Source organism: Staurois parvus, unplaced genomic scaffold, assembly GCF_062004578.1.
Source record: "Staurois parvus isolate SC_StPar_1 unplaced genomic scaffold, SC_StPar_1.0 ptg002059l, whole genome shotgun sequence".
Classification (NCBI taxonomy): Eukaryota; Metazoa; Chordata; class Amphibia; order Anura; family Ranidae; genus Staurois; species Staurois parvus.
Genome location: NW_028319855.1, coordinates 100,591 through 222,636, shown reverse-complemented (window position 1 = coordinate 222,636; position 122,046 = coordinate 100,591). Strand labels below are relative to the sequence as shown.

Here is a 122,046-nt window from a genome sequence, read left to right as displayed (position 1 = left end):
GCTCTTTTCCTGTGGCACTTCCATTTCTCTGCGTCCTCCTCTCCTACTCCTCCTCGCACCCTCCTGTCTCTAGGAGACTGTTTATCATTGGCTACTTGGCTTTTAGTAAATAGGATGCAGAATGAAGTGTTCCTCCATGGCGACCCCTTCCTGTTATCTCACATATATATTCGGATTATTAGAGCCAAATTTACCCCCCCGACTCCTCCCACAGTTCTTACACTCCATAGACAGTATTATACGGAAACGTGCGGATTGTTCCCCATTGGTGCGCTATTACTTTGTGGAACGATTCGCCGAATGCTTCACGAAATATCGCCGTTTTTGTGGTGAAATTGGTCCCATAGGAATGAATGGAGACTACTGGTGGAGGAACAACACTTCACACAATGTCCCCAGAAATTGTAGCTTTTCTAGTTCATTCTACTCTTCATATAACATGGATACAATGTATATCATCCCCCCCCCATATAACATGGATACAATGTATATCACCCCCCCCCCCCCATATAACATGGATACAATGTATATCATCCCCCCCCCCCCCCATATAACATGGATACAATGTATATCATCCCCCCCCCCCCCATATAACATGGATACAATGTATATCACCCCCCCCCCCCATATAACATGGATACAATGTATATCATCCCCCCCCCCCATATAACATGGATACAATGTATATCATCCCCCCCCCCATATAACATGGATACAATGTATATCATCCCCCCCCCCCATATAACATGGATACAATGTATATCATCCCCCCCCCCCCCCCCATATAACATGGATACACTGTATATCATCCCCCCCCCCCCATATAACATGGATACAATGTATATCATCCCCCCCCCATATAACATGGATACAATGTATATCATCCCCCCCCCCCATATAACATGGATACAATGTATATCATCCCCCATATAACATGGATACAATGTATATCATCCCCCCCCCCCCCATATAACATGGATACACTGTATATCATCCCCCCCCCCCATATAACATGGATACAATGTATATCATCCCCCCCCCCCCCATATAACATGGATACAATGTATATCATCCCCCCCCCCCCCATATAACATGGATACAATGTATATCATCCCCCATATAACATGGATACAATGTATATCATCCCCCCCCCCCCATATAACATGGATACACTGTATATCATCCCCCCCCCCCATATAACATGGATACAATGTATATCATCCCCCCCCCCCATATAACATGGATACAATGTATATCATCCCCCCCCCCCCCCCCCATATAACATGGATACAATGTATATCATCCCCCATATAACATGGATACAATGTATATCATCCCCCCCCCCCCCATATAACATGGATACAATGTATATCATCCCCCCCCCCCCATATAACATGGATACAATGTATATCATCCCCCCCCCCCCCATATAACATGGATACAATGTATATCATCCCCCCCCCCCATATAACATGGATACAATGTATATCATCCCCCCCCCCATATAACATGGATACAATGTATATCATCCCCCCCCCCCCCATATAACATGGATACAATGTATATCATCCCCCCCCCCCATATAACATGGATACAATGTATATCATCCCCCCCCCCCCCATATAACATGGATACAATGTATATCATCCCCCCCCCCCCATAACATGGATACAATGTATATCATCCCCCATATAACATGGATACAATGTATATCATCCCCCCCCCCCCCCCCATATAACATGGATACAATGTATATCATCCCCCCATATAACATGGATACAATGTATATCATCCCCCCCCCCCCATATAACATGGATACAATGTATATCATCCCCCCCCCCCATATAACATGGATACAATGTACATCATCCCCCATGTAACATGGATACAATGTATATCATCCCCCCCCCCCCCCCCCCCCATATAACATGGATACAATGTATATCATCCCCCATGTAACATGGATACAATGTATATCATCCCCCCCCCCCCATATAACATGGATACAATGTATATCATCCCCCCCCCCCCCCATATAACATGGATACAATGTATATCATCCCCCCCCCCCCATATAACATGGATACAATGTATATCATCCCCCCCCCCCATATAACATGGATACAATGTATATCATCCCCCCACCCCCATATAACATGGATACAATGTATATCATCCCTCCCCCCCCCCCCATATAACATGGATACAATGTATATCATCCCCCCCCCCCCATATAACATGGATACAATGTACATCATCCCCCATATAACATGGATACAATGTATATCATCCCCCCCCCCCCCCATATAACATGGATACAATGTATATCATCCCCCCCCCCCCCATATAACATGGATACAATGTATATCATCCCCCCCCCCCCCCATATAACATGGATACACTGTATATCATCCCCCCCCCCCCCATATAACATGGATACAATGTATATCATCCCCCCCCCCCATATAACATGGATACAATGTATATCATCCCCCCCCCCCCCCATATAACATGGATACAATGTATATCATCCCCCATATAACATGGATACAATGTATATCATCCCCCCCCCCCCCATATAACATGGATACACTGTATATCATCCCCCCCCCATATAACATGGATACAATGTATATCATCCCCCCCCCCCCATATAACATGGATACAATGTATATCATCCCCCCCCCCCCCCCATATAACATGGATACAATGTATATCATCCCCCATATAACATGGATACAATGTATATCATCCCCCCCCCCCCCATATAACATGGATACAATGTATATCATCCCCCCCCCCCCATATAACATGGATACAATGTATATCATCCCCCCCCCCCCCCCATATAACATGGATACAATGTATATCATCCCCCCCCCCCCCATATAACATGGATACAATGTATATCATCCCCCCCCCCCCATATAACATGGATACAATGTAATCATCCCCCCCCCCCCCATATAACATGGATACAATGTATATCATCCCCCCCCCATATAAACATGGATACAATGTATATCATCCCCCCCCCCCCCCCCATATAACATGGATACAATGTATATCATCCCCCCCCCCCCATAACATGGATACAATGTATATCATCCCCCATATAACATGGATACAATGTATATCATCCCCCCCCCCCCCATATAACATGGATACAATGTATATCATCCCCCCATATAACATGGATACAATGTATATCATCCCCCCCCCCCCCCATATAACATGGATACAATGTATATCATCCCCCCCCCCCATATAACATGGATACAATGTACATCATCCCCCATGTAACATGGATACAATGTATATCATCCCCCCCCCCCCCCATATAACATGGATACAATGTATATCATCCCCCATGTAACATGGATACAATGTATATCATCCCCCCCCCCCATATAACATGGATACAATGTATATCATCCCCCCCCCCCCCATATAACATGGATACAATGTATATCATCCCCCCCCCCCCCATATAACATGGATACAATGTATATCATCCCCCCCCCCCCCCATATAACATGGATACAATGTATATCATCCCCCCACCCCCATATAACATGGATACAATGTATATCATCCCTCCCCCCCCCCCCATATAACATGGATACAATGTATATCATCCCCCCCCCCCCCCATATAACATGGATACAATGTACATCATCCCCCATATAACATGGATACAATGTATATCATCTCCCCCCCCCCCCTATAACATGGATACAATGTATATCATCCCCCATATAACATGGATACAATGTATATCATCCCCCCCCCCCCCCATATAACATGGATACAATGTATATCATCCCCCCCCCCCCCATATAACATGGATACAATGTATATCATCCCCCCACCCCCATATAACATGGATACAATGTATATCATCCCTCCCCCCCCCCCCATATAACATGGATACAATGTATATCATCCCCCCCCCCCATATAACATGGATAACAATGTACATCATCCCCCATATAACATGGATACAATGTATATTATCCCCCCCCCCATATAACATGGATACAATGTACATCATCCCCCATATAACATGGATACAATGTATATCATCCCCCCCCCATATAACATGGATACAATGTATATCATCCCCCCCCCCCCCCATATAACATGGATACAATGTATATCATCCCCCCCCCCCATAACATGGATACAATGTATATCATCCCCCATATAACATGGATACAATGTATATCATCCCCCCCCATATAACATGGATACAATGTATATCATCCCCCCCCCCCCCCATATAACATGGATACAATGTATATCATCCCCCCCCCCCCCCCATATAACATGGATACAATGTATATCATCCCCCATATAACATGGATACAATGTATATCATCCCCCCCCCCCCATATAACATGGATACAATGTATATCATCCCCCCCCCCCCCCATATAACATGGATACAATGTATATCATCCCCCCCCCCCATATAACATGGATACAATGTACATCATCCCCCATATAACATGGATACAATGTATATCATCCCCCCCCCCATATAACATGGATACAATGTATATCATCCCCCCCCCCAATATAACATGGATACAATGTATATCATCCCCCCCCCCCCATATAACATGGATACAATGTATATCATCTCCCATATAACATGGATACAATGTATATTATCCCCCCCCCCCCCCATATAACATGGATACAATGTATATCATCCCCCCCCCCCCCCATATAACATGGATACAATGTATATCATCCCCCATATAACATGGATACAATGTATATCATCCCCCCCCCATATAACATGGATACAATGTATATCATCCCCCCCCCCCCCCCCCATATAACATGGATACAATGTATATCATCCCCCATATAACATGGATACAATGTATATCATCCCCCCCCCCCCATATAACATGGATACAATGTATATCATCCCCCATATAACATGGATACAATGTATATCATCCCCCCCCCCCATATAACATGGATACAATGTATATCATCTCCCATATAACATGGATACAATGTATATTATCCCCCCCCCCCCCCCATATAACATGGATACAATGTATATCACCCCCCCCCCCCCCCCATATAACATGGATACAATGTATATCATCTCCCATATAACGGATACAATGTATATCACCCCCCCCCCCCCATATAACATGGATACAATGTATATCATCCCCCCCCCCATATAACATGGATACAATGTATATCATCCCCCCCCCCCCCCATATAACATGGATACAATGTATATCATTCCCCCCCCCCCCCAAATAACATGGATACAATGTATATCATCCCCCCCCCCCCATATAACATGGATACAATGTACATCATCCCCCATATAACATGGATACAATGTATATCATCCCCCCCCCCCCATATAACATGGATACAATGTATATCATCCCCCATATAACATGGATACAATGTATATCATCCCCCCCCCCCCCCCATATAACATGGATACAATGTATATCATCCCCCATATAACATGGATACAATGTATATCATCCCCCATATAACATGGATACAATGTATATCATCCCCCCCCCCCATATAACATGGATACAATGTGCGTAATTCATCATATAACATGGATACAATATATGTAATTGGTCATATAACATGGCTCTGATAGGATGCGCGTTTTTCTTCATATAGAATAGATACAATGTATGTAATTCGTCATATCACATGGCTCTGATACAATATGTATTCTTCTTCATAACGGATGGATACACTGTATGTAATTGGTCATATAACATGGCTCTGATAGGATGTGCGTTATTCTTCCTATTGGATGGATACAATGTATGTAATCCGTCATATAACATGGCTCTGATGCAATATGTATTCTTCTTCATATAGGATGGATACAATGTATGTAATTTGTCATATAACATGGCTCTGATAGGATGTGCGTTATTCTTCATATAACATGGCTCTGATAGGATGTGCGTTGTTCTTCATATAACATGGCTCTGATAGGATGTGCGTTGTTCTTCATATAACATGGCTCTGATAGGATGTGCGTTGTTCTTCATATAACATGGCTCTGATAGGATGTGCGTTGTTCTTCATATAACATGGCTCTGATAGGATGTGCGTTGTTCTTCATATAACATGGCTCTGATAGGATGTGCGTTGTTCTTCATATAACATGGCTCTGATAGGATGTGCGTTGTTCTTCATATAACATGGCTGTGATATGATGTGCGTAATTCGTCATACAACATGGCTGTGATAGGATGTGCGTTGTTCGTCATACAACATGGCTGTGATAGGATGTGCGTAATTCGTCATACAACATGGCTGTGATAGGATGTGTGTTGTTCTTCATATAACATGGCTCTGATAGGATGTGCGTTGTTCTTCATATAACATGGCTGTGATAGGATGTGCGTAATTCGTCATACAACATGGCTGTGATAGGATGTGTGTTGTTCTTCGCGTGGAATGACTTTGATACTCTATGCGATAAATCCTGCGATGTCCCACCTTCTCCTTGCTTGTAAAGTGCGTTTCGTGTGATTTGCGACTTTTCGCCTTGCGTGTGTCTGGTGTTCTCCTCTCCCTCCTCTCCAGAGTCACGTCTGTTGTGCTCCTCTATACTCCTCTCCTCCCACTTGTACCCAGACATCCGTTGTATTACCACCCCTCCTCCTGCGCTCCTCTATACTCCTCTCCTCCCACTTGTACCCAGACATCCGTTGTATTACCACCCCTCGTCCTGCGCTCCTCTATACTCCTCGCCTCCCACTTGTACCCAGACATCCGTTCTATTACCACCCCTCGTCCTGCGCTCCTCTATACTCCTCGCCTCCCACTTGTACCCAGACATCCGTTCTATTACCACCCCTCGTCCTGCGCTCCTCTATACTCCTCTCCTCCCACTTGTACCCAGACATCCGTTGTATTACCACCCCTCGTCCTGCGCTCCTCTATACTCCTCTCCTCCCACTTGTACCCAGACATCCGTTGTATTACCACCCCTCGTCCTGCGCTCCTCTATACTCCTCGCCTCCCACTTGTACCCAGACATCCGTTCTATTACCATCCCTCGTCCTGCTCTCCTCTATACTCCTCGCCTCCCACTTGTACCCAGACATCCGTTCTATTACCATCCCTCGTCCTGCGCTCCTCTATACTCCTCGCCTCCCACTTGTACCCAGACATCCGTTCTATTACCATCCCTCGTCCTGCGCTCCTCTATACTCCTCTCCTCCCACTTGTACTCAGACATCCGTTCTATTACCATCCCTCGTCCTGCTCTCCTCTATACTCCTCGCCTCCCACTTGTACCCAGACATCCGTTCTATTACCATCCCTCCTCCTGCGCTCCTCTATACTCCTCTCCTCCCACTTGTACCCAGACATCCATTCTATTACCATCCCTCGTCCTGCGCTCCTCTATACTCCTCTCCTCCCACTTGTACCCAGACATCCGTTGTATTACCATCCCTCGTCCTGCGCTCCTCTATACTCCTCTCCTCCCACTTGTACCCAGACATCCGTTGTATTACCACCCCTCGTCCTGCGCTCCTCTATACTCCTCTCCTCCCACTTGTACCCAGACATCCGTTCTATTACCATCCCTCGTCCTGCGCTCCTCTATACTCCTCGCCTCCCACTTGTACCCAGACATCCGTTCTATTACCATCCCTCGTCCTGCTCTCCTCTATACTCCTCTCCTCCCACTTGTACCCAGACATCCGTTCTATTACCATCCCTCGTCCTGCGCTCCTCTATACTCCTCGCCTCCCACTTGTACCCAGACATCCGTTGTATTACCACCCCTCGTCCTGCGCTCCTCTATACTCCTCGCCTCCCACTTGTACCCAGACATCCGTTCTATTACCATCCCTCGTCCTGCTCTCCTCTATACTCCTCTCCTCCCACTTGTACCCAGACATCCGTTCTATTACCATCCCTCGTCCTGCGCTCCTCTATACTCCTCTCCTCCCACTTGTACCCAGACATCCGTTCTATTACCATCCCTCGTCCTGCGCTCCTCTATACTCCTCTCCTCCCACTTGTACCCAGACATCCGTTCTATTACCATCCCTCGTCCTGCTCTCCTCTATACTCCTCGCCTCCCACTTGTACCCAGACATCCGTTCTATTACCATCCCTCGTCCTGCGCTCCTCTATACTCCTCGCCTCCCACTTGTACCCAGACATCCGTTCTATTACCATCCCTCGTCCTGCGCTCCTCTATACTCCTCTCCTCCCACTTGTACTCAGACATCCGTTCTATTACCATCCCTCGTCCTGCTCTCCTCTATACTCCTCGCCTCCCACTTGTACCCAGACATCCGTTCTATTACCATCCCTCCTCCTGCGCTCCTCTATACTCCTCTCCTCCCACTTGTACCCAGACATCCGTTCTATTACCATCCCTCGTCCTGCGCTCCTCTATACTCCTCTCCTCCCACTTGTACCCAGACATCCGTTGTATTACCACCCCTCGTCCTGCGCTCCTCTATACTCCTCTCCTCCCACTTGTACCCAGACATCCGTTCTATTACCATCCCTCGTCCTGCGCTCCTCTATACTCCTCGCCTCCCACTTGTACCCAGACATCCGTTCTATTACCATCCCTCGTCCTGCTCTCCTCTATACTCCTCTCCTCCCACTTGTACCCAGACATCCGTTCTATTACCATCCCTCCTCCTGCGCTCCTCTATACTCCTCTCCTCCCACTTGTACCCAGACATCCGTTCTATTACCATCCCTCGTCCTGCTCTCCTCTATACTCCTCGCCTCCCACTTGTACCCAGACATCCATTCTATTACCATCCCTCGTCCTGCGCTCCTCTATACTCCTCTCCTCCCACTTGTACCCAGACATCCGTTGTATTACCACCCCTCGTCCTGCGCTCCTCTATACTCCTCTCCTCCCACTTGTACCCAGACATCCGTTCTATTACCATCCCTCGTCCTGCGCTCCTCTATACTCCTCGCCTCCCACTTGTACCCAGACATCCGTTCTATTACCATCCCTCGTCCTGCTCTCCTCTATACTCCTCTCCTCCCACTTGTACCCAGACATCCGTTCTATTACCATCCCTCGTCCTGCGCTCCTCTATACTCCTCGCCTCCCACTTGTACCCAGACATCCGTTCTATTACCACCCCTCGTCCTGCGCTCCTCTATACTCCTCGCCTCCCACTTGTACCCAGACATCCGTTCTATTACCATCCCTCGTCCTGCGCTCCTCTATACTCCTCTCCTCCCACTTGTACCCAGACATCCGTTCTATTACCATCCCTCGTCCTGCGCTCCTCTATACTCCTCTCCTCCCACTTGTACCCAGACATCCGTTCTATTACCATCCCTCGTCCTGCTCTCCTCTATACTCCTCGCCTCCCACTTGTACCCAGACATCCGTTCTATTACCATCCCTCGTCCTGCGCTCCTCTATACTCCTTGCCTCCCACTTGTACCCAGACATCCGTTCTATTACCATCCCTCGTCCTGCGCTCCTCTATACTCCTCTCCTCCCACTTGTACTCAGACATCCGTTCTATTACCATCCCTCGTCCTGCTCTCCTCTATACTCCTCGCCTCCCACTTGTACCCAGACATCCGTTCTATTACCATCCCTCGTCCTGCGCTCCTCTATACTCCTCTCCTCCCACTTGTACCCAGACATCCGTTCTATTACCATCCCTCGTCCTGCGCTCCTCTATACTCCTCTCCTCCCACTTGTACCCAGACATCCGTTGTATTACCACCCCTCGTCCTGCGCTCCTCTATACTCCTCTCCTCCCACTTGTACCCAGACATCCGTTCTATTACCATCCCTCGTCCTGCGCTCCTCTATACTCCTCGCCTCCCACTTGTACCCAGACATCCGTTCTATTACCATCCCTCGTCCTGCTCTCCTCTATACTCCTCTCCTCCCACTTGTACCCAGACATCCGTTCTATTACCATCCCTCGTCCTGCGCTCCTCTATACTCCTCGCCTCCCACTTGTACCCAGACATCCGTTGTATTACCACCCCTCGTCCTGCGCTCCTCTATACTCCTCGCCTCCCACTTGTACCCAGACATCCGTTCTATTACCATCCCTCGTCCTGCTCTCCTCTATACTCCTCTCCTCCCACTTGTACCCAGACATCCGTTCTATTACCATCCCTCGTCCTGCGCTCCTCTATACTCCTCTCCTCCCACTTGTACCCAGACATCCGTTCTATTACCATCCCTCGTCCTGCGCTCCTCTATACTCCTCTCCTCCCACTTGTACCCAGACATCCGTTCTATTACCATCCCTCGTCCTGCGCTCCTCTATACTCCTCGCCTCCCACTTGTACCCTGACATCCGTTCTATTACCATCCCTCGTCCTGCTCTCCTCTATACTCCTCTCCTCCCACTTGTACCCAGACATCCGTTCTATTACCATCCCTCGTCCTGCTCTCCTCTATACTCCTCTCCTCCCACTTGTACTCAGACATCCGTTCTATTACCATCCCTCGTCCTGCTCTCCTCTATACTCCTCGCCTCCCACTTGTACCCAGACATCCGTTCTATTACCATCCCTCGTCCTGCGCTCCTCTATACTCCTCGCCTCCCACTTGTACCCAGACATCCGTTCTATTACCATCCCTCGTCCTGCGCTCCTCTATACTCCTCTCCTCCCACTTGTACTCAGACATCCGTTCTATTACCATCCCTCGTCCTGCGCTCCTCTATACTCCTCTCCTCCCACTTGTACCCAGACATCCGTTCTATTACCATCCCTCCTCCTGCGCTCCTCTATACTCCTCTCTTCCCACTTGTACCCAGACATCCGTTCTATTACCATCCCTCCTCCTGCGCTCCTCTATACTCCTCTCCTCCCACTTGTACCCAGACATCCGTTCTATTACCATCCCTCGTCCTGCGCTCCTCTATACTCCTCGCCTCCCACTTGTACCCAGACATCCGTTCTATTACCATCCCTCCTCCTGCGCTCCTCTATACTCCTCTCCTCCCACTTGTACCCAGACATCCGTTCTATTACCATCCCTCGTCCTGCGCTCCTCTATACTCCTCTCCTGCCACTTGTACCCAGACATCCGTTCTATTACCATCCCTCGTCCTGCGCTCCTCTATACTCTTCTCCTCCCACTTGTACTCAGACATCCGTTCTATTACCATCCCTCGTCCTGCTCTCCTCTATACTCCTCTCCTCCCACTTGTACCCAGACATCCGTTCTATTACCATCCCTCGTCCTGCGCTCCTCTATACTCCTCTCCTCCCACTTGTACCCAGACATCCGTTCTATTACCATCCCTCGTCCTGCTCTCCTCTATACTCCTCTCCTCCCACTTGTACCCAGACATCCGTTCTATTACCATCCCTCGTCCTGCGCTCCTCTATACTCCTCTCCTCCCACTTGTACCCAGACATCCGTTCTATTACCATCCCTCGTCCTGCGCTCCTCTATACTCCTCTCCTCCCACTTGTACTCAGACATCCGTTCTATTACCATCCCTCGTCCTGCTCTCCTCTATACTCCTCTCCTCCCACTTGTACCCAGACATCCGTTCTATTACCATCCCTCGTCCTGCGCTCCTCTATACTCCTCTCCTCCCACTTGTACCCAGACATCCGTTCTATTACCATCCCTCGTCCTGCGCTCCTCTATACTCCTCTCCTCCCACTTGTACCCAGACATCCGTTCTATTACCATCCCTCGTCCTGCGCTCCTCTATACTCCTCTCCTCCCACTTCTACCCAGACATCCGTTCTATTACCATCCCTCGTCCTGCGCTCCTCTATACTCCTCTCCTCCCACTTGTACCCAGACATCCGTTCTATTACCATCCCTCGTCCTGCTCTCCTCTATACTCCTCTCCTCCCACTTGTACCCAGACATCCGTTCTATTACCATCCCTCGTCCTGCTCTCCTCTATACTCCTCGCCTCCCACTTGTACCCAGACATCCGTTCTATTACCATCCCTCGTCCTGCTCTCCTCTATACTCCTCTCCTCCCACTTGTACCCAGACATCCATTCTATTACCATCCCTCATCCTGCGCTCCTCTATACTCCTCTGCTCCCACTTGTACCCAGACATCCGTTCTATTACCATCCCTCGTCCTGCGCTCCTGGCCCTCCTCGCCTCCATATCTCAGCCCCCATCTTGCTCGGCTGTCTCTGACTTGCTCCCACCTCTTTGTCGCTGGCATGCCTTGATTTGCGCTCTTCATTTGTCATCCCCTCCTTGTCCTCCTCTATTCCTCCATCTGTTGTCCTCCCCGGCCCCCCATCCTACATCTCCCCAATTGTGGCCCTTCTCCGGCGCCCTGCCTCCATATGCCGGCCTTCCTTCTCCCTCCCTTTCCATGTCTAACTCCACATCCATTTACATTCCGCCGTGGTGTCTCCTCTGTCACGGCCTTAAAGTGACAGCGCCCGGCGCCCCCAGTGGGGGACGTCTCTTTGCCACACACCGATCTGCATGGGGCGTGCGTGGAGGGAGCTGAATTCATTGGAAGCACGGGCCGCAGCCTGCGTACAGAAAAGACACGGCAGGTTGTCACCTCGGAAGATGTCACATTGGCTGCAAGAAATGTCTGCGAGGAAGGACGGGATGTGAGGGACATGACATGGACAGGTCCTGAATATGAATGGGGACCCTTGTAGAGGAGACATAGGGGAGGACTCTTCGCGGTGCCCTTCATAGTGCGTGTGATGGATGTGTGCGGGGAGCCCCGTGTGCAGCCAGGGACAGGGAAGACGACGATTGGCCACATTCAGAAACCCCGACCTGGATGACATTCCTCCGGGAAATATAATCAACGGTCAGTTTTTACCAAAATTCTTTCTTTTCGCAGTAATTTCACTCCTTTGTTCCATCTCAGTCCTGCTGATCCCCTTCAACCTCTACGCAGCCATTTCCTGCCGACGTGCGCTCCAAATTCATGGCCATGTCAATGGATGGAGCTGGTCATTGGTGGGTGATGACCCAATAATGGGGCCCACCCCTGTCCCCGCCCCTGCCCCCACCCCTAAAATCCATCAGCATGTTGTATTACTGCTATTCTATATAATGTACATAGTGCCCACCATCATACCCCCCGCACTCCTCTCCTGTACATACTACCCACCGTCATACCCCCCACACTCCTCTCCTGTACATACTACCCACCGTCATACCCCCCACACTCCTCTCCTGTACATACTACCCACCGTCATACCCCCCACACTCCTCTCCTGTACATAGTGCCCACCATCCTACCCCCCGCACTCCTCTCTTATACATAGTGCCCACCATCATACCACCCACACTTTTCTCCTGTACATAGTGCCCACCATCATACCACCCACACTCCTCTCCCTGTACATACTACCCACCGTCATACCCCCCACACTCTTCTCCTGTATATAGTGCCCGCCGTCATACCACCCACACTCCTCTCCTGTACATAGTGCCCACCGTCATACCCCCCACACTCCTCTCCTGTATATAGTGCCCACTTTCATACCGCCGCACTCCTCTCCTGTATATAGTGCCCACCGTCATACCCCCCACACTCCTCTCCTGTACATAGTGCCCACCATCATACCCCCCACACTCCTCTCCTGTACATAGTGCCCACCGCCATACTTCCCACACTCCTCTCCTGTATATAGTGCCCACCGTCATACCCCCCACACTCCTTTCCTGTACATAGTGCCCACTGTCATACCCCCCGCACTCCTCTCCTGTATATAGTGCCCACCATCATACCCCCCGCACTCCTGTCCTGTATATAGTGCCCACCGTCCTACCCCCCCGCACTCCTCTCCTGTACATAGTGCCCACTGTCATACCCTCCGCACTCCTCTCCTGTATATATTGCCCACCGTCATACCCCCCGCACTCCTCTCCTGTACATAGTGCCCACCGTCATACCCCCAGCACTCCTCTCCTGTACATAGTGCCCACCGTCATACCCCCCACACTCCTCTCCTGTACATAGTGCCCACCGCCATACTTCCCACACTCCTCTCCTTTATATAGTGCCCACCGTCATACCCCCCACACTCCTTTCCTGTACATAGTGCCCACTGTCATACCCCCCGCACTCCTCTCCTGTATATAGTGCCCACCATCATACCCCCCGCACTCCTGTCCTGTATATAGTGCCCACCGTCCTACCCCCCCGCACTCCTCTCCTGTACATAGTGCCCACTGTCATACCCTCCGCACTCCTCTCCTGTATATATTGCCCACCGTCATACCCCCCGCACTCCTCTCCTGTACATAGTGCCCACCGTCATACCCCCAGCACTCCTCTCCTGTATATAGTGCCCACTGTCCTACCCCCCGCACTCCTTTCCTGTACATAGTGCCCACTGTCATACACCCTGCACTCCTCTCCTGTACATATCAATCACTGTCACACCCCCCACCACTCCTCTCCTGTACATACCGATCACTGTCACACCCCCCACACTCCTCTCCTGTACATACCGATCACTGTCACACCCCCCACACTCCTCTCCTGTACATACCGATCACTGTCACACCCCCCACACTCCTCTCCTGTACATACCGATCACTGTCATACCCCCCACACTCCTCCCCTGTACATACCGATCACTGTTACACCCCCCACACTCCTCTCCTGTACATACCTATCATTGTCACACCCCCCACACTCCTCTCCTGTACATACATACCGATCACTGTCTTACCCCCCACACTCCTCCCCTGTACATACTGATCACCGTCACACCCCCCACACTCCTCTCCTGTATATAGTGCCCACTGTCATACACCCCCACACTCCTTTCCTGTATATAGTGCCCACTATCACACCCCCCACACTCCTCTCCTGTATATAGTGCCCACTGTCCCAGCCCCCACACTTCTTTCCTGTACATAGTGCCCACTGTCATATCCCCCACATTCCTCTCCTGTACATACCGATCACTGTCACACCCCCACACTCCTCTCCTGTACATACCGATCACTGTCACACCCCTCCCCCACTCCTCTCCTGTACATACCGATCGCTGTCACATCCCCCACACTCCTCTCCTGTACGTACCGATCACTGTCACACCCCACACACTCCTCTCCTGTACATACCGATCACTGTCACACCCCCCACACTCCTCTTCTGTACATACCGATCACTGTCACACCCCCCACACTCCTCTCCTGTACATACCGATCACTGTCATACCCCCCACACTCCTCTCCTGTACCTACATACTGATCACTGTCTTACCCCCCACACTCCTCCCCTGTACATACTGATCACCGTCACACCCCACACACTCCTCTCCTGTATATAGTGCCCACTGTCACACCCCCCACACTCCTCTCCTGTATATAGTGCCCACTGTCACCCCCCCACACTCCTCTCCTGTACATAGTGCCCACTGTCACACCCCCCACACTCCTCTCCTTTACATAGTACCCACTGTCATATCCCCCGCACTCCTCTCCTGTACATAGTACCCACTGTCATACCCCCACACTCCTCTCTTGTACATAGTACCCACTGTCATACCCCTTGCTCTCCTCTCGTTTACATAGTGCCCACTGTCATACCCCCACACTCCTCTCTTGTACATAGTACCCACTGTCAAACCCCCACACTCCTCTCCTGTACATAGTACCCACTGTCATACCCCCACACTCCTCTCTTGTACATAGTACCCACTGTCATACCCCTTGCTTTCCTCTCGTGTACATATTGCCCACTGTCATACCCCCCACACTCCTCTCCTGTACATAGTACCCACTGTCATACCCCCACACTCCTCTCTTGTACATAGTACCCACTGTCATACCCCTTGCTCTCCTCTCATGTACATAGTGCCCACTGTCATACCCCCCACACTCCTCTCCTGTACATAGTACCCACTGTCATACCCCCACACTCCTCTCTTGTACATAGTACCCACTGTCATACCCCCCGCACTCCTCTCCTGTACATAGTACCCACTGTCATACCCCTTGCTCTCCTCTCGTGTGCATAGTGCCCACTGTCATACCCCCCACACTCCTCTCCTGTACATAGTACCCACTGTTATACCCCCACACTCCTCTCTTGTACATAGTACCCACTGTCATACCCCTTGCTCTCCTCTCGTGTACATAGTGCCCACTGTCATACCCCCCACACTCCTCTCCTGTACATAGTGCCCACTGTCATACCCCTTGCTCTCCTCTCGTGTACATAGTGCCCACTGTCATACCCCCCGCACTCCTCTCCTGTACATAGTACCCACTGTCATACCCCCACACTCCTCTCTTGTACATAGTACCCACTGTCATACCCCTTGCTCTCCTCTTGTGTACATAGTGCCCACTGTCATACCCCCCACACTCCTCTCCTGTACATAGTACCCACTGTCATACCCCCACACTCCTCTCTTGTACATAGTACCCACTGTCATACCCCTTGCTCTCCTCTCGTGTACATAGTGCCCACTGTCATACCCCCCACACTCTTCTCCTGTACATAGTACCCACTGTCATACCCCCACACTCCTCTCTTGTACATACTACCCACTGTCATACCTACCGCACTCCTCTCCTGTACATAGTACCCACTGTCATACCCCTTGCTCTCCTCTCGTGTACATAGTGCCCACTGTCATACCCCTTGCTCTCCTCTCGTGTACATAGTGCCCACTGTCATACCCCTTGCTCTCCTCTCGTGTACATAGTGCCCACTGTCATACCCCCCACACTCCTCTCCTGTACATAGTACCCACTGTCATACCCCCACACTCCTCTCTTGTACATAGTACCCACTGTCATACCCCTTGCTCTCCTCTCGTGTACATAGTGCCCACTGTCATACCCCCCACACTCCTCTCCTGTACATAGTACCCACTGTCATACCCCCACACTCCTCTCTTGTACATAGTACCCACTGTCACACCCCCCGCACTCCTCTCCTGTACATAGTACCCACTGTCATACCCCTTGCTCTCCTCTCGTGTGCATAGTGCCCACTGTCATACCCCCCACACTCCTCTCCTGTACATAGTACCCACTGTTATACCCCCACACTCCTCTCTTGTACATAGTACCCACTGTCATACCCCTTGCTCTCCTCTCGTGTACATAGTGCCCACTGTCATACCCCCCACACTCCTCTCCTGTACATAGTACCCACTGTCATACCCCTTGCTCTCCTCTCGTGTACATAGTGCCCACTGTCATACCCCCCACACTCCTCTCCTGTACATAGTACCCACTGTCATACCCCCACACTCCTCTCCTGTACATAGTACCCACTGTCATACCCCCCGCACTCCTCTCCTGTACATAGTGCCCACCGTCATACTCCCCGCACTCCTCTCCTGTACATAGTGCCCACTGTCACACCCCCCACACTCCTCTCTTGTACATAGTGCCCACTGTCACCCCCTCACACTCCTCTCCTGTACATAGTGCCACTGTCACACCCCCACACTCCTCTCCTGTACATAGTGCCCATTGTCACCCCCCCACACTCCTCTCTTGTACATAGTACCCACTGTCATACCCCCCGCACTCCTCTCCTGTACCCACTGTCATACCCCCCCCCCCACACTCCTCTCCTGTACATAGTGCCCACTGTCATACCCCCCCCCCACACTCCTCTCCTGTACATAGTGCCCATTGTCATACCCCCGCACTCCTGTACATAGTGCCCACTGTCATACCCCCGCACTCCTGTACATAGTGCCCACTGTCATACCCCCGCACTCCTGTACATAGTGCCCACTGTCATACCCCCGCACTCCTGTACATAGTACCCACTGTCATACCCCCCCCCACACTCCTCTCCTGTACATAGTGCCCACTGTCCCAGCCCCCACACTCCTCTCCTGCATATAGTGCCCACTGACAGGTAACACAACCGCCATGTATGTCTCATCTGTGTACTCAGCTGTTTGCACAGAGCTCACCTTTGAAGTCTTGCTCAGCATCACATGTGGGCGTTACCTAGGGCAGTATTCATGCAAACACAGCCGGCCTAGGAACGCCCACTCCTCCAGACCAACGCCCATCATGGCAGTTTGATATTTGCATAACTCCTCCCACAGCTTGCATCAGGACTGAGGCCTCTTGAGAGGAGTACTGAGGCAGGGTGCTGTGATGTTTCCAGGAAGCTATGAACAGCCCCCTGCCGACCCCTCCCACCAGCCAAGATCTGCCTCCAGTGCATATAGAAACACAGGATGTTGTGCCCAACTCAAGTGTTCCGGACAGATCCCAAACCTCGATTTTGCTGAACAACTTTGCAATAAAATGGAACACCTATTTTTATTTATTTTTTTTGTGCCCAACGTGAGGTCTGATCTGCAAGCCAGGTCTTCTTCTACAACACCAGGGCCTGACCTCACTAATGGACAGAATTCCTAGACACCCAACTAAATTTGGTGCAAAGACTTCCCAAAAGAATGCAGGATGTTATGGCAGCAAGAGGGCAACCTCATATCAATGGCCATGGGGGGAGGGGGGCAACTCCATTTTGAAGGTCATGGGGGGAGGGGGCAACTCCATATTAATGGTCATGAGGGGAGGGGAGCAATTACATATTAATGGCCATGGGTGGAAGAGGGCAACTTCATATTAATGGCCATGGGTGGAAGAGGGCAACTTCATATTAAAGGCCATGGGTGGAGTGGGGCAACTCCATATTAATGGCCATGGGTGGAAGAGGGTAACTTCATATTAAAGGCCATGGGTGGAGTGGGGCAACTCCATATTAATGGTCATGGGTGGAGGAGGGCAACTCTATATTAATGGTCATGAGGGGAGGGTGGCAACTCTATATTAATGGTCATGAGGGGAGGAGGGCAACTCTATATTAATGGCCATGGGTGGAGGGGGGTAACTCCATATTAATGGTCATGAGGGGAGGGGGGCATCTCCATATTAATGGCCATGGGTGGAGGAGGGCAACTCTATATTAATGGTCATGAGGGGAGGAGGTCAACTCTATATTAATGGTCATGAGGGGAGGAGGGCAACTCTATATTAATGGTCATGGGTGGAGGGGGGTAACTCCATATTAATGGTCATGAGGGGAGGGGTGCAACTCTATATTAATGGTCATGACGGGAGGGGAGCAATTACATATTAATGGACATGAAGGGAGGTGGACAACTCCTTATTAAGGGCTATGGGTGGAGAGGGGCAACTCCATAATAATGGCCGTGAGTGGAGGAGGTCAACTCCATATTAATGTCCATGGGTGGAGGGGGGCAACTCCATATTAATGGTCATGAGGGGAGGGGGGCAACTCCATATTAATGGCCATGGGTGGAAGAGGGCAACTTCATATTAATGGCCATGGGTGGAAGAGGGCAACTTCATATTAAAGGCCATGGGTTGAGTGGGGCAACTCCATATTAATGGCCATGGGTGGAAGAGGGCAACTTCATATTAAAGGCCATGGGTGGAGTGGGGCAACTCCATATTAATGGCCATGGGTGGAGGGGGGCAACTCCATAATAATGGTCATGGGTGGAGGAGGGCAACTCTATATTAATGGTCATGAGGGGAGGGTGGCAACTCTATATTAATGGTCATGAGGGGAGGAGGGCAACTCTATATTAATGGTCATGGATGAAGGGGAGCAACTCCATATTAATGGCCATGGGTGGAGGGGGGTAACTCCATATTAATGGTCATGAGGGGAGGGGGGCAACTCCATATTAATGGCCATGGGTGGAGGGGGGCAACTCTATATTAATGGTCATGAGGGGAGGAGGTCAACTCTATATTAATGGTCATGAGGGGAGGAGGTCAACTCTATATTAATGGTCATGAGGGGAGGAGGGCAACTCTATATTAATGGTCATGGGTGGAGGGGGTAACTCCATATTAATGGTCATGAGGGGAGGGGGGCAACTCTATATTAATGGTCATGACGGGAGGGGAGCAATTACATATTAATGGACATGAAGGGAGGTGGACAACTCCTTATTAAGGGCTATGGGTGGAGAGGGGCAACTCCATAATAATGGCCGTGAGTGGAGGAGGTCAACTCCATATTAATGTCCATGGGTGGAGGGGGGCAACTCCATATTAATGGTCATGAGGGGAGGGGGGAAACTCCATATTAATGGCCATGGGTGGAAGAGGGCAACTTCATATTAATGGCCATGGGTGGAAGAGGGCAACTTCATATTAAAGGCCATGGGTTGAGTGGGGCAACTCCATATTAATGGCCATGGGTGGAAGAGGGCAACTTCATATTAAAGGCCATGGGTGGAGTGGGGCAACTCCATATTAATGGCCATGGGTGGAGGGGGGCAACTCCATAATAATGGTCATGGGTGGAGGAGGGCAACTCTATATTAATGGTCATGAGGGGAGGGTGGCAACTCTATATTAATGGTCATGAGGGGAGGAGGGCAACTCTATATTAATGGTCATGGATGAAGGGGAGCAACTCCATATTAATGGCCATGGGTGGAGAGGGGTAACTCCATATTAATGGCCATGGGTGGAGGGGGGCAACTCTATATTAATGGTCATGAGGGGAGGAGGTCAACTCTATATTAATGGTCATGAGGGGAGGAGGGCAACTCTATATTAATGGTCATGGGTGGAGGGGGGTAACTCCATATTAATGGTCATGAGGGGAGGGGGGCAACTCTATATTAATGGTCATGACGGGAGGGGAGCAATTACATATTAATGGACATGAAGGGAGGTGGACAACTCCATATTAAGGGCTATGGGTGGAGAGGGGCAACTCCATAATAATGGCCGTGAGTGGAGGAGGTCAACTCCATATTAATGTCCATGGGTGGAGGGGGGCAACTCCATATTAATGTTTATGGGTGGAGGAGGGTAACTCCATATTAATGGTCATGAGGGGAGGGGTGCAACTTCCTATTAATGGCCAAGGTTTTGGAATGCCATGTCCACCAAGCTCATCTAGGTGTGATGGTCATTTGGCTACAACCATGTTATCATGTAGCGTGTTATTTTTTATTTTGCCCTCTGACCTTGCCTTCTCTTTACCAGGTCCTGTGAATGCCGGCTGTCGTGTCCATCTTGCTGCTCGTCTGCCGTGGCCTTAGACTTGGGAATACAGGATGTGACTGAAGTGTCCTGTGTGGGGGACCCGGAATTGCTTCTACTCCCCCGGTGGTGCTTACATTCTGGATGTTAGTTCTGCACTTTTCATACCATGCATGTAGTTGGGCTCAGTGTGGTCCCCAGGAAGCTGAGTGTGGCCCTGTGGGTTCTAAGTTTGGCTGCCCGTGTACTCTTCTCCCATGCCCAGGTATACTCTCAGACTGTGAACACTCACTACGGCAAGCTGCGTGGTATGCGGGTGTCCTTACCCAACGATATCTTGGGTCCTGTGGATCAGTACCTGGGGGTACCTTATGCTGCACCCCCCCTGGGAGAGAAGCGTTTCCTTCCACCTGAACCCCCTCCCTCCTGGTCAGGCATAAGGAATGCCACACACTTTTCACCCGTGTGCCCACAGAACATACAAAACGCCGTGCCGGATATCATGATGCCAGTCTGGTTCACCTCAAACCTGGACACTGTGACCGGATATCTACAAGAGCAGAGCGAGGACTGCCTTTATCTCAACATCTATGTTCCTACAGAGGATGGTGAGTAGTGAGGGGTACGGTAAGGTCCCCTCTACAAACCTGGGATCTGAGCAGGGTTGCGTATTGGTCCTCCAGTGTTTTGTACACAGCATGGAGGTGGGGTGGGGTGTGCTTGCTGCATGCTGTGTGTCAGCAATAACGAGTGCTGGTCGCTCTTCATGCCTTCAGCACTGTCTCTCCTCCTGTTCCTCAGTCCGTAGTATTTCTCTGCCCCTGGCCAGAACTTCCCTCGTGTTTTCCATCCCGTGGCCTTCATAGGAAATGTATTTTCTTTGTATGCTTCTCCCAAAGTCATCACTTTCCTGTACCCAACCATTTCTTGACCCCTTTTTCCCAGCCTCACCATTTCATTTGCCTCTTTCTTACATGTTTAATTTCCTATATCTTCACAGACATTTGGAAGTTTCATCTCTATTAAATATTTTTTTGCCAATTCCCAGTCATATTGCAACCTCTGATACCTCCCCAGCTGTGTTTTTGACACTTATTTCAATTGAACTGGCTCCCGGCAACAAGCTTAGTCCTGTCTCCAATTTTGGATTCAATTAAATACCTGTGTTTCATTTGCTTTCAATTTTCATCTTGTCAAATTAGTCTTTGTATGGTCGGTCACCCCACTCATGGCTACCATTGCTACAAGACCAGCTGCAGGCGGCTCTCGAAAATACAACGGTTCAGCAAATGCAGAATACAGTATATAAAAATGATTAGGATTTGGCGGGTTCCTTCTAGATCAACTTTTCTCAACCAGGGTTCCTCCAGAGGTTCCTAGGGGTTCCATGTGCAAGGAGCAATATCTGCCTACCAGATAAAATGCAGAATACAGTATATAAAAATGGTTAGGATTTGGCGGGTTCCTTCTAGATCAACTTTTCTCAACCAGGGTTCCTCTAGAGGTTCCTAGGGGTTCCATGAACAAGGAGCAATATCTGCCTCCCAGATAAAATGCAGAATACAGTATATAAAAATGGTTAGGATTTGGCGGGTTCCTTCTAGATCAACTTTTCTCAACCGGGGTTCCTCCAGAGGTTCCTAGGGGTTCCATGAGCAAGGAGCAATATCTGCCTCCCAGATAAAATGCAGAATACAGTATATAAAAATGGTTAGGATTTGGCAGTTTCCTTCTAGATCAACTTTTCTCAACCAGGGTTCCTCTAGAAGTTCCTAGGGGTTCCATGTGCAAGGAGCAATATCTACCTACCAGATTAAATGCAGAATACAGTATATAAAAATGGTTAGGATTTGGCGGGTTCCTTCTAGATCAACTTTACTCAACCAGGGTTCCTCCAGAGGTTCCTAGGGGTTCCATGAGCAAGGAGCAATATCTGCCTCCCAAATAAAATGCAGAATACAGTATATAAAAATGATTAGGATTTGGCGGTTTCCTTCTAGATCAACTTTTCTCAACCAGGGTTCCTCTAGAGCAGTGTTTCTCAACTCCAGTCCTCATGGACCCCCAACAGGTCATGTTTTCAGGATTTCCCTCAGATGAAACAGCTGTGGTAATTACTAAGGCAGTGAAACTGATCAAATCACCTGTGCAAAATAATGGAAATCCTGAAAACATGACCTGTTGGGGGTCCATGAGGACTGGAGTTGAGAAACACTGCTCTAGAGGTTCCTAGGGGTTCCATGAGCAAGGAGCAATATCTGCCTCCCAGATAAAATGCAGAATACAGTATATAAAAATGATTAGGATTTGGCGGGTTCCTTCTAGATCAACTTTTCTCAACCAGGGTTCCTCCAGAGGTTCCTAGGGGTTCCATGAGCAAGGAGCAATATCTGCCTACCAGATTAAATGCAGAATACAGTATATAAAAATGGTTAGGATTTGTCGGTTTCCTTCTAGATCAACTTTTCTCAACCAGGGTTCCTCCAGAGGTTCCTAGGGGTTCCATGAGCAAGGAGCAATATCTGCCTCCCAGATAAAATGCAGAATACAGTATATAAAAATGGTTAGGATTTGGCAGTTTCCTTCTAGATCAACTTTTCTCAACCAGGGTTCCTCTAGAGGTTCCTAGGGGTTCCATGAGCAAGGAGCAATATCTGCCTCCCAGATAAAATGCAGAATACAGTATATAAAAATGGTTAGGATTTGGCAGTTTCCTTCTAGATCAACTTTTCTCAACCAGGGTTCCTCCAGAGGTTCCTAGGGGTTCCATGAGCAAGGAGCAATATCTGCCTCCCAGATAAAATGCAGAATACAGTATATAAAAATGGTTAGGATTTGGCGGGTTCCTTCTAGATCAACTTTACTCAACCAGGGTTACTCCAGAGGTTCCTAGGGGTTCCATGAGCAAGGAGCAATATCTGCCTCCCAGAGAAGTTCCCACTGACACCTTTGATCTTTTTAGCCAGCTGTAAGGGGTCATCTTTCCCAATGACCACAAGTATAAGGTGGATTATTCTCCTTGACCCTCACACTAATGTACAGTGAGTCATTTTTAGCAGGGCCCCCCCAGACCAAAACATTATTTCAAGGTTGACAAAGGCTGTTCTAGATTATGGTCATTTAAAGCAAAAGAGGAGCTATAATACCTACTGGTCTGGTGGGTGTTGACTCTTATCCTCACTCTCTTGGAAGAACTCCAGAATCTTCAGAATCTCCAATGCCTGTGCCCCCATCCCATGCTGTGGTTCCACTCATTGGCCGCTACATTGGTACGGCTTTGCTTACAATAGGGACATTAGGGGAACCACAGCGCATGTTGAGGGACCAGTTATCCAATACAACTGGAAGGGTGTTGGATGGTGAAGATTAGTCAGCCGGTGTAGATCTTCCAGCAAAGATTAAACTCGTTGCCCACCAGACTGGTAAATAGGATAACTCTTCTTTTGCTGGTTACCATTTAAAGAATTTTTCACCATGCCCCTAACACTGGAGTCTTTTACCGCCCTGAGATAGGTTCAGTCTGCAGAACCGAATGGGTAGGAAGCATTTTTTTGGTCACTCTAGGACCACCAGACTGATAAATACGATAACTCTTCTTTTGCTGGATACCTTTTAAAGACTTTTTCACTCTGCCCCTAACACTGGAGAATGTTACAGCCCTGTGATAGGTTCAGTCCGCAGAGTTGAATGGGTAGGAAGCATTTTTTTGGTCTTTAGGACCAGCAGTAGTGCACCTAGCTTTCCACCAAAGCAGAAAAATTGATAAGGCTCATAAGCTACAATGGGCAGGCTAAGAGCATTGCCAGCGTCTTGGTTTCCATATTTCTCATTCTGAAGACAGGTTCAAGTCTGAAGAAGACGTTTTCAGAACATAGTCCTGATTTTTATGCTACACTATATGACCAGGGTTCCTCCAGAGGTTCCTAGGGGTTCCATAAGCAAGGAGCAATATCTGCCTCCCAGATTAAATGCAGAATACAGTATATAAAAATGGTTAGGATTTGGCAGTTTCCTTCTAGATCAAATTTTCTCAACCAGGGTTCCTCTAGAGGTTCCTAGGGGTTCCATGAGCAAGGAGCAATATCTGCCTCCCAGATAAAATGCAGAATACAGTATATAAAAATGATTAGGATTTGGCGGTTTCCTTCTAGATCAACTTTTCTCAACCAGGGTTCCTCCAGAGGTTCCTAGGGGTTCCATGAGCAAGGAGCAATATCTGCCTCCCAGATAAAATGCAGAATACAGTATATAAAAATGATTAGGATTTGGCGGTTTCCTTCTAGATCAACTTTTCTCAACCAGGGTTCCTCCAGAGGTTCCTAGGGGTTCCATGAGCAAGGAGCAATATCTGCCTCCCAGATAAAATGCAGAATACAGTATATAAAAATGATTAGGATTTGGCGGTTTCCTTCTAGATCAACTTTTCTCAACCAGGGTTCCTCCAGAGGTTCCTAGGGGTTCCATGAGCAAGGAGCAATATCTGCCTCCCAGATAAAATGCAGAATACAGTATATAAAAATGATTAGGATTTGGCGGTTTCCTTCTAGATCAACTTTTCTCAACCAGGGTTCCTCCAGAGGTTCCTAGGGGTTCCATGAGCAAGGAGCAATATCTGCCTCCCAGATAAAATGCAGAATACAGTATATAAAAATGATTAGGATTTGGCGGTTTCCTTCTAGATCAACTTTTCTCAACCAGGGTTCTTCCAGAGGTTCCTAGGGGTTCCATGAGCAAGGAGCAATATCTGCCTCCCAGATAAAATGCAGAATACAGTATATAAAAATGATTAGGATTTGGCGGTTTCCTTCTAGATCAACTTTTCTCAACCAGGGTTCCTCCAGAGGCTCCTAGGGGTTCCATGAGCAAGGAGCAATATCTACCTACCAGATTAAATGCAGACCAAAAGTCTCAAGTGAATGGTTAACGTGTCTCCAACGTCTTTGTAGGATGGAGGATTACCAGGACCCTTCACTGGAGACCATGAACATGCGTGCAAGGAGTCCACATACGTTGTGTTATATAGTAGGCCATGTACTAGTTGGGTTTATATCATTTTGGCCATATAGTGTATTGTTTGCCCATCTATTATCTGCACCTACTTTTTTGGAGACTTACCTGTTGGCTGAGCAAAGCTGGGAACTAGTATTTGGCCTAAGAGTCGGAAAATTGCAGGTTCTATCAAAGCCTCCTAGATGGGGTATTTAGCTTTAGTATACATTTCTGTAAAAGTGAATTCATTTATTGTCACCTGTATATACTTGTGTGCATATATGTGTTTCTCCTTCCTGAAATGGCATGCTTACTTGAAGACGATGATTGCATTGGTAGCCATCCGTTCCATTTCAGCCGTTTCTATTGTTTCATGTTTCATTTATGGATCACCTCTCGTTCCATTCTTCTCTCTCTCTCTTTTTTTTTTTTTTTAATTGTTATTCTGATTCATTCTTCCATTTCCAACCAACCATGTACTCTTCATTCTCCATTTATCCCAATATAGACCCCAGAGGAGCATTCCACTAACAAGTTTATGTAGCTCCATAATTGAAGACATACAGTAACACCACTCAGTCCCCAAAGGTCCTGACCACGAATGGTGGTGTGATGGAAATAGCCATTTCATGTTATACGGAGGGTTATCGGGGATCCTTGTATGGGAAGTTCCGCTTACATCTGGTACCACTCTATAAATAAACGCCTTTGTGAGGCTGCTTCAAAATTCTATTCCTGTTGCCTGTATATGTCGTTATCATCGAGGGAGAAAGAGTTCTTCATGTACTAGTTGGGATGAATATGTTTAAAATTTCACAATAATTATATAATTGGTGCCATATGGTATGTTCATATGTAATAAGATGCAAATGCAATTGAACATTCGCCAACATGGCTAAATAAAGAACAAGCGCAGGAATAGCATGAGAAACACCTTACGTAAATCTTTGTAAATAGCTCCCAACTGACTCCATTGGACAATGACACTCTGTCTTAAAGGAGAGCTCCAGGCAGATGTAAAATGATTCCATGCAGTGGGGCAGGCCTCGCACTGCAAGGGTTAATCGCTGGTTCTGTACAGGGGAGAGGAGAAAGAGTTTTACTTACCTGATCCTCCACTCCTCCAGTAGACAGTGCTCCCCCACGATCTGCCGGTGGGCTGACCCTTCGCATCCTCACGGCCAGTGCAAGGCTATGGATCCTGCTGTGCTCTTGATGACACCATTACTGTAGACCACTAGAGCAGCCTTTCTCAACCAGGGTGCCCAGGCACCCTGGGGTGCCTTGAGGTTTCTTCAGGGGTTCCTTGGCAACATGTCTAAGAATTGCCCAAAACTTGTATACAAGCCGGCGGGTGGAACAAGCCCGATTTCTAGTCACACAAAGCCACAGGTTTTCATTGTGCACCATAACAACCTTCTAGCCAACCAATGACATCATTAGTTGATAAGGAGGATGTCAGCTGCCTGCACAGCATCCTAGTTTGACCCTCCCCCGCCCCTCTCCATCAGTGCTGGGGTCACATTAGCTCAGTTAGGGAGAAGAGAAACATAGGCATACTAGTCAGTACCAGTGTGCAAAATTGTATTTGCTTTGGAAGATTAAATCCCCTCTAATGTTGGGTGTCCTCCATGTGTGGCTGTTGCTGTTTTATATACAACTATTAGAATAGTTTTTCACAATTTAGAATGAGGCACCCTTTTAAAATTATGGACAGTCTTGAGGCACCACATTTTAGAACGAGGTGCCTCAAGACTGTCCATAATTTTAAACGGTGCCTCGGGACTGTCCATAATTTTCAAGGGTGCCTCAAGATTGTCCAAAATTTTAAAGGGTGCCTCAGGACTGTCCATAATTTTAAGGGGTGCCTCGGGACTGTCCATAATTTTAAAGGGTGCCTCGGGACTGTCCATAATTTTAGAGGGTGCCTCAGGACTGTCCATAATTTTCAAGGGTGCCTCAAGACTGTCCATAATGTTAAAGGGTGCCTTGGGATTGCCCATAATTTTCAAGGGTGCCTCAAGAATGTCCATAATTTCAAAGGGTGCCTCAAGACTGTCCATAATTTTCAAGGGTGCCTCAAGACTGTCCATAATTTTCAAGGGTGCCTCAAGACTGTCCATAATTTTCAAGGGTGCCTCAAGACTGTCCATAATTTTCAAGGGTGCCTCAAGACTGTCCATAATTTTCAAGGGTGCCTCAAGACTGTCCATAATTTTCAAGGGTTCCTCAAGACTGTCCATAATTTTCAAGGGTTTATCAAGACTGGCCATAATTTTCAAGGGTGTCTTGGGACTGTCCATAATTTTAAAGAGTGCCTCGGGACTGTCCTAAATTTTCAAGGGTGCCTCAGGACTGTCCATAATTTTCAAGGGTGCCTCAAGATTGTCCATAATTTTAAAGGGTGCCTCAAGACTGTCCATAATTTTTAAGGGTGCCTCGGGACTGTCCATAATTTTCAGGGGTGCCTCAAGACTGTCCATAATTTTCAAGGGTGCCTCAAGACTGTCCACAATTTTCAAGGGAGCCTCAAGACTGTCCATAATTTTCAAGGGTGCCTCAAGACTGTCCATAATTTTCAAGGGTGCCTCAAGACTGTCCATAATTTTCAAGGGTTCCTCAAGACTGTCCATAATTTTCAAGGGTGTCTTGGGACTGTCCATAAGTTTCAAGGGAGCCTCAAGACTGTCCATAATTTTCAAGGGAGCCTCAAGACTGTCCATAATTTTTAAGGGTGTCTTGGGACTGTCCATAATTTTAAAGAGTGCCTCGGGACTGTCCATAATTTTCAAGGGAGCCTCAAGACCGTCCATAATTTTCAAGGGTGTCTTGAGATTGTCCATAATTTTCAAGGGTGCCTCAAGACTGTTCATAGGTTTCAAGGGAGCCTAAAGACTGTCCATAAGTTTCAAGGGAGCCTCAAGACTGTCCATAATTTTCAAGGGAGCCTCAAGACTGTCCATAATTTTTAAGGGTGTCTTGGGACTGTCCATAATTTTAAAGAGTGCCTCGGGACTGTCCTAAATTTTCAAGGGAGCCTCAAGACCGTCCATAATTTTCAAGGGTGTCTTGAGATTGTCCATAATTTTCAAGGGTGCCTCAAGACTGTTCATAGGTTTCAAGGGAGCCTCAAGACTGTCCATAAGTTTCAAGGGAGCCTCAAGACTGTCCATAATTTTCAAGGGAGCCTCAAGACTGTCCATAATTTTTAAGGGTGTCTTGGGACTGTCCATAATTTTAAAGAGTGCCTCGGGACTGTCCTAAATTTTCAATGGAGCCTCAAGACCGTCCATAATTTTCAAGGGTGTCTTGAGATTGTCCATAATTTTCAAGGGTGCCTCAAGACTGTTCATAGGTTTCAAGGGAGCCTCAAGACTGTCCATAATTTTTAAGGGTGTCTTGGGACTGTCCATAATTTTAAAGAGTGCCTCGGGACTGTCCTAAATTTTCAATGGAGCCTCAAGACCGTCCATAATTTTCAAGGGTGTCTTGAGATTGTCCATAATTTTCAAGGGTGCCTCAAGACTGTTCATAGGTTTCAAGGGAGCCTCAAGACTGTCCATAAGTTTCAAGGGAGCCTCAAGACTGTCCATAAGTTTCAAGGGAGCCTAAAGACTGTCCATAAGTTTCAAGGGAGCCTCAAGACTGTCCATAATTTTCAAGGGAGCCTCAAGACTGTCCATAATTTTCAAGGGAGCCTCAAGACTGTCCATAATTTTCAAGGGAGCCTCAAGACTGTCCATAATTTTCAAGGGTGCCTTGACTGAAAAAAGGTTGAGAATCACTGCGCTAGAGCATGAGGGTATATTTCCTTTTATTAATTGCAAACAATTAACCCTTACAGCGTGGGCACAGCCCCACTGCCAGGGGTACTTTTTATTTGCCAGTACTTGGGTTTTAGGAGTACAACTGAGTTTGGGGAAAATAGTTCACCGAGAATGGCTGCCCACTAACAGGCAGGTAGACAGTAGAGCAGTGAATGTCCTCGGACCTCGGGCCAGAGCAGACAGCAGCAGAATCAGTAGATTGATGGTCAGATAAGATGCAGACAAACCAATTGGAAACAAACAGAGTCCAGGTTTGAGATAGGTAGACGAAGCACAAACTGACAGTCGCAGAGATAATGGGCTGATGGTCAGGAGAAGCACAGACAAGCTGAGTACAAACACAGGTCAAACAATTAGGAGAAATAATTCAGAGCGTGAACAGCCAGAAGTCAGAGGCAGATATACCTCTATCCAGGGCATGAACAGGCAAGCTAACCTGTTGATTGGGCGCAGGCTGGGTGTCTAGCAGTCTAATTAAGCCTTCCTGATTAGGGTAGGTGTGTGCTGCAGAGACCTGAGCGAGGCTCACAGCTGATTGTTACAGGAGCATTGTTAGATTGCCATAGCACCATCGCAATTCTCTTCAGAATGTTCTCAATCTGCAAATGTAAGAGAGGAATGCTTATGCAGGCCATAGATGGGTCGAAAATCGGCCGATTTTCGGATCGTTAGTGGGCTATTTGTTCAGCCGTTTTTCGGTATTTTGGCCGTTTTTTTTTAATCGGGAAAGTTGGAAAAAAAAACGGCCGATTTTGCCGATCGGCCGATTTTCGCGGCAATAATGGGCTAATCGGCCGATTTTTTACCGATAAAAAATCTGCGCATGAGCAGTGACCTGCAAGAGGAAGACAAAAAGAAGAAAAAGAAGAGGAAGAAGAAAAGGATGAAGAAGAAGAGGATGATGATGATGAAGAAGAAGAGGATGATGATGATAATGAAAAAGAAGAAGATGAGGATGATGATGAAGAAGAAGAGGATGATGATGATGAAGAAGAAGAAGAGGATGTTGAAGAAGAAGAAGAGGATGATGATGAAGAAGTAGAAGAAGATGAAGAAGAGGATGTTGAAGAAGAAGAGGATGATGATGAAGAAGAGGATGATGATGATGAAGAAGAAGAAGAGGATGATGATGATGAAGTAGAAGAAGATGAAGAAGAGGATGATGATGATGAAGTAGAAGAAGAAGAAGAGGATGATGATGATGAGGACGAAGTAGAAGAAGAAGAGGATGATGATGATGAAGAAAAAGAAGAAGAAGAAGAGGATGATGATAAAGAAGTAGAAGAAGAGGATGATGATGAAGAAGAAGAAGATGATGATGATGATGAAGAAGTAGAAGAAGAGGATGATGATGAAGAAGTAGAAGAAGAGGATGATGATGAAGTAGTAGAAGAAGAGGATGATGATGATGAAGAAGAAGTAGAAGAAGAAGAGGATGATGAAGAAGAAGAGGATGATGATGAAGGGGAAGAAGAAGGATGAAAATAAGAGGAATTCCAGTCCGGCAAAAAGTGTCCCTGCAGAGAGCTCTGCTATTTCTTTGACAGTTCCTTGACATTTACAGCGGTTGCAACATTGTATCTATTTGTTTCCGAATAAAAACATCTGTATCCTAAATGGATACAAATAGATACATTGTTGCAACCTCTGTAAATGTCAAGGAACTGTCAAAGAAATAGCGGAGCTCTCTGCAGGGACACTTTTTGCCGGCTGTAGACGGGATGAAAATCGGCCGATTTTTTTTACCATTGGTGGTAACGTCGGCCACTTGAACGACCGATTTTTCGTTTTTTTAAAAGAAAAATCGGCCGATTTTCGACCCATCTATGGCCTGCATTAGGCCGTGCTTAGCTCCCAGGCTTGGCCTTCCAAATGAGACTAAATGCGGGGGGGGACACTTTTATATTCAGGGTACTTTTTTTAAACACCATTGAAACTTTAGCTACCCTTCATCTGCCACATTTGCCATCAATCATCAGGTAGAGAGTAAACACATAGATCACGTTGACTTTACATCCCAGCGGTAGGTCTGAATTTGCATACAACTTTTCCTTCCATTAATCATCCATCTTTGTGTGGAGTTCCTCTAAACGTTTCGTTTTTCTCCACAATTTGATTAGCTGTTGCCCACACGTGGTTAAACGCTTTCCATATTTTAGTTTCTCAGTGGCTTTGTCTCTGACCTTTTTTTCTTGGTGAAATACAAAGTGGATACGGAGAAATGTGCTTTTTATCATTTTAACTGAACCGTGTTATTTGCAGCGTAGGTCAGCCCAGTAAGGTCATTTATGAAAATGCAAAAATATGGGCCTGCTGCTCTAAATTATATGCTGTGAGTTCCCTAGCCCATAATGTTGGAAAGGAAAAACAAATAATTCTGCAAATTGCTGACAAACAAAATGAAAAGACGAGTAAGTAGTCAGCCGCCTTCGAAATCGAAATTCAAAGAAGCCCGATTGAAACCAGTTACCAGCAGAGCTCACATAATGAGTTCAATGGCGTTCACCTTTTGTGCATGATCTCAAAATAAACATGCCAGTTTCTGGAAGGCTCCGGAGTTCATTATTGAGTCTGACTAAGCAAACAGCATCATGAAAACCAAACAACGATCAAATCAGGCCGGGGATAATGTGACGGAGGACCAATCAGGGTTGGGTTATACTTATTCCAAATCTTGGACGTCTCCTAGGGCATTGGTATAGTTCCTCTGAGCTAAAAAAAAATGGAAGATTTGCTTTGCTAGAGGGAACCTCTAGAAACTGAAATTGTACCTAAGCAGTAACCTAAAAAAAAAATGAAACGCCTATCACTGCAGTTCTTGACATGTGACTGTGCCACGGCTTCCTGATATCTGTACATTTCCAATGTCCAGGTACTCCTGTTCTCTAGCCTCATAGATGTAGGGTGAGATCATCTAAGGCACTGCTGCCTCCACCAGATTTGAAATGGAATTTCACTGTGCTGCTCACTGTTCTCCTTGCTGGAGAGGAAGCTGCACTGAGGACCTGCCATGCAACGATCTCCCTGCTTCTGCTTCATCCATTCTGTGAATCTGTGTTTCCTCCACCTCTATCATTACCCCACTAGTCAACAGAGAACCAGTAATCTAGGGGGCATCTCTGACATGAGGAAGAACAGCCCTGCTCCTTTCCCAAGATAGCCACCTCCACACAGTGCAGCACAAGGCAAGGTGTCATACTAACGTGGAAAAGATCAGCTGCAGAGAGTCCATAGACAATACTGGCGACTCGCTCTCTGCCCTCTTCTTGCCATTTGAGGTACAGCTTCCACAGTACAGGTCCTCTTTAAATCCATTATGAAAAAAGTAAAGAATATGGCACCACCATGACATGGTTAGAGAAGGCCATCCACAAAACTCAGCACGTAAGGAGGGCAATAGCAAAGCAACCAGTTTTCCATTGCTAATTCTGAAGGAATCCTTGATTCGGTGTTGAGATGAACAATATTTCAAAGCTTTCAAAGTTCTTGAAACACTGTGGCCCATTGGCATCATAGTGTATCTTATTGAAAAGGTGAACTTAGCCTTTAAAGGCGATAGATGTTGGATCTTTGACTGTCAAAAAAAGTCATACGCTCATAAAGGGTTCCACAGGGCACGCTGTGCTATCCAACCACATTCTGGCATTTTCATAACTGACCTTTACTCTTCACGGTGCCCCATTGTAGACTGTGTTCATATTATTTGCCATATTCTATGCATTTAAAGGACCATGTGGACTAAAATTTGTTGACAGCTGACCATCACACCTATTAGATGGCCAAAAGTATGTGGGCCCCCCAGCTAAGTTATTGAGTTCAGCATACAAAGACATTGTAGTCAGTTGTGCTCCTCCAACCTTCTGGTAACAGTTTGGTGAAGACCCTTTTCTGTTTTAGCATGACTGTGCCTCGTGTACAGAGCCAGCTCCATAAAGACATGGAGGACCAGTTTGGTGAAGACCCTTTTCTGTCCCCCCATGACTGTCCCCCGTGTACAAAGCCAGCTCCATAAAGACATGGAGGACCAGTTTGGTGAAGACCCTTTTCTGTCCCCCCATGACTGTCCCCTGTGTACAAAGCCAGCTCCATAAAGACATGGAGGACCAGTTTGGTGAAGACCCTTTTCTGTTCCCCCATGACTGTCCCTCGTGTACAAAGCCAGCTCCATAAAGACATGGAGGAGCAGTTTGGTGAAGACCCTTTTCTGTTCCCCCATGACTGTGCCTCGTGTACAAAGCCAGCTCCATAAAGACATGGTTTGTCCATGTCCGTGGGATGAATCTGAACACAGATGATGAAGCATGGTCTTCTCATCCAACATCAGTACCTGACCTCAACCCTACTGAATACCTGTGGGATGAGTTGGAACGCCGATGGCGAAGCAGGTCTTCTCAGCCAACATCTATACCTGACCTTACGAATGGGCACAAATTCCCAAAGACACCCCCCAAAATGCCTTCACAGAAGTGTGGAGGGTTTTATAGCAACAAAAGGAGACCAGGGTTATAGGATGGGGTGCCCAACTTGAGTGTTCTGCACAGAGCCCTGACCTCAACCCTACTGAACACCTTTGGGATGAATTGGAATGCGGATAGCGAGCCAAGTCTTCTCATCTAACATCAGTACCTGACCTCATAAATGGGCACAAATTCCCACAGACACCCTCCAAAATCCTGTGGAACGCCTTCCCAGAAGACTGGAGGATGGTATAACTATAAAATGAGGGCAACTCCATAATAATGGCCATGGGTTTGGAATGGGATGTCCAACAAGGTGTAGGCGTGATGGTCAGGTGTCCACAGATGTTTGGTCATATAGTGTATCACAAATCACTTGGTCTTGCTACTGTTTACCAACCTTTTTTTTTTAGATAATTCCAGGTATGAACATTTTTTACATAGTTACATTGTTAAAGCTCAGACCAATGTAATTATGTATATACCATACCCATATATATATATCCCTCTAGAAGCTGGAAATCACTGATCTTCGCTAGCTTCTGGGTCCCATGCCAAGCTGCCCTGCTGCATTCTGAACGCAGGGGGTCATCTTCTTGGCATGAGTTTCATTAAGAGGATGATTTACAATTTTCAGTGGATGCAAAACATTCTCTGATTTGACAAGGTGGGGCGGCAGGTGGTGACGTCATCTCATCACATCAGCGAAAGCTTTGCACAGTGCTTAGAAGCTAGTGGAGATCGCTGCAGTAGCTGTGTCTAGACCAGGGTTTCTCAACCAGAGGTCCATGGAACCCTAGGGTTCCATCAGTGGTTGCTAGGGGTTCTTTGAGCAATGAGTAATTTCTCAGATAAGTTCCCACTGACACCTTTGATCCTTTTAGCTATCTGTAAGGGGGTAATTCTTCCCAATGGATCATTCCTCCCACTGACCACCACACTAATGTATCATGAGCTGTAGATATATTCATTTTTAGCATAGGTTCCCTGAGACAGAAAAGTTATTTCAAGGGTTCCTCTGTGTTGGATAAGTTGAGAAAGGCTGGTCTATACAGTGATGATCTCCGACCTCCAGATCAGGGGTCTCCAAACTTTAAAAATAAAGGGCCTTCAGACTTTGGGGGGCGGGGGAGTGCAACTGTGGCCAGTGAGAGTAGAAAAGAAAATGCCTCAGCATAAGTGGGAGTAGACAATGTTTCAGGATTGGTGGTCAGTGAAAGTAAAAAATAAAAAAATTACAAAGCGCTTCTAGTCAGTATGAGGAGGAGTACTGCTCAAGTGTTGATGTCAGTGGGAGAAATGGTTCCCCATCATTGGTGTCAGTAGGAGGAATAGTGACCCATTGTTGGTGTCAGTGGGAGGAATAGTGCCCCATCATTGGTGTCAATGGAAGGAGTAGTGACCCATTGTTGGTGTCAATGGAAGGAGTAGTGACCCATTGTTGGGTCAGTAGGAGGAGGAGTAGTGCTCAAGTGTTGATGTCAGTGGGAGAAATGGTGCCCCATCATTGGTGTCAGTAGGAGGAATAGTGCCTCATCCTTGGTGTCGGTGGAAGAAATAGTGCCCCATCATTGGTGTCAGTGGGAGGAATAGTGCCCCATCATTGGTATCAGTGGGAGGAATAGTGTCCCATCGTTGGTGTCAGTGGGAGGAATAGTGACCCATTGTTGGTGTCAATGAAAGGAATAGTGCCCCATCATTGGTGTCAGTGGGAGGAATAGTGCCCCATCATTGGTGTCAGTGGGAGGAATAGTGCCCCATCATTGGTATCAGTGGGAGGAATAGTGCCCCATCATTGGTGTCGGTGGAAGAAATAGTGCCCCATCATTGGTGTCAGTAGGAGGAATAGTGACCCATTGTTGGTGTCAATGAAAGGAATAGTGCCCCATCGTTGGTGTCAATGGAAGGAGTAGTGACCCATCATTGGTGTCAGTGGGAGGAATAGTGCCCCATCATTGGTATCAGTGGGAGGAATAGTGCCCCATCATTGGTGTCAATGGAAGGAATAGTGTCCCATCATTGGTGTCAATGGAAGGAGTAGTGACCCATTGTTGGTGTCAATGGAAGGTGTAGTGGCCCATCATTGGTGTCAGTGGGAGGAATAGTGCCCCATCATTGGTATCAGTGGGAGGAATAGTGCCCCATCATTGGTGTCAATGGAAGAAATAGTGTCCCATCATTGGTGTCAATGGAAGGAGTAGTGACCCATTGTTGGTGTCAATGGAAGGTGTAGTGACCCATTGTTTGTGTCAGTGGAAGGAATATTGCCCCACTGTTGGTTTCAGTGGAAGGAATAGTACCTCATTGCTGGTGTCAGTGGAAGGAATAGTACCCCATTGTTGGTGTCAGTGGGAGGATTAGTACCCCATGGTTGGTGTCAGTGGAAGGAATAGTGCCCCATCATTGGTGTCAATGGAAGGAGTAGTGACCCATTGTTGGTGTCAATGGAAGGTGTAGTGGCCCATCATTGGTGTCAGTGGGAGGAATAGTGCCCCATCATTGGTATCAGTGGGAGGAATAGTGCCCCATTATTGGTGTCAATGGAAAGAGTAGTGACCCATTGTTGGTGTCAATGAAAGGTGTAGTGCCCCATCATTGGTGTCAGTGGGAGGAATAGTGCCCCATCATTGGTATCAGTGGGAGGAATAGTGCCCCATTATTGGTGTCAATGGAAGGAGTAGTGACCCATTGTTGGTGTCAATGGAAGGTGTAGTGACCCATTGTTTGTGTCAGTGGAAGGAATATTGCCCCACTGTTGGTTTCAGTGGAAGGAATAGTACCCCATTGCTGGTGTCAGTGGAAGGAATAGTACCCCATTGTTGGTGTCAGTGGGAGGATTAGTACCCCATGGTTGGTGTCAGTGGAAGGAATAGTGCATTGTGTCGGTGGAAGGCTTATTGTCCCAAGGGCTGGATAAAGACAAGGAAAGTAGCACATCTGCCCCGCGGGCCGCAGTTTGGAGACCCCTGGTTTAGACCAAAAGGTAACTAAAGCACCCGGACCGGATGTATGACACCCTGGAGTCCTCCAAGAGTTGAGATCAGTTATTTCTAAACTATTGTTTCTCATTTTGGCTCGGCACCTTAAATTGCCCTTAAGAAGGAGGCCAGATCCTCAGCCAGGAACAGTGCCCCAAGGTCCGGATGAAGGCAAGCAAAGGGCCACATCTGGTCCACGGGCCGCAGTATATACTATTACATTGGTCCAAGCTGAAACAATGCAACTATATATAAAATATCCATCCCTGGAATTCTTCTTTAAAACTGCTAAGTCTATCAATTAACATTTACGGGTCAATCCACGGCTGTCTTACATTTCCTATTGCAGTTTTATTTCTCTTTACCGTTTGTCCTGTTATTAAAGGGAAGTATTGCGTTCATTGGCTTTGCCAAGAAGCAGAATGGAGCAGGTTGAGCCACCAAGACCGAGCCAGTCACTGCAGAAATACCTGGGGATGTGTTTGACCAATAGACAACGTATTCCATTGTCACCTCCACCTTCCGCTTTGGCTGTGGTGGAATTCCCTTTGCTATATTCTCATATGATATCCCGAAAACTGAGATAACTTAATTCCTAGTGAAGAAATGGTATGAGATGATACTTCCTCTTTATTACGCAGGGTATCGGTTCCCACATTTCATCATCCCTCTAAAATGTCAGTGGATATCTCGTTGTTTTTTTTATGCATGCAATAATTGTTGGAATTCGAGTGTTCAGTATGCAATCATTTTATTTTTCCAGTTGCCTGTCCATTACTGTTTAGATTAGTCTAATAATCAGCTTTTTCGCGGTTTGTTCCCACTTGCGTAAGAGTGGTAGATTAAGGGATGGAAAGGCCACCATGAACATGCCAATACATGCTTCTGGTGCCGTCTTTGAGTTCCCATCTTGAGGCAATCATTAACGGAGAGTTAGATTGAGGTTTTGGCTAAGGTCACTTGCAACCACCACACGTCCACAGTGGTCATGAACCTGTCTTATCCTCCATGTTTTCCTCACCCAGATATCTTGTGTTCGCAGCAATTTCCTCAGTCTTTATTGCTTTGTAGATTCATCCGATACCATCGGCATCCATGAAATATAGTCTGCATTGGTCTGGTTTTTTTTTCCATCGGCTTTACGTTCACTTTGTGCGCATGCATACGGCTTCAGGATCTTCTGCTGGCCCTCCCGCTCATCAAAAGTGTGGACCACTCTCTCCTCCTACATTCCATTATGCTTCCACTGATGACCAGTCTCATTTACATCTTCTATTATTTGCTCCATTGGGTTGGTGATCCTCTTCATCCCTCCATCACTTCCACCCGTTTTCACATTTTAATTATCTCAGCTTTCATTATGTGGCTTCAAAGCCTCCTTCCCAGTTGATTTACCTTCTTCTATTTAGATAAGAAAACCTGATTGTTGTGTTTTATTGCTGCCAATCCCAAATCACAGCTCTTCATTCATCTCATCTTGGCTGTATTCCCTCCTTTTGTCTGTCCACTTACCGTCTCTGCTCGTCCTCAGGCTGCTTCACACCCTTCACCAAGTTTTTGATTCACTTTCTGTCTTCCCCTATTGATATTGTGCCCCGTCTTTAGTTCCTGTGAAAGATCTGTTTGAAAACTGACCTGCATTCCCCTTCCTCCTCCTCCCCCCTCCCCTCCTTGGCTTCGAACACTTCTTTTTTTTCCTGGAAAGTCCTTGATAGACATATCTGATGTGGGTTTTCTGGGTCATGTAAGTTGTAATTTAAGGGGAACTTACAAGTTTGGGAGCCACTTATCATCTCTCAGGTGTTTATTAAGGAACGGAGAGATGCTCGGTGGTCTACTACACTATAATCTTCATTATTGAATTCATTTATTAAATTTCCTTTCCTAAGTTGGGGAAAAAAGCTGCATGGGGCGGGGACCCATTAGGGTCACCTCACACTTGAGAAGTTATACACCCTCCTCTCGGAGTTTTGAGGGAAAGCACAGCCACCTAGGCTTGCATGACTCCCAAGGTAGAACCTCCTGTTATTTTGGAGTCTTTTATTCATTTTACAGTAAAACGGATTTCCAAGGAGTGTGTCCGAAAACCCAACAAGAAAATATGTAGGAAAGGAGGTATGTAATTCCAAGGTGTGTGGCAAGACCATTCACCCACTTGAAAGTCAAAGGGGGATGGGACCATTGTTCCCCCAGAAAAAAAATAAGTGGGTGCAGGATTATTCTGCTTACTGGACAAAAGTGAAGAGTTTTACTGTTGTAGTTCCCGAAAAGGCAGGAATTAGACCTGACAACTAACAGGAAGTGAAGGACTGATACAGAAGCACCAAAACGATCCTCAAAATGGTAGATATTCCCAACTGGATATGAAAAACATGGAAAGAAAACATAACATTGGTACATATAGGAGGCGTATAGCAGGCCTGACACAAGCTGGAATGGAAGGGCATGGTTAGGACATATACTATCTACTATCCTTAAAGGTAATCTAGAAGAAAGGCTCACATCAAATACAATAAACAGTAAAATCGGGTAGATAAAGGAGATCTCTGGTCACAGCCTACACCTACATTCTATACCATCAGCATTGTAATAATACAAATAATAGTTATCACTGACAATCCAATAGAAGATGACTGGAAAAATCTGCTGTCATGATGTGAGTGCTACCTGATTGCCAGCCGCATTTTTCCTGATCTTCTTGGATTCCCATGCTTTGCTGCTTCTCCTCCGTTTCTAAGGACTACATATCCCATGGTACCTTGCTGAATCCTGTACTGTCTCATTCTCCTGGAACTCCTCCTCTCAGAAGGCGGGCTCTGTGAAATGTGTGACATAGCAGTGCCTACTTACAGGGCTACATGTCCCAAAGAAAGGGGTGGGAGGTTCACAAAGGAAGTTGACAAACTTGGAGATGGTTCAGAGCAGGGGCGGACGGACAACTCATGGGGCCCTCAGGCAATAGGGGATCATGGGGCACCTGTTTCCTTGCCCACACTCAAAGCACACCCAAAAAAGCCTATAAAAAGGTTCCAGGGGCCTTTCATGGTGCCCCCTACTGACCCCGGGCCCTTGGGCAGTGCCTGAGTGCTCAAATGGTCAGTCCGCCCCTGGTTCAGAGTCATAGGAGGAGGCTGGAAATCACTGGTGGACAATGTGGAGATGAAGATCGGATTTTACATTTTCACCACAGATACACTTAAGCTCCGGTTCACACCAATGCAGCTTTGCGAGTTGCATCCCATATCTTGCAATGGCCCCGTTGGGTCACAGCGACTCCAAAAAAGGTTCCTGCACTATTCCCCGTTGGGTCACAGCGACTCCAAAAAAGGTTCCTGCACTATTCCTCGTTGGGTCACAGCGACCCCAAAAAAGGTTCCTGCACTATTCCCCTTTGGGTCACAGCGACTCCAAAAAAGGTTCCCGCACTATTCCCATTGGGTCACAGCGACTCCAAAAAAGGTTCCTGCACTATTTTGGTGTGACTTCATGGTGATCTGCATTGACATCTATTATTGAAGTCACACTGAGTGGCAGCAAGTCGAAATGCGGTTGCACAACATAGTCGGACCTCAAAGTCGCACGACTTTGGGGGGTCACATCGATGTGAATCGGGGCTGAGGAACAGTGCTCACCACTGAGAAGTTGATCGACAAAGAATGATACATTGTAACCTCAAACTGCCTACCCGTGTGACAACAATGTATCATTCTATCTGTCAATCAGTTTCCCAGTGGTGAGCTCTGTTCTGATCCTACCTGAATTTACTGTTTAATGTTTTTTGGGGGGATTTTGGGAGAACCCCTTTATTTCGGAATTATACACCCTTAGCTCCACACCTTTATTAATGTCAAGTACAGATTTAGAGGAACATTGCACACTTTAACAGAGCAGATTGTACAGATTCTCACGGTATACCTAGTAGTAAGGAGTCACATTCATCTGGACTTGTCCCATCTTGGTGAAGACATTCTACTGATCATCCAAGGGAGCTCTGGAAGATACGAGGATAAGTACCAAAAACTCTTCATCATTACAGAACAAGTCCAATAGAATACCGAACTACTACCAGATACACTAACAGTACGCATACACTAAGATATACACTCGTTGAATTGTCTACCCTATGATAGAAATCAAGATCAGCAGATTTCAGCATTTTCTCCCCATATTGGCCACATACTTCAGTTACAAAGTCTTCCCTCCTCACATAGGACTTTATTTATGGATTACTATTTGTATCACTTGGCTGTTGTAGGGATGAATTTCGAGTGTTATCAAGTCTTGGCAAATCCTGTGTATAGATTGTATAGATCTTGTCCCTCTTTGTTCTTGTGACCAAAAAAACACAAAAATTTGACCCAACGTTTAGATCTCTTACACTCAGGTACAGGGTGCAGGAGACCCGAGGCCAAAGTCCCACATTGCTGTCCTGGCAGGTTCATACACTGCAAGCGATTCTTCTGACGATACTTCACTGAACAATACGTAGCAATGCTTCATTGGGCACCCTTGTTTTATTACCATTTCGGCAGTGTACTCTAGGAGCACCCTCCTAGGAGCACCATCCTAGGAGCACCATCCTAGGAGCACCCTCCTACGAGCACCCTCCTACGAGCACCCTCCTAGGAGCACCATCCTAGAAGCACCCTCCTAGGAGCACCCTCCTACGAGCACCCTCCTACGAGCACCCTCCTAGAAGCACCCTCCTAGGAGCACCCTCCTAGGAGCACCCTCCTAGGAGCACCCTTTTAATGCCTGTGTTCTTCAAGCCTTAGAATTCAGTATCCTGGTTGCTTTCAGTGATATCCAGACCGTGGTTCATCATATTGTTTCTCTAAAGAGCTGATCAGTTCAAACCATGAGATCTGTTCAGCTGACGCGTCAAAGGACCTGATTGTTCTTTTATAGGTTGAACTGTTTTTGCTACCAGTAGATGGACACATGTACAGGCCAACTAGGTCATCCAAATACATTTTATACCCATTTGAGCACTGGGGTCAGTAGGGGGCCCCATGAGATGCCCCTGGTATCTTTCATTGGCTTTTTCATAGGCTTTTTTGGGTGTGGGTGAGGACACAGGGGCCCCATGATCCCCTATTGCCCGAGGGCCCCATGAGTTGTCAGTCCACCCCTCTTTATATCGTATGGCCAAATGTTGATGAACACTTGACCATCACACCTATACGATCTAGCTGGACATTCCATTACAAAACCATGACCAGTTTGGAGTTGCCCCTGGCTGAACAGCTTTCACTCTTGGAAAGCTTTCCACAAGATTTTTGAGGGTGTCTGTGGGAATTTGTGCCCATTTGTAAGGTCAGGAACTGATGTTGGATGAGAAGACCTGGCTCACATGTTGAGCCTGACGTTGGGCACCAGAAAAAAAGACAGTTCACAGTTGTCCTTCCAATTCACCCCAAAGGTGTTCAGTAGGGTTGAAGTCAGGGCTCTGAGGTTGTTAGATATCTCATTGATGGCCATTAATATGGAATTGGCCCCACTTTGCTGCTACAACATCCTCCACTCTTCTGTGTATACTTTCCACATGATTTTGGAGAGTGTCTATCGGAATGAATGCACACTTGTGAGGTCAGGTACTGATGTTGGATGAGAAGATCTGGCTCACCATTGGTGTTCCACTTCATCCTAAAGGTGTTCAGTAGGGTTGAGGTCAGGGCTGTCTGCAGGAATCTTAAATTCCTTTACACCAATATGAGCTTGATGGACATCCCATTCGAAAATCATGGCCAGATGCTACCCCCTTTAAGGCCATTACTATGGAGTTGCCTCCTTTGTGGCTAAAACATCCTCTACTCTTCTGGGAAGACTATCCAAAAGATTTTGGAGGGTGTCTGTGGGAATTTGTGCCCATTTGTGAGGTCAGGTACTGATGTTGGATGAGAAGACCTACATCACTATTGGCGTTCCAATTTATCCTAAAGGTGATCAGTAGGGTTGAGGTCAGGGCTCTTGAGTTCCTCCATTCTTCTAGGAAGACTTTCAGCAAGACTGTGGAGTTTGTCTGTGGGAATTTGTGCGATCGGGGGTTTAGTAGGGTTGAGGTCCAAAGGTGTTCAGTAGGGTTGAGGTCAGGGCTTTGTGCAGGACACTGAAGTTCCTCCACACCATACTGGCCATATATGACTTTATGGAGCTGGCTTTGTACACAGGGGCTGTCATGGGGAAAAAAAGGGTCTTCACCAAACTGTCACCACAAGGTTGGAAGAGCCAATTGTCTCCAATATCTTTGTTTGACGTAGTGTTGTCATATTTCTGGCCATAATGTAGGTGTGATGGTCAGATGTTCACATACTTTTGGCCATATGGTTTATGTCTTACCCATAAACAATCTTAGCAATCTATGGTGGATCATTAGGTCATGTTTGAACTATCAGTACAATATCAGGGGAGTTGCCTAATATCTATAGCAGGGGTCTCCAAACTTTCTAAACAAAGGGCCAGATTACTGTCCTTCAGACTTTAGAGGGGCCAGTGGGAGTAGAAAATACCCCAGCGTCAATGGAAGTAAGCAAAGAGGCTGGGTGGTGAGTGGAAGTAAAAAAAAATACATAGCATCTGTGGTCAGATGAAGAAGAAATAATGCCTCATCATTGGTGTCAGTAGGGAAGAATAGTACTTCACTGTTGGTGTTAGTGGGAGGAGTAGTAGCCATCATTGGTGTCAGTGGGAGGAATAGCGCCCCATAATTGTTGTCAGTAGGAAGAATAGTACATCACTGTTGGTGTCAGTAGGAGGAATAGTGCCCCATCATTGGTGTCAGTAGGAGGAATAGTGCCCCATCATTGGTGTCAGTGGGAGGAATAGTGCCCCATCATTGGTGTCAGTGGGAGGAATAGTGCCCCATCATTGGTGTCAGTGGGAGGAATAGTGCCCCATCATTGGTATCAGTGGGAGAAATAGTGCCCCATCATTGGTGTCAGTGACAGGAGTAGTGCCCCATCATTGGTGTTAGTGGGAGAAAAAGTGCCCCTTTGTTTGTATCAGTGGAAGGAATAGTGCCTCACTGTTGGTGTCAGTGACAGGAGTAGTGCCCCATCATTGGTGTTAGTGGGAGAAAAAGTGCTCCTTTGTATCATTGGAAGGAATAGTTCCTCATTGTTGGTGTCAGTAGGTGGCAGGGGCAGACTGACCATTTGGAAACTCGGGAACTGCCCGAGGGCCGGGGTCAGTAGGGGGCCCCATGAGATGCCCCTGGTACATTTCATTGGCTTTTTTGAGCTTGGGCAAGGACACAGGGGCCCCATGATCCCCTATTGCCCGGGGGCCCCATGAGTTGTCAGTCCACCCCTGGTAGGAGGAATAGTGCCTCGTATCAGTAGGAGGAACAGTGCCCAGAGGGCCACATGAAAGCCAGCAATGGGGCGTATTTGGCCCACAGGTGACAGTTTGGAGACCACTGATCTATAGTATTGTTTCCTGATCCGATAAAAACCTAATACCACAGTTTTTACATGTCCTGTCTTCACTGTTTATTATTTAAAGGTATTGTCCCTATCTGTTAAATTATTGTCCTTTGTATGTTTTGTCTGGTGTTCATGAAAAACAAAACAATTTTATAAAACGTTCAAAAAACTCCTCAAACATAGAAAGTTCAGCAGTTTTCCAAAGCATAAATGAGAGTCCTACAATTCTTCCACCTCTGGTTTGTATGAGGTTACCTACTACGGGCCTTCCAATAAGTGTTTCGGTATGTCCATCCGTGCCTAATGGCAGGTTGTGTGGGGTCTTCTATAAATATATTTGCAGCGCTGCCCCTGAAGGAGCCCCTTAATAGTTTGGATTCTTTGTGTTTGCCCTCAGCTCTGTGGATATCCTCGACCCATCACACCAGGTCAAGCAGATAGAGATTGTGATACTGCTGAGCCCACAAAGATAACTATTCTGCACACAACGACACTTCAGAATCAGTAGGTAGACACCAGAAAGATCAGTGAAACAGAACTAGGTAGATTATTATAGAAAATAGCAGTAGGTTCAAGAATGGGCCTATCCACAATTAGATCCACCACCAATCACTAGACAGTAAGATCCCAAACTCGTAGCAATTTGGTGTGGTGTGTCAATGCAGTTAAATTAATCTATACCTGATAACCTATTAATTGAAATAAAGCGAAAATTAACTGTAGTAATGAACAGGGTTGTATTAAAGTTCCTGCAACTAGTGTACTGTACTGCTAGAGTGCAATCTAGGAACGACTGTGCTAAGACCAAGGTCTAATACAATGGTACAACTTACTACAGGCAGGGGATGAAGATCTTGTACAGCAGCCTAAATAAAGGGACAGTCCTTTGTCTTGGTTCTTCTGCAGGCTAACATTGGGGCCTAGTCTTTATGGTGGTGCACATAAGTACAGTGCCAGTAAAGTCTATATGCAATGGCAAAGGCTGCTGGTCAAATGTCCAGTCTCTAGGTGCTCAGTCCCTACTAGCAGCAACAGGTTAGTGGCAGAAATGCCCTCTTACCTGTCCCAACGATACAGCCTCAAGCGTCCTCTGGATATGCCTGATGTGGCTCCATCCTCAGACCACAGATCTACAGTGCTCTGTTCTTTTTGCAGCAAGAGCCTGTGTCCTTCCAATTGTTCAGTCCTTAGCTCCTGCTTGCTTAGATCAATTCTTTCTGGACCCCAGCACACAGGATCCCGATCTCTGGCTCAGGTCGTGGGCTTGTGTCAGGTGGGAGCACACCCAGGTAGACTGATGTGCTCACTCTGGTCCCCTCGTGGCAAAAAGGAAGCTCCTTAGTTTGCAGGCTGGGAAATGCAGCCTCCCCCTCCCCGATGTTTCCTTGTGCAAAGTAGTTCAGTGGTCCATAGAATTCCTCCACAGCATGGCCCCCATTCAGGACTTCAGCACCCACAGTCCAATGCAGCCAACATACAAGTCTATGGAGTTCCTTTGGCTTGTGTGCTCCCCCTGCTGATGGGAGGCAGGCAGTGTTGCTAGATCCAGCATGTCAGTTCAGTGAAGGCATAGAGAGCAGCTGGTTTCCTTCATATGTGATAGTACATAGGAGGAGACAGGTACTCTTTATGGAGTCATCATAATAAGTGCCTTCTCCTCTTCCCCCTGCTCATGCAGATCAGGTAATTCTCTGCCCTGGAACCCCAACCCTAAGGAAGGTCAGCCTGATAACACGACCAGTGGGATTGGCTGTCACAGTGGTCACATGATCAGGAGTCGGTCCCGTTGGCTCCCGATCATTACTAGAAAACAGGAGTTGTCTTTGACAGCTCAGTGTGGGAATTCTCTCAGCACAGAAACCTCTGCCACCCATGGACGCAAATGTGTGGCGTGTAGGCGGGAAAGGCCGCCCTCTTTGCTGTCACACATATGCGTTACGTGGGAGGCAAGAGGTTAATAGAGTGCAGCCTTTATCTCACATACACAAGATATCCTCCGGAGAATCCAATGCACCAGAGTGACTGCAGTCAATAAAAAAGGCGATCGCTCCCCGGAGACCAACCGCCTTGGAAACACAAAGCTTTATTACCAAAAACAGCATCACAACAGATGTCTGAGGGTAGGCGAGCGCCGGCGGCAGTGAGGTGTGCATCCCTCCTCACTTGTCAGACGCACGCTGGGCGCTACAGACGACTTACAGGAGCCGATTATTCAACCCAACAAAACGGGAATTATCTTCCGTAATATTACCTTCATATCAAAGGGCTTCTTATTCAACTCATTTACAACACGAGACATCGGCCTGAGAACTTAACACATCTTAGATCTTGTACATTGGAGAAACATTGGGGAGACATATAATGTAGAAATATTGGGGAGACATGTAATGTAGAAATATTGGGGAGACATGTATATTGTAGAAATATTGGGGAGACATGTATATTGTAGAAATATTGGGGAGACACCTATATTGTAGAAATATTGGGGAGACACGTATATTGTAGAAATATTGGGGAGACACGTATATTGTAGAAATATTGGGGAGACACGTATATTGTAGAAATATTGGGGAGACACATATATTGTAGAAATATTGGGGAGACACGTATATTGTAGAAATATTGAGGAGACACGAATATTGTAGAAATGTTGGGGAGACACGTATATTGTAGAAATGTTGGGGAGACATTGTATATTGTAGAAATATTGGGGAAACACGTACATTGGAGAAACATTGGGGAGACCCGTATATTGTAGAAATATTGGGGAGACATGTAATGTAGAAATATTGGGGAGACACGTATATTGTAGAAATATTGGGGAGACACCTATATTGTAGAAATATTGGGGAGACACCTATATTGTAGAAATATTGGGGAGACACCTATATTGTAGAAATATTGGGGAGACATGTAATGTAGAAATATTGGGGAGACACGTATATTGTAGAAATATTGGGGAGACACGTATATTGTAGAAATATTGGGGAGACATGTAATGTAGAAATATTGGGGAGACCCGTATATTGTAGAAATATTGGGGAGACATGTAATGTAGAAATATTGGGGAGACACGTATATTGTAGAAATATTGGGGAGACAGGTATATTGTAGAAATATTGGGGAGACATGTATATTGTAGAAATATTGGGGAGACACGTATATTGTAGAAATATTGAGGAGACACGTATATTATGAAAATATTGGGGAGACAATATTAATATTAATATTAATATGATCACCATGTATAATACATAAGGGGGGATATGATCTCCATGTATAATACATAAGGGGGGATATGATCTCCATGTATAATACATAAGGGGGGATATGATCTCCATGTATAATACATAAGGGGGGATATGATCTCCATGTATAATACATAAGGGGGGATATGATCTCCATGTATAATACATAAGGGGGATATGATCTCCATGTATAATACATAAGGGGGGATATGATCTCCATGTATAATACATAAGGGGGGGATATGATCTCCATGTATAATACATACGAGGGATATGATCTCCATGTATAATACATAAGGGGGGATATGATCTCCATGTATAATACATAAGGGGGGGATATGATCTCCATGTATAATACATAAGGGGGGATATGATCTCCATGTATAATACATAAGGGGGGATATGATCTCCATGTATAATACATAAGGGGGCATATGATCTCCATGTATAATACATAAGGGGGGATATGATCTCCATGTATAATACATAAGGGGGATATGATCTCCATGTATAATACATAAGGGGGGGATAGGATCTCCATGTATAATACATAAGGGGGGATATGATCTCCATGTATAATACATAAGGGGGGGATATGATCTCCATGTATAATACATAAGGGGGATATGATCTCCATGTATAATACATAAGGGGGGGATATGATCTCCATGTATAATACATAAGGGGGGATATGATCTCCATGTATAATACATAAGGGGGGATATGATCTCCATGTATAATACATAAGGGGGGGATATGATCTCCATGTATAATACATAAGGGGGATATGATCTCCATGTATAATACATAAGGGGGGATATGATCTCCATGTATAATACATAAGGGGGATATGATATCCATGTATAATACATAAGGGGGGGAATATGATCTCCCTGTATAATACATAAGGGGGGATATGACCTCCATGTATAATACATAAGGGGGGATATGATCTCCATGTATAATACATAAGGGGGGATATGATCTCCATGTATAATACATAAGGGGGGGATATGATCTCCATGTATAATACATAAGGGGGGATATGATTTCCATGTATAATACATAAGGGGGATATGATCTCCATGTATAATACATAAGGAGGGATATGATCTCCATGTATAATACATAAGGGGGGAATATAATCTCCATGTATAATACATAAGGGGGGATATGATCTCCATGTATAATACATAAGGGGGATATGATCTCCATGTATAATACATAAGGGGGATATGATCTCCATGTATAATACATAAGGGGGGATATGATCACCATGTATAATACATAAGGGGGGGTATGATCTCCATGTATAATACATAAGGGGGGATATGATCTCCATGTATAATACATAAGGGGGATATGATCTCCATGTATAATACATAAGGGGGGATATGATCTCCATGTATAATACATAAGGGGGATATGATCTCCATGTATAATACATAAGGGGGATATGATCTCCATGTATAATACATAAGGGGGGATATGATCTCCATGTATAATACGTAAGGGGGGATATGATCTCCATGTATAATACATAAGGGGGATATGATCTCCATGTATAATACATAAGGGGGGGATATGATCTCCATGTATAATACATAAGGGGGGATATGATCTCCATGTATAATACGTAAGGGGGGATATGATCTCCATGTATAATACATAAAGGGGGATATGATCTCCATGTATAATACATAAGGGGGATATGATCTCCATGTATAATACATAAAGGGGGATATGATCTCCATGTATAATACATAAGGGGGGATATGATCTCCATGTATAATACATAAGGGGGGGTATGATCTCCATGTATAATACATAAGGGGGATATGATCTCCATGTATAATACATAAGGGGGGATATGATCTCCATGTATAATACATAAGGGGGGGGGGTATGATCTCCATGTATAATACATAAGGGGGGATATGATCTCCATGTATAATACATAAGGGGGGATATGATCTCCATGTATAATACATAAAGGGGGATATGATCTCCATGTATAATACATAAGGGGGATATGATCTCCATGTATAATACATAAAGGGGGATATGATCTCCATGTATAATACATAAGGGGGGATATGATCTCCATGTATAATACATAAGGGGGGGTATGATCTCCATGTATAATACATAAGGGGGATATGATCTCCATGTATAATACATAAGGGGGGATATGATCTCCATGTATAATACATAAGGGGGGGGGGGGTATGATCTCCATGTATAATACATAAGGGGGGATATGATCTCCATGTATAATACATAAGGGGGGATATGATCTCCATGTATAATACATAAGGGGGGATATGATCTCCATGTATAATACATAAGGGGGGATATGATCTCCATGTATAATACATAAGGGGGGGATATGATCTCCATGTATAATACATAAGGGGGGATATGATCTCCATGTATAATACATAAGGGGGGATATGATCTCCATGTATAATACATAAGGGGGGATATGATTTCCATGTATAATACATAAGGGGGATATGATCTCCATGTATAATACATAAAGGGGGATATGATCTCCATGTATAATACAGAAGGGGGATATGATCTCCATGTATAATACATAAGGGGGATATGATCTCCATGTATAATACATAAGGGGGGATATGATCTCCATGTATAATACATAAGGGGGGATATGATCTCCATGTATAATACATAAGGGGGGATATGATCTCCATGTATAATACATAAGGGGAGATATGATCTCCATGTATAATACATAAGGGGGGGGGATATGATCTCCATGTATAATACATAAGGGGGGGATATGATCTCCATGTATAATACATAAGGGGGGGATATGATCTCCATATATAATACATAAGGAGGGATATGATCTCCATGTACAATACATAAGGGGGGATATGATCTCCATGTACAATACATAAGGAGGGATATGATCTCCATGTACAATACATAAGGGGGGATATGATCTCCATGTATAATACATAAGGGGGGATATGATCACCATGTATAATACATAATGAGGATATGATCTCCATGTATAATACATAAGGGGGGATATGATCACCATGTATAATACATAAGGGGGGGGATGTGATCTCCATGTATAATACATAAGGGGGGATATGATCTCCATGTATAATACATAAGGGGGGATATGATCTCCATGTATAATACATAAGGGGGGGGATGTGATCTCCATGTATAATACATAAGGGGGGATATGATCTCCATGTATAATACATAAGGGGGGATATGATCTCCATGTATAATACATAAGGGGGGATATGATCTCCATGTATAATACATAAGGGGGGATATGATCTCCATGTATAATACATAAGGGGGATATTATCTCCATGTATAATACATAAGGGGGGGATATGATCTCCATGTATAATACATAAGGGGGGGATATGATCACCATGTATAATACATAAGGGGGGGATATGATCTCCATGTATAATACATAAGGGGGATATGATCTCCATGTATAATACATAAGGGGGATATGATCTCCATGTATAATACATAAGGGGGGATATGATCTCCATGTATAATACATAAGGGGGGATATGATCTCCATGTATAATACATAAGGGGGGTATGATCTCCATGTATAATACATAAGGGGGATATGATCTCCATGTATAATACATAAGGGGGGATATGATCTCCATGTATAATACATAAGGGGGGATATGATCTCCATGTATAATACATAAGGGGGGATATGATCACCATGTATAATACATAAGGGGGGATATGATCTCCATGTATAATACATAAGGGGGGGATATGATCTCCATGTATAATACATAAGGGGGGGATATGATCTCCATGTATAATACATAAGGGGGATATGATCTCCATGTATAATACATAAGGGGGATATGATCTCCATGTATAATACATAAGGGGGGGATATGATCTCCATGTATAATACATAAGGGGGGATATGATCTCCATGTATAATACATAAGGGGGGGTATGATCACCATGTATAATACATAAGGGGGGGTATGATCACCATGTATAATACATAAGGGGGATATGATCTCCATGTATAATACATAAGGGGGGATATGATCTCCATGTATAATACATAAGGGGGGGATATGATCTCCATGTATAATACATAAGGGGGGGGGATATGATCTCCATGTATAATACAGAAGGGGGGATATGATCTCCATGTATAATACATAAGGGGGGGATATGATCTCCATGTATAATACATAAGGGGGGATATGATCTCCATGTATAATACATAAGGGGGAGATATGATCTCCATGTATAATACATAAGGGGGATATGATCTCCATGTATAATACATAAAGGGGGGGGATATGATCTCCATGTATAATACATAAGGGGGGGGGGATATGATCTCCATGTATAATACATAAGGGGGGATATGATCTCCATGTATAATACATAAGGGGGGGATATGATCTCCATGTATAATACATAAGGGGGGATATGATCTCCATGTATAATACATAAGGGGGGGATATGATCTCCATGTATAATACATAAGGGGGGATATGATCACCATGTATAATACATAAGGGGGATATGATGTCCATGTATAATACATAAGGGGGATATGATCTCCATGTATAATACATAAGGGGGGATATGATCTCCATGTATAATACATAAGGGGGATATGATCTCCATGTATAATACATAAGGGGGGATATGATCTCCATGTATAATACATAAGGGGGGATATGATCTCCATGTATAATACATAAGGGGGGATATGATCTCCATGTATAATACATAAGGGGGATATGATCTCCATGTATAATACATAAGGGGGGGGATGTGATCTCCATGTATAATACATAAGGGGGGATATGATCTCCATGTATAATACATAAGGGGGGATATGATCTCCATGTATAATACATAAGGGGGGATATGATCTCCATGTATAATACATAAGGGGGATATTATCTCCATGTATAATACATAAGGGGGGGATATGATCTCCATGTATAATACATAAGGGGGGGATATGATCACCATGTATAATACATAAGGGGGGGATATGATCTCCATGTATAATACATAAGGGGGATATGATCTCCATGTATAATACATAAGGGGGATATGATCTCCATGTATAATACATAAGGGGGATATGATCTCCATGTATAATACATAAGGGGGGGATATGATCTCCATGTATAATACATAAGGGGGGTATGATCTCCATGTATAATACATAAGGGGGGATATGATCTCCATGTATAATACATAAGGGGGATATGATCTCCATGTATAATACATAAGGGGGGATATGATATCCATGTATAATACATAAGGGGGATATGATCTCCATGTATAATACATAAGGGGGATATGATCTCCATGTATAATACATAAGGGGGGATATGATATCCATGTATAATACATAAGGGGGGATATGATCTCCATGTATAATACATAAGGGGGGATATGATCACCATGTATAATACATAAGGGGGGATATGATCTCCATGTATAATACATAAGGGGGGGATATGATCTCCATGTATAATACATAAGGGGGGGATATGATCTCCATGTATAATACATAAGGGGGATATGATCTCCATGTATAATACATAAGGGGGATATGATCTCCATGTATAATACATAAGGGGGGGATATGATCTCCATGTATAATACATAAGGGGGGATATGATCTCCATGTATAATACATAAGGGGGGGATATGATCTCCATGTATAATACATAAGGGGGGATATGATCTCCATGTATAATACATAAGGGGGGATATGATCTCCATGTATAATACATAAGGGGGGGGGATATGATCTCCATGTATAATACATAAGGGGGGATATGATCTCCATGTATAATACATAAGGGGGGGATATGATCTCCATGTATAATACATAAGGGGGGATATGATCTCCATGTATAATACATAAGGGGGGATATGATCTCCATGTATAATACATAAGGGGGGGATATGATCTCCATGTATAATACATAAGGGGGGATATGATCTCCATGTATAATACATAAGGGGGGGATATGATCTCCATGTATAATACATAAGGGGGGGATATGATCTCCATGTAGAATACATAAGGGGGGATATGATCACCATGTATAATACATAAGGGGGGATATGATCTCCATGTATAATACATAAGGGGGGGATCATTTGCACCTGACCGCCCCATCAATTTGCCTTGTTGGCACTCTTTTCGTCAGTCCCCTGCCAGGATCCTCCCACCAAGTCCTAGTTGTTGGCAGCCACAAGCAGTTGACCAGTCTGGTTAGTTGAGGACGATGTGCCAGTCATGTGTTGGGAGATGCTGAGGATGGATAAGTCCTGGGTGCATTCCTCCAGGGAGGACCTCTATAGGAACGGATATGAAGTATAGATTTTCTGGATCTTCTGTGTGACTATGTCTGTGTGCATATGTGTTCTGTGTGTTTTTCGGCTGTCATTAGTCCTCCGACTGTCCTTAGTCCTCCGGTTGTCTTTAGGGCCTGTCCTTAGTCCTCCACCTGTCCTTAGTCCTCCACCTGTCCTTAGTCCTCTACCTGTCCTTAGTCCTCCGGATGTCCATAAGGCCTGCCCTTTGTCCTCCGGCTGTCCTTAGTCCTCCACCTGTCCTTTGTCCTCTACCTGTCCTTAGTCCTCCACCTGTCCTTAGTCCTCCGGCTGTCCTTAGTCCTCTGGCTGTCCTTAGTCCTCCGGCTGTCCTTCGGGCCTGTCCTTAGTCCTCCAGCTGTCCTTAATCCTTCGGCTGTCCATAGGTCCTGTCCTTAGTCCTCCGCCTGTCCTTAATCCTCTGCCTGTCCTTAGTCCTCCAGCTTTCCATAGGGCCTTTCCTTAGTCCTCCGGCTGTCCATAGGTCCTGTCTTTAGTCCTCCAGCTGTCCTTAGTCCTCTGGCTGTCCTTAGTCCTCTGGCTGTCCTTAGTCTTCTGGCTGTCCTTAGTCCTCTGGCTGTCCTTAGTCCTCCGGCTGTCCTTAGTCCTCTGGCTGTCCTTAGTCCTCCGACTGTCCATAGGTCCTGTCTTTAGTCCTTCGGCTGTCCTTAGTCCTCCGGCTGTCCTTAGTCCTCTGGCTGTCCTTAGTCCTCCGACTGTCCATAGGTCCTGTCTTTAGTCCTCCAGCTGTCCTTAGTCCTCCGGCTGTCCTTAGTCCTCCGGCTGTCCTTAGTCCTCTGGCTGTCCTTAGTCCTCCGGCTGTCCATAGGTCCTGTCTTTAGTCCTCCAGCTGTCCTTAGTCCTGCGGCTGTCCTTAGTGCTGTCGATGTTACATGTTGAAGATGATGCAGCTGGGGTAGGTGAGCTATCACATATTCTTAGGGCCGCGTCTGATTACCGTGAAAGATTTTCCTCATTATAGAGAGCGGTGAGGACTATTAGTCCCTGAATGCACAAAGTTACACTGTATGTTCTGGAGACCCGATGTACATTATCCTCATATAATACAGAAATCATAAATACAATACAGAGTCTTATTCTGAATAATCACTTTCAGGTTTACAGGAAATCCTGAATTATCAGGAGGGACCAAGCAGCCACCAATCATGGTAAAACAGGGACCAAACAACCACCATTGATATAATAGGGACCAAACAACCACCATTGATATAATAATACGGACCAAACAACCACCAATGATAATTTGCTGTAATATAATTTTGCAGAGCTGCTTTTGTGTTTTCTTGACATGACGTGTTTTCTTGACATGGTGGCGTGTTTTCTTGACATGATGACGTGTTTTCTTGACATGGTGGCGTGTTTTCTTGACATGGTGACGTGTTTGTTTGACATGATGACGTGTTTCCTTGACATGATGATGTGTTTCCTTGACATGATGACATGTTTTATTGACATGGTGACGTGTTTTCTTGACATGGTGACGTGTTTTTTTGACTTGGTGACGTGTTTGCTTGACATGATGACGTGTTTTCTTGACATGATGACGTGTTTGCTTGACATGGTGACGTGTTTGCTTGACATGATGACGTGTTTTCTTGACATGGTGGCGTGTTTTCTTGACATGGTGGCGTGTTTTCTTGACATGGTGACGTATTTTCTTGACATGGTGGTGTGTTTTCTTGACATGACGTGTTTGCTTGACATGATGACGTGTTTTCTTGACATGATGACGTGTTTGCTTGACATGATGACGTGTTTTCTTGACATGATGACGTGTTTAGGTTGCCTATTTAACATTGTATCATCGGCCTTTCAAAAGAAACGTTTCATTTTCCCACAATAAAGCAGTCCCAGCAGTGCACAGCTACTAACCCTTATATAGTAGCCTCCCCCCTTCACCGAGGTAAAATGGCCACACAACAAGTACGGTATGTGACCAAAGGACCATCACACCTAGATGAGTTTGTTGGACATCCCATTCCACAACCACGGCCAATAATGTGGAGTTGCTCCCCTCCCCCCACAGCCATTAATGTGGGGTTGCCCACAACCATGGTCAATAATAGAGTTGTCCCCCTCTGTAGCTATAACATCCTCCATTCTTCTGGGAAGACTTTCCACAAGATTCCGAAGGGTGTCTGTGGGAATTTGTGCCCATTGGTGAGGTCAGGTACTGATTTTGGATGAGAAGATCTGGCTCACCATTGATTCTCCAATTCATTCCAAAGGTGTTCAGTAGGGTTGAAGTCAGGGCTCTGTACTGGACACTCAAGTTCTTCCACACCAAATGGGTCAAACCGTAGTGGTTGTCTGGACACCTGACCATTACCCTAACATCAACTTGCTGGACATCACATTCCGAAGCCATGGAGTCCCCCCCCCCCCCCCCATTATAGCCAGTAATACTGAGTTGTCCCCCTTTTGTTATTATAACATCCTCCTCTCTTCTGGGAAGACTTTCCACAACATTTCGGAGGGTGTATGTTGGAATATTATACCTATTCAAAATGTCAGGTACTGTGGTTGGATGAGAAGATCTGGCTAGTGCATGGGGCTCCATGTCGGGCTCCAAAAAATATTTCTCTCTTTATCGACATTCCAAATTATCTCAAAGGTTTTCAGTAAGCTTAAGCTCCAGACTCTGTGCAGGACACTCATCCTAAAACCTCGGTCATGGATGTGGAGTTGGCCCCCCGTTGTGGCTATCGCGACCACTCTGTAAAGGTTTTCTACAGGATTTTAGAGGGTGTCTGTGGGAATTTGTGCCCATTTGTGAGGTCAGGTACTGATGTTGGATAAGAAGACCTGGCTTACCCTTGACATTCCAATTCATCCCAAAGTGTTCAGTATGATTGAGGTCAGGGCTTTGTACAGGACACTCAAGTTCCTCCACACCAAACTGGTCCTCCATGTCTTTATGGGGCTGGCTTTGTACACGGGGCACAGTCATGGGGGGACAGAAAAGGGTCTTCACCAAACTGGTCCTCCATGTCTTTATGGAGCTGGCTTTGTACACGGGGGATAGTCATGGGGGGACAGAAAAGGGTCTTCACCAAACTGGTCATCCATGTCTTTATGGAGCTGGCTTTGTACACAGGGGATAGTCATGGGGGGACAGAAAAGGGTCTTCACCAAACTGGTCATCCATGTCTTTAGGAAGCTAGCTCCACTCTTTAGGGAAGGCATCCCACAAGATTTTAGAGGGTGCCTGTGGGAATTTGTACCCATTAACCCAAAAAAGTATGTGTGAGGTCAAGTATGGATGTTGCAAAGACCTGGCTCACAACCTAATTCATCCCAAGGGTGTTCAGCAGGGTTGAGGTCAGGGCTCTGTACAGGACACTGGAGTTCCTCCACACCAAATTGGTCATCCATGTCTTTATGGAGCTGGCTTTGTACACAGGGGACAGTCATGGGGGGGACAGAAAAGGGTCTTCACCAAACTGGTCATCCATGTCTTTATGGAGCTGGCTTTGTACATGGGGGACAGTCATGGGGGAACAGAAAAGGGTCTTCACCAAACTGGTCCTCCATGTCTTTATGGAGCTGGCTTTGTACACGGAGGACAGTCATGGGGGGACAGAAAAGGGTCTTCACCAAACTGGTCATCCATGTCTTTATGGAGCTGGCTTTGTACCCGTTACTGTTACCACAAGGCTGGAAGAGCACAATTATCTCTAATGTCTTTGTATGATGGAGGATTACCGGGACCCTTCACTGGAGACATCATTAGATGGGGGATCCCCACACATTGGGACATACAGTTCAGTAGTGTAAATGTATCTCTTTTTTTGTTAATATTTCTAGTTTTTTCTTAGGCCCATCAGTTTTGGATGGTTAGTGGGGGTGATACAACATAGGAGTTAGTTGTTGCAGACTGCAAGGCTCACTATAAAGGTAGAAATCTCCAAAGCCAATCAACTTTGGGTTGCAGTGATCAGCTCCATGTGACGTAGATGTCTCCACAGCCGGCCATAATGACTACCGTGTGTCCTGGGACCTCAGTCAAGTCTCTTCTGTTTAGGACGGAGTCTAGCCTTCCAGAAGAGATTTGGTGAGCAATATAATTCTGTGACACCTGGATGACCCAAGATCCTTATATACCCCAAGTCCTTATATACCCCAAGTCCCTATATACTCCAAGATCCTTATATACCCCAAGTCCTTATATACCCCAAGTCCTTATATACCCCAAGATCCTTATATACCCCAAGTCCTTATATACCCCAAGTCCTTATATACCCCAAGTCCCCATATACCCCAAGTCCTTATATACCTCAAGTCCTTATATACCCCATGTCCCTATATACCCCAAGTCCTTATATACCCCAAGTCCCTATATACCCCAAGATCCTTATATACCCCAAGTCCTTATATACCCCAAGATCCTTATATACCACAAATCTTTATATACCCCAAGTCCCTATATACCCCAAGTCCCTATATACCACAAGATCCTTATATACCACAAGTCCATATATACCCCAAGTCCTTATATACCCCAAATCCTTATATACCCCAAGTCCTTATGTACCCCAAGATTCTTATATACACCAAGTCCTTATATACCCCAAGTCCTTCTATACCACAAGTCCTTATATACCCCAAGATCCTTATATACCCCAAGTCCCTATATACCCAAAGTCCTCATATATCCCAAGATCCTTATATACCCCAGGATCCTTATATACCCCAAGTCCTTATATACCACAAGTCCCTATATATCCCAAGTCCTTATATAACCCAAGATCCTTATATACCACAAGTCCCTATATACCCCAAGTCCTTATATACCAAAAGTCCCTATATATCCCAAGTCCTTATATAACCCAAGATCCTTATATACCCCAGGATCCTTATATACCCCAAGTCCTTATATACCCCAAGTCCCTATATACCCCAAGTCCTTATATACCAAAAGTCCTGTATTTACCGAACCCAGTGCTGGCACAGCTCACGGAAAGAGGAAAAGCCTTCGAGAATTTCGGCTAATACGTAGTAAAGTGTGAATTACTGAATGTTTTGTGGCACCAAATTGTTTTCTGTATTGTCAACATGGATATCAGTTCTCAGGAACACATGTGCCGCCTAATGGTGCCAATGTATGTTATGCCCAGGAGCACCCATACGTCGCCCCAGTTTACATTTCACTTGTTAGCATGCTTGGGGGGGGAGGGGGGAGGACATTCTAGTGCTGATGAGTTTATTCATGAAGGAGTTACTTTGCAAATAAAGCGTTCATTGAGCAACCTTTCCGCCATTTCTAAAGCACATTGGCCCAACATTGGCAGTGACGATGACATTCCCTGACATCTGCTGTTGATGGAGAAGGTGCCGCGCTGTAAGGTTCGCCCCGTTTATAAACGGCCGCCGACGCTACATTTCCCGCAATGACATTCACCGGGAGAGGCTGGAGAATACAACTTGCCAGGCTGAGATGGTGAATCATTGCATTTCATAACGAATTCCATCTCTCTCATGGCTGCGGGCAAAAATCTGAGGATATGAACCCCGTGATTGACAGGTGCGTAGAGCGGCGTACGTGGTGTAAAAATACAACCCACGCTATTTAAAGCGCGCCCCGGCCGCAATAATTTTACCTCTCAGCAATCTCCGGAGAAGGTTTTCATCTTCTGCCCACACAACCCCTTCAAATGTGAACCGGGCTCACGGAAAGTAATCAGGGCACGCCGCGTGAACAAAACCCAAAGCACATATTGGGACTTGTTAGTAATAAAAATAGCTGGCGGCACCTTTTCTTCTGGTTCTATAGTCACGTGACCCCTCCCCCCCCATTCCACTGTAGGTCTATGCAGGGTCAGGGCTGAGAAGTTGAAATGGGTTGTCACCTCCTGCGATGTCACCAAAATCCCACCTTTCCAATCCCTATCCACACTGCCCATCCGGCTACCATCACTCAAGCAGTGCTGGGCATGGACCACAGGAATGGGCTGCCTTTACTTCCAGTGCAGGTGTAGAAACGCAGGGGTGACAACACTACCACTACACTGGGAGCCGGTGATTTTATGTTGTCACCCTCTAAAAGGTAGTCAGATTTAACTGGCAGGATCGACAGGTCATTTTTATCACATACCAATACCAATTTAAAACATTAAGCAACTCTCAGCCTAAAAAAGTTCCTGCTGTATACCCAAAATTTAATTTGGGTATGAATACACGTGAAGGAGTATCTATCAATTTGCCCATTCATAAAAAACAGTAAATGTTCTCTTAAAACCTTCCTGACCACCTGCTGATACTTATCATTCATACACGCCCCCGAGGAACAAATGCATCAGACTGACAGGTGAATTATACTTGCTTTTGTGACCGGTTTCAAACATTTCTGATATCATTGGACCTGCAGGTGACCTTCTTCCAACCTGCATTTGACCTTTTTCTGACTTGCAGTTGACCACTTTCTTACCTGCAGTTGACTTCGTTCTAACCTACAGCTGACCTTCGTCTGACTTGCATTTGACCACCTTTTGACCAGCAGATGACATCCTTTTGACTGACAGGTGACCTCCTCCTGACCTGCAGTTGACCTCCATTTGGCCTACAGTTGACCTCTTCCTGACCTGCAGTTGACCACCTTATATCCTTCAATTGACCTTCCGATCTGCAGTTGACCTCCATTTAGCCTACAGTTGACCTCCTCCTCACAATCTGCAGTTTACCTCCTTATGGCCTGCAGCTGACCTCCTTATGGTCTGCAGTTGACATCCTTATGGCCTGCAGTTGACCTCCTGACCTGCAGTTGACCACCCTATGGCCTTCAATTGATCTTCTGACCTGCAGTTGACCTTCATTTGGCCTACAGTTGACCTCCTCCTGATCTGCGGTTTACCTCCTTATGGCCTGCAGCTGACCTCCTTATGTTCTGCAGTTGACATCCTTATGGCCCGCAGTTGACCTCCTAAGCTGCAGCGTCTTTCAAGCTGCCTTTGCATTCCTCTTGCTTTGTATGGAAACACAAGAAATCCTCCTGTTAACCAAAATTCTGTCCACACTGTCCCCAAGAAAGCATCGGTTTCACAAAAAGTCAGGCTCTTCTGCTATTGATGTGATCAGTATCCATGGAGGCATTGTACTTGAAGCAGGTCTTGTCCACATCTAGAAGTAGTTTGAACATTCAATTAGGTTTCCAATAACTGTGATATGCTGTAGGCCAAGCTCCAGTCATATATCATCTCAGTTCCCAGATACAAAATGATATGTAGAACACAGGAATGACCTCACCAATTTGCTGCTTCTTCATTGTACAGCCACCAGGCTAAGGTTGGGACCTTGACCAAGCTGTATCGCTTAAATGCAGTAGAGTAGGGTCACAGACCTGGCTTTGTTGTCTGACAGTGGCATCTGGATTACAGCACAGCTTGAGCATAAAAAGATATATTTTGGCAAAAAAACATTTTACATATACACTATATAGACAAAAGCTTGTATATACCTGACCATCACACCTATATGAGCTTATTGGAAATCCCATTACATAAACATAGCCATTAATATGGAGTTACCCCTCTTACGGGAAGACTTTCCACAAGGTTTTGGAGGAGGTCTGTGGGAATTTGTGCCCAATTGTGAGGTCAGGTACTGATGTTGAATGAGAAGACCTGGCTCCCATGTTGGGCACCAAAAAAAAGTTCTGGTTTACAGTATGCCTTCCAATCCATCCCAAAGGTGTTCAGTAGGGTTGAAGTCAGGGCTTTGTGCAGGACACTCAAGTTCCTCCACACCAAGCTGGTCAAACCATGTCTTCATAGACTTGCCTTCCATCTGCCCATGGTCATTAATAAAGAGTTGCTTCCCTTAGTGACTGATATCCTCTTCCAGTCTTCTGGAAAGACTTTCCACAAGACTTTGGAGGGCATCTGTGGGAATTTATACCCATTGGTGAGGTCAGGTACTGATATTGGATGAGAAGACCTGGCTCACCATCGGTGTTCCAATTCACCTCAAATGTTTTTAGGACGTTTGAGGTCCAGGCTCTGTGCAGGACACTCAAGTTCCTCCACACCAAGCAGGTCAAACCAATGTCTTTATGGACTTGTCTTCCATCTCCCTATGGCCATTAATAAAGAGTTGCTCCCCTTAGTGACTGATGTCCTCCTCCACTCTTCTGGGAAGACTTTCCACAAGACTTTGAAAGGCGTCTGTGGGAATTTATGTCCATTGGTGAGGTCAGGTACTGATATTAGATGAGAAGACCTGGCTCACCATTGGTGTTCCAATTCACCTCAAATGTTTTTAGGATGGTTGAAGTCCAGGCTCTGTGCAGGACACTTGAGTTCCTCCACACCAAGCTGGACAAACAACGTCTATATGGAGTTGGCTACACTCTTATGAGAAGGCTTCCTGGAAGATATTGGAGTGTCTGTGGGAATATGTGCCCATTGGTGAGGTCAGGTACTGATATTGGATGAGAAGACCTGGTTCACCATCGGTGTTCCAATTTATCCCAAATGTTTTTAGGACGGTTGTGGTCCAGGCTCTGTGCAGGACACTTGAGTTCCTCCACACCAAGCTGGACAAACAACGTCTATATGGAGCTGGCTCCACTCTTATGAGAAGGCTTCCTACAAGATTTTGGAGTGCCTGTGGGAATTTGTGCCCATTGGGGAGGTCAGGTACTTATGTTAGGTGAGAAGACCTAGTTCCTCCACACCAAACTGGTCTTTTTGGAACTGGCTTTGTATAGTCATGGTGGAACAGAAAAGGGTCTTCACCAAACTGTTACCACAAGGTTGGAAGAGCACAATTGTCTCCAATGTCTTTGTATGATGGAGGATTACCAGGACCCTTCACTGGGGACACCTGAACTCATTTGGATGGAAATCAATATACTTTGGGCCATATAGTGTATGTTTAGTACCTGTGTATCGAGCTGTCTGCCTAGACCTCAGTTCCATGTGCCCTCATGTTTAGAAGGCATTCATGAAGAAAGAATAGGAAAAAGTCTTAGGTTCTTGCGTGATTAAAGGAACTCTGTTACGAAACAATTGTGTGGCCTTGCTGTACAGTATGCATCCTTTCCTTGATCGGTTCCTCATGATAGCTCCTGTGCAACAACTTATTAGGCCGAGTTTTCCCATCAATTGCAAGTGACATAACTTGGGGCACACAGGTGTTTTGCTTTGTGTATTAGTACTTTGAAAAGGACCTTCCATTGTCTTTTAACCCCCCCCAAAAGTACTAAAAAGTGAATCATTTAAAGAAAAATTAATACCCACCAGCACTGTGCTTGAACGCTTTTGTGTGAGCTTTCCAGTGAGGCACAGTGATGTCAATGGGGCCTACAGAAACTGCCTGGAATCCGGGTCTGGGGTTTTTTTTTTTCTTCAAATTGATTTTTTTCCCAGCTTTTATTTACAGTAGAGGGTGGACGTGGTGTGAGACCACTGATACAATCCATATCATGCATTTAGATGATATAGAATTGTATTTGGCAATAAACCTGATTACGGTTATAAAGTATTTGACCTCGTTTATACAGCTTTATATATAATGACCAAGCTATACATGTCAAGCCTTGTGCAAGTCTGCTGAAGAACGTGATGTAGAAGATACACGGTATAGTATGTGGACCTTGTTCTAAATTATTTATTTTTGAGAAATACGTCTCTCAAAATATTCCATGTGGCCAAAGTTCGTGGACACCTCACCATCACACCTAACTATATGGCTAATGGTATGTGGACCTCCCTCTTACTGATGGAGGTCAGGTGTCCCCAGTGAAGAGTCCTGGTAATCCTCCATCATACAAAGACAATGGAGACAATTGTGCTCTTCTAGCCTTGTGGTAACAGTTTGGTGAAGACCCTTTTCTCTTCCCCCATGACTTCCCCTGTGTACAAAGTCAGCTCTATAAAGACATGGATGACTTGGGGTATATAGGGACTTGGGGTATATAAGGACTTGGGGTATATAAGGACTTGGGGTATATAGGGACTTGGGGTATATAGGGACTTGGGGTATATAGGGACTTGGGGTATATAAGGATCTTGGGGTATATAAGGACTTGGGGTATATAAGGACTTGGGGTATATAGGGACTTGGGGTATATAAGGATCTTGGGTCATCCAGGTGTCACAGCATTATATTGCTCACCAAATCTCTTCTGGAAGGCTAGACTTCGTCCTAAACAGAAGAGACTTGACTGAGGTCCCAGGACACACGGTAGTCATTATGGCCTGCTGTGGATACATCTACGTCACATGGAGCTGATCACTGCAACCCAAAGTTGATTGGCTTTGGAGATTTTTACCTTTATAGTGAGCCTTGCAGTCTGCAACAACTAACTCCTATGTTGTATCACCCCCACTAACCATCCAAAATTGATCGGCCTAAGAAAAACCTAGAAATATTAACAAAAAAAGAGATACATTTACACTACAGGCTTTGAACTACTGAACTGTATGTCCCAATGTGTGGAGATCCCCCATCTAATGATGTCTCCAGTGAAGGGCCATGGTGATCCTCCATCATACAAAGACATTGGAGACAATTGTGCTCTTCCAGCCTTGTGGTAACAGTTTGGTGAAGACCCTTTTCTGTCTCCCCGTGACTGTCCCCCGTGTACAAAGCCAGCTCCATAAAGACATGGAGGACCAGTTTGGTGGAGACCCTTTTCTGTCCCACCATGACTGTCCCCCGTGTACAAAGCCAGCTCCATAAAGACATGGATGACCAGTTTGGTGAAGACCCTTTTCTGTCCCCCCATGACTGATCCCCTGTGTACAAACCCAGCTCCATAAAGACATGGATGACCAGTTTGGTGAAGACCCTTTTCTGTCCCCCCATGACTGATCCCCTGTGTATAAACCCAGCTCCATAAAGACATGGATGACCAGTTTGGTGAAGACCCTTTTCTCTCCTCCCATGACTGTCCTCCATGTACAAAGCCAGCTCCATAAAGACATGGATGACCATTTTGGTGAAGACCCTTTTCTGTCCCTCAATGACTGTCCTCCGTGTACAAAGCCAGCTCCATAAAGACATGGATGACAAGTTTGGTGAAGACCCTTTTCTGTCCTCCCTTGACTGTCCCCCGAGTATAAAGCCAGCTCCATAAAGACATGGATGACCAGTTTGGTGTAGAGGAACTACAGTGTCCTGTACTAAGCCCTTACCTCAACCCTACTAACACCTTTGGGATGAATTGGAACACTGATGGTGAACCAGGTCTTTTTATTGAACATCAGTACCTGAAGGGTACTCCTAATACTACAGCCTGCATAAAACCCTACTGTACACCTTTGGGATGAATTGAAGTGCTGATTGCCAGAAAATGTCTCTTTTGTGGCACCCAACCAGGGGCTCAACATGTGAGCCAGGTCTTCTCATCCAACATCAATACCTCATCTCACAAATGTTTCTTTGGCTGACTGGATACTAAATTCCCACAGACACACTCCAAAATGTTGTGGGAAGCCTTCCCAGAAGAGTAGTGTCAACTCTATAAAGACAGGGATGACCAGTTTGGTGTGGAGGAACTTGATTGTCCTGTACAGAGCCCCGACCTCCACCCAACTGAACACCTTTGGGATGAATTGGATCACCGATTTTGAGCCAGGTCTTTTTTTTGGTTTTGTTTTGTTGCCCAATATAGGAACACCTTTGGGGTGAATTGGAAGAACAACTTGAACTGTCATTTTTTCTGGTGCCCAACGTAAGGCTAAACATGCAAGCCAGATCTTCTCATCCAACATCAGTTCCTAACCTCACAAATAGGCACAGATTTGCACAGACACCCTCCAAAAATCTTGTGGAAAACCTTTCCAGAAGAGTGGATGCTGATATCTCAACAAAAGGGGGCAACTCCATGTTAATTGCAATGATGGGGGGTAACTCCATAGTAAAGGTCATGGTTGCAGGGGCAATTTCGTCTTAGTAGCTTTGGAACGGGAAGTCCGACATGGTCTTCCCAGAAGAGTAGAGGCTGGTTTAGAACAGACAACTCCACTTTAATGGCCATGGGGGAGCAGGCAACTCCATATTGATGGCCATGGTTTTGGAATGGGAAGTCCGACACGGTCTTCCCAGAGGAGGCTGGTTTAGAACACACAACTCCACTTTAATAGCCATAGGGGAGCAGGCAACTCCATATTGATGGCCATGGTTTTGGAATGGGAAGTCCGACACGGTCTTCCCAGAAGAGTGGAGGCTGGTTTAGAACAGACAACTCCACTTTAATGGCCATGGGGGAGCAGGCAACTCCATATTGATGGTCATGGTTTTGGAATGGGAAGTCCGACACGGTCTTCCCAGAAGAGTGGAGGCTGGTTTAGAACAGGCAACTCCACTTTAATAGCCATGGGGGAGCAGGCAACCCCATTTTGATGGCTATGGTTTTGGAATGGGAAGTCCGGCACAGTTTTCCCAGAAGAATGGAGGCTGGTTTAGAACAGACAACTCCACTTTAATGGCCATGGGGGAGCAGGCAACTCCATTTTGATGGCTATGGTTTTGGAATGGGAAGTCCGACACTGTCTTCCCAGAAGAGCGGAGGCTGGTTTAGAACAGACAATGGGGGAGCAGGCAACTCAATATTGATGGCCATGGTTTTGGAATGAAATGTCTAACAATATCACGCAGGTCTGGTGGTTCAGGAGCGCAGAAAGTGTAAACTGTACAAAACAAGACACACGAGGCCCCTCTGAGCATACGTAATCTACATCACAGACACAATAGGCATTCTGTACACCTTTACATTTGGGAGATGGCACAGAACCAATCCATATGGCCTAGGTGCTGCAAGATATGCAGTTGTCAGCTCTGCTAAGGACCCTTACAGAATTCCCATTCATGGTGAGGTTTGCTCCATCCTTCGAAACACTGAGATGCAGATACTCCTCCATGTAGATTCTCTATACTATCACTATATAGACTGTAGACACTACGGAGATTTGCAGGGCAGAAGATCTATTGAGTTAGTACACAATGCCCTCCGGGGCCATGCAAGATGCAGTAATCTGCGATATCCATTGGGTGTTCTATCGTCAAGGTCAAATGTGATTGGAAGCCAAGATTGACTGCACTTTGCACCACCTCGTTTCCAGAGAAGGCAAACAGCTATTAAAGTGTATCTAAAGGCAAACTCATATATTATTTCCCGTCACCAAGGGAATGAGCAACACCCTGCCAAGTGTCCTACTGGAGAGATTCCTCTTCATTTCCTGTCTTGTTGACACAACAGGAAGTTGAGGGATATCTCTGCAAAGCAGCAAGGAGGAAATCTTCTTAGTAATGGAACTTAACTTCCTATTGGAAGATTTCTCTTTTTGAGAGAACTCAAAAAAGATTTTGGATTACCCATCACTTTTTGTCTCAATGACAATGGTGACCAGGGCAGGAATGGCGGGCATCCCTTCAGCAAGGACACCAATGGCAAAAAATAAATAAAATAATAATAATTATAAATAAATAAATACACACACACACACATACAGTCAGGTCCATAAATATTGGGACATCGACACAATTCTAACATTTTTGGCTCTATACACCACCACAATGGATTTGAAATGAAAAGAACAAGTTGGGCTTTAACTGCAGACTGTCAGCTTTAATTTGAGGGCATTTACATCCAAATCAGGTGAACGGTGTAGGAATTACAACAGTTTGCATATGTGCCTCCCACTTGTTGAGGGACCAAAAGTAATGGGACAATTGGCTTCCCAGCTGTTCCATGGCCAGGCGTGTGTTATTCCCTCATTATCCCTATTACAATGAGCAGATAAAAGGTCCAGAGTTCATTTCAAGTGTGCTATTTGCATTTGGAATCTGTTGCTGTCAACTCTCAAGATGAGATCCAAAGAGCTGTCACTATCGGTGAAGCCATCATTAGGCTGAAAAAACAAAACAAACCCATCAGAGAGATAGCAAAAACATTAGGCGTGGCCAAAACAACTGTTTGGAACATTCTTAAAAAGAAGGAACGCACCGGTGAGCTCAGCAACACCAAAAGACCCGGAAGACCACGGAAAACAACTGTGGTGGATGACCGAAGAATTTTTTCCCTGGTGAAGAAAACCCCCTTCACAACAGTTGGCCAGATCAAGAACACTCTCCAGGAGGTAGGTGTATGTGTGTCAAAGTCACCAATCAAGAGAAGACTTCACCAGAGTGAATACAGAGGGTTCACCACAAGATGGAAACCATTGGTGAGCCTCAAAAACAGGAAGGCCAGATTAGAGTTTGCCAAACGACATCTAAAAAAGCCTTCACAGTTCTGGAACAACATCCTATGGACAGATGAGACCGACATCAACTTGTACCAGAGTGATGGGAAGAGAAGAGGATGGAGAAGGAACTGCTCATGGTCCTAAGATACCACCTCATCAGTGATCATGGTGGTGGTAGTGTCATGGCGTGGGCATGTATGGCTGCCAATGGAACTGCTTCTCTTGTATTTATTGATGATGTGACTGCTGACAGAAGCAGCCGGATGAATTGTGAAGTGTTTCGGGAATAATATCGGCTCATATTCAGCCAAATGCTTCACAACTCATTGGACGCTTCACAGTGCAGATGGACAATGACCCAAAGCAGACTGCAAAAGCCACCAGAGTTTTTTAAGGGAAAGAAGTGGAATGTTATGCAATGGCCAAGTCAATCACCTGACCTAAATCCAAATGAGCATGCATTTCACTTGCTGAGGACAAAACTGAAGGGAAAATGCCCCAAGAACAAGCAGGAACTGAAGACAGTTGCAGTAGAGGCCTGGCAGAGCATCACCAGGGATGAAACCCAGCGTCTGGTGATGTCTATGCGTTCCACACTTCAGGCTGTAATTGACTGCAAAGGATTTGCAACCAAGTATTAAAAAGTGAAAGTTTGATTTATGATTATTATTCTGTCCCATTACTTTTGGTCCCTTAACAAGTGGGAGACACATATGCAAACTGTTGTAATTCCTACACCGTTCACCTGATTTGGATGTAAATACCCTCAAATTAAAGCTGACAGTCTGCAGTTAAAGCACATCTTGTTTGTTTCATTTCAAATCCATTGTGGTGGTGTATAGAGCCAAAAATGTTAGAATTGTGTCGATGTCCCAATATTTATGGACCTGACTGTATATATATATATATATATATATATATATATATATACATATATATATAATTTTTATATATGTATATCATTATTATTATTTTTATATATATATATATATATATATATATATGTAATATTTTATTTATATATATATATATAATATATATATATATAATTTCTATATATATATATATATATATACCGTATATATATATATATTGCCAGTGGTGTTCTTGCTGAAGGGATGCCCATCATTCCTGTCCTGGTCACCATTGTCATTGAGACACACACATATATATATATTTATATATATATATATATATATATATATATATATAATTTTTATATATGTATATATATTTATATATGTGTATATCATTATTATTGTTTTTATATATATATGTGTGTATATATATATATATATGTGTGTGGGTAATATTTTATTTATTTATATATATATATAATTTTTATATATATATATATATATATATATATGTGATATTTTATTTTTATGTATATATATATATAATTTTTATATATGTATATATATATATATATATGTATATCATTATATATATATATATATATATATATATATATATGTAATATTTTATTTATATATATATATAATTTATATATATATATGTGATATTTTATATATATATATATATATATATATATATATATATATAAATAAAATATTACATATATATATATAAAAATATTAATGATGATATACATATATATATATATATATATATATATATATAATTTTTATATATGTGTATATATATATATATATATGTATGTATATCATCATTATTATTTATATATATATGTAATATTTTATTTATATATATATATATATATATATATTATATCATTATTATTATTTTTATATATGTGTGTAATATTTTATTTATATATATAGATATACAATTATTATTTATATATATATATATTTAATATATGTAATATTTTATTTTTATATATGTATGTATATATATATATATATAATATATGGTATCATTGTGATGGTGAGGAGAGATGGGTTAATCATTATGTTCTATGTAATCGTCATTTTTGCATAGGAGTTAGCTTGCAGCTCTATTTTTGTAGGGGTTTTGTAAATTGATCCTTGAGAACAATGAAGATGAGGTAGAGAATAGAAGCACCACTCCACTTATTAATTCCAGAATAGGTTTTTTTTTATATAAATTCACCAAGAAAAGCCAATGTGTTTCGAGAGTTGGTCCCCCTTTTTCAGGGCTATGAACAAACTGGTGACTGGTCTGCATCAATATTATAGTAATATGTACTGGTGACTAGAACTATATATATTTTTTAAGTACCAAAAGTAAAATTCTAAAAGAAAAAGAATAAAAACAGAATAAAAATGTTGGGGTTTAGAAGGTTTTTTTTTGTCTTAAAAAAACTTAATACCGAATGTAAAATTGTAAAAGAAAAAGAATAAAAATAGAATACAAATTTTGGGGTTTTCGAAGGTTTTTTTAGTCTTAAAAAAACTTAATACCGAATGTAAAATTCTAAAAGAAAAAGAATAAAAATAGAATACAAATGTTTTGGTTTTAGAAGGTTTTTTTTTTGTCTTAAAAAAACTTAATACCAAATGTAAAATTCTAAAAGAAAAAAAATTAAATAAAAACAATATATCTTTTGTTTATTTCTTAGAAATATTAAAAGTAAAATACAGTGTTGGCTTTAGATACACTTTAGCTTAGTAATTCAGACGGGTATTATTTATTCTGGCTAGGATTGCTCTTGGCACCATATTGATAAATGTAGGTCAGTCCACTATCTTGCATGTGTAGACGAAGGACAGAAATACTCCTCCATTCATGCGATGCTACACCCTAGGTCATATCAAATCTCCTATTCCTGATACCTGACCCCCTTATAGAATGTGTTGATTCCGCCAACAAAGTCCAGCAGATGTAGCCACATAAAGCTCTGATATTTTTATGTCATGAACCCCTCAGTTTGAGAACCTACCCTCCAACCCCAGGGTAAGAACTCAATGTCCTGTACCTTGGAGACCTGTTATCTCTTGAATTCTCTTGTTTGTTTCCGTTTGCTCGGCTCGGTCTCCAGGACCCAGCGCTAAGAAACAGGGGGAAGAGATATCGGATAATGACGAAGACGAGGAAGGAGGTACTTGCTGGCTGAGGCTGATGCATGGAACCCATTATCATCATACTTTTTCCTTCTGCCTATTTCCCTCCTTTCCTCCTTCTCACGTGTATTAGAGATCTTAGAGGGTTATCTCCCTTTTCATTGTGCACTTCTCATCTTTAACCTTGACCATCCACAACTCATCCTCCTACCCTGGTTGGTTCCTCGGTTAGAGTCAGGTTTCCACTTTTGGCTTTTCTAAGGTAGCTGTAGCCAATGAGAGGAGTAAGAACGAGGAGTAAGGTGAGGCTTGTGAAGGGTCGTGTCTAGAAGGGTGTAGATGGTGGAAGGCCATTGAGGTGGCCATTCTATGTAGATGCCATGGAGGTGGTCATTATATATAGATGCCATTGAGGTGGTCATTCTGTGTAGATGCCATTGAGGTGGTCATTCTGTGTAGATGCCATTGAGGTGGTCATTCTATATAGATGCCATTGAGGTGGTCATTCTATGTAGATGCCATTGAGGTGGTCATTCTGTGTAGATGCCATTGAGGTGGTCATTCTGTGTAGATGCCATTGAGGTGGTCATTCTGTGTAGATGCCATTGAGGTGGTCATTCTATGTAGATGCCATTGAGGTGGTCATTCTATGTAGATGCCATTGAGGTGGTCATTCTATGTAGATGCCATTGAGGTGGTCATTTTATGTAGATGCCATTGAGGTGGTCATTCTATGTAGATGCCATTGAGGTGGTCATTCTATGTAGGTGCCATTGAGGTGGTTATTCTGTGTAGATGCCATTGAGGTGGTCATTCTGTGTAGATGCCATTGAGGTGGTCATTCTATGTAGATGGCATTGAGGTGGTCATTCTGTGTAGATGCCATTGCGAAGGTTATTCTATGTAGATGCCATTGACGTGGTCATTCTGTGTGGATGCCATTGAGGTGGTCATTCTATATAGATGCCATTGAGGTGGTCATTCTATATAGATGCCATTGAGGTGGTCATTCTATGTAGGTGCCATTGAGGTGGTCATTCTATGTAGATGCCATTGAGGTGGTCATTCTTTGTAGATGCCATTGAGGTGGTCATTCTATGTAGATGCCATTGAGGTGGTCATTCTATATAGATGCCATTGAGGTGGTCATTCTATGTAGATGGCATTGAGGTGGTCATTCTGTGTAGATGCCATTGAGGTGGTCATTCTATGTAGGTGCCATTGAGGTGGTCATTCTATGTAGATGCCATTGAGGTGGTCATTTTATGTAGATGCCATTGAGGTGGTCATTCTGTGTAGATGCCATTGAGAAGGTCATTCTGTGTAGATGCCATTGAGGTGGTCATTCTATGTAGATGCCATTGAGGTGGTCATTCTATGTAGATGCCATTGAGGTGGTCATTTTATGTAGATGCCATTGAGGTGGTCATTCTGTGTAGATGCCATTGAGAAGGTCATTCTGTGTAGATGCCATTGAGGTGGTCATTCTATGTAGATGCCATTGAGGTGGTCATTCTATGTAGATGCCATTGAGGTGGTCATTCTATGTAGATGCCATTGAGGTGGTCATTCTGTGTAGATGCCATCGAGAAGGTCATTCTGTGTAGATGCCATTGAGGAGGTCATTTTTGTGTAGATCTTAGGACACACCATGGTATGAGCATTGGCCTTGAGCCCCTTTTCTTGTTCCTGTCACACCTTTATCTTAATCTGTATCTTTTTTTGATCCTACTGTGTTATTTGAGTGCTAGCTCTCCGAGTGAGGACCACAGTCATTGCCTTGCGGCAGACTTTTTTTTCCATGCCATTGCTTTATTTAGCGCCATTTTTTTCTTCTTTGTTATTGCTCTATACATTTATCTCCAGGCGTTTGGCTTAGTTGTCCCCTGTCCGCCTTCTACACATCTCCTTGTCTGCTAGAGCTTGAGTAGTTCATTGCTCGTGTTGATGGACCCTTCTCATGTGAGCTGGGCAACTACCCCACATGATTGTTATCGGAAAGTCCATTTCATCACCTCGTTGTAACGCTCCTTCACAGGACTGCACCCCTTTCGTTCTATCATTATGGTCAAGCACCGAGGGGACCACAGTCCTGAGAAAGGGCCTATTTTACTTCTTCTTTTTTTTTCAATTATTTCTGTGGCATGAGCTGCATGTTTGGCTAGCTGGTGGTGGGAAGGGCCTCCAGAGCTGAAGGGGCCTTTGTGTTTGGGGAAGTGGTGGCACCTGCTCTCCTCGGTCTGACTTTGTCGGTTAAGACCGCGTCTGCCCACGTGTTCCGTCAAGATGTACATTGTCTGCCTTTTGTGTTCTTCGTGTGAATGAAGCCAAGTGGTTGGTGTCAAGAGCCTCTCCAGGTTGGTTATCACTTTCTAAGGCCCTGTTACCTTTCATTCCACCTCCCTGCAGATATACGAGACACAGGAGCTAAGCCGGTCATGGTGTACATCCACGGAGGCTCGTACATGGAGGGCAGCGGGAACATGATTGATGGAAGTGTGCTGGCCAGCTACGGCAACGTCATCGTTATCACCTTGAACTATCGAGTGGGCGTTCTGGGTTAGTGACACACGTTGTTCATATCTTCTCCTCCTTATTTATTGCTGTTCTGTGACTTGACTGTTGATGTTCCCGGCTTCCAAATGTGCCGCCGGCTCTGCGTTTCCGCAATCAGTGAATGGAAATTCCGCAGTTAATATGGCTTTTCGTTGATTGTCCTCGGGGTCCCCGCAAAGATAATGAGCCCCCTGAAGCATTTCATATTAAAATCGGGGGAACGCTGGTGGGGGGGCCTTTCCATTAATGTCTCCCTAGAGGGCTGCCGTTGGTTCTGTCTCCGGATTCCCTTCTATGGGATGCGTGGTGACGTCACTTCGGATGTGATAATAAGGCAGACTCCGCCGCAAATATAGAATGTTCCCAGGTGTAGCGAGTGTGGGGTGAAAACCGACCCCCCGAGCTACGCGATTAGACGGATCGTTGCGGGAAATTAAACAGCTAAAGTACAACAAATGGTTCTACCTCATTAAATGTGCAAATGCAACATCAACATCCTGCTGAAATCTCAGCCTGAAACCGGCTAAATACATTCCATCCCACTGCATCAAAAGAAAAGGTGTGCAAAGCCTAGCCACAGCCTGTCCTCTGCCAGCATGCCTGTCCCCCAAAAAGCCTGTCCCCTGCCAGCATGCCTGTCCCCCAAAAAGCCTGTCCCCTGCCAGCATGCCTGTCCCCCAAACAGCCTGTCCCCTGCCAGCATACCTGTCCCCCAAAAAGCCTGTCTCCTACAAAGCCTGTCCCCTGTCAGCATGCCCGTCCCCTATTTAGCCTGTCCCCTGCCAGCATGCCTGTCCCCCAAAAAGCCTGTCCCCTGCCAGCATGCCTGTCCCCCAAACAGCCTGTCTCCTACAAAGCCTGTCCCCTGTCAGCATGCCTGTCCCCTATTTAGCCTGTCCCCTGCCAGCATGCCTGTCCCCTACAAAGCCTGTCCCCTGCCAGCATGCCTGTCCCCTATAAAGCCTGTCCCCTGCCAGCATGCCTGTCCCCCAAAAAGCCTGTCCCCTGCCAGCATGCCTGTCCCCTGCCAGCATGCCTGTCCCCTATAAAGCCTTTCCCCTGCCAGCATGCCTGTCCCCAAAAAAACCTGTCCCCTGCCAGCATGCCTGTCCCCCAAAAAGCCTGTCCCCTGCCAGCATGCCTGTCCCCCAAAAAGCCTGTCCCCTGCCAGCATGCCTGTCCCCCAAAAAGCCTGTCCCCTACAAAGCCTGTCCCCTGCCAGCATGCCTGTCCCCCAAAAAGCCTGTCCCCTGCCAGCATGCCTGTCCCCCAAAAAGCCTGTCCCCTGCCAGCATGCCTGTCCCCCAAAAAGCCTGTCCCCTGCCAGCATGCCTGTCCCCTATAAAGCCTGTCCCCTGCCAGCATGCCTGTCCCCTATAAAGCCTGTCCCCTGCCAGCATGCCTGTCCCCCATAAAGCCTGTCCCCTGCCAGCATGCCTGTCCCCCATAAAGCCTGTCCCCTGCCAGCATGCCTGTCCCCTATAAAGCCTGTCCCCTGCAAGCATGCTGCCAAAGGCAGCTCTTTCTTCTCAGGCTGTGGCTGCTTTTTCAGGAAAACCAGTTGCAGATGTTTCCACACCTTTGGTCTTGATGCGTCACAGCTGCGGCACGCGTGCGTGGGAGGGAGCGGGTCCAAACGTATGTTGTACTGTATGAATGCCTGAATGAGGTCTGACACCAGCCTCTTGTCCCCCCCCCCCCGGTACAGCAGGGCTCAGACTGGGAGAAGGAGGGTAGGGATTGGGAATCAGTCAGGTGTAGATAGGCTGACAAGGAACCTGGTGATAGGAGTGAGCAGAGAGGTGACCTCATGAGTCTGCCGCTGCTCCTTCATTGTCCAATCACACAACATTGTACTCCTTAAAGGAGAAGTCCACCTTCCCGACCTTCATTCATGATAAAACAGCCCCATGTATGTGAGGGAATGACATGTCTTCTTCTTTGCAGGGTTTCTGAGTACCGGAGACCAGGCAGCTAAAGGCAACTATGGGCTCCTCGACCAGATCCAGGCCCTGCGTTGGGTCAGCGAGAACGTGGCGTTTTTCGGTGGAGACCCGCATCGGATAACAGTTTTTGGTTCAGGCATCGGAGCGTCTTGTGTCAGTCTTCTCACGCTGTCCCATCACTCTGAAGGTACTCCAGATTCGTGGCCACGTGTTCTGAACAAATATCTCAAATAATCCCTGAAAATTGGGTACCTCTGCAGATCTAATGACACCATCACACCCATCATCTGATGACAACATCACACCCATCATCTGATGACAACATCACACCTATCATCTGATGACACCATCACACCCATCATCACACCCATCATCTGATGACACCATCAAACCCATCATCTGATGACATCATCATACCCATCATCTGATGACAACATCACACCCCTCATCTGATGACATCATCACACCCATCATCTGAAGACATCACACCCATCATCTGATGACAACATCACACCCCTCATCTGATGACACCATCACACCTATCATCTGATGACACCATCACACCCATTATCTGATGACACCATCACACTCATCATCTGATGACACCATCAAACCCATCATCACACCCATCATCTGATGACAACATCACACCCATCATCCGATGACACCATCAAACCCATCATCTGATGACATCATCATACCCATCAACTGATGACACCATCAAACCCATCAACTGATGACAACATCACACCCATCATCTGATGACACCATCACACCCATCATCTGATGACACCATCACACCCATCATCTGATGACACCATCAAACCCATCAACTGATGACAACATCACACCCATCATCTGATGACACCATCACACCCATCATCTGATGACACCATCAAACCCATCATCTGAAGACAACATCACACCCCTCATCTGATGACACCATCACACCCATCATCTGATGACAATATCACACCCCTCATCTTATGACACCATCACACCCCTCAACTGATGACACCATCACACCCCTCATCTGATGACACCATCACACCCCTCATCTGATGACACCATCACACCCCTCATCTGATGACACCATCACACCTATTATCTGATGACACCATCACACCCATCATCTGATGACAACATCACACCCATCATCTGATGACACCATCACACCCATCATCTGTTGACACCATCATACCCATCATCTAATGACAACATCACACCCATCATCTGATGACAACATCACACCCATCATCTGATGACACCATCACACCCATCATCTGATGACAACATCACACCCATCATCTGATGACACCATCACACCCATCATCTGATGACGCCATCACACCCATCATCTGATGATACCACCACACCCATCATCTAATGACACCATCACACCCATCATCTGTTGACTCCATCATACCCATCATCTGTTGACACCATCACACCCATCATCTGTTGACACCATCACACCCATCATCTGATGACACCATCACACCCATCATCTGATGACACCATCACACCCATCATCTGTTGACACCATCACACCCATCATCTGTTGACACCATCACACCCATCATCTGATGACACCATCACACCCATCATCTGATGACACCATCACACCCATCATCTGATGACTGATATGTCAATGTTCATGACCTCTACAGATCTAATGACACCACCACACCCATCATCTAATGACACCATCACACTCATCATCTGATGACTGATATGCCAATGTTTGTACCTCCAAAGATCTAATGACACCATCACACCCATCATCTAATGACACCATCACACCCATCATCTGATGACCAATATGTCAATGTTTGTTACCTCTGCAGATCATCTAATGACACCATCACACCCATCATCTGATGACACCATCACCCCCATCATCTAACGACACGTTTTCATGTCTGTGTGTCTGTTCCATCACATGGAAGGTATATGGACCATCTGACATTATTCCATGATTGCATCATCAGATGTCTGTTTGTCGGCCGCTCTGAAGGTACAAAGTATATTCGATAAGAGGAGAACATTTTGTGTCCCCGAGCCGTTCCCTTCCATGAGTTTCCTGGGGTCACACCTCTCAGATGTTCATTAGATGTCATCTGCTAGATCAGCGAAAGTCCCTGTATAATAAAACAGTTCCATCGAAGCTTAGACCTGCAAAGAGGAAAGTGATACTTACCTCTCCTACCTGGGGGTGTCCACCGCCTGGGCCACCACAGCTCCAGGCAGAGGTCATTTTCTGACCTCCAACTAATATAGGACATAGAGGTCACCAGGAGGAACCAGCGACTCTCATGGGGAACCCAGTAGATCGACACCCAAGAAGTGTCTCTTTCTCTGTGGTCTTCAGAGAACAGTTCTCTCTGTCGGAGTGGCAGGAAAGGTAAGTGTCCAAAGGCTTCTTCACGGGTTCATGGTTTGATTTTGAATAATGAAGGAAAGAAATGGGGGTGTTTCCTGTCTCTTGGCTTCCTTTATTTGGGCCAACCTTATCCTGAGGATCCTTCTATTTCCACATGGGAGACTGGTCCCCCCACACCGGGTGCCTCCTGAGGGGGGGGGGTCTTTTCATACTGTGCCGAAGGATTAAGATGTCCTACTAAATACCTAATGTGATCCATTACACGTGATTGTCTTCATCATCTGAACTGCATACGAATCCTTGGAAAAGACGACTTTGATCCAAGAAACGTGTTGGATGGGAATTATGATGTGAAGGATAATCTGCGCTTTATTCATGTGTTGGTGTTAAATGTCCGCATTTCATGAATATTCCCCGCTTTTCTTTTTCTTTCATCAGTAGAATTTTGTTCTACATAATCTTGGAGAAGGACATAGAGGTATGATGAATGATGTCCTCAGAATCCCCAATCCAGATATATCAGCCTTTCACAACTAGAGTTCTGTGGAACCCAGGGTTCCTCCAGAGGTTTCTAGGGGTTCCTTGAGCAATGAGCAATTTCTGCCTCTGAGATAAGTAACCACTGACCCCCAATGTAAGGGACATTCTTCCCACTGATCCCCAATGTAAGGGACATTCTTCCCACTGATCACCAATGTAAGGGACATTCTTCCCACTGATCACCAATGTAAGGGACATTCTTCCCACTGACCCCCAATGTAAGGGACATTCTTCCCACTGACCCCCAATGTAAGGGACATTCTTCCCACTGACCACCAATGTAAGGGACGTTCTTCCCACTGACCTCCAATGTAAGGGACATTCTTCCCACTGACCCCCAATGTAAGGGACATTCTTCCCACTGACCCCCCAATGTAAGGGACATTCTTCCCACTGATCACCAATGTAAGGGACATTCTTCCCACTGACCCCCAATGTAAGGGACATTCTTCCCACTGACCCCCAATGTAAGGGACATTCTTCCCACTGACCCCCAATGTAAGGGACATTCTTCCCACTGACCCCCAATGTAAGGGACATTCTTCCCACTGACCCCCAATGTAAGGGACATTCTTCCCACTGACCACCAATGTAAGGGACGTTCTTCCCACTGATCACCAATGTAAGGGACATTCTTCCCACTGACCTCCAATGTAAGGGACATTCTTCCCACTGACCACCAATGTAAGGGACATTCTTCCCACTGACCTCCAATGTAAGGGACATTCTTCCCACTGACCTCGAATGTAAGGGACGTTCTTCCCACTGACCCCCAATGTAAGGGACATTCTTCCCACTGACCCCCAATGTAAGGGACATTCTTCCCACTGACCCCCAATGTAAGGGACATTCTTCCCACTGACCCCCAATGTAAGGGACATTCTTCCCACTGACCACCAATGTGAGGGACATTCTTCCCACTGACCACCAATGTGAGGGACATTCTTCCCACTGACCACCAATGTAAGGGACATTCTTCCCACTGACCACCAATGTAAGGGACATTCCTCCCACTGACCACCAATGTAAGGGACATTCTTCCCACTGATCACCAATGTAAGGGACATTCCTCCCACTGACCACCAATGTAAGGGACATTATTCCCGCTGACCACCAATGTAAGGGACATTCTTCCCGCTGACCACCAATTCTCCCCATTGGCCATCACACATAAACCACAAGTTGTAGACAATTATTAGCAGTAGTTCCCTAAGTCCAGGAAGTCATTTCTAGGGTTCTTCTCTGTTAGAGAGGTTGAGGAAGGCTGATCTATATCAACATTTCTTTATGGAATATCATGCTCAGCCCTATGCTGATTTCAGGGGCCACAGTTGGGGCCACCTATACCTTGTAAGTTGAGCACCACAGATGGAACCTACGAGAAATGAAAGAAGTATGTGGCCGAGTTTAGTCTCTTCCCTTTCTAATGTTCACGTATTTATTCTGTCTGTGGTTATTTCCCGTCTCTATGTTGGTTATTTCCCGTCTCTATGTTCATTATTTCCCGTCTCTATGTTCATTATTTCCCGTCTCTATGTTGGTTATTTCCCGTCTCTATGTTGGTTATTTCCCGTCTCTATGTTGGTTATTTCCCCTCTCTATGTTGGTTATTTCCCCTCTCTATGTTGGTTATTTCCCATCTCTATGTTGATTATTTCCTGTCTCTATGTTCGTTATTTCCTGTCTCTATGTTCGTTATTTCCTGTCTCTATGTTCGTTATTTCCCTTCTCTATGTTCGTTATTCCCCGTCTCTATGTTCGTTATTCCCCGTCTCTATGTTGGTTATTTCCCATCTTTATGTTGGTTATTTCCTGTCTCTATGTTGGTTATTTCCTGTCTCTATGTTGGTTATTTCCCTTCTCTATGTTCGTTATTTCCCATCTCTATCTTGGTTATTTCCCGTCTCTATGTTGGTTACTTCCCTTCTCTATGTTTGTTATTTCCCGTCTCTATGTTCGTTATTTCCCATCTCTATGTTGGTTATTTCCCATCTCTATGTTGGTTATTTCCCATCTCTATGTTGGTTATTTCCCATCTCTATGTTGGTTATTTCCCGTCTCTATGTTGGTTATTTCCCGTCTCTATGTTGGTTATTTCCCGTCTCTGTGTTTGTTATTTCCTATCTCTATGTTGGTTATTTCCTATCTCTATGTTGGTTATTTCCCGTCTCTATGTTGGTTATTTCCCGTCTCTATGTTCGTTATTTCCCGTATCTATGTTGGTTATTTCCTATCTCTATGTTGGTTATTTCCCGTCTCTATGTTCGTTATTTCCCGTCTCTATGTTCGTTATTTCCCGTATCTATGTTGGTTACTTCCCTTCTCTATGTTTGTTATTTCCCGTCTCTATGTTGGTTATTTCCCGTCTCTATGTTTGTTATTTCCCGTCTCTATGTTGGTTATTTCCCATCTCTATGTTGGTTATTTCCCGTCTCTATGTTGGTTATTTCCTCATTCCCTCCGTGGTGTTATCATTGGTGGTGGGTGGACATTTCTACCATCACGTAGGGCAGTAGTAGTGCGGTTCGATCCTCTGCCGTTCTCCTTCGTACTTTGCTACCTATTTCTCACACTTCATTTCCCAGTCTTTGTACTCTTTGTTTTCTCTCTCCTTCCCTCTCCTCTAATTCCATTCATTTTCCTCCATCCCCTCCCGTCTCTAGAATGATCCTCTTGTGCTCCGTTTCTTCCCTGGCACACACTGAGACCAGCTGGGCAGGAAGTGGAGTTGCGGATTTCTGGGTCTCCGTCTGTCTTTCTGTCTCGCAGTGTCTGATGCCGGGGAGTTCATATAAAACCAGCAGAAAGTCCCACTTCAAAGGCTCCAACGTCAATGTTGTACTGATGAGATAGGATTAATAAATCATGGACACGGAGGTCCTGGTGTGAAATACAAATGTGTAGACTGCTAGATACGTCATGCTTGGTGTATACGTGGACTAAATCTGTTCTCTTGTGGCAGGTCTGTTCCAGAGGGCCATCATACAAAGCGGATCAGCTCTTTCCAGCTGGGCCGTCAATTACCAACCTGTGAAATACACTCGGCTCCTCGCCGAGAAAGTCGGCTGCAATGTGCTGGATACCGTGGACATGGTGGATTGCTTGCGTCAGAAGAGTGCCAAAGAACTGGTGGAGCAAGATATCCAGCCGGCGCGATATCACGTCGCCTTTGGACCGGTCATCGATGGAGATGTCATTCCAGATGACCCAGAGATTCTCATGGAGCAAGGAGAATTCCTCAACTACGATATAATGCTGGGGGTCAACCAAGGGGAAGGGCTCAAGTTCGTGGAAAACGTGGTGGATGCAGAAGACGGCGTCTCCGGAAGCGACTTTGACTACTCGGTGTCTAACTTTGTGGACAACCTGTATGGGTACCCGGAAGGCAAAGACACACTTCGTGAGACCATCAAGTTCATGTACACAGATTGGGCTGACCGAGATAACCCCGAGACTCGACGCAAAACCTTGGTGGCTTTGTTCACTGACCACCAGTGGGTGGAGCCTTCAGTGGTGACCGCTGACTTACACGCTCGGTACGGCTCGCCAACGTACTTTTATGCGTTTTACCATCACTGTCAGAGTTTGATGAAGCCCGCCTGGTCTGATGCTGCCCATGGTGACGAGCTGCCCTATGTGTTCGGTGTCCCTATGGTGGGCCCTACGGATTTATTCCCGTGCAATTTCTCCAAAAATGACGTCATGTTGAGTGCCGTAGTCATGACCTACTGGACCAACTTTGCCAAAACGGGGTATGTGACCACAAGAGTTAATATTTGAAAACATTTTAAAATGGACAGCGGGTCTTGAAGTAACTGGGGCTTGGTTGAGGTTTGCCAATGATTAAATTGTGATTTGTAAGACCGGTTTCAGCAAAAAAAAAGGAGATGAATAGCAATTTTCGAAAGATGAATGGAAAGTAAATGTTACATGTCTTACTTGTGATTGGGTGGGAATAGTTTAATAAATGAAAAAACAGAAATAATTCCTCGAATATGCAATTTAAATCAAGAGACCCTCCAACCCACACACCCCACCCCACCCTTTATCCCGTGAGTTTAGTACACATACCTGGTTTCCAGTTGTCTTCTCCTCGACCATGTGATGTGCAGAGTCTTCCTTCCATTGGCGATGGACGGTCCATGTTGCTGTAGTGAATGGTGCTCATTTATTCACATGTAAGCAGGGACTGACAACTCATGGGGCCAATGGGCAAAAGGGGATCATAGGGCCCCTGTGTCCTCGCCCACACTCAAACCACACCCAAAAAAGCCTATGAAAGGTACCAAGGGCATCTCATGGGGCCCCCTACTGACCTCGGGCCCTCGGGCAGTGCCCGAGTTCCCGAATTGTCAGTCCGCCCCTGCATGTAAGCACCATATTGTGAGCCCAGGTCGTGGTGATGATGCTTTCTTTGATGCAATGGGCTCTCAGGAAGAGGGTTGACTGACTGGTGTCATTCAACCCAGGAGACCAGCGAGACAAAAGGGACCTTGTGCAGGGTAGAGCTGGGTGAGTATTGCAGCAAAACCTGTTTTTTATTTGAAACATTTCTCATTTTTTTTGTTTGTCTAGTCAAGGTGGAGTTGGCCTTTAGCTCAAACCATACATGTAAAGTCCACATTGTTCCTGCAACCGTTTCCTGACAGCATTCTTCATCTCTTTATTGGAGGTGTAGTGATGTTTAAGAGGCCAAGTCTAGATGGGTGTTGTAGACTGGTGAGGTTCAGGCTCTCAACTGCTTCCCATGAACCCATCGCCCCCCAAATCCCAATAATGAGACCACACTCTTGCAAAATGCCTTTTCTGGCTAAAACATCTTACTCATTGTTCTTGGAGCCCATCTCCGGGTGCAGTGAAAACCCACCCTACCCCACCCCCTATTCGCATCTATTTACCATCAACCTTTAAAGTCTCTTTTACTGTGTCCGCCATCACGTGACCCTCCACGACACCCATTCTGAGAATGCGTACCGGTGATTCACCAATGCAGGCTGGGCTGGTCTTGTTAATGCTCCTTGCCGTCTTTGGTGTCTTCAGAACACTGCGAGGACCACACCGATGGACAAAATGGAAAGTGTCCATGGCACCGGGCAGTGACATGGGCACCCAAAAGAAGGAAGTAGACTTATTAATGCTCCTTGCCGTCTTTGGTGTCTTCAGAACACTGCGAGGACCACACCGATGGACACAATGGAAAGTGTCCATGGCACCAGGCAGTGACATGGGCACCCAAAAGAAGGAAGTAGACTTATTAATGCTCCTTGCCGTCTTTGGTGTCTTCAGAACACTGCAAGGACCACACCGATGGACAAAATGGAAAGTGTCCATGGCACCGGGCAGTGACATGGGCACCCAAAAGAAGGAAGTAGACTTATTAATGCTCCTTGCTGTCTTTGGTGTCCTCAGAACATTGCAAGGACCACACCGATGGACACAATGGAAAGTGTCCATGGCACCAGGCAGTGACAAGGGCACCCAAAAGAAGGAAGTAGACTTGTTAATGCTCCTTGCCGTCTTTGGTGTCTTCAGAACACTGCAAGATCCACACCGATGGACAAAATGGAAAGTGTCCATGGCACCAGGCAGTGACATGGGCACCCAAAAGAAGGAAGTAGACTTGGGAACCAGTGTGCCGTGTGACTGCAGACTCTGGTAATATTTGGAGCTTCTAGGGTTTTTTTTTCATAAATTTCATAATTGGGGGATTAGCTAGAGGGGTCGGGGAGCAGAAGAGTAGATCTGGAGGAGGATAAGCTCCTGGGATGCTGATCAGATGCTTTTCACTGGTTGGCCACACCTTTTGTCGCACAATTCAGATATTCCCTCCTCACCATCGTCGCGGTTTTTGGCCAAGCAATCCATGGAGCTCGTATGAGCGCAGTGATTGCCATGACCAGCTCACACGTCGCAGAATTTTGATTGTAGCCAGGGGCGGACTGACAACTCAATAGGGGATCATGGGGCCCCTGTGTCCTTGCCCAAACTCAAAAAAGCCTATGAAAAAGGTACCAGGGGTATCTCATGGGGCTCCCTACTGACCCCGAGCCCTCGGGCAGTGCCCAAGTTTCCAAATGGTCAGTCCGCTCCTGATTGTAGCAACACCTAATGCTGTCAGGAACTCAATCACAGCTCATTGCTGAATTCACACCGACAAGGGTCCATCACGGGGTTCCATTTCCACAACCATTCCTTGTAAGGCCTCATGCCTGCAAACGCCTACGGCCACATAATCTAACATAGGGGGGCTGAAAAAAACCTTCACCGGTGCATTCACGAGAGGAAAACACGCTTGCTGCGCCTAAAAGCATGTCAACGTGCCCTAACACGAAATGCGTCTAGGTGACAGAGGAGAACCTACACAATGGGGGGGGGGATTTACTAAAACTGGAGCACTCGGAATCTGGTGCAGCCAATCAGCTTCTACCTTCAGCTTGTTCAATGGAGCTTTGACAATAAAACCTGGAAGCTGATTGGTAGTAAATAGCCCCCAGTGTGTCGGTGCTGCCATCTGCTTGACAAGACATGAAAGTGGTGGAATTACGTTTTATTCAGCCCTTCGTGTTTCTAAACCAATTCTAAAGGGAAAATGATATATTTTAGACCAGTCAGACTTGATATATGGAAACCAGCTTGCATATGTGACTACAGAACAGGAACAGAGGGAAATCTTCCAATGGGGACACCTATTCCGGTGACAACTAAGACGGGATTTCCTGTACTTTGTAGAGATTTCCTCTCATTTCCTGTTGTTTCTCAGGACACGCCTGCTCAGGAAGTGAAAATAAATGTCTTAATTCTTGTGTGAAGTAACCGTTTTAGGTTTACTGATCATTTAAACTTTAATGATCTAATTTTTCTCTTTTATTTTCCAGTGACCCCAACAAACCTGTCCCACAGGATACGAAGTTCATCCATACCAAGGCAAACCGCTTTGAGGAGGTGGCCTGGTCCAAGTACAATCCGCGGGATCAGCTGTATCTGCATATTGGCCTGAAGCCACGTGTGCGTGATCACTACCGAGCCACCAAGGTGGCGTTCTGGAAACATCTCGTGCCGCACCTTTATAACCTACATGACATGTTCCACTACACGTCTACTACCACCAAGGTGCCACCTTCTGACACCACTCAGAATTCACATATCACCCGCAGGCCCAAGGTTTGGGAAACTAAGCGTCCGGCCGCCTCGCCCACGCTGAATGGCCCAGCGGGCAAGTGGCACCCTGACATCGACCAAGTGGACCCGGTTGTCATCCAGGACCCCAGGGACTATTCCACAGAGCTCAGTGTCACCATCGCTGTGGGAGCTTCTCTTTTATTCCTCAACGTGCTGGCTTTTGCCGCTCTGTATTACCGCAATGATAAGCGGCGTCAGGACACTCAACGCCAGCCTAGCCCACAGCGGGCCTCAGCCACGCGGGATCCAGCACACAGCCCAGTACCTCCTGAGGAGCTCAACTCACTGCAAATCAATGCTGGACACCCTGATTGTGAGGGAGGAGGAGTCACCGGCCATGACAACCTGCGTCTCGCCACACTATCTGACTACACCCTTACATTACGTCGTTCCCCTGACGACATTCCACTCATGACACCTAACACCATCACCATGATCCCAAACTCTCTGGTGGGACTTCAAAGCCTTCACCCCTACAACACCTTTTCTGCAGGCTTCAACAGCACCGGTCTCCCCCACTCACACTCCACCACCAGAGTATAGCACCCCACCATGTTGCACTTCCTCCTTGCCCCAACACCAAGTCTACGTGAAGGTGTCGGAGACAAGGAAGAAGCGAAAAATGACACATTCCATACCCCCCAAAGAAGAAGGGGGACAGGTGTGGGGCTTTGCTTCTAATACGGAAAGGGTCGATTCGGTCATGACCCACCAAGGACACACTTGTGGTGTGCTCTTGTTTCCTAAAGTGCTTTTTCCTTTGTGGAGGCACATAGAGTGAGGGCAGCTTAGGGTGAGGGAGACATTTATCTGCAGACAAAAGGCCTTCGACAAAGAAGATCGCGATTGGAGAAGAGGCAGAAGGGAAACAAGCCCAATGTATTGTCCCTTATCTTTTCCACAAAGCTTTTCATCAACATTCACCATTTTGACTTTCCAGTTACTGTAAACCCTCACTGTCTGTACATGTGGAGAACCTGATCTGATGTGGAACGGATGACGTCTACTTTACTAGTATAGAAGGACTGGGGGACGGGTATTAGGCTCTGATAGAGATCATATTTCTAAAAAAAAATGTTTTTAGAAACATGACAAGATTTTTATTGGAAGACAGGAGAAAGTCACGGGACAGAGAGACTGAAAACGAAGATACGTCTGACCCAATCACCTAGCCTGTTCAGCTCTATCCCAAATGTGTGCCAAATTCATTCACCAGCTAAGAAATGGGACTGAACACGGTCCTTGTTTCAAAACTACCTTAATCTTCCCAGTGCCAAATATATTAAGCCAGCCATCTTAGAAAGAAGGTTATGTAGGTGATAGGTAGGTATGTGGCATGAGTTATTTTTGAAATACCTGTCCCAGTAGATACACTATGTGGCCAAGGTCTTGGACGCCCGACCTTCTCTGTCACCTATCTTTAATGACAAAAGTATACTGTCCTCCTTTCCCATGACTGAGTTCAGGTGTCTCCATTGAAGGGTCCTGGTAATCCTCCATCATACAAAGATATTGCAGACAATTGTGCTCTTCCAGCTTGTGGTAACAGTTTGGTGAAGACCCTTTTCTGTTTCACTATGACTGTCCCCTGCTGACAAAGCCAGCTCCATGAAGACATGGTGTGACCAGTTTGGTGAAGACCCTTTTCTGTCCCCTCATGACTGTCCCCCGTGTACAAAGCCAGCTCCATAAAGACATGGATGACCAGTTTGGTGAAGACCCTTTTCTGTCCCCCCATGACTGTCCCCCGTGTACAAAGCCAGCTCCATAAAGACATGGAGGACCAGTTTGGTGAAGACCCTTTTCTGTTTCACCATGACTGTCCCCCGTGTACAAAGCCAGCTCCATAAAGACATGGTGTGACCAGTTTGGTGAAGACCCTTTTCTGTTTCACCATGACTGTCCCCTGTTGACAAAGCCAGCTCCATAAAGACATGGTGTGACCAGTTTGGTGAAGACCCTTTTCTGTCCCCCCATGACTGTCCCCTGCTGACAAAGCCAGCTCCATAAAGACATGGATTACCAGTTTGGTGAACACCCTTTTCTGTCCCCCCATGACTGTCCCCTGCTGAGAAAGCCAGCTCCATGAAGACATGTTGTGACCAGTTTGGTGTGGAGGAACTTCGGTGTCCTGTACAGAGCCCTGACCTCAACCCTACTTTTGGAAGACCTTTGGTGTAAGGTCTTTTTATCCAGCGTCCAACATCAGTAACTGCCCTTCACCTTATGAATGAGAAGACCTCATCTCAAAGGTATTCAGTTGGTTTGAGGTACTGGAAGAACTCAAGTGTCCTGTATAGAGCCCCGACCTTAACCCTACTGAGCACCTTTGGGATTAATTGGAACACCGATGGTGAGCCAGGTCTTCTCATTCAATATCAGTACCTGACCTCACAAATTCCCACAGACACCCTCCAAGAGTAATTCTCTTCTCAGAAGCCTTCTCAGAAGAGTAATGCCATCTCCATAAAGACATGGTTTGACCTGTTTGGTGTGGAGGAACTCGAGGGTCTTGTACAGACCCTACTGAACAACTTTGGGATGAATTTGAATGCCGATAATGAGCCAGGTCTTCTCATTCAACATTATTACCTTATCTCAACCCTACTTGAACAACTTTCGATGAGTTAGAACATCAATGTCCAGTTTGGTGTGGAGGAACTCAAGTGTCCTGTACAGAGCCTGGACCTCAACTGTCCAAAAAGCATTTGGGATGAATTGGAACACCGATGGTGAGCCAGGTCGTCTCAACCAACATCAGTACCAGACCTCAACTTTACTGAACACCTTCTGGATCAGTTGGAATTCCAATTGGGAGCCAGGTCTTTTTTCTTTGGTGCCCAATGTGGGGCCCAACATGAGAGCCTGTTCTTCTCATCTAACATCAGTATCTGACCTCACAAATGGGCACAAATTCACACAAACACCCTCCAAAATTTTGTGGAAATTGGAGGATTTTATAACCACAAAAGTTGGGCAACTCTATGTTAATCCCATAGTTTTGGATTGGGATGTCCAACAAGCTCAGGTCAGGTGTCCACAGGCTTTGGGCCATATGGTGTACTTTTAGCTAATAGCTTGTTAGAAACGGTAGGCCGGTATCACGCTTGGGTTAAAGATTGCCTACTGTTGAGTTTCAAAAATACACCGACTTCCACTTAAACAGAATCTGGCACTACAAAGAATAACAAAGACCTCTGTGAAGGTTCTCGTGAATCCAGGTCATGATTTATCTAGCAGTAGTTGGTCACATTCAACTGGGCTTGTTCTGTAATGTTAAAGACATCTCACCTCTCATTCAAGTGTCTTCTCCAATTTAGAACTTAGGAAGACATTTTGATAAGCAGCAAAACGCCTCCAATATTACAGAACAAGCGCGGTTGAATAGGACCAGCTACTGGTGATAAAACGGACGTGCACATCGGGGTGGTGGAAAGCATCACCAGTTTTGGTACATACCACCGGCTTGTCAGAATGTATCACCTGCACCTCCCAGAAGGAGAACTTGTTTTCAAGGTCAAATCAAAGTTCCCTCACGACCCAAAGTGCAGCGAGAAGGTTAGTGCCCTCACATTGGATCATGGGTTGAGGTTTGAGAAATCTGCTCGTCTGGGAGGTTCTTGGGTGCACGGGAACGGAATTTTCGAAAAGCCAGTGGTCCTTACGAGAACTCTGGAACCTGTCACCCGGTCACACAAGTTTCTAGAGGACGCGAGGCCAACTTGGTTAGACTGTCTCCAACCTGGGAACAGGAGTAGTAAAGTCGGTCTGGTTTGCTGAATTCGTTTCGGCAATTATTAGTGCGCAGGCAAAGCTCTAGTCTGAATTTTAGGCTTCTTGTGGTTTCTTATTACCAAGAAAAGTCCACAGTGTATATTGTTTTCTATGTTTACAGAGATATCAACGACACGGGGTCCCGTTAAAAATCCAAACGTGAATGGAACATGGACAGATGATGCATTTATCTAAAGCTTTGAGATATATATATATATTAAGAGACTATATATGTATATATATATATACTCTCTGATGAAAGGTGTTTTATTATATGGTGTTCACAACGACAGTAAATCTTTTTTTTTTTTTTAACAAAGAGAAATCTCTCTCCGTCCTTCTACGTCCCCACTCTGCCTCCTCGGGTGAGTCTGTGTTTGGATGAAGATCGAAGTCTTTGTGCATGTATGTGGGTACCAGTATGGGTCTCGGCCTGTGCACATGTTGCGTGTATATATGTGTCCTCACACACACATATACATATATGTAGAGAGAGAGCTGTGCACAGGGGCAGTTTCTCTAAGCTGTTGTACATATGAATACTCACATAGATGTGTTGCTCCTCCGCCCTCCCACTTCTTCCTCCAGCCGGGGGCCCCCCCGACGACTTTTCAGCTTTTTTTTTTACCATTCGCCATGACTTTTGAACGTGGGTTTTGTGAGACGGAAAAAAAGGGACGCCACGGGTTCGAGGGAAGTTTTGTGACACAGAGGGACACCTGGGGTCAGTATTTATAGAATGTATTTATACTGTATCACAGGAGAGTAGAAAACGTATTCCAAATAAATAAAAACTCATATTTTTATATGCTGGTCGGTTACTGTGTTGCCTGGGAACGGGGCGGTGAAGATGTACCGGATGGAAAACCCAAAAAGGTTCGCCGTGTTCATGTCAATCCAAAAAGTTATTTTTTATCCTTTTTTTTAAAAAAAAGCTTTCATTTAACAGTCTCTGGTGATCCTGCCATGGAGGTCACTTCCTGGTATAGGGTGACAACGCTCTTTCCCTGATGCCCAATTGTGTTCCTGTGTTGTCACTCTGTTTCACAAGCTTCCAATGGAGACTACCAGAGGCTTATACAAAGAGGGGGTGCAACGCTATTTAAACTCAACAATGACACAAAAGCATGTATGAAGTGACAAAGTGCAAATGCAAAGACCACTAGGTGGTGGTCAAAGGTGCTAAAGTCCAGAGAGAAAAGGTGCTGTTGAGATTTCAGATGATCTTGGGGTGTCCAGTGATATGGACTGTAGATCTTGGTGATAAAAAATGAGATTGCGCACTCACCAGATACGCAATTCAAATGCGCATAAATAGTAGTAGCCTCTGGTTATCTAGATGTCATCCAGAGAGGTCTGGTCAGATCAGGTCCGATTGGTCCTTATTCCCTGACGGTGTTATCACTCATGGGGGATCCCCACTCAATGGATACAGCCTGCTCCCATGGGGTCTCCTCACAAAAAATATGGCTGGTTCTGCAAACGTGATTGGCTCTCAAGGGAGCTTTTCCTCTTCTTTACATACATGATCCTCACTCTCCGTACCCGCTTTTGTACCACTCGAGGGTATAGTTAAGATTATTGATGTTCGCAGGTCAAGGGTAAAGGCGACGCGTTTCGGCAAAATGCCTCCCCCCTTCATCAGGGCTGTAATGATGGATGCATAGAGGGCAGACCTGAAACAGCAGTTTGGCTGAGGAAGAGGCTCATTAGAAGCTCTCTAGTTGCTGAGTGGTGGCTGTGTAGAAAGGAAAGGAGCACCAGAGCACCATTTAAAGTCCAGATATTGTATATAGGAATAAGGCAACGCGTTTCAGAAAAATACCTTCATCAGGGCTGAAATGATTGATGTGCCTAGGACTTACCTGGAATAGTGGTGTGGTTAAGGTTGAGGCCTATTAGAAGCTGTCCAGTTGCTGAGTGGTGGCTATGGAGAAGGATGAGAGCACCATATCTCCAGCTTAGTCCGGACAATTGTTATTGTATATAAGAATAAAGCAACGAGTTTCGGAAAACTCCCACCCTTCATCATGACTGTAGTGGTGGATGCGAATAGGACGGACCTGAAACAGCAGTGTGACTACAGATGAGGTTCATTAGAAGTTGTCCAGTTGCTGAGTGGTGGTTATGTAGAAGGATGAGAGCACCAGATCTCCAATTAAAATCCAGAAAATTTTTATTGTATATAGGAATAAGGCAACGCGTTTCAGAAAAATGCCCCCCTTCATCAGGGCTGAAATGATGGATGTGCATAGGACTTACCTGGAATGGTGGTGCGGCTAAGGTTGAGGCCCATTAGAAGATGGTGGCTATGTAGAAGAATGAGATCACCATAGCTCCAATTAAATTCCAGACAATTTTTATCGTAGGTAATATTGGGCAACGCGTTTCAGCAAAATCCCTCCCCCCTTCAGGGCTGTAGTGGTGGATGTGAATAGGATGGACCTGGAACAGCAGTGCAGCTAAGGTTGAGGCCCATTAGAAGTTGTCCAGTTGCTGAGCGGTGGCTATGGAGAAGGATGAGAGCACCATAGCTCAACTTAAAGTCCAGACAATTTTTATTGTATATAGGAATAAGGCAACGCGTTTCGGATAAATGTCTCCTCTTCATCAGGGCTGAAATGATGGACGTGCATAGGACTTACCTGGAATAGTGGTGCGGCTAAGGTTGAGGCCCATTAGAAGCTGGTGGCTATGTAGAAGAATGAGATCACCATAGCTCCAATTAAATTCCAGACAATTTTAATTGTATGTAATATTAGGCAACGCGTTTCAGCAAAATCCCTCCCCCCTTCAGGGCTGTAGTGGTGGATGTGAATAGGATGGACCTGGAACAGCAGTGCAGCTAAGGTTGAGGCCCATTAGAAGTTGTCCAGTTGCTCAGTGGTGGCTATGGAGAAGAATGAGATCACCATAGCTCCAATTAAAGTCCAGACAATTTTTATCGTAGGTAATATTAGGCAACGCGTTTCAGCAAAATCCCTCCCCCCTTTAGGGCTGTAGTGGTGGATGTGAATAGTATGGACCTGGAACAGCAGTGCAGTTAAGGTTGAGGCCCATTAAAAGTCCAGTTGCTGAGTGGTGGCTATGGAGAAGGATCAGAGCACCAGTTAAAGTCCAGACAATTTTTATTGTGTATAGGAATAAGGCAACGCGTTTCGGATAAATGTCTCCCCTTCATCAGGGCTGTAATGGTGGATGCGAATAGGACTTACCTGGAATAGTGGTGCGGCTAAGGTTGAGGCCCATTACAAGCTGTCCAGTTGTCGAGTGGTGGCTATGGAGAAAGGAAAGGAGCACCAAGTCCAGACAATTTTCATTGCATATCAGAATAAGGCAACGCGTTTCGAGGCTGTAACTTGTCAGCAGTCTGCCTGACGCATTACACAAATCTTATGATTTTGGTCCCAATATTTCTGGTCCGGTTGTATCCTCCATTCTTGCATTTTGAGCCCTTGCTGTAGGGGAGTCTTGAGTCCCCCGAAACGCGTTGGATCATTTTCACATACATCAAGAATAGACTGGACTTTAGTGCTGAAGTGCTCTCATCCTTTCTACCAGCGGCGGACTGGAAACTCGGGCACTGCCCGAGGGCCCGGGGTCAGTAGGGGCCCCCATGAGATGCCCCTGGTACCTTTTTCATAGGCTTTTTTTAGTTTGGGCAAGGACACCAGGGCCCCATAATCCTCCATTGCCCGGGGGCCCCATGAGTTATCAGTCCACCCCTGCTTTCTACATTCATTTAAACAAGCTGGGGTCCCTGGAGGACACCCCAGGTAACAGAGTGCAGCCTCCTAACTTGGAGCCACAACCTCCACCTCTTCCCAAGGATCTGGTCCAGCGGCTCCCAACACAGTTTCTGGGGAACCCGCATTACTCAAGCGAGGACCACTGTTGTCACCACCAGGAACCCTGCCCTGAGAAATGCCAGGCAGCTATCACTGGAGGGTATGGAGACAGGAAGTGGCGGCAGAGGCCGCAGGAGATCAGCACTATTGGGTTTTTTTTTACTTTTGTCTTCACGTAACGATATCGTCACGTCAGTCGGTAGAGAATCGTATTCCGGAACAGATAATGCCAAGGATGAAGAGCTTGGAGATCCCCCATTACCCCATGGATGAAGAAAAGCAGCAGTGCTGCCACTCACCTCAGGAGCTTACAATCTAAGGTCCCTATCTCATATACAAGGTTCTCCTTACACAGGGGCCAATTAACCTCCCAGCATGCCTTTGGATTGGGGGAGGAAACCGGAATACCCAGAGGAAACCCAAACAAGGGTAAGGAAAACATGCAAACTCCATGCAGACAGTGTCCAGACGGGTTTGAACCGATGACCCCGGTGCAGCAAGGCGGACATGCTGATAATACGCACACACCCCACACAGTGATGTATATAATATGACACATCTGTAGCTGGTGTGCAGACTCCACCCCCGACTACTCAGGGGTACGGTGCTGTCCTGACTCCACCCCCGAGTACACGGGTACGGTGGTGTCCTGACTCCACCCCTGACTATTCGGGTACAGTGCTGTCCTGACTCCACCCCCGACTACTCGGGTACAGTGCTGTCCTGACTCCACCCCCAACTACTCAGGGGTACAGTGGTGTCCTGACTCCACCCCCAACTACTCAGGGGTACAGTGGTGTCCTGACTCCACCCCCGGCTACTCAGGGGTACAGTGGTGTCCTGACTCCACCCCCGACTACTCGGGTACAGTGGTGTCCTGACTCCACCCCCGACTAATCGGGTACAGTGGTAGCCTGACTCCACCCCTGACTACTCGGGTACAGTGGTGTCCAGACTCCTCCCCCATCTACTCGAATACAGTGGTGTCCTGATTCCACACCCCAACTACTCGGGTATAATGGTGTCCTGACTCCACCCCCAACTACTCAGGGGTACAGTGGTGTCCTGACTCCTCCCCCAACTACTCAGGGGTACAGTGGTGTCCTGACTCCTCCCCCAACTACTCGGGTACAGTGGTGTTCTGATTCCACCCCCGAATACTCAGGGGTACAGTAGTGTCCTGACTCCTCCCCCAACTGCTCAGGGGTACAGTGGTGTTCTGATTCCACCCACGAATACTCAGGGGTACAGTGGTGTCCTGACTCCTCCCCCAACTACTCAGGGGTACAGTGGTCTGACTCCTCCCCCAACTACTCAGGGGTACAGTGGTGTCCTGACTCCTCTCCCAACTACTCAGGGGTACAGTGGTCTGACTCCTCCCCCAACTACTCGGGTACAGTGGTGTTCTGATTCCACCCCCGAATACTCAGGGGTACAGTGGTGTCCTGACTCCTCCCCCAACTACTCGGGTACAGTAGTGTTCTGATTCCACCCCCGAATACTCAGGGGTACAGTGGTGTCCTGACTCCTCCCCCAACTACTCAGGGGTACAGTGGTGCACTGACTCCACCCCCGACTACTGGGATAGAGTAGTATCCTGACTGCACCCCCAACTTACTAACTGCAAAGTGAAAAATCAGCATGAGCTCCCCCCTCTGCTCTCCTCCTATCAGCCCATTCCTTGGCAGAACATTTGCATGCTGCCACCTGATTGGCTCCCCTTCCCTTTTCCCAGTCTGAGCTCCACTGTACAGGGAAGTGGAATATCTGCATTGAAAACACACGGATCTACGTATTATGGAGCACATGGCTGGCCTTCACATTTGTGTGTCGCGGAAAAACACAATACCATGCGTGTTACAGCAACGCCCAGAAAATGCGAAGTGTGTGGCTTCTGCGGGGGGCCAGCACTAGCCCCCTTCAGTTGCCTTTGAACCTTGGGGCACTAAATATGCAGCTACACTGCCCAATTTTACCGCCCCCCATCTGCAAGTGCAGAATAAGCCTTGCAGCGCTTAGAGGTCCTCAGCGTATTGGCTTCCCGGATCCCTCAGTCCAGTCTATCCTGATGAAGGGGGACGCCCTGAAACGCGTTGCCACAACCTATTGAACCCAAATCCTGTTCTGGACTTGTACCCGCAGTACGGCCCCTTTGTCTTCCAATCTCTGTTACATGAAGGACTTTGGGGGGTCGGTGGGCTCAGGGTGGAGGACTCACAGGGAAGGCCCAGCTAGGACTGGAATGACGTGTGCTGCCCCCTGCAGCCCTGGAGGTGACATAGCGTAGACCCTCCAGGGAGTCTCGGGAACTTAATGAGTCTGGTCCAGCCGGGTTCCTCCGCCATGTGCATTACATTGTAGGTGACTTCTTCCCTGGCTGGGGGGGGCGGGGTTTGGGGACCAAGCAGGAAACCCCACCCTCCCAGCCAGGGGCGGACTGACAACTCATGGGGCCCCCGGGCAATAGGGGATCATGGGGCCCCTGTGTCCTTGCCCAAACTCAAAAAAGCCTATGAAAAAGGTACCAGGGGCATCTCATTGGGCCCCCTACTGACCCCGGGCCCTCGGGCAGTGCCCGAGTTTCCAAATGGTCAGTCCGCCCCTGCTCCCAGCCTGGCCTGATTAATGAGCAGTTAGACCTGGCTAGCACCTGGTGTGAACAACCCCTCAGGTGGGGGTGGGGTGTCTGGTCATTGGGTGGGGGCAGGGCTGGGACAAGGGGTGGGCAGGAGGAGCAGCTGCCCTGGGCACTGTGGTATCATGGGAAGTGGGGGGGGGATTGGAGGGAGGAATGTGTATTGGGAGGAGGAATTTGGGGGGGGCGGCAGGTTGTAAGGATTGCTCTAGGAGGGGACATTTGAGGAGGTGTGCTAGGAGTGGTGATTTGGGGGGATTTGTGGGGGGGGATTTGAGCTAGGAGGGGGGATTTGGGGGGTTTGGGCTAGAAAGAGTGATATAGTGGGGGGGGGGGATGGATTTGTACTAGGAAATTATTTTTTTCTACGGGGGGGGATTTGTACTAGTAGGGATGATTGTGGGAATTCCAGTCATTGGGTGGCAGGGTCTGGTCATTGGGTGAGGGGCCCGGTGATTGGGTGGGGATTTTGGTCATTGGGTGGGGGGTCCAATCATTGGGTGGGGATTCCAGTTATTGGGTAGGGGGGTTCAGTCATTAGGTGGGGATTCTGGTCATTGGGTGAGGAGTCTGGTCATTGGGTGGGGGGTCCGGTCATTGGGTGGGGATTCTGGTCATTGGGTGGGGGGTCTGGCCATTGGGTGGGGGGTCTGGTCATTGGATGGGGTGTCTGGTCATTGGGTGGAAGGGTCTGGTCATTAGGTGGAAGGGTCTGGTCATTAGGTAGGGGCCCGGTCATTGGGTGGGGATTCTGGTCATTGGGTGGGGGGTCCGGTCATTGGATGGGGTGTCTGGTCATTGGGGGGAGCCTGGTCATTAGGTGGAAGGGTCTAATCATTAGGTGGGGGGGGGGGTGCGGTCATTAGGTGGAAGGGTCTGGTCATTAGGTGTTGGGCCAGTCATTGGGTGAGGATTCTGGTCATTGGGTGAGGATTCTGGTCATTGGGTGGCAGGGTCTGATCATTAAGTGGGGGGCCCGGTCATTGGGTGGAGGGTCCAGTCATTGGATGGGGTGTCTGGTCATTGGGTGGGGATTCTGGTCATTGGGTGGGGTGTCTGGTCATTGGGTGGGGATTCTGGTCATTGGGTGGAAGGGTCTAATCATTAGGTGGGGGGGCCTGGTCATTGGGTGGGGGGCCTGGTCATTGGGTGGGGATTCTGGTTATTGGGTGGGGATTCTGGTTATTGGGTGGGGATTCTGGTCATTGGGTGGGGATTCTGGTCATTGGGTGGGGTGTCTAGTCATTGGGTGGGGTGTCTGGTCATTGGGTGGGGATTCTGGTTATTGGGTGGGGATTCTGGTCATTGGGTGGGGTGTCTGGTCATTGGGTGGGGATTCTGGTCATTGGGTGGGGTGTCTGGTCATTGGGTGGGGATTCTGGTCATTGGGTGGGGTGTCTGGTCATTGGGTGGGGATTCTGGTCATTGGGTGGGGTGTCTGGTCATTGGGTGGGGTGTCTGGTCATTGGGTGGGGATACTGGTCATTGGGTGGGGTGTCTGGTCATTGGGTGGGGATACTGGTCATTGGGTGGGGATACTGGTCATTGGGTGGGGTGTCTGGTCATTGGGTGGGGATTCTGGTCATTGGGTGGGGTGTCTGGTCATTGGGTGGGGTGTCTGGTCATTGGGTGGGGTGTCTGGTCATTGGGTGAGGAGTCTGGTCATTGGGTGGGGTGTCTGGTCATTGGGTGGGGATTCTGGTCATTGGGTGGGGATTCTGGTCATTGGGTGGGGTGTCTGGTCATTGGGTGGGGTGTCTGGTCATTGGGTGGGGGGTCCGGTCATTGGGTGGGGATTCTGGTCATTGGGTGGGGATTCTGGTCATTGGGTGGGGTGTCTGGTCATTGGGTGGGGATTCTGGTCATTGGGTGGGGTGTCTGGTCATTGGGTGGGGTGTCTGGTCATTGGGTGGGGTGTCTGGTCATTGGGTGGGGTGTCTGGTCATTGGGTGGGGATTCTGGTCATTGGGTGGGGTGTCTGGTCATTGGGTGGGGATTCTGGTCATTGGGTGGGGATTCTGGTCATTGGGTGGGGTGTCTGGTCATTGGGTGGGGTGTCTGGTCATTGGGTGGGGGGTCCGGTCATTGGGTGGGGGGTCCGGTCATTGGGTGGGGATACTGGTCATTGGGTGGGGTGTCTGGTCATTGGGTGGGGGGTCCGGTCATTGGGTGGGGGGTCCGGTCATTAAGCCTATGCAAAATGTTTCTGCTGCACGAATTAGCGGGGAGATGCAATACATTTGGCTACAAAGTATCTCCCCCCTAAACACTTCCACTGAATACATTGTTGCAGATATTCCTGATACATCCGAAGGTTCAAACCTTATTTCTGGAAGATGTCCAGCCAAGTGTATCCTGTGCAATGGGGTGACAACACGGGAGCACAATTGGGAGACAGGGACAGAGCGTTGTCACCCGATTACAGGAAGTGACCGCCATGGCAGGATCACCAGATCTTAAATAGATGTAAAATGACATGAACAGGTTACAGCTTGTGTGAGATTCCACTGCTGGGCTCCCGTCTACTAGAAGAGGGGTGGGGGATGTTGTACCCCGTAGTATGTGGATGGGAACACATTCCCCTTGTCTGGGACTCCTCCTATAACATGGAAGTCATTTTAGAGCCGACCTGCGGGCACACTGCGAGACACATGTATGAGTTCTAATTCTGTCCATCCAGTCCTGAGATTTACACAGCACAGCTCTGACCTCTTTTTTCTCTCCTGTAGTTCTATAAAGCTTACAGGTCATGCCCCTCCCCCAGCCTGTGCAGACTGATGCAGCCCAACTCTCTGCTCACTCCTCCCATCAGCACGTCCTTTGCACTGCAACACACCTGATTGGCTCCCCATGCTGCTTCTCACTCCCCCAGTCTGAGCTCTGCTGTACAGGGACCGCCAGAGGCTGATACCGGCCTCCATATACTTATACTGCGAGTATGAAAAAGATGAGGGCTGCACCCCAACAATGGAGCCTGAACCAAGCGGCACCCCGCTACTCATAGCACCCCTCCCCTCATAGGACCCCTCCCTTCATAGCACCCCTCCCCTCATAGCACACCTCCCCTCACAGCACCCCTCCCCTCATAGGACCCCTCCCTTCATAGCACCCCTCCCTTCATAGCACCCCTCCCCTCATAGCACCCCTCCCCTCATAGCACACCTCCCCTCACAGCACACCTCCCCTCATAGCACACCTCCCCTCACAGCACACCTCCCCTCACAGCACACCTCCCCTCATAGCACACCTCCCCTCATAGGACCCCTCCCTTCATAGCACCCCTCCCCTCATAGCACCCCTCCCTTCATAGCACCCCTCCCCTCATAGGACCCCTCCCTTCATAGCACCCCTCCCTTCATAGCACCCCTCCCCTCATAGGACCCCTCCCTTCATAGCACCCCTCCCCTCACAGCACACCTCCCCTCATAGGACCCCTCCCTTCATAGCACCCCTCCCCTCATAGGACCCCTCCCTTCATAGCTCCCCTCCCTTCATAGCACCCCTCCCCTCATAGGACCCCTCCCTTCATAGCACCCCTCCCCTCACAGCACACCTCCCCTCATAGGACCCCTCCCTTCATAGCACCCCTCCCCTCATAGCACCCCTCCCTTCATAGCACCCCTCCCCTCATAGCACCCCTCCCCTCATAGCACCCCTCCCCTCATAGGACCCCTCCCTTCATAGCACCCCTCCCCTCACAGCACACCTCCCCTCATAGCACCCCTCCCCTCATAGCACCCCTCCCTTCATAGCACCCCTCCCCTCATAGCACCCCTCCCTTCATAGCACCCCTCCCCTCACAGCACACCTCCCCTCACAGCACCCCTCCCCTCATAGCAACCCTCCCTTTATAGCACCCCTCCCCTCATAGCACCCCTCCCTTCATAGCACCCCTCCCCTCATAGCAACCCTCCCTTCATAGCACCCCTCCCTTCATAGCACCCCTCCCCTCATAGCACCCCTCCCCTCATAGCACACCTCCCCTCACAGCACACCTCCCCTCACAGCACACCTCCCCTCACAGCACACCTCCCCTCATAGCACACCTCCCCTCATAGGACCCCTCCCTTCATAGCACCCCTCCCCTCATAGCACCCCTCCCTTCATAGCACCCCTCCCCTCATAGGACCCCTCCCTTCATAGCACCCCTCCCTTCATAGCACCCCTCCCCTCATAGGACCCCTCCCTTCATAGCACCCCTCCCCTCACAGCACACCTCCCCTCATAGGACCCCTCCCTTCATAGCACCCCTCCCCTCATAGGACCCCTCCCTTCATAGCTCCCCTCCCTTCATAGCACCCCTCCCCTCATAGGACCCCTCCCTTCATAGCACCCCTCCCCTCACAGCACACCTCCCCTCATAGGACCCCTCCCTTCATAGCACCCCTCCCCTCATAGCACCCCTCCCTTCATAGCACCCCTCCCCTCATAGCACCCCTCCCCTCATAGCACCCCTCCCCTCATAGGACCCCTCCCTTCATAGCACCCCTCCCCTCACAGCACACCTCCCCTCATAGCACCCCTCCCCTCATAGCACCCCTCCCTTCATAGCACCCCTCCCCTCATAGCACCCCTCCCTTCATAGCACCCCTCCCCTCACAGCACACCTCCCCTCACAGCACCCCTCCCCTCATAGCAACCCTCCCTTTATAGCACCCCTCCCCTCATAGCACCCCTCCCTTCATAGCACCCCTCCCCTCATAGCAACCCTCCCTTCATAGCACCCCTCCCTTCATAGCACCCCTCCCCTCATAGCACCCCTCCCCTCATAGCACCCCTCCCCTCATAGCACCCCTCCCCTCATAGCAACCCTCCCTTCATAGCACCCCTCCCCTCATAGCACCCCTCCCCTCATAGCAACCCTCCCTTCATAGCACCCCTCCCCTCATAGCACCCCTCCCCTCACAGCACCCCTCCCCTCACAGCACCCCTCCTCTCATAGCAACCCACTCCTCATAGCATCCCGCTTCTCATAGCACCCCTCTCCTCATAGCGCCCCTGCCCTCATAGCGCCTCGCTCCTCATAGCGCCCCTCTCATAGCGCCCCTTCCCTCACAGCGCCCCTCCCCTCACAGCACCCCTCCCTTCATAGCACCCCTCCCCTCATAGCACCCCTCCCCTCATAGCACACTTCCCCTTACAGCACACCTCCCTTCATAGCACCCCTCCCTTCATAGCACCCCTCCCCTCATAGCACACCTCTCTTCATAGCACCCCTCCCCTCATAGCACCCCTCCCCTCACAGCACACTTCCCCTTACAGCACACCTCCCCTCATAGCAACCCACTCCTCATAGCATCCCGCTTCTCATAGCACCCCTCTCCTCATAGCGCCCCTCCCCTCATAGCGCCCCGATCCTCATAGCACCCCGATCCTCATAGCACCCCGCTCCTCATAGTGTCCCTCTCCTCATAGCGCCCCTCCCCTCACAGCGCCCCTCCCCTCATAGCGCCCCGCTCCTCATAGCGCCCCTCCCCTCACAGCACCCCTCCCTTCACAGCACCCCTCCCCTCACAGCACCCCTCCCTTCATAGCACCCCTCCCCTCACAGCACCCCTCCCCTCATAGCACCCCTCCCCTTACAGCAGCACACCTCCCTTCATAGCACCCCTCCCTTCACAGCACCCCTCCCCTCACAGCACCCCTCCCCTCACAGCACTCCTCCCCTCATAGCACCCCTCCCCTCACAGCACACCTCCCTTCATAGCACCCCTCCCCTCACAGCACACTTCCCCTTACAGCACACCTCCCTTCATAGCACCCCTCCTCTCATAGCACCCCTCTCCTCATAGCACCCCGATCCTCATAGCGCCCCTCCCCTCATAGCGCCCCGATCCTCATAGCACCCCGCTCCTCATAGCGCCCCTCCCCTCATAGCGCCCCTCTCCTCATAGCGCCCCTCCCCTCATAGCGCCCCTCTCTTCATAGCACCCCTCCCCTCACAGCGCCCCTCCCCTCATAGTGCCCCTCCCCTCATGGCACCCCTCCCCTCTTACCTAGGGCTGAAATGTTGGTAAGTCTATGAACACAACACTGTGAATGGTGAATCCTGCAACAATAAAGGTGTAAGAGTTCAGCATGAAGACCACAACACATGATGAGACATCGAGGAATGCACAACACATGATGAGACCAGAGGTGACAACACATGATGAGACCAGAGGTGACAACACATGATGAGACCAGAGGTGACAACACATGATGAGACCAGAGGTGACAACATATGATGAGACCAGAGGTGACAACACATGATGAGACCAGAGGTGACAACATATATGGTGGGACCAGAGGTGACAACACATGATGAGACCAGAGGTGACAACACATGATGAGACCAGAGGTGACGACATATGATGAGACCAGAGGTGACGACATATGATGAGACCAGAGGTGACGACACATGATGAGACCAGAGGTGACGACACATGATGAGACCAGAGGTGACGACACATGATGAGACCAGAGGTGACGACACATGATGAGACCAGAGGTGACGACACATGATGAGACCAGAGGTGACGACACATGATGAGACCAGAGGTGACGACACATGATGAGACCAGAGGTGACAACACATGATGAGACCAGAGGTGACAACACATGATGAGACCAGAGGTGACAACATATATGGTGGGACCAGAGGTGACAACACATGATGAGACCAGAGGTGACAACACATGATGAGACCAGAGGTGACGACATATGATGAGACCAGAGGTGACGACATATGATGAGACCAGAGGTGACGACACATGATGAGACCAGAGGTGACAACATATGATGAGACCAGAGGTGACAACATATGATGAGACCAGAGGTGATGACACATGATGAGACCAGAGGTGACGACACATGATGAGACCAGAGGTGACAACACATGATGAGACCAGAGGTGACGACACATGATGAGACCAGAGGTGACAACACATGATGAGACCAGAGGTGACAACATATATGGTGGGACCAGAGGTGACAACACATGATGAGACCAGAGTTGACAACACATGATGAGACCAGAGGTGACAACATAAATGATGAGACCAGAGGTGACGACATATGATGAAACCAGAGGTGACAACACATGATGAGACCAGAGGTGACAACACATGATGAGACCGGAGGTGACAACACATGATGAGACCGGAGGTGACAACACATGATGAGACCAGAGGTGACAACACCTGATGAGACCAGAGGTGACAACACATGATGAGACCAGAGGTGACGACACATGATGAGACCAGAGGTGACGACACATGATGAGACCAGAGGTGATACCACATGATGAGGCCAGAGGTGACAACACATGATGAGACTAGAGGTGACGACACATGATGAGACCAGAGGTGACAACACATGATGAGACCAGAGGTGACAACACATGATGAGACCAGAGGTGACAACATATATGGTGGGACCAGAGGTGACAACACATGATGAGACCAGAGGTGACAACACATGATGAGACCAGAGGTGACGACATATGATGAGACCAGAGGTGACGACATATGATGAGACCAGAGGTGACGACACATGATGAGACCAGAGGTGACAACATATGATGAGACCAGAGGTGACAACATATGATGAGACCAGAGGTGATGACACATGATGAGACCAGAGGTGACGACACATGATGAGACCAGAGGTGACAACACATGATGAGACCAGAGGTGACAACATATATGGTGGGACCAGAGGTGACAACACATGATGAGACCAGAGTTGACAACACATGATGAGACCAGAGGTGACAACATAAATGATGAGACCAGAGGTGACGACATATGATGAAACCAGAGGTGACAACACATGATGAGACCAGAGGTGACAACACATGATGAGACCAGAGGTGACAACACATGATGAGACCAGAGGTGACGACATATGATGAGACCAGAGGTGACGACACATGATGAGACCAGAGGTGACAACATATGATGAGACCAGAGGTGATGACACATGATGAGACCAGAGGTGACGACACATGATGAGACCAGAGGTGACAACACATGATGAGACCAGAGGTGACAACACATGATGAGACCAGAGGTGACGACACATGATGAGACCAGAGGTGACAACACATGATGAGACCAGAGGTGACAACATAAATGATGAGACCAGAGGTGACGACATATGATGAAACCAGAGGTGACAACACATGATGAGACCAGAGGTGACAACACATGATGAGACCAGAGGTGACAACACATGATGAGACCGGAGGTGACAACACATGATGAGACCAGAGGTGACAACATATACGGTAGGACCAGAGGTGACAACACCTGATGAGACCAGAGGTGACAACACATGATGAGACCAGAGGTGACGACACATGATGAGACCAGAGGTGACGACACATGATGAGACCAGAGGTGATACCACATGATGAGGCCAGAGGTGACAACACATGATGAGACCAGAGGTGACAACACATGATGAGACCAGAGGTGACAACACATCATGAGACCAGAGGTGACAACACATGATGAGACCAGAGTTGACGACATATGATGAAACCAGAGATAACAACATATATGGTGGGACCAGAGGTGACAACACATGATGAGACCAGAGGTGATAACACATGATGAGACCAGAGGTGACAACATATATGGTGGGACCAGAGGTGACAACACATGATGAGACCAGAGGTGACAACACATGATAAGACCAGAGGTGACAACATAAATGATGAGACCAGAGGTGACAACACATGATGAGACCAGAGGTGACAACACATGATGAGACCAGAGGTGACAACATAAATGATGAGACCAGAGGTGACAACACATGATGAGACCAGAGGTGATAACACATGATGAGACCAGAGGTGACAACATATACGTTGGGAGCAGAGGTGACAACATATACGGTGGGACTAGAGGTGACAACATATACGGTGGGACCAGAGGTGACGACACATGATGAGACCAGAGGTGACAACACATGATGAGACCAGAGGTGACAACATATGATGAGACCAGAGGTGACGACACATGATGAGACCAGAGATAACAACATATATGGTGGGACCAGAGGTGACAACACATGATGAGACCAGAGGTGACGACACATGATGAGACCAGAGGTGACGACACATGATGAGACCAGAGGTGACGACACATGATGAGACCAGAGGTGACGACACATGATGAGACCAGAGGTGACAACACATGATGAGACCAGAGGTGACAACACATGATGAGACCAGAGGTGACAACACATGATGAGACATGGAGGAATGCACAACGCTGGATCTTCTGGTCCATATTCCTTAACACGGTTGGATGGCACTCCTATTCTGATGTCCACAGCTGGTGATAGTTACACTGGGATCAGCCAAAAAGACAATATTAATCCGAAGTCCTCGGGAAACATGAAATTGGTCCAGAGGAAGGTCAGAAATATCTTTATAAAGCCTGACCCAATTTTTTCCATCAGGAATAAACTTCCTGTCACGGTTGGGGGTCAAGGGTCAGGGGTCAGGCTCGGAGACCAGTAGCTATAGCAGTAGAGAGGCTCCCACCTCCCCGCAGGATGAGTACATGAGCAGGTCACCCTGGCAGTTGACATGGGCTCACCTGAGGCATGGGGTCTAAATACTAACCGGTGATCTTCAGAGCTCCTGATGGTGGGGATGGGTTTTGCTGCGTGTTAGTACCAGGTCATGGTCCTCAGAATCACCCCACCAGGAGGTAGGCAAGCCGGGGTCCAATGACAGATATAGCAGGTAGGAACCAAGGAAAAGGTCCGTAACGAGCGATAGTGGAGATAAGGTCAGCTGCAGGTACCCAAAGGAGCAAGATATCGGCTGGAGAGACAACAATAACCTGGCAGACAGGAAGTGCAGAGATGGGGCTTAATAGGAAGTTCATGGGAGGAGCAAAGGGTTCAAGGTTCACCAGAAACAAGATACAAGGCAAGATCATCCAAGAGTCCAGACAGAATGCTGTGTAGCATCTCGGGTGCATAGAAAGGAGAGACACTGCTGGACCTAGCAGAAGTTGTGAGTTCAGATCCGGGTCCTGACCTGTCCTGACCCCCCCCCCCCCCGGATGCTTTCCTCCCCTTCCAGTCCGGACACTCCCCCCCTTCCAGTCCGGACACTTTCCCCCCTTCCAGTCCGGACACTTTCCCCCCCTTCCAGTCCGGACACTTTCTCCCCCTTCCAGTCCGGACACTTCCCCCCCCCCTTCCAGTCCGGACACTTTCCCCCCCTTCCAGTCCGGACACTTTCCCTCCCTTCCAGTCTGCACACTTCCCCCCCCTTCCAGTCCGGACACTTTCCCCCCTTCCAGTCCGGACACTTTCACCCCCTTCCAGTCCGGACACTTTCCCCCCTTCCAGTCTGCACACTCCCCCCCCCCCTTCCAGTCCGGACACTTTCACCCCCTTCCAGTCCGGACACTTTCCCCCCTTCCAGTCCGGACACTTTCCCCCCCTTCCAGTCTGCACACTCCCCCCCCCCTTCCAGTCCGGACACTTTTACCCCCTTCCAGTCCGGACACTTTCACCCCCCTTCCAGTCCGGACACTTTCACCCCCTTCCAGTCCGGACACTTTCCCCCCTTCCAGTCCGGACACTTTCCCCCCCCCCCCCCTTCCAGTCCGGACACTTTCACCCCCTTCCAGTCCAGACACTTTCCCCCCTTCCAGTCCGGACACTTTCCCCCCTTCCAGTCCGGACACTTTCCCCCCTTCCAGTCCGGACACTTTCCCCCCTTCCGATCCGGACACTTCCCCCCCCCTTCCAGTCCGGACACTTTCCCCCCTTCCAGTCCGGACACTTTCACCCCCCCCTTCCAGTCCGGACACTTTCACCCCCTTCCAGTCCAGACACTTTCCCCCCTTCCAGTCCGGACACTTTCCCCCCTTCCGATCCGGACACTTTCACCCCCTTCCAGTCCGGACACTTTCCCCCCTTCCAGCCAGGACACTTTCCCCCCTTCCAGTCCGGACACTTTCACCCCCTTCCAGTCTGGACACTTTCCCCCCCTTCCAGTCCGGACACTTTCACCCCCCCTTCCAGTCCGGACACTTTCACCCCCTTCCAGTCCGGACACTTTCACCCCCTTCCAGTCCAGACACTTTCCCCCCCTTCCAGTCCGGACACTTTTCCCCCCTTCCAGTCCAGACACTTTCCCCCTCTTCCAGTCCGGACACTTTCCCCCCTTCCAGTCCGGACACTCCCCCCCCCCCCTTCCAGTCCGGACACTTTCACCCCCTTCCAGTCCAGACACTTTCCCCCCTTCCAGTCCGGACACTTTCCCCCCCTTCCAGTCCAGACACTTTCACCCCCTTCCAGTCCGGACACTTTCACCCCCTTCCAGTCCAGACACTTCCCACCCCTTCCAGTCCGGACACTCCCCCCCTTCCAGTCCGGACACTTTCCCCCCCTTCCAGTCCGGACACTTTCCCCCCCTTCCAGTCCGGACACTTTCCCCCCCTTCCAGTCCAGACACTTTCCCCCCCTTCCAGTCCGGACACTTTTCCCCCCTTCCAGTCCAGACACTTTCCCCCTCTTCCAGTCCGAACACTTTCCCCCCTTCCAGTCCGGACACTTTCCCCCCCCCCCCCTTCCAGTCCGGACACTTTCACCCCCTTCCAGTCCAGACACTTTCCCCCCTTCCAGTCCGGACACTTTCCCCCCCTTCCAGTCCGGACACTTTCCCCCCCTTCCAGTCCGGACACTTTCCCCCCCTTCCAGTCCGGACGCTTTCACCCCCTTCCGGTCCGGACACTTTCACCCCCATCCGGTCCGGACACTTTCCCCCCTTCCAGTCCGGACACTTTCCCCCCTTCCAGTCCGGACACTTTCACCCCCTTCCAGTCCGGACACTTTCCCCCCTTCCAGTCCGGACACTTTCCCCCCCTTCCAGTCCGGACACTTTCCCCCCCTTCCAGTCCGGACACTTTCCCTCCCTTCCAGTCTGCACACTTCCCCCCCTTCCAGTCCGGACACTTTCCCCCCCTTCCAGTCCGGACACTTTCCCCCCCTTCCAGTCCGGACATTTTCCCCCCTTCCAGTCCGGACACTTTCACCCCCTTCCAGTCCGGACACTTTCCCCCCCTTCCAGTCTGCACACTCCCCCCCCCCCTTCCAGTCCGGACACTTTCACCCCCTTCCAGTCCGGACACTTTCCCCCCCTCCCAGTCTGGACACTTTCACCCCCCTTCCAGTCCGGACACTTTCACCCCCTTCCAGTCCGGACACTTTCACCCCCTTCCAGTCCGGACACTTTCCCCCCTTCCAGTCCGGACACTTTCCCCCCCCCTTCCAGTCCGGACACTTTCACCCCCTTCCAGTCCAGACACTTTCCCCCCTTCCAGTCCGGACACTTTCCCCCCTTCCGATCCGGACACTTTCCCCCCCTTCCAGTCCGGACACTTTCACCCCCTTCCAGTCCAGACACTTTCCCCCCTTCCAGTCCGGACACTTTCCCCCCTTCCAGTCCGGACACTTTCCCCCCCTTCCAGTCCGGACACTTTCCCCCCCTTCCAGTCCGGACACTTTCCCTCCCTTCCAGTCTGCACACTTCCCCCCCTTCCAGTCCGGACACTTTCCCCCCCTTCCAGTCCGGACATTTTCCCCCCTTCCAGTCCGGACACTTTCACCCCCTTCCTGTCCGGACACTTTCCCCCCCCCTTCCAGTCCGGACACTTTCACCCCCTTCCAGTCCAGACACTTTCCCCCTCTTCCAGTCCGGACACTTTCCCCCCTTCCAGTCCGGACACTTTCCCCCCTTCCAGTCCGGACACTTTCACCCCCTTCCAGTCCAGACACTTTCCCCCCTTCCAGTCCGGACACTTTCCCCCCCTTCCAGTCCGGACACTTTCCCCCCCTTCCAGTCCGGACGCTTTCACCCCCTTCCAGTCCGGACACTTTCACCCCCATCCGGTCCGGACACTTTCCCCCCCTTCCAGTCCGGACACTTTCACCCCCTTCCAGTCCGGACACTTTCCCCCCTTCCAGTCCGGACACTTTCCCCCCCTTCCAGTCCGGACACTTTCCCCCCCTTCCAGTCCGGACACTTTCCCTCCCTTCCAGTCTGCACACTTCCCCCCCTTCCAGTCCGGACACTTTCCCCCCCTTCCAGTCCGGACACTTTCCCCCCCTTCCAGTCCGGACATTTTCCCCCCTTCCAGTCCGGACACTTTCACCCCCTTCCAGTCCGGACACTTTCCCCCCCTTCCAGTCTGCACACTCCCCCCCCCTTCCAGTCCGGACACTTTCACCCCCTTCCAGTCCGGACACTTTCCCCCCCTCCCAGTCTGGACACTTTCACCCCCCTTCCAGTCCGGACACTTTCACCCCCTTCCAGTCCGGACACTTTCCCCCCCTTCCAGTCCGGACACTTTCCCCCCCCCCTTCCAGTCCGGACACTTTCACCCCCTTCCAGTCCAGACACTTTCCCCCCTTCCAGTCCGGACACTTTCCCCCCTTCCGATCCGGACACTTTCCCCCCTTCCAGTCCGGACACTTTCCCCCCCCCCTTCCAGTCCGGACACTTTCACCCCCTTCCAGTCCAGACACTTTCCCCCCTTCCAGTCCGGACACTTTCACCCCCTTCCAGTCCAGACACTTTCCCCCCTTCCAGTCCGGACACTTTCACCCCCCCCCCCTTCCAGTCCGGACACTTTCACCCCCTTCCAGTCCAGACACTTTCCCCCCTTCCAGTCCGGACACTTTCCCCCCCTTCCAGTCCGGACACTTTCCCCCCTTCCAGTCCGGACACTTTCCCCCCTTCCGATCCGGACACTTTCACCCCCTTCCAGTCCGGACACTTTCCCCCCTTCCAGCCCGGACACTTTGCCCCCTTCCAGTCCGGACACTTTCACCCCCTTCCAGTCTGGACACTTTCCCCCCCTTCCAGTCCGGACACTTTCACCCCCCCCTTCCAGTCCGGACACTTTCACCCCCTTCCAGTCCGGACACTTTCACCCCCTTCCAGTCCAGACACTTTCCCCCCTTCCAGTCCGGACACTTTCACCCCCTTCCAGTCCAGACACTTTCCCCCTCTTCCAGTCCGGACACTTTCCCCCCTTCCAGTCCGGACACTTTCCCCCCCCCCCTTCCAGTCCGGACTCTTTCACCCCCTTCCAGTCCAGACACTTTCCCCCCTTCCAGTCCGGACACTTTCCCCCCCTTCCAGTCCGGACGCTTTCACCCCCTTCCAGTCCGGACACTTTCACCCCCATCCGGTCTGGACACTTTCCCCCCCTTCCAGTCCTGACACTTTCACCCCCTTCTAGTCCGGACACTTTCCCCCCTTCCAGTCCGGACACTTTCCCCCCCTTCCAGTCCGGACACTTTCCCCCCTTCCAGTCCGGACACTTTCCCCCCCCCCTTCCAGTCCGGACACTTTCCCCCCCTTCCAGTCCGGACACTTTCCCCCCTTCCAGTCCGGACACTTTCCCCCCCCCCTTCCAGTCCGGACACTTTCCCCCCCTTCCAGTCCGGACACTTTCCCCCCTTCCAGTCCGGACACTTTCCCCCCCCCCCTTCCAGTCCGGACACTTTCCCCCCCTTCCAGTCTGGACACTTTCCCCCCCTTCCAGTCCGGACACTTTCCCCCCCTTCCAGTCCGGACACTTTCCCCCCCTTCCAGTCCGGACACTTTCCCCCCCTTCCAGTCCGGACACTTTCACCCCCTTCCAGTCCGGACACTTTCCCCCCTTCCAGTCCGGACACTTTCCCCCCCTTCCAGTCCGGACACTTTCCCCCCTTCCAGTCCGGACGCTTTCCCCCCTTCCAGTCCGGACACTTCCCCCCCCTTCCCCCCAGTCCAATTTCCAGCTTTCATCGCTATCACACTTTGAATGACAATTGCGCGGTCATGCAACACTGTACCCATATGAATTTTTTACCATTTTTTTGAGACAGATAAAGCTTTATTTTGGTGGTATTTATTCACCGCTGGGATTTTTGTTTTTTTTTTGCTATGTAAATGAAAAAGACCAAAAATTTTGAAAGAAATGTTTTTCTTATAAAAGTTTGCAAATAAATAATATTTCATTATAAATCTCGGCCAAAATTCATTCCTTTATCTTTTTAGTAACAAAAATAAATAAGCCAAATTAGTTTGTAACCAAAATTTATCATTTTTAAACAATTTTTTTACATTTTTATTTTGTCTTTTTATATTATTTGTGTTTTTTTGTTTTTTTTTACATAGTCACCCTAGCAGTGTGGGGTCACCATGGTGACACTGTACTACTTGTGGGGGGAGATGAAGATTTTTTTTTTTTACACTGATTGCTTTTACACCCATAAAGGCTGTACAATCATTTCTCCTCTCTAGCTGCATTCCTGCAGCCACTGAGAACTACTGTGAGAGCTGTGATTGGTCACAGCTTGTCACATGGTACAAGGCTGTTGTGAATGGCCCTGTACCATGTGACCTCTGTGATCATTCACAGATTTCACATGTAGTAAGCAATGATGTCAGAAGTGACATCCTGCTTACTACTCTGCATGTGATCACTGATTGGCCAATCAGTGATCACATGATTGGGACCTCGTAAAGAGGTCCCGTCTGACGATCTGTGTTCCACTGTGTCCGGAGGACACAGTGGGCACCGGATCGCGGTGCTGCGCGCTCCCTGGGAGCGTGCACAAGCAGGGGGCGGGGAGGCCTTTTATAAACGTCCACCCGCTCAGGGGTGGACTTACAACTCATGGGGCCCCCGGGCAATAGGGGATCATGGGGCCCCTGTGTCCTTGCCCAAACTCAAAAAAGCCTATGAAAAAGGTACCAGAGGCACCCCATGGGGCCCCCTACTGACCCCGGGCCCTTGGGCAGTTTCCAAATGGTCAGTCTGCCCCTGCACTGCCACCATCTGGCCGTCTATATACAACGGCCGGACGGGAGGTGGTTAATGGTTCAACTAGATGAACTTTTTTCAGCCAGACTAACTATGTAATTCCATCTAAGCAGCACAAATTGGGAGAAAGATAACAAAAATTCTGCTCGGCGAGGACAAGTGGGCATCACCAATAATAATATGTATCCGATTGCCCCTCGGGGGATCAGGAAGGAATTTTTTTCCCCTGCAGGAGCAAATTGGATCATGCTTTGCTGGGTTTTTTTGCCCTTCCTCTGGATCAACTGTGGGTGTAGGATTATAATTTTTTTTTTTAATGGTTGAACTGGATGGACTTTTGTCTTTTTTCAGCCAGACTAACTATGTAACTTTGTTTTTTTGGGGGGTTTTTTTTTGTTTTAGTTTTTTTTTTTTTCAGGTGAATGGTCTACCACTGGCCTACTTTGCACAGGAAACGCTCTCAAGGGCCTCACAGGAAGACGTGTGAGATGCAGCAACCAGAATCAGACGGGCGAGAGGGGTTAGATTTGAGTTCCTAACCATCACTAGCCATATTTCATGCTTGGCTGCTGCATGTTCGGGGCCCAGCAGATATTCGCTTCCTATAATGCGTCTTTCAGAAGTGAGCCTGTGATGTTAAGAAGGGGTGATTTGCGATTTGCATGAGCCTCCAGCACTCCCGTCGTCTTCTCCACAATAAAAGAAAGTATTAGGAGTATAAGATTAGCAAGACGGGTCAAATAAAAAAAAAAAAAAAAAGAAAAAAGCCGATGTAATGAAATACGGAAGAGGCATCGAATGATTGCAAAGTGTTTGCCGGATGGACACATCACGTTGGACTTCTCTAGGAGTTTTAGGAGCAGAAAGCTGGCAGTGCGCTCATTAACATAGAGAACCTGTCAGCTGCTTCTTCATAACAATGCGGTTGGCTGGAAGGCAGAAGAAATTCATAAAAGTAGATATCCATTATTTACAAGTTAGCAAAATCTACAATTCAAAAAAAAACGGTAAATGTTCCATGAAATCACGTCACCAAGAAAAGGTCGAGTGTGAAAAATACGAATCCTGCTGAGGGTTTGCAGGTCTTGTTTTGGAAAACAATGAAATGAACAAGTTTTAGTTTTCCAAATGTCTCGGGACTGCAGAACGGGAATACGCCGTGTGGAACTAAACTCTCCTAAGAGAAATACTTTGTATTGTAGAAGATTGTTAGGTGAAACAGGATCATCTTCTAAAAAAATTCATCTTTCTCCTCACTTTATTAATGATTTTCACTCTCTTAACTGCGGACATCCCTGTAGACTCTTTATCTAAACGTCCTGTGGAGGTGAGTACACGCCGGTGGTAACGTCACTGCTCAGAAGCCTTGTATTTAATACCTTCTTCACCATTCAGTATGCCTGTGTCCTTCACCATGGCCCTTCGTTAGCCCTGTGTCCTTCACCATCACCTTCCAGTAGCACTGTGTCCTTCACCATGGCCCTTCGTTAGCCCTGTGTCCTTCACCATCACCTTCCAGTAGCCCTGTGTCCTTCACCATGGCCCTTCGTTAGCCCTGTGTCCTTCACCATCACCTTCCAGTAGCACTGTGTCCTTCACCATGGCCCTTCGTTAGCCCTGTGTCCTTCACCATCACCTTCCAGTAGCCCTGTGTCCTTCACCATGGCCCTTCGTTAGCCCTGTGTCCTTCACCATCACCTTCCAGTAGCACTGTACCCTTCACCATGGCCCTTCGTTAGCCCTGTGTCCTTCACCATCACCTTCCAGTAGCACTGTGTCCTTCACCATGGCCCTTCGTTAGCCCTGTGTCCTTCACCATCACCTTCCAGTAGCACTGTACCCTTCACCATGGCCCTTCGTTAGCCCTGTGTCCTTCACCATCACCTTCCAGTAGCACTGTGTCCTTCACCATGGCCCTTCGTTAGCCCTGTGTCCTTCACCATCACCTTCCAGTAGCACTGTGTCCTTCACCATGGCCCTTCGTTAGCTCTGTGTTCTTCACCATCACCTTCCAGTAGCACTGTGTCCTTCACCATGGCCCTTCGTTAGCCCTGTGTCCTTCACCATCACCTTCCAGTAGCACTGTGTCCTTCACCATGGCCCTTCGTTAGCTCTGTGTTCTTCACCATCACCTTCCAGTAGCACTGTGTCCTTCACCATGGCCCTTCGTTAGCTCTGTGTCCCTTCACCATCACCTTCCAGTAGCATTGTGTCCTTCACCATGGCCCTTTGTTAGCCTTGTTTCCTTCACCATCACCTTATAGTAGCACTGTGTCCTTCTCCATCACCTTCCAGTAGCACTGTGTCCTTCACCATTACCATTCAGTAGCCCTGTGTCTTTCACCATCACCATTCAGTAGCCCTGAATCTTTCACCATCACATTTCAATAACCATGTGTCCTTCACCATCACCATTCGGTAGCCCTGTGTCCTTTACAATCACCGATCAGTAGCACTGTGTCCTTCACCATCACTGTCCAGTAGCCCTGTGTCCTTCACCATCACCGTTCAGTAGCCCTGTGTCCTTCACCATCAGTGTTCAGTAGCCATGTGTCCTTCACCATCACCTTTCAACAACCCTGTGTCCTTCACCATCACCATTCAATAGCCCTGTATCTTCCACCATCACCATTCAGTAACCCTGTGTCCTTCACCATCACCTTCCAGTAGCCCTGTGTCCTTCACCATCACCTTTCAGTAACTCTGTGTCCTTCACCATCACCATCCAGTAGCATTGTGACCTTCACAATCACCGTTCAGGAGCCCTGTATCCTTCACCATCACTTTCCAGTAACTCTGTGTCTCCTTCACCTTCACCGTTCAGTAGCCCTGTATCCTTCACCATCACCTTCCATTAGCACTGTGTCCTTCACCATCACCTTCCATTAGCACTGTGTCCTTCGCCATCACCGTTCAGTAACCCTGTGTCCTTCATCATCACCGTTCAGTAACCCTGTTTTCTTCATCATCACCGTTCAGTAACCCTGTTTTCTTCATCATCACCGTTCAGTAACCCTGTGTTCTTCATCATCACCGTTCAGTAACCCTGTGTCCTTCACCACCACTACCATTCAGTAGCCCTGTATCCTTCACCATCACTGTTCAGCATCCTCTACTGTTCAGTAGCATGATATGCTCCAATATCACCATTCAACAACCTTGTGTCCTCTGCTTTCTCTAAAGATCAATAACACCACGTCCTCCACGTCCATCACTGTTCAACAACACCATCTCCCCACCTCCTCTACCATTTAATAGTACCATATCCATCACTGTTCAACCACACTGTGTCTCCAGCCCCTCAAAGATTTAGTAGTGTCATGTCCTCTGTCATCAGAGTTCATCAACACCATATCCGCCACCTCCTCATGATTTAGTAGTATCATGTCCACCACCATCAACTTTCAATGACACAGTGTCCCCTGTCTGCTCTGTGATTTAATAATATTGTGTCCTTCACCATCACTGCTCAACCTTGCCTCCGCAATGATTTTGTATTGCCATATCCTCCACCATCATGGTTCAACAACACCGTATCTGCCATCTCCTCTTCCATTTAATAGCACCACGTTCTCCACCATCACTGCTCAACCACACTGTGTCCCTGCCTCTCCAGTGATTTAGTAGCACCATGTCTTCCACCATCACTGTTTAACTACACTGTGTACCCCACCTCCTCTTCCAATTAGTAGCACCATGTCTTCCACCATCACTGTTCAATAACACTGTTTCCCTTATCTCGCCTACGATTTAGTAGCACAATGTCCTCCACCATCACCATTCAACAACACTCTCCCCCACCTCCACTGCTGTTCAGCAGCACCGTGTCCTCCACCATCGCAATTCAACAACATCAAGTCCCTTGCCTACTCTGTGGTTTAATAACACCATGTCCTCTATTACCAATCAACATCATGTCTCCCAACTCCTTTACACGTTATTGGCATCACCTTCCCTCTACGTGTCCTGCACAGGGACCTGACCTCAACCTTACTGAACACCTTTGGGTTGGATTGAAATGCCATTTGGGAGCTGGGTCTTCTCATCCAGCATCAGTGCCTGACCTCACAAATGGGCATAAATTCCCACAGACACCCTCCAAAATCTTGTGGAAAGCCTTTCCAGAAGAGTGGAGGATGACATAGCCACAAAGGAGGAAACTCCATATTAATTGCCATGGTTTTGTAATGCGATGTCCAACAAGTTCATATAGATGTGATGGGTGGAGAAGCTTGAGTGTCCTACACAGAGCTGTGACCTTGACCAACTGAACACCTTTGAGATAAATTGGGACCCCATTGGGACCTGAGTGGGACTAATAATACGCCGTCATTCAAAGACTTTATAGACAATTGTTCTCTTCCAGCCCTGTGGTTTGGTTTGAAGTTTGGTGAAGACCCTTTTCTGTTCCCCCATGACTGTCCGTGTACAAAGTCAGCTTGGTAAAGACACGGTTCGACCAGTTTGGTGTGGAGGAACTCGAGAGTCCTGACGTCAACCCTACTGAATACCTTTGGGATGAATTGGGACGCTGATGGTGAGTCAGGTCTTCTCATCCAACATCAGTACCTGGCCTCACAAATGGGCACAAATTCCTGCAGACACCCTCCAAAATCTTGTGGAAAGCCTTCCCAGAAGAGTGGAGGGTGGCTTAGTCACAAAGGAGGAAACTCCATATTAATTGCCATGGTTTTGTAATGCAATGTCCAAGTTCATATAGATGTGATGGGTGGAGAAGCTTGAGTGTCCTGCACAGAGCTCTGACCTTGACCAACTGAACACCTTTGAGATAAACCCTACTGAATACCTTTGGGATGAATTGGGACGCTGATGGTGAGTCAGGTCTTCTCATCCAACATCAGTACCTGACCTCACAAATGGGCAAAAATTCCTGCAGACACCCTCCAAAATCTTGTGGATGTCTTTCCAGAAAAGAGGAGGATCTTCCATCCACAAAGAGGGCAACACCATATGAATGGCCATGGTTCTGGAATGGGATGTTCAGAAAGCTCATGTAGGTGTGATGATCAGTTGTCTACAAGCTTGGTCAATATCATGTATTTTTCAAGTAAATCCGTCCTAGATATTCCCCCTCTCCCTGCACTGGGGCCAAGTCATTATCACTTGCCATACGGACCATTTAAAGTTACGTGGCATTAAATCACGAACATATAACTTTACCGATCTGACATTCAATTTGAACAAATCGATACAGACGTAAAAAACATTTCGGCCACATAAAGCAGCTTTTGTGCGAACAATATCTCTGTGACACCCAGCCTATCTACCATTCAGATCTTTGAGCACTTCTGATAACACTTTCTCCTCCCTATGTGCAGCGCATAGTAAGCGAGAGGTGACACAAAAGCTGCGAAACGGCTTCAGTGGCTGATAAATCACCAGTAGCAGAGTTTTTTGTCTGGAAGAAAATTAGCTTCTGATGACGGCTCCTAATTAAAAACAATATATCTCGCGGTGTCCCTATCGCCCCGCAGAAGGAAAAACACCCATAAAAACCCACCAGCAGTTCAAATCTGCTTTATAAATTATCCCAAGCTGCACTAAAAAGATGCCTAAAAGTAGGGAAGGGTGACATTGGGAGTTTTCTCTTTTGCCAAAATTTTGGCAAAATATGGAAATTTTGGCAAAATTACACAATTCAGCAAAATTACCTGGAGATCATGGGCAAAGCAATAGTAAGGTGATTGTTGGGGCTTTTAAGGGTGCCGTAGGCTTCACAAGGGCTCCTGAGGGTGAAAGAAGCTCTTCTGGACTATCCTGGACCTGTTCTTGGGCTGAAAATTGCTAGAAACCCTGACAGACACTAATCCTAATGGTAACACTAACCCTAACACTAATCCTAATGGTAACACTAATCCTAATGGTAACCCTAACAGTAACCCTAACAGTAACCCAAGCACTAACCCTAGTAGTAACCCAAGCACTAACCCTAGTAGGAACCCAAGCACTAACCCTAGTAGGAACCAAGCACTAACCCTAGTAGGAACCCTAACATTAGCACTAATCCTATTAGTAAGCCTAACCCGAGCACTAACCCTAGTAGTAACCCTTACCCTAGTAGTTAAACTAAGGATAACCCTAGCACTAACCCTAGTAGTTACCCTAAGGATAATCCTAGCACTAACACTAGTAGTAACCCTAGCACTAACCCAAGTAGTAACCCTAATAGGAACCCTAGCACCAACCCTAGTAGTAACCCTAGCACTAACCCTAGTAGAAACCCTAACGCTAAGCCTAGTAGGAGCCCTAACCCTAGCACTAACCTTAGTAGTAACCCTAACCCTAGCACTAACCCTAGTAGTAACCCTAACCCGAGCACTAACCCTAGTAGTAACCCTAACACTAAGCCTAGTAGGAGCCCTAACCCTAGCACTAACCCTAGTAGTAGCCCTAACCCTAGCACTAACCCTAGTAGTAGCCCTAACCAGAGCACTAACCCTAGTAGGAGCCCTAAGGATAACCCAGCACTAACACTAGTAGTAACCCTAACCCTAGCACTAACAATATTAGTAACTCTAGCACTAACCCTAGTAGTAACCCTAACCCTAGCACTAACCCTAGTAGTAACCCTAGTATTATTATTATTATTATTACTACGAGTTTATATAGCGCCAAAGGGTTTGCTCAGCGCTGTACAATAGGGGGGACAATACATGGCACAGTACAACAACAACAAACAACGTACGAGGGGTAAGAGGGCCCTACTCTTACGAGCTTACAATCTAGGTGGGAGGGGGTAAAGGTACAGTAGGAAGTGGCTGAGGGGGATGAAGTGGTGGGAGGAATGAGGGAGGATGGCCGTTAGGTGAGTAGTAACCCTAACCATAGCACTTACCCTAGTAGTAACCCTAGTAGTAACCCTAACCCTAGTACTAACCCTAGTAGTAACCCTAACCCTAGCAATAATCCTAGTAGTAACCCTAACCCTAGTACTAACCCTAGTAGTAACTCTAACCCTAGCACTAACCCTAGTAGTAACCCTAACCCTAGCACTAACCCTAGTAGTAACCCTAACCCGAGCACTAACCCTAGTAGTAACCCTAACCCGAGCACTAACCCTAGCACTAACCCTAGTAGTAACCCTAACCCGAGCACTAACCCTAGTACTAACCCTAGTAGTAACCCTAACCCTAGCACTAACCCTAGTAGTAACTCTAACCCTAGCACTAACCCTAGTAGTAACCCTAACCCTAGTAGTAACCCTAGTAGTAACCCTAACCCTAGTAGTAACCCTAGTAGTAACCCTAACCCGAGCACTAACCCTAGTAGTAACTCTAACCCGAGCACTAACCCTAGTAGTAACCCTAGTAGTAACCCTAACCCGAGCACTAACCCTAGTAGTAACCCTAGTAGTAACCCTAACCCTAGTACTAACCCTAGCGGCACGGTGTACGTATATCTCATGCCTGAGGGGTCAGCGGGGAAGCTGACAATCTCAGTAATAGTCGGCACTACTAAAGTGACCACAGCAATCTTCCTGTCCTGACCCAAGTGGCTGCCCCACTGCGTCCTGGACACACGGGAGGGGTGTCGTTCGCTTGGCCTTGCCACCATTCACAGATCGCCTTGCGTTTTGCTCTATGAATACAAGATGTTTTCTGATTGGATGAGATGGAGAGGAGGGGCAGTGATGTCATGATCTCCACATTATCCAATATAATTTCCTCGCATGAGGATCAGGCTCAGTTTGTACCGGCACAGCGATACGGCGACAGCATTGTTCTGTGAGATGGAGATAATAAAATACCAAATACAAATGTTTCTGATCGAAGAATACAATTTTCTCCCATGGCTGCCCAAGCGTTCCACCATGAGACCCGAGTCTGGTCCTATGTACAGTTGCAAGAAAAAGTATGTGAACCCCTTGGGATTACGTGGAGTTTTGCATGAATTGGGCATAAAATGTGCTCTGAACGTCATCTAAGTCACAACAATAGAAGAACACAGTCTGCTGAACATAATACTACACAAACATTAGATGTTGCCATGGTTTAATTGCACATAACATGTAAACATTCACAGTGCAGGGAGGAAAAAGTATGTGAGGCCCTAGCTTAATGACTTCTCCCAGAGCTAATTGGAGCCAGGAGTGAGCCAACCTTGACTCCAATCAGTGTGATGATATTGGATGTGTTGCTGACACCTGTTTTGGGTTTACTGGTTTCAAGAAGCACTGTCTGATGTGAACCATGCCTCGCAGAAAAGAGCTCTCAGAAGACCTACGATCAAGAATTGTTGACTTGCATGAAGCTGGAAAGGGTTACAAAAGTATCTCCTTGAGCCTTGATGTTCATGTGTCCACGGTAAGACAGACTGTCTACAAATGGAGAAAGTTTAGCACTGTTGCTACTCTCCCTAGGCGTGGTCGTCCTGTAAAAATGACTGCAAGAGCACAGCGCAGAATGCTGCATGAGGTAAAGAAGAATCCCAGAGTGTCAGCTAAAGACCTACAGAAATCTCTGGCACATGCTAACATTTTTGTTGACACATCTACAATAAGGAAAACATTAACAAGAATGGAGTACATGGGAGGACACCACGGAGGAAGCCATTGCTGTCCAAAAAGAAGATTGCAGCACGTTTGAAGTTTGCAAAAGAGCACCTGGTGTTCCACAGCACTACTGGCAGAATATACTGTGGACAGATGATACCAAGATTGAGTTGTTTGGGAAGAACACACAACACTATGTGTGGAGAACAAAAGGCACAGCACACCAACATCAAAACCTCATCCCCACTGTGAAACATGGCGGAGGGAGCATCATGGTTTGGGGCTGCTTTTCTGCCTCAGGGCTGGACGGATTGTTGTCATTGATGGGAAAATGAATTCCAGAGTTTATCAAGACATTTTGCAGGAAAACGTACGACCATCTGTCCGCCAACTGACACTTCACAGAGGATGGGTGATGCAACAGGACAATGACCCAAAGCATACAAGTCATTCAACAAAACAATGGCTGCAACAGCACAGAATACGCCTTCTGGAGTGGCCCCAGTCAGAGTCCTGACCTCAACCCCATTGAAATGCTGTGGCATGACCTTAAGAGAGCGATTCACACCAGACATCCCAAGAATATTGCTACACTGAAACAGTTTTGTGAAGAGGAGTGGTCCAAAATGACTCCAGATTGTTGTGCAGGTCTGATCTGCAACTACAGGAAACGTTTGGTTGAGGTTATTGCTGCCAAAGGAGGGTCAACCAGTTATTAAGTCCAAAGGTTCACATACTTTTTCCTCCCTGCACTGTGAATGTTTACATGTTATGTGCAATTAAACCATGGCAACATCTAATGTTTGTGTAGTATTATGTTCAGCAGACTGTGTTCTTCTATTGTTGTGACTTAGATGACGTTCAGAGCACATTTTATGCCCAATTCATGCAAAACTCCACGTAATCCCAAGGGGTTCACATACTTTATCTTGCAACTGTACATGGGGACGGCTCCGCTCATTGTTGGGCTATGTCCTGGAAGGAGACCCATGAAGTCCTTCTGGTACAAGGAGGATGTGTTGTGCTACAGAAGTGCTGGTTCTGTATTACTGTACCAGTCTGCCCCCCAGTGCTCATATTGTAATACTACATGCTACATAATCACACACTGGGATTGTAATGTATTGTATACCCGGGGGGGGGGGGTGCAGGTTGTGATTTGAATTGCTGAACCAGCTTCTATTAGTCCAGTCACTGAGCACACTGATAGCTTCTGCATAATGCAATGCCGCTCTGTGCTCCTCTAGTACTGGAGAACTGCCAGGATGTTGTTTGTGGAGGTTCCCATTTATCGAGGTCATGGTG

General features: G+C 47.2%; 1 protein-coding gene and 1 pseudogene across 3 annotated transcripts; one reads left to right on the top strand and one right to left on the bottom strand.

The window, feature by feature from the left end:
- Positions 1–12,032: 12,032 nt before the first annotated feature.
- On the top strand, positions 12,033–90,719 carry NLGN3 (neuroligin 3). 3 transcript variants are annotated; one of them, XM_089664824.1, is made up of 8 exons: positions 12,033–12,815; positions 20,993–21,597; positions 39,296–39,355; positions 71,514–71,573; positions 73,945–74,094; positions 76,039–76,224; positions 81,923–82,712; positions 85,836–90,719. In XM_089664824.1, the coding sequence occupies exons 2-8, from the start codon at positions 21,159–21,161 to the stop codon at positions 86,680–86,682; spliced, it is 2,532 nt and encodes an 843-aa protein (XP_089520950.1). In that variant the 5' UTR covers positions 12,033–12,815; positions 20,993–21,158; the 3' UTR covers positions 86,683–90,719. The 3 variants fall into 3 exon arrangements, with proteins under 3 accessions (XP_089520950.1, XP_089520951.1, XP_089520952.1); XM_089664825.1 differs by lacking the exon at positions 39,296–39,355 and having other exon boundaries at positions 12,035–12,815; XM_089664826.1 differs by lacking the exons at positions 39,296–39,355; positions 71,514–71,573 and having other exon boundaries at positions 12,039–12,815.
- LOC149432902 (uncharacterized) lies at positions 19,536–21,021 on the bottom strand (annotated as a pseudogene).
- Positions 90,720–122,046: the final 31,327 nt, after the last annotated feature.

Bases quoted from the DNA above. Each gene is read 5' to 3' on its own strand.
- NLGN3 (XM_089664824.1), top strand. From the start codon at position 21,159: ATGCATGTAGTTGGGCTCAGTGTGGTCCCCAGGAAGCTGAGTGTGGCC. The intron at 39,356-71,513 runs GTATGTAATTCC...CTCGGTCTCCAG, and splicing joins GAAAATATGTAGGAAAGGAG to GACCCAGCGCTAAGAAACAG. The intron at 74,095-76,038 runs GTTAGTGACACA...TCTTCTTTGCAG, and splicing joins CTATCGAGTGGGCGTTCTGG to GGTTTCTGAGTACCGGAGAC.